Here is a 144,179-nt window from a genome sequence, read left to right as displayed (position 1 = left end):
GACAAGGTATACACAGTTTATCAGCACAGGATGCAGCCGAGCTCCTGGTGGGTCCAGGACCATCAACTGCCACGTCCTTCCTGAGGAGGGGACCCAGGTTCAAACGCTTAGCAATCATGCAGATTGTTCATGAACGCCCCACCTTAAATATCGAATTGCATATTCCGAAACCAGAGTTGAGGAGACAGGCTAACTTTGAGTGGTCTTTGTCATCTGTGACACAGATGACTCACAAAATGAAAAGCTCAGTTTCAAAAGGCACTCACCGGAAATGGTGTTGGCAATCAGAACGCGTTGCGCGGCTCAGCTATAAAGCTTCCTTGGCTGGCTAAGTGACAACTGGGTGAACGCGTACACGAAAGATGTTAGGAGCATCAATGCCACTCCTTTTGCATTTTAATCTTTCATTTTTCTCTAGTAACAGACATTGTTTCAGACAAAATTTTTCAGAAGATCAATATCACCAAAATACTCATGTTTCCTGCAGCTTGGCTTTAACCGTGTTTAGGCCCATGGATACGTGTTTGAAGCCACTATTGAAACTGCTGTATTCTCTTGGTCTGCGGGAGTCTGATAAATACTTCGTTTCTAAACGAAGCTGAAAGTTACTCATTTAAGGCAGAGTAGATATACAAGTGAATTGAACAACTGAAATCCACTCCAAGTTCACCTAAATGGAGAAATCCTTTTCCTCTCATCATAAACGCTGAGTGCGAACCCTTTTCCTTAACCTCACATCTTTGTGCTGAGGACTAAACAGCCTTGGCAATGGATGAGTGTCCATTTCTAAGATGAGCATACTGACACAGGACAGCCACGCTCTCCCGTCAAGACCCCATTCCAAGATATGACCTTGTAACCACCAAGACTTTCCTTTGAAACCAGCCTCCGTTCATTAGGGCCTGACATACCCCAAGGTGCTAACATCTGTCCCTGGAGTTTTGCCCTGTACAGGCACACGCCTGTGTGGCTTTGCTTTCTCCAACTATTTTCTAGAGATTAGAAGCGTCCTTCTGTATCCCATTTGAGTTCCTACATCCTAAGGTTCTCAGGAAAGCCCGTAGAGGTGAAGGAAACACTTTACCCAATATTCTTTATTTGCTCTACCACCCCCTTATCTCCTTGGCTCTAAGGTGTTTGGAAAGAAGAAACTGCTTTCAGAAATCCACCTCTAGTCAGAGCTATTTCAATAAAAATGGACCAACTATGCGGCAAAGTCCCTCTTACACTGCAAATCTGAGCCTCCAGTTCCTATGGACAGTGCACCTGGGCCCTAACTCCCTGGAAGCCTGGAGGGGCTGGTTTTCTGCGAGGCCCCTTGGCCCACACCAGCCCTGTTGACCAGGCTGCACACCAATCCAACCCAGTACTTTCTTCAGTAGCTCCAGGTCTCCCTGAAGTTCTGCCCACTCACGGGGCCACTCAGGTGTGGGCTACTTCTGTGCCAGGCTGCTCCTTGCAGTTGAGGAAGCTACTCACTGCCCTGCTGGATCTGCTATAAAGAGCAGGGAGCAGATGCATCTGACAAGAGGCTCATCGGGCTTCCTAGGAGAGGCTCCTCCGGGACCTGCGTCTGGACTCCCTCTGACGAGATGGACAGTCGGTTCCCATCTCCGCTCAGGTTCCCAGATGTGAAGCCAGTCTAGCTTCTTACGGTCCATTCTTGGTTTAAAGGCCCATGAGGCCTTTAAACATATTTGCATTCCAAACCCAGAGAAAAAACTTGATTGCTAACAGAAAGGAAATGCTGTTCTCTTCACCATCCTTGGCTTTCTTAGTGAATTTGCAAATAGCATATTCTTTACTATACAAAATCAGGAAATCATTTCAGATTCTGTGTTAGATATGGGTATTGTTGCCTCATTCCCCCAGGACACAACACCTAAGCCAGTGCTTGCTCCATAAAAGCTACCAAGAAATATTTGGTCAGTGGTATGGAAGGAGGTCTACATTTTTAAACACTTAAGCAGACCAACCACATGGCCAGTAATCTAATAGATACGTCCACGGGTTGCTTCTGTCGTCCGTCTCCAGCTTCTACATGAAAAGCCTTGTGCCTACCGTGCAATTCTTCCAGGTTATGTATTTCTAACTTCCCGTTCTGCTGCCTCACGCTGTGGATGCTAACGTAGTGTGACCCAAGCCTTCCAGTGAAGGCCACAAGCGGGACTGAGCCTGGCTCCTCCCTCTCCTACTGTAAATGATTTTAAAACTCGTGGAAAGCACGTGGGAGGTAAAACAAGGAAGGCAAGCCACAGCTGAGGACACTTTCCACAGAGGGAAACGAGAAAAAGCCACTAACCGGAGACAAAACAGGCAGACCCAGAGCCGACGAGTCCCCTGCGCTCACGGTCAGGGCTCTTACTGTCCTTAGAAAGCTTCTGGGTTCCTCCCTGATGCACGCTGGGTCTGAGCGGCCACCCTCTCAGATGCCACCTGTGGCAAACATCTTAATGGCTGAATGGCAAAAATGGGTCAGGGGTTCTTTATTCAGTAGCGTCAGAATCCTTCCTCTATGAAGAAACAAACACAAAACTTTCAGCTGACCGCTGTACATCGCACAAACGTTGCCTTTGCGCCCTGTCTGTAGAGTCACGGGCCTTGAGTCTGTAGGCAGCCTCCTCATTCTCCAGAAGGGAGTCACGCTGACTCAGTGGAGAGCGTTCTGGAGTCGGCCGCTTGGAAGCAGTGCACTTGGCTGCACGTCGCACCACTGCTCCTGGTTTTGTTAATCTGACTTCCGCGGCCCTGTGCCCTGGGAAGCCGCCAGCCCCTGTTGCAGCTATTGGCTGCTTTGCTCCACCGGGAAACCTGGCTTTCCCATCTACCTTTTTGGTGCCCGGTATGTCGTGTGCTAGTCCAGGTAGAGGTCCCTCTCACTGTCGGAAGTTCCAAGAGATTGGTCACAGCCCAAGCAGATGTTCATTCTATCCGACTGGTTTTATTGCTTCCCCCTCCCATGTGTGGGCTGGCAGAGAACATGTGGACGACATGGATTCATTAAATACACAACTGCTTAAGTGATTGGAGTTATGTATTTTCAAATAATTTATCTAATTGCTGTAATTAATTTTTGGTTTATGTTATATTTGAAATAAAAAGTAATAAAATAAAATTAAAAAGTCCCCCACATACAAAGGACTAAGTGCTTGCAATATTTTAGTTCCTTTTTAATTGCCCCATTTTTTATCTTGATGAGAAAAGGAAGAAAGCACCAACTACAGGAGAAAAACACCTGACTCTCTAATCAGAGGATCCGCGAGCCAGGGCCGGCACCCTGGTGGAAGCCACAGGCCCAGGGCCGGGGCTGAGCTGCCATGCTCCTCCCAGGCCAGACTTCAGCAGCCTGCCTCGACTCCTGGTCTGGAGAAGAGCTGGACTCGCACTGGAAGGCTTTTCTGGAAGTCAGCTGTATTCTCAGAGAGCCTGTCCGGCATGGTCTCTGCACAGAAGACAGTTTTAAACCGCAGGTTTGATTTGCAGTTTAGTAACCAGAAAAATCTCAGACAAGGTGAAAATTCAGACTTATTCTTAGGAACTAGAATAGTTAGTCAAATAGCAAGTTTTCTCCTTTCTCTTCATAAAGGAAAAGTTTTAGGAGGTGATGAGCGTACTTCCATTAGGGCAGCCCCCGTCTAGACCGGAGTCTGAGTGCTAAGTCTGGAAGGACACGGAGGCTGCAGGAAGGGCCTGGGGTGGCCTCCACAGGGGAGCTTCAGCCTGCTTCTGAGGAGGGAACCGTCTGTGTGTGAAATACCATCCCACACAGCATCCAGGGCCTGGTGTGTCGTTTCACACGGTGATTCCTTCTCCACTGTCCCACGCCATGATCATGGCTTTCCTAATTAAACTCCCCATGACGGGGAACGCAATTCTGTCGGAATCTCATGCCAACAGTGGCAAGCCTGAGTTTGGTATTTAGCTAAAACCTGTTTGTTCCCAGCACCTGCCTGTGCCCTCTTGCACTCAGCACCTGACCTCTTTTAGATGTCTGCAGATAGCTTCCAAGTGCCCTCTGGGTCTCCTCTTCCCTAGTTTTGAAGTCTGTTCCTCTCAGTGCCTCCCAGCAGCCCTCAGGGGTGTCAGGAAATGTCGAGGGTGTTCGTGTTTCGAATGTCTTGCTGAGCAGTCGTGGATGCTAACCCTCCAGCAGGAGGCCAGTCCCAGTCATGCCAGTAGGGCTCCATGCTCTCTTCTGACAGGGTCCTCCTGGATCCTCTGCTCAGAGGACATCCAGAATGTCACCAAGGCAGCTCTTTCCCACCACACCATGAAGATGCACACAGGCCGATTTGGGGAAATAAATGGGGCTGTGTGAATTTAAAAGTTCCTGGGGGCAGAGCTGCAGGGAAGCAGGAACTTGCCTATGGGAATGTGGACAAGCCTCAAGGAAAGAATTTGAAATACCTACCCAAGTGGCATGCACACTGTGCCTTTGGGCCTAGTGATCTGTTCCCAGGAATTGGGTGATTCTGAAGCTTCACCACATCAATATAAAACAGTATTTAAGAGCAAGATAGTTTATTGTATCATTATCTATAAAGACAAGAGACTGACTCAATCCAAATGAGCATCAATAGGGAAATAAAAGTTGAATAAATTATGATTCAGCTGGGTAACAGAATATCATGCAGTCATAAAAATGGGCAAGGTGTTCATGAGTAAAGTCTGAAAAAAAGTATGACAGTGAGACATAAAATAGTGCTTCTGTGTGTGTGCTGACTTTAAGGAAGAATGAGAAATAAGAATGTGCATGTGCATGTGCAGGTATGTGTGTGCATGTGTGCGTGTCTGTCTACATATATAATAGATACCATTTTGTTTCAAAAAGAAAATCATAACTAATTTAGATTGCCTGCAGTGTGGGAGGAAGAGGGTGGATAAAGGGCCTAGGGATGCAAGTGACCATTTTTTAATGTGTCGTTTCATAAACAAATCATGTAACTTTTTTATTTATTCAAAAAGTAAAGAAAATGCCTATTCCTACTCTGGTCTAGAGAAATGCTTCTAGTCGCCGAGCTAAGGAGAGGCACAGCAGCAGCGGCCAAGCACAGGTGGGCTCCGCTGGTCTTGGGCTTCCCTTTTCCTGGCACCACAGGTGCCAGTGACCACCCAGAAGGCTCCAGCAGTTGCCCCTCTTTCTCTGTGAGGGCCAGCCCTGTGCACCTGACTCTGGAACAGCGTGTGGGCCCGCTCAGAAGCCTGAGTCGGAGATGGTGAGGGGACAGCAGCAGGGTGCGGGGCTCCAGGCTCGGCAGCCGTGGGGAGCAGGGTGGCATCCTGCAGCTGCCACACCTGCTCAGGCAGCACCTCCTGCGGGTGACCTGGTTGGAACAAGGAGGCGGGGCCCTTATTCCCCCTACGACCCGTCATGGGACGCAGGCTACAGCTTTGGGACAAGCCTTCCCCTCCTGCTGAAGTCATTTCTGGGAGACCTGGTGACTGTCAGTGGCAGCACTCCAGGTGGCTCAGGAGAAGAAGGCTCCCACCTGAGGAGTTGGGGTGGGTTGGCATCCCAGCAGGCGACACCCAGGCAGGACATTCTGGACTGGACACTCTGGACACATAACTGGCTGGGTTTGGGAAGACGGTGGGAAATAATGCAATCCAACCTTGACTCACTGACGTGAGGCATCTGGGTGGAAACGCCCAGAAGAGGCAGGCAGCCTCAAGGGACCATGGTCCAGAGGAGACGGAGGCCTGGGCTGGAGTCCTGGAGTCTGCAGCAGAAGATGGTGGTCTGGGTGGACTTGAACCCCACAAAACTCTGTCGAGGTCCCCACCCCAACGCCACACCATGTGGCCTCATCTGGAGACAGGGTCTCTGTGGGTGTGACTGTCTGAGGCACGTCATACTGGGGCAGGGTGTCCCTTAATTCAACATGACTGGTGTCCTATGAGACGTCCCGGTGACATCAGACAGAAGGACAACAGGTGAACACAGGCAGAGACTGGAGTGTTGTCACCAGGGCTTTGGACCCATCCAGTGACCAGCGGGGACAAGGAAGAGCTCCAGAAGTCCAGACAACTCAGCTCTACTGTCTTAAGTACCCAGTGTGTGTTATTTTGTTCTGGAAGCCTTTGGAAAATACTAGTGGAGGTGCCCTGGAGGACAGCAGTGAGGTCCCAGCAGCCCGCATGGGTGGGAAGAGCAGAGGGCAGAGAGGGCTCACCAGAAGGAGCAGGCGAGCTCACAGGAAGGACGGAGCCTGGACAGCCTGGCTGACCCACAGCGACAGCACGTGGGAGCGCCGCAGCTTCGCTCCATTGTGGGAAGAGCGGAAGACTCTAGTGAAAACAGGCAGCGTGGAAAAACCGGGGGCTGATGGATTTCTTTTAACCTCTCTGAAAGGCTAATTAGAAAGTCGATAGTTATCAATCAAGTGCGGACATGGATTGGAACGCTGGCTCCTTCCCAGGAGGGCAGCCTAACTTATTTGTGATGCAACAGACCCATTTGACATTTATTTCCTTCCCTTTTAAAATGTAGCATATATCTATTTAAAACGACGTTGGTCTTGGCATTGTTTAGCTCTGGGCGCCTGTCAGACGTGTGAGGGAGAGGGAAGGAGAGACCATCCTCGGCTCAGACCACCCTGATTCGGGTGACAAAAGCCTATCCCGTGTTTGCCAAGGATTGGCCCAAGCTTGAGTCACATCATGCAGCTTGTAAACATATTCTGATGCGAAGAAGTTTTCCTGGTTCTCTGCCTCATGAATGTGCTTCAGTCTGAACTTGAAGTAACCTGTCTCCAGAAATGGTTCTTGAAAGCAGCCTAGGCCCCTTTCTTTCCAAGGGGAACAGAAGCCATTTTCTTCCTTTTTCGTTTGTATGCAAGTTTTGATATTGCCTCATCAAAATAGAAATAATCTGTTGAAATTCATTTTCAAAATGTAATAAGCACTGTTTGTAAATAAGCACTGTGACCTCACAGCCACGTGCCCTGTGGACCAGTGAACGAAGCCCAGAGCTGGACATCTGGGCACCAAGGCCATGTTCTTCTCCTGAGATCTGCTCCACGACTGCTTCTTCCCGAGACTCATGAGAAGCCAGGTTGCTCTGGCCAGCAGCACCCTACGGTTAATGCAAGTCCTGTGGTCCTGAGGGGCCAGGGCAGGGATGGCGGAACTCAAGTGTACCCCTCTTTTTAAATAATTGCTACCCAAAACAGTCAGGGCCCTGACTGCTCATCCACGGAGGTTTCATTTGATCACCTGTCACTGAAATGTTACTGAGTGACTGATGCAAAGTGAAAGGCTATCCTACCTTTAAAATGCTGAGATTTCCCACCCCACTCCTGGCTCCAGTTGCTCTGTGCTGGGCAGGGGCATGCGGCTGGGGCTCTACTCTGGAAGTGTGCTCGCTGCTGGTGACTCTGTCTATTCTTCAACATTTGAATTCACCTTCAATGTGGGTCTCTTCACAGGACAACATAGATTGCTCAGGGTAGGACAAAGGAAACGTCTTGCATTGCAAATCTCTGAAATCCAAGAAACTAAGGATGTTTTCTTTCTTAGGAGGTGTGCTGAGGTACAAGGTCCTAAGCTTCTGCAGCACTTTGAATGAATTTTATCATGTAGAACAAAAGTCACTGCGGAGACGATTTTTCCAGGCATCTTATGGGGTCGGGCTTATAGGGAATGTGATGTCTTTCATTTCTCATGTCGGCAACTCGGGAGTCCACTCTCCTTCCATCTCTTTCTCATTTTATCCTGGCGCTATTTTACAGCATCACTAGTAAGTTTTCAAAGTGTACCAGTAAACAACTCGTAGATTTCTTTGACACATGAGACATATTAATCGTGAAGGGTAGTTTTTGTTCTAATTTTGCAGATGATGCTCAGAGAGGTTAGGTAATGAGCCACACAACACACAGAAGCTACGTGAAAGACCAAACAGAACCTTAGTGCTCACTCCTGGCACCGAGTGAGAACATAGCAGGTGCTTTTTAACGTGAGAACCAGTGCCTGGGTGTCCCCCAGGCCGCTTCAATCAGAACCTCTGGGGCACTGCGTCTTCTTAAAGCTCCTGCCCTCTTGAGTCAGCATGCACTCAGGTTGAGAATGTTGCTCCGGCAGTGGGAATTCCCAGGTTGTTCATGCAGCTCCATGTGAATTATTGTCTGAAAAGAACGAATCCTTCTGCCCCTAAATCCCCATTCATGTCGTCACAGGCTGTGTGAGTTAATCATGCTGCGGGCCTGCAGCAGGGCTGCCCACAGCGACCGCCTCGGCTGGGCTGGCTTTGCTCACCCCCGCCACCACCTTCACCATGGGGAAAGATGTCTCCAGCAACCGACCTCAAAGGGTGTTTGCCTGCGAGATGGTCAGAGATGCCTCACCAAGTTTTCTGATGGCTGCACCTTTGTCGAGGCAAAAGGAAGTCACGCTGAAGTCGGTAAGAAGAAGGCAAGAGCAGAAGGAGGAGACGGGGCCGGCTCTGTGGAGGCTCTCGGCCTCTCAGGCGGCTGTGGAGACCACCCAGCGGAGACCACGATTGGCAGCACTCCACAGACGAGGTCTGAATGAAACCAGTGAAATAAAAAGAAGGTTCCTTCCAGGATCTTTACTGTTTCAGTCCGTGGAAAACGATTTTGTAAAGATACACACTTTCTGCACAGTTAGTGTAAAACGTCTCTTTAGCCAGTTCTTTCTCAATCAGTCAATGCGGCATAAGTAGGTGGACAAATTGGACAAATTTGTCATAATGCTACAAAAGTTACTTAAATACTAAAAGGTATAGAACATTTAAAGTTAAATGTGTCGCTCAAATTTTGGCAACTACTCTATATAACATGTTCTTAGACTTTATTAAATGAATTTAATGATTATTCCTTAAAATCATCATGGCCTCCTAGAAATTAGCATGGTACTGACAAGCAATCTCTTTTATATTGAGGGACGCTGTTAAGATGAATCAGATTTCCTTCTGTATCAGAGCCAGGTGCCTGGGAATTCAGGCGGAGGCACTGATGCTGTTACTCTGACAGTGAGACCTGGGTTTCAGATAGGACACATTTATTAGCAGAAGGTAAAATGTCAAAAGAATCATGACTGCTTGTCTTAGCTTCTCAAACAGAACACCTATGAGGCTCGAGGCAGATGTGCAGGTCGTGAGGTGGAAAAAATCCCTGCTGGTCCCCAAAGCCTTCTCCAGGGTCCAGTGGCACTGCATCTTCCTCTCATTCAACCTGACATGTCCACCACACGTCCTCGCTGGGAGACCTGCAGGCCCAACTTGGGCAGCAGTGAAATCTGCCAAACATATCTAGTAACATGCATAAAGCAAGAGTACAAATAATACTAAAGTAAAACTGCATAAATCTGACATCAAGTACCACCGACATTTCATTACAGAAATGCTACTTAACAATAAAAATAGGAAGAATAGGTCCAGGGTCTGTCCTTTAAACTGACAAACAAACAAAAAATTGAAATAAAAAATTTGACAGTTTCTGGAAATTAAATAAAATGATTTAATCTAATTAATCTCATAAAATCTCATTACAATTGGCATTACTTTTCTTTCTTACTGGTGTGGTGAAAGCCTTCTCATAGTAACTAAGGTTTGGAAACCATTGACTAGTACAATAAATATGGGAATATTGGTAGGAACAAAGATGTGAGTGGTGGGAAGCTGAGGTTAAGGGAACCGTTCTGCAAACAGGGCCTGCTGTGCTGACCCCATATGCTTTAAAAAAAAAAAATAAACAATTTACCTGCAGCCAAGCCTGGCCTAAGTTGACAGGATATGTGACAGACAGTCCTCAGCCAACAACCCAACACCTGGAAGAGACATGCAGGCCTGAAATGCCAAAAAAACAGAGCACACATTACCCCGAGGTGGGGAGACTAGTGAACTTTACACAGACCAGATTCCAGAACACAGGGAAATAAAGATGATTCCCCTAATCACAAAATCTGTAAGAACAGGTTCCCATTAGAACTGGTCAGCATGGACCAAAATGATCTAAAGTTGTCCAGTACAGTGTGGACTTGAAAGTCTGATGTCATCCTACTGCCAGTCAAGAGTTGGACCCAGGTGGAACTCTCTGGAAATTTTCCTGGGACCCCCCCCCCCCCCCCCGCAAAACACTAGAGGGTAGGAGGGATACGCTGTCCTGCTCTCAGAGAGGACCCACTTTCTCCTTTGAGACTACGTTCATTTCCCTTTTCCTATCCCTTCTAATAAGCCCAGGTTTGCTATTCTGAGCCACACGTCTGAATCTTCTAGTGTGGTTGCAGGAATCAGAGTGAGGAGGAGGCCTCTGTGGCCACCTCAGTCTTGCAGTAGGCTTGTGCCCTGTAACAATATCACCCCCAGCACCTATTGTCCAACTGTGCAGAGTCCCCACTAGGGACAAGCAGAGGAGCTACCCCACATGCCCAGCACCCACCTATAGAACAAGAGTTGTTTACAACCCAGAAGAATCAGGCCTGTGTTCCTGCCCCCAGCTCCTGGGTACTGTCCCAGGGCCACTGCTCGAGTGGAGGCCAGATATGAGAACAAAGAGCTCCTGGCTCTGCCTGAGGGGACTGACTCTATTTGGAAAAGAATCTGGAGAGGCTTAAAAAAATAAAGAAGTATACATGTTCGTGGATTAAAAAACAAATGATGTAAGATGTCCATTCACTTGAAATTCACTTATAAATTTAGTATGATTTTAGTAATATTCCAAACAGACTTTTGGGAGAAATTGGTAAACACATACATCTTACAATAAGATTATATAGAGAGGTAGATAAATTTTACTTATAAGTTGTATATATCTAATTTATTACATGTACTTACATAATTTATATTAATTGAAATAAATTTCATATATTTACATGGAAAGGATCTGAAGTAAATAAAACAATGTTGTATAAAGGTAATAAAGCTTGAATATGTATATTATCTGATTTCAATAACTACTATAATGGTAGTACATAGAATTTGGTTATCAGTGCAATGATTGAAAAACAGGTGAATGACAAAGAAGGGAATTCATAAATACATTTCTAAGCAAGATAATAAATAAATAATATTTCTAAGCAAGATATCCAGTAACTTCAATGGGGAAAATAAAATGGATATAACTGGATATCTATATGGAGAACAAAGAACCTTGGAGTAGTTGACTCTTGATGAATTATATACCTAAACATAAAAACTAGAATTAGAAAACTTCTAAAAGAAAATGTGAAACTATCTTTGCAACCAGGAAATGGGCAAATATTTCCTAGAAATAATACTAAATACATTAATAATAAAAACAATATATTGGACTTAATCACAACTAAACTTTATTTCTAGAAGAGCATCATTAACATGGTGATTTGATGAATCACAAATTAGAAAATATATTCTGATATATTTAAATGACAAGTTACTTGTGTACAAAACATGCAAAGAACACCTACAAAACAATAATAAGAAAAATTCAATAAAATGAAAGACTTGAACAGACATCTAAATAAAATATATGTGACTAAAAATGCATAAAATGTTGCATAATTAATTATTTATCAGAGAAATAAAAATTAATATTACAGTGACAAACACATTGCTCCCACCAGCATGATTAAAATAAAAAAATATTTGCTAACAGCAAGTGTCACAGGCCAGACAGAACATGTGGTGTTAACTTGCACACTTACTCACTGCTGGCAATGTAAAATTAGATGGTATAATCACTTTGGTTAGAACTTTCATACCATAAAAACCAGATCTGTTCTCTCAGTAGTTCTAAGTATTTATCCACAACAAATGAAAATATATGTCTATGAAAATGCTTGTATAAGATCCATAGTATCCTTTAAAATAGTTCCAAATCAGAAGCAACCAAAATGCCTAGCCACAAAAGAAAGTGTAGGTAAATTTTGTTTTATCTAAACAATGGAATACCACTTGTCAATAAAAATCAACACACTATAATGTGATTTATTTATTTTAAAACTATTTTTTAACTGACAAGTAAAAATCATATAGATTTATGGTGCACAATGTGATGTTACATTGCATGAATATATTGTGGAGAGGTTGAAAATGCTCTTTAATACCTGCCTTACTTCATGTAATTATCATTTTTTTGTGGTAAGAACACAAAATTTACTCTCTTGGCAATTTTTAAATATACAATTAATTATCACTAAATGTAGTCATCATGATGTTTGCAGATCTCCCAAACTTATTCCTAACTGAAATTTTGTAGCCTTGGACCAATCTCTCCATTATGCCCACCACAGCCTGGGTAACCCCATCTCCCTCTCTATTTTTATATATTTCACATTTTTATATTCTACACAAAGTGGGATCATGCAGCGTTTGCTTTCTGTGCCTGGCTTATTTCAGTTAACATAATATTCTCAGTATTCATCCATGTTGTCACAAACAGCAAGATTTCCTTTTCCTTCTTAAAGATTAAATACTACTTCATAGTATTGTATACCACATTCTCTTTAACCATCCATCTGTTGACAGACACTCAGATTGATTCCATATCTTGACTTAAGAATAATGCCTATTATTGCATTTATTGCAATTATCTTGAACAACGCACTAAACATGGGGGGCAAATGTCTCTTCAATATACTGATTCCATATCCTGTGGATATATACCCACTAGTGGGATGGCTGGATTGCATGGTAGTTCTACTTTGAATTTTTAAAGTAAAGTCTATACTGTTTTCCATAATGACTATACTAATCTACATTCCCACCAAGAGTGTTCAAGGGTTCCCTTTTCTCTACATCCTTGTCAACACTAATTTTTCTTCTTTTTAATATAACATTCTGATAGGTGTAAGGTGATATCTCACTGTGATTTCAATTTGCATTTCCCTGATGGTTAGTGGCACTGAGCATTTTTATGTTCCTGTGGGCCCTTTGTATGTCTTCCCTGAGGGATATTCATTCAGGTCCTTCGCCCACTTTTAAATTGGGTTGTTTCCTTCCTATTGAGTTGAGTTCCTTGTGTATCTTGAATATCCACCTCTTATTGAATGCATGCTTTGCAGATATCTTCTCCCATTCCATAGGTTGAGTTTTCACTCTGTTGATCATTTCTTTTGCTGTTTGGAAGATTTTTCGTTTCAGGACATTATGTTTCTCTCTTTTTTTTGTTTTTGTTTTTTGTTTTGTTTTAGTTGCCTGTACTTTTGGTATTATATCTAAAAATAGTAGCTAAAGCCAATGTCAAGGACTTTTCTCCTGTATTTCTTAGAGTAATTTTATTGTTTCAGATCTTGTGTTTGAGCCTTCCATTCACATTTAGTTGGCTTTTCATTATGGCATGAGACGAGGGTGTATCTTCATTCTTTCACATGTGAATGTTGAAGGCACTGTCCTTTCACATACAGGAGGAACACGGTGAACTGCCTGGGCCTCTCCCATGACAGCACAGACCCGTCAGCAAGACCTCTGTCCTCATGACCTGACCACTTCTCGAAGGCCAGATAATTTATAATTTGTTTAGTTTTTTCCTTTGGTACTTTACAGAGTGTTAAAATCCAGTGAACTGAAACATAAGATGAGCCTTTTATCACATGTAAATTTGCATTTTACTTTCCATAAATGAAAATAGTATGTATAAAGTCACATCCCAATATTGCCAATGGCTGCCACTCCTTGGAAAATCAGTTTCCCTGATCCTGAAAGGCACGAGTTCCTCTCCTCTGCAGGTCGCAGTGCGTGGCTACCAAGGACACCCATGTGGCCATTCTCCCGGCAGACACGTGCCCTCAGGCTCGCTGATGAGGCCCATAGTCTTCTCTCAACATGAGTCGAGGATCAATGTGTGCGGTTCGCTTGGGCTGACCTCAAGGACCCAGGGAGGAGCAAGGCCAGCAAACGCCTCTCCTTCCAGCGTGTTAACCAAGTGGGCTTGGATGAGCTGAGTCATCAGCAGGCAGGGAGGCACAGGATGGTGGAGGCGCGTGGATCAGTCAGCACTTCAGTTAGCTTGGAGAAGCCCTCTAAGGACTGCAGGCTCTCCTTCAGAAGCACATTTCCAAAAAGCTTCACGCACAATGCTTCATCAATCTGATTGTCTTTTAAAATTATTGTTGATACATGTGCATTTTAAAATAATACAAAATAATAAGTTCAAAATCATACCTATCACAGACGTCCATTAAGAGAATAATGACTAAAAATTTTGTATTTATTTCTCCATTATTCCCATTTTTCCTGAAGGTATATTTTTTAAAAAGGAAGGAAGGAGTGAAAGAAGGAAGGAAGGAGAAGGAAGGAAGGAAAGGTACTTATGATTTCTTTGCTTTAATTAATTAGCAACTTCTGCTTTCTCACACAGTTTCTCTTACTGAATTCTTTTCTTTACCTTTGTAAATGATTGTAACTAAAATTAGGGAACTTCATGCATCAGAAGTGCTACTATTTTTTACCCTCTTTTGTCTCAGGATGGTGAATAGTAATGTTGACCTTGCAGAACACACCTTGGTACAAAGTAAGAAAAGAAGTATGAATTTGAAAAGTGCATTTCGCATAAAGGTAATTCTCCCAATGCTATGTGTCTTTCAAGGCATTTGTAATCCCCTTGAGTCATGTAGCTTAAATTTAAAATTCAAGATGAAACAAGATTGAGTAAATTGTCCAATCTGTCTTCACCATCTGATTTCAGATTACATTCTCTAATGGCACATTTAAAACACATTTTTCTGCCCATTCTTCAAGAAAAAAAAAAAAATTTAAAGCATAGACAGACTTTTAAAAATGGAAAAATAAGAAAGTAATGAAGTTTCTCTTTGGGAATCCTGTAATTATTCGTTAACTAAATAAACACCAAGAGTCAACTAAGATCACATGAATGATCAAAATCTAAAATGATTTCAGATATTTTTTAAACGTGGACTAGGCCATAGGCAGTATGGATGCCCTAATATGATGGAAGGTGCCCTTATGGGTGGAGTTACTGTCTACCATTGTATGCCTGTCACCTAGCCACGTGCTTGGCCTGAGAGCTTAAAAGATCAGGTAAGGATATATTTAATTAATTGGTATTTTCCATAGAAATATCATTCCAGAAGAGAACTTAGAGGCATGATCAGTTTCCCTATCATAATAGCACCCTTTTCTAGTTTGCTTTCTTTTCCTCCAGATGAATTTCCATAAACTAGCATAGTAACCATGATTCTCCCTTAATCTTCTCCTTTTGATTGATTGATTGATTGATTGATTGATTGTACCATTTCAAAACAGTGAACAATTCTGTTTGAACAACTCTGGATAATCTCTATATTTCTTAAAACAACCCCCCCCCACCCGACACACACACTTTTTAAATGATACGACTTAATAGCGGAGGCATAAAATATGCAGAACACAGTGAAGTCATTATTTTTTAGGATCTGAAGAATTTTATTCTATTAACACCATCTAAAAAGGGAGTTGACTTTTCCCTCCTATTAACGTACTATTTTAGAATATGATCATTTTGTAGAAAATTGGTAGTTCTCCTCTACAAATCCACCCTCCCCTTTCAAAAGCAAGGACCTCCTGGTTTTGTAGTACGCGACTCTTCGCTAGACCACATTTCCCTCCTTCCCTTACAGTTGGCTGTGGGAACATGACACGTTCCTTTAGTGGGCTGTGAACCTAAGTGATGTGCACCATTTATGCATTTGGAAATTAAGACTTCAACTGTCCCTTTCCGTCATCCCACTGGCCAGAGTGCAGATACAATGACCGAGCTCCAGTCACGCAGAAGATGACAGTGGAATTAGGGGTAACACAGCAGAAAGTGGGGCGGCATCTGGGTCCCTGAATGATGGTAGAGGATCAAAGCACCTCAGTTTGACCTCAGCGTCCCACCTTGAAACTGAGCATGAGAGAAACAAGTGTCTGTGTGCTTGAAGTCATTCCAGGCTAAGGTCCACTCTTTCCTGGAGCAGGGGCCATCTCCCTACCACAGCAAATGAGAATTCTTTAGTGGACAGAGCACTAATGGAGCCAGGATGAGTGAAGAAAGGAAGACACAAGAGAGAAGCCCCAGCTCCCCCTGAGAAGCAGGAGGCTCTGCCTTTCACTCTGAGAGAATGATGGCTAGAGACAAAATCAGTTATAGGCCAGATTCAGAGCATTTTATAGGCAGGTAAAGAATTCTGGGCTAGTTAAATTCATCCGTTCAGTATAAATTACCAACAAGAGACTAAAAGATACAACAAGCTAGATCTTGCCCAAGTTATCGAAGGGAGAAAATATTTTCCAATCAAGGCAGAAACGTCTGATTGTATTGGCAATTTCTTTCATACTTTCAATGAGCAGATTCTACACTTGACATATGAAATATTCCAGGATAGAGAAACATGAGAAAACACGGCAAATATAAAGACATTATAGACTAATGTTACTTTCTAAGAGACACAGCACCACTAACAAAGCTCAACAGGTTATTAGTAGAATAATAGGTTGGATGTAATAGGACTTAACCCAGAAATTCAGGAGTGCTTTGAAATCAGAAATTTGACTCATAGGATTCATCACATCAATAAGAAAAGAGAGAAAATCTATAGTTTATAATGATATATGTCAAAAAACTGTTGCACAATACTTAACACCTATGTTTCGTAAACTGATACTTCCTTAACGTGACAAAGAAGACAACGCAAACCAGCAAACAATATAATATTTCATGAGGTAACATGATAAGAATGTCATTAAAGAATAGACTAGTAATACCTTCTTCATCATGTTATTATATATTGCATGCATAATTTTCTAAATAATGTAATAAGACATGAAAAAGAAAAAGAGGTACAAGAATGGAAAAAAAATATTTCCTGATGATCTGACAATCTAAGAAAGATAGCAGTCAACTGAAATCAGTTAATCATATTAGAATCCATAAAACAATAGCAACAATAATAAAAATAATCAGGAAATCAAACCATGAAAATATAAAATTTTATGTAAAGAAACTTGGAATTGGGAAGTTTTTTCTAGCAGAAGGAAAAATAATGAAATGATTATAGAAATGTTTAGTGGGTTTGACTATGTCAAAAAGTAAACAGTAAACAAAAATTCAGTGTCAAGATATGACATGGATAAAATATTTATAACATAGGAAAGGAATCAGTAGATACAATATATGAGGATATGCCTTTACTTAAGGCAAGGCACAAATTCTTCAATTTTAAAAGTGGACATAATAATGAACAAACAATTCCAAAGAAGAAACAAAAATGACCTGCAAGCCTGTAAGTATCAAGAGGTTTAAAAAGGCATTCACTTTTGCTTCATAATTTTCCTTTGAAAAATTTGTACCCAAGAGCTCATTAGGAAGGTACCAAAGATTTGGTTGTCAAAATCTGGTATATAAACTTCTTAGCAAAATGGGATTGAATAATATAAAGAACGTATTTTCTGCTTGTGAGTAGTACAACATATAAGATTTTTCATAATTTGAGTAAAAGAACATTTATTTACCATGTGTAGCATTAGTTCATTTTGTGATACTCAAATAGGCACACACATTTTTTAATCAATAAAAAGTATCAGAATTGATAATCTTTGGCCTTAAATAGGCTTTCAAGTTTTAAATTTTGCTTTTCCCCCTATTTTCCAGTTTTTCTGTAATGAACTTGTTTCATAATAAATAAAAAGCTAGTTCTATTTGTTAGTTGTGACTCATCAACTTCTGTCTAATATGGCACAGTAAATTTTGGCTTTAAGTTATCCTTTAAAAGAAGATACTTTTTATCTCTAATAAATATGTATGGCTATTAACATTAAAATAAAGTTGTCATGATCAGTATAAAAATAGGATAAATAACACTGTTATCATAAATAGAATAGAAATCAAAGAAAGTGTGCAGGGATAAAGTCACAACTGACTCCTGTAGAATAAAAATGATCAAAACAAGAATCTGTGCCTGGCATATTGAAAAGATGGAGAGAAAAGATGGAGGACTCTTGGTCACTTTCTTCTGGCAACAAAGCTTTAAATTTTTGAAAACTTATAAGGCATCTCTCAGTCTAGATCAATTCGATCCCTTGTGTTTTCCCAACTTATCCTCTTACAAAATATGATCCTTAATATGCCACAATTTCCAAACATATTAGACTATGTTGTTGTGGACACATTCCAGAAGAACATTCTCAGCCAGGGATTCCTGCACCTATGCCAATGACTTCAGGTGAATATGGGTCACCAGGTGTCCTTTCCGTGTCCTGTACATGTAGGACCATGTGCATCTGCCATACTTCCTTGACCCACGGTACTGTGGGCCTCTTTAGTGGTCGGGACCACAAATCCAGTATCATGGCCTGATGATTGCTCACCTGTGATGGGACTCAGTCCTACGCTTTGCTTGATCTCACCTGGGTTTGAAGCCTGGAGAACCACACTGGGCACAGCATGGGTCTTCACTATTACTAATTCCCAGAGTCCTTCGTAGCCATAATTAAGCTAGTTCCAAGTACATGCTGCCATGTACATTTGACTATAGTTTGCCATCTTATGATTTTTTCTTATCTGCAACCACGTCTGTTATGTATTATAAGCTGTTATTCAGGGTGCTGGTTTTCCTGAGAGAACGACATGGTTGATTAAAGTAATGAGCACACTTGTTCCTGCTAAGTTTCATTAAGTGTTAAATAGTATCAGACCCCACTGGGTGCCAATGATACATTCGCGCCTGTGGCCACTTTAAGCTAATAATGTGTCAGTTCCAATACCTCCAGCCCAACAAGAACATCCGAGCACAAGCTGGCTACACAAGGTGATGCTTTGTCTCCTTGGATGACAAGAGCTCTCAAGGACTCCCAAGCAGTGACCCTGCAGCCTGGCGAAGTATCAGGGCCCAGAAGCTTCCAGCCCTCCTGTGACGCTCAGCCTGCTTGCCTTATCCCAGCCTTGCCCATGGTGCCAGGCAGCCCAGAGTCACAGTGGTCACCGTAACAGCAGGGAAAACAAACCAGTCGTTTTCTATTCTATTAATTCAAGAACAAGGTAACTTCTCAACACAACAATTGGAGAGACGTCCCGCCAGCCAGACACCAATGGCCCGGGCATTTCTAGACCAAGACCAGGAAGGGCGATACAGCTCTGTGGCTGGCACAGGCAAGTCAGGGTGTGCACTGGAGCTCAAGTGGGGTGTACCCCTGACTGCCACCGGGAACCACAGCCTGTGCACAGCATTGGGCAGGGGCTGGTGCAGGTGTAGAGAGGGTGGCCAAAGCCCATTAATGGCCCGTGGACAATGACCTCCAAAAAGACCAAGGTCAGCCTGCTAGTGGGTGTACACGGAGATCAGATCAGGCCCATCGCTGGGTGCAACTTGATGTGGAAATTAGGTCAAAGAGAACCATGCCTTCGTAATTACAGGATTCTTGAGAAGAAAGGCCATGGAACTCCTTTTTAGCTGTTTACTTTTCTGTGCAATTTAATCAATGCTTTAGAATATTACAGACACACAAACACATATACAATTAAAAGACATACATGTTAAGTACATTATTATATATTACCTCATACTATACAATAGTTAGGTATTCGTTTTCATATGTTAATATGCTATGTGCATATAACAAAATATGCATTAATACATATAATTCAAAAATCAAACTCAGATCAGTTTGATACTGTTAAAATAAAATCAGTGTGAATGCAATGGCACTGAGGTCTCCTTCTCCATGGGAAAAAGAAGCTGTCACTTCAAGGTCTTCCTAAGTGTGTGGGCACGACTGAGGGGGTCTCATTTGTACCTTAGGGGACTTTCCCCGGGCGCGTTCCAGCTCCACAGCTTCTGGTTTTACTCCACCAACACTTTCCTCACATTCACGGAAAGAGATTCACCCTCAAGCCTTATTGTAAGTAGAAATCCATGTTTTCAGGGTTTTTTTTTTTTTTTTTTTGATAAATACAAAAGAAATAAGAATGTTGAAAACTCAAAACTAAAATAGGGGGAAATTCCTTAGAAAGTATTAAAATAATCATCAACTAACATCTATGTTGGCAGACTACAAAAAGAGGCAGGATATAATAGCTGGCGACAAACTACCTACATGTTACTCATATCTAGTAGTCCCGACCGGGAAACACAGAATTTATGACAAATTAGTATGTTAAGAACTGTTCCTTGGAAAATAGACCTCACACTGGTATTCTTGGTATAAGACATATGTCCCCCACTTTTTAAAATAAGATCCTGTCTGAACCCATGGACCCCCAGAATGAGAAATGGGTCTGAACTGGAAAATGAAATGCAAGCACAAAGAGCAATAGTTCTTTGAACTCATTTGCATCTCCCGAGTTCATGGTGTGGTTAGTCGTACCTGCGGGAACACGTTTCTCATCGCGGCAAGGGAAAGAGCTCTGTCTCTTGGTGCCCAGCGCTGTCTGCTGCTAGGCCCCAGAGCTGGCGGACAGGCGGTGCTGTCGTCTTCCACACCCTGCACTCCCTGAGCCAGCGTGTCCTCAGCACAGCCTCACCGGGAGCCTCTGCGGGGCAGGAGGGCAGCTCACCTGCCAGTGCGGAGGGGCCTGCGCCCCTCTGTCCCGCCGCTGCCGTGCCTCTGCCTTAGAAACACAGCACTTAAGTATTAAACCTCTGCATAACTCAGTCGGTACAGGCGCTCACATTCTCAGAGGTGCTTGAATGATTTGTTAGTAGATTTTTTTTGACACAAATTGGTTTTTCTTTAAGGTAAATTCACCAATTCACAGCAGTCAATCCTGCATTAAACCTGGCTGATCAATTTTAATGAAATGCCTTCAGTCATAATAATATGTTAAAAATAAAACCCTCTTTCATATTACAACAACAAGGAAGTACTCATTTACCCCCAGGCCCAGCCTCCACCTGCTCCTATGGAGAGAAAGCCTGTGCAATAAGGGTGACATTTTTAATTATACTGATTTTCTTTAAAATCCTGGTTAGTGCACCGTGATCGAGCCAGGTGGTAACAAGTGTCCCTGGGTGACACGCTGACCTCAGATCCCAGTGCCTCCCAGGAACCGCACAAGGCTGGACAGGAGGTTGCTGCAGCCCAGAGCCCAGCAACTATAGGCTCGAACGTCTTCATTTTTGATTGACAGGAATGCTCTAGTCCTCTCTGCGCCCCTCTCCTCTCCAGTCCTGCGCCCCTCTCCTCCCCCCCCCCCCCCCAGCTGGGAAGGTCAGTTTGGACCTGCTTGGCCCCGGATGACTCCTAAGGTCGACCCTCCTGCGGGGGTGGACCGTCTACACCAGTACGGAACACTGTAATTTAACCTGCTTCTCCACATCCGTCTGGGGAATCTGACCTGCTTCCTCACCACATGCACAAGGCAGTTCTTACAGCTCTCTCCTCCTTCGCCTTGGTGACGGGATCCTGTGCCGTCGTGCGGCCCTTCCAGGTCTGTGCCTCCTGTCTCCAGGTGCCAGGTAAATGCCCAGCAGCAGACCTGGAAACAGCACTCCCTGGCCCTGGAGGAACAGGGCGGGAACAGACTGCCTCCCAGGGGCACTGCTGCCGAGCTGTTGGGAAAACAAGGAAGCCCTGACGCAGGAGAGGTGGGTCCAGACCACGGGAGGACTGGAGCGCAGAGCTGTGCCAGAGGCTCCGGAGACGCTGCAGCAAGCAAGGCAAAGGTGCACCGACTCCGGAGGCGAAGGCTGGAAGTGAAGAGCAGCAGGCAGAGTGGGGGGTCTCCCGGGGAGACAGGCAGGCACTGCGGTCTGTGAGAGTGGTGGGGAGCAGAGGCAAGCCCCATTTCCAGTGTCCTCCTCAGGTTAAAGAGGCCTGGGGATGAGGTCAGGGCCCAGTGAGGCACAGAGGCCGGCGAGTCCTCCAGGTGATCCACCAACCTGGCCTTCTCATGGCCGCCCTTCCTCTCTGGGCCCCAGCCCTTTCCCGGTGTGGGAGGCCTGCCTCAGGAAAGCAGGAGAGGACAGGAGCAGCAGGGAGATGCCCTGTGGTGAGAGACCCCGGGCCCGGGTCAGGGAGGTTTATTGGAAGTGAGCACAGAAAAGGCACCTGTTCCCAGCCTGTGCGATGGTCAGTCACAGGGAAAGCCTGAGAAAACGCGGGTGGAATGCAGGGCACTCGCCAGGAGCGGAGGGCCTCCCTGGGAGGAGGGAGGCGGCCGCAGCAGGAGTGCCCCTGGGCTGCCCCTCACTGGGGCGCCATGGGTCCTGAGAGCCAAGAAGCTCTCTCGATCTCTCCGTCCACGTGCCCAGCGGGCCCGCTTCCATTGGCTCCAAATGTCCACTGTGAGATGTTGACCCGCTGGACCCTCCCCAGACGGCGGTCATTATTTGGACCCTAATGAGAGGTGAATCCACCTTTTTCATGGCAAGCAGCACTTGAGAAGGAGTGAAGACGTTCTGGACCCGTTAAGCTTAACTGTGACTCGGATTTAGTACATACTTTTAATTACTCTCCAAACTCTTGAACCTGGGTGGCTAGTTTGGTTGATGCTACTCTCTTTGTTCCCTATACCTTCAACTCACCAGAGTCACATACATGTTCATCTTCAGACCTTAACGAAAGTTTTAATTGTTACGAAAAGGAGAATTATCAGGCCCTGGTAATAAGGACGACAGCTGCATTTTTAATTTCGTTGCCATATAACCAGTGATGCTGTTAAGTCAGGCTCAGTGGTCATCGAATTCCAGGTTCAGGGTAAGAATCAGGCTGTGGCTGCAGTGAGCACTGGTTTGGGGTTCAGGTGGGGTCCCGTGAGGTTCAGTCATCATTGTGTGCTCCCCTCTGGGCAGTGAGCTGATCTGGATTTCAACACAACCACGATTGACCTTGAAGTCATCTCCCTAAATATACTAGGCACACAAAGCACCCAGCTCACGGCTGCTCCTGGCTGGGCAGGGCAGCTAAGCCAAGGAGCAGACCACGCTCATCGAAATTTCCCGTGAATGCTTAAGCTTCAACAGGGACAGTTCCTTCAAAAAGACTCTGGTCAACAGATTTGTACTGAAATGAACTTCATGAGTTGACATGAGCTTAATTAAAAAGTGATGAATCTCCATTGCCTCATCTATCAGTTGTTTAGAAGAGAGAGACTTCAGGATCTCACCCTAAGTCGCATGGGGTGGCACTTATGCACATGATTTCCATGGCATGGTTCATGCCTGAGGAATCTAGAGCCATGCATTTTTCTTACAAGAATATATTACCTGGTTTTTCACATATCGATTTTCACTGTTAACGATGCTCTTCAGTTCTGGGGAAGATCTCACCCGGAGCTACGGCTGGTTTTCGTGTCTCTTCCCTAAAACAAAACAAGCCCTCAGAGTTGAAAGGCCCAGGTCCTGAAGCCTCAGAAACACAGCAGCACTGTGCCTGCCTTACTGCCAAGGCCAGAATGTCAGTGCATCGGGTGGCCGAAGGGACCCTCAGACCATCTGAAGCGCATCTCCGCATGTGGGAAGCTTTCACACAGAAGCCTCTGGATGTCGCAATGCAGAAGGGCCATTCTCCTGGTGGGAAGATCCCACTGCTCAGCCACACCAGGCCTGAGTGGCTTCCTGAAGCTGCTGGTCTTCCTTCCTGGAGACAGGTTTTCACAACCCTGGAAGGGATGTCCTGGTGGAGACAGGTGTTCACGTACCTGAAGACTCTGGAATGGCCCTGGCCCCATGCTCAAGGGTTGGCAGAGAATGTTAGAGGGCAGCAGGCGGGGCCCATAACTCCTCCCACCCCTGCCCCCTTGGGGGTGGCCCACTCTGGACCTCTTCCTGGGTCTCACATTCTAAGTCGTGACAGGGGACATTCTCGTGTCTCACCATGCGGGTCTGAGGCCATCCCTGTGTAGCCGTGGTGACTATGCTCTCCTCCTGGAAAGTCAAGAAAAGTTTTTAAAGGAGGAGTCTTTTTAAAAGATCCTCACTCCGAGCACACGGCTGTGGATTTCAAGACCTGATTTGGGATCTCAAAGTCAAGGACGCAAATCGTGGTTCTTCTAGGGTGTTTTTGTGGCCTCACTTCTATAAGAATATGTTCTAACAAAGGAAATAATCAGAATAAATACAATTACCTTTTTAAGAAGGTAATTACTAAAGGAGATATTATATATATGTCAAAATATTATCATAATGCCCATAAAAATACATTTAAGAAAGTGAGATGTTAGTGAACATAAACTCCAACAACCACGAATAGCCAAATTAAAGAGAAGTAGATTGTACAAATCAAGAATCTTCTCAGCCATCGCCTTCTCCCTTGCTTTGACTGAAATCTATTTGTTTCACAAATTTGGAGATGTTCAGTGAGTCTTATCTCACTCTGACATTCCAAGGAAGAAGAAAAATGAAGATCCTGAAACGCCAGTTCCCAATGCCTCTGAGTGCCTGTCTTCCAGGGGCATTATCTATGGTCATATTTACCATATATCTAAATACAAAATCAAGATACATGCTCTAATAAGGCATTTTTTTCTCATTTGTCAATTTGCTTATATGAAAAGTCTAATGTGGAAAGCTATAAAAGTTTAGCTGCTTTTAATGTTAAGCAGATAAATTACACTTATTGAGAATTAATTTGTCAATAAATAAAATTCTGTGATATATGGTTGCTTTCTCTATAGCAGCATTTCATCATGTTTTAGAAAGTAACTTCCCTCTCATCATTCCTTTCTCTGCTGCAGGTCACTATCAAAACAATGATGTTATAGTCTATGGAAACTTTTAAATCCTTCTTGTGTATCCACAGAATTTAAAAGAAAAACATGAAAGCAGATAAAACCTTTATGTAAAAGAGGAGGTGATACAGTTTCTTAAGATATCTTAATTCATAGTTTCTCTATAAGTAAGAAGACATGTTGGCCCTTTTTATCTTCCTGCACGATGGGGGTCTGAGTGAACGGCAGTTTCGATCTCCCCAGGTGTGCTGGTAGAGAGTGAGAGCCGTTCCCCGAAGATTGGTTCCCAGGATGCTGGGCAGGTACTAGGACACCGCGGTTTCCACACACAAAGCCAACAATGGAACCATCGTGCAGAGCTGAGACCTGGCTGAAAACCCAGGGAAAGGAAGCAGACTGCAACTAGATAAATGGTGTCCAGTCACCCCTTCTCCTGGAAGGGAGAGGACCACAGAGGGACAGACAGAGCTCAGCCCTTGCCTCGCCTGACTGCTGGGAGCTGAGGCCGCTGCAGAGGACAGACCCGCTGGCAAGGATGGAGACCACAGAGGCAAACTGTGTGAGCGCAAGTGCCAAATGGTCGGCGGGTCACGAAGCCGTGTGGTCACAGGTGATCCCACAGAAGGCAAAATAAATCTGAATAACATAAAGAGAACGCAAGACTCCATACAAATGTCTAAGGAGAAGGGGGACAAACCTTTCGGGGGAGGGCAGGAAACTTTCAGTATTTAAGAAAACTATGTAAGGTCCACTGAGAAACAAGAAAATATGACCCATATCAGAGAAAAAAAAGGAAGAAACCGATAGAAATTGACCTAAAGTAGGTCCAGATATGGGAATTAGAAGTGAACAATTAAAAACCCTGTTATAGGCACATGCCATGAATTAAAGGAAATTATGTTTAAATAATTAATGGAAAAGGTAGCCAGAAAGATTCAATAATTAGGACGTCTTCACAAGAGAAATAGACAAATGGATAGAAATTCTACAGTCAAAAACCACAACAATCGAAATGGAAAACTCAGTAAACGGGCTTGGAAGCAAGGTTGAGATGGCAGAAGAATCAGTGAGCTTCAAGTGGGTCAACAGAGATCGTGAAACGCAGAGAACGCAAAGAGCAGCCACTTAAGAAGAATGATGAGAACCCAGAGGCCTGGGGAGCAAGGTGGAAAACACTGTGTGGTCACACTTCACTTACTGGGGGATAGAGGCTGGGTGAGCATCATGGGGTGTGTTCACGCAAAGTTAGATGGCTACGATGTCACGGCAACACAATCCTCAGGGACACCACCAGGCGTGCAGCCCACCGTGAGCGAAACTTCCTTAGGCAGAGTGTCACTGCATGAGTGTTGGGAGACTTCCAGAAAGTGAGGAACGAGAGGAAGGAGCAGAAATATATTCGAGAACACAGTGGTGGAAAACTTTCCAAGGCTTAAAGAAATGGGGGTCTATAGTTTTCAGAAGCTCCACAGATCTTGAGTCAGATGAATCCAGAGTTCCACGTCCAGACTCATCATCAACAAACTGCTGAAAATCAAAGACAAAGGCAAAATCGTTTCCAAAGCAGTCAGAAAACAAGACTAATTATATACACAGGGGTAAAAATATGATAAACAGATAATTTGCGGTCATAAATGATGAAAGACAAAATCATATAAAATGACAGAGTCACAACTTTGAAAGATAGAAAACTTGTCAAATCAGAATTCTCTGCACTGCTCCAAAAAATAAATAAGTAAAGGCAAAATAGAGACATTCATAGATGAACAAAAACCAAAAGAATTTATTTCTACCACACTTGCCCTTCAAGAAATACTGAAGGAATCCCTCAGGCTGAAAGACAATGACCCAAGATAGTAACTTGAAGAAAAAAAGATCACTGAAAATGGTAAAAATGAGAGTAAATATAAAACATCAATGTATTTCTTCTTTTTAAAAGCTTAAGATTGAATAAAGTAATATAACATTGCACTTTTGGGTTTATGACTTATATAGATAGAATATCTGTGAAAATAATAGCACAGGAAGGAGGAGAGAATGGAGTTGGTTGGAGAAAAGTAATGCACTTTATTAGATTATGTCACTGTAGTCTTTAGTAGATTATGATAAGTTAAGATGCCTAATAAAGTTTCTAGAGCAACCACTAAGAAAACAATTGAAAGATAACAAAAAAGTAAGTAAATGGTTTAAAAATCAACAGAAAACCTAAGTTGGTAAGGCAAAGAAATATTTATTTAACACACACAAAAAAAATGCAGTAAACTGGATACAAAGGAGCAGAAAGACACAAGAAGTAGAAAACAGCAAAATGACCAATGTGCACTTAGCCATGCCAAGATACATTAAATGTGAATGAGCTACCACCTCATTAAAATGGCAGAGATTGTCAGATGTTTAAAAAGAGTTCTTTCAACTCTGTGCTGCCTAAATCCATGCTTGAATTCTTTTTAAAATACACATGAAACCAGAACATGGTATGTGTTCATAAATGCTAAGGGCATGCAGACATTTTGCCTTAAGGGTAGAAGCCACTGTAAATCTTTAAAGCACTTTTAAGCTAATATTTCCATATACCAAAGGGAAGAAAACCACCTCGAGGGAGACATTAACATGCTCTCTCTCCTTTGTGGTCTCTACTTCTGGCAGTCATTCCTACTTCCTCTTAGCAAGAGGGTCAGAGAGTTCAAGTTATCAGAACTGCCAAACATGATAAATTCAACTGAAAGTGATTCAAAAGCAAACTTCCAAATCTAATTCTTGATAGGCTTTTTAACATGCTTGAACATATTACCTTTCATCCAGAAATAAAGGGTATACATTTCCACCACTTTTAGTGATGTGAGTACATATGATCTAAAAGTGGCAGAATGAACTTCTGGTTCTCTTAAGTATATGCAAACCAATCAGCTTTGTTACTAGATGTTGCTTATATATAAGTCCTGCAAGTAATAGCCAACATAATGAGTATGTACCAAACTACCTTAATTTCTTTCTTTTTCACATCATCCCAAATTATGATGTAGACCAAACAACTTTGGCAGTTCTTACTGGTTTTTAGTATTGGCAAATATTGTTCTTTACAATGTTGAGCACATCCAACTTATTAATTTTTTCATAGTAAATTTCTTTATTTCTCAAAAACATGATTCATCTATAGCGTATCACTTTGGACCTATTTTACATATGAGGAGATTAAGAAAATCATGTGACTGATTGACAAATCCCCTATGTGTGAGTACTGACAAGATTGGACCAGAATCAAAAGCTCTCATCTACCCCTCCTAAGTTTAACCTCCTAAATGTGCCCAATCAGTAATACACGGTCTTTCATTACCATCAGAGGAACTGGTTAGACGTGAGTCATGTGCAAAGTCATGAGGCGGCTCTGGTGGATCCTGACATAGTATTATATCGGGAATGGCTCAGAAGGCAAGAACACCCATTTCCTTGTTGCCAGCCACCATCTCTTGATAGGATGGGGTGGGACCAAAAAGATCAGGCCAGAGTACCTCAACTACCTCCTGTGGGCTGAAGTAAAGACACCTCAGAAACACAGGCAAAGCACCACTGTCTCCACCTTCCCACACATTCCAAATCATCATCGAGCACGCGGGGTCCCTTAAGAAGCTGATTTCGTGTTGTCATAAGAAAGAGCAGCAGGCCCAGCCACTTCCGCGATCATATATATGCATGCTGCCATTATAAAACGGTCCCGACTGGCAGGGCTGGTTTGAGGTAGCACAGTGACCCTGCCAGGAGACTTGGACCAGATTGATACAGTGTTTCTCTCTCACACCTTGAATGACCACATAATTTGATAGATATTGTCTCTTTCAATTATAGTAACCATGCTTGAACACTCACGAGGCTCAGAAGTGAAGAACCAGGACCCAGATGTTGAGAGAAATGAGCTCTTTTCCTGGGGGCAGCTTCCTTCCCGTCAGGGGACAGTCGCCTTCCCCGGGAGCCAGCTCCGACTCCCAGCTCCGAGGCACTGCATCCGAGGCCTGCCTGCTGGTGGACCAGCGTGCCTGGGAACTGCAGAGGTGCAGGGGATGACAGCCATGCCAACGGAGGGTCTCAGCCACTGTGGATAAATCAATCCATCAAAAAAAAAAAAAAACAATTCTGCCATGGAACTTAATCACTAAAGGTCATGTCGGGGAGTGAGGAACAGATTAAATTAGCATAGTATTAGATATGGAAAATGATTTCTGTCAAAATCATCTTTACCACAATTATAATATGTTAATTACGTATTTCATTAAGGAAGTTGATTATGGTTCACGGATGAAATCACGCCCGCAACGACACCTGGAAGGAAGCAGCAGACCCTGCAGTCTTCCTCTGCTCCCTCTTCCCTCGCCTGCCTCCGGCCTCGCCTCCTCCCTCTTCCTGCCTCTTCCCCTTCCCTTCTCCTCATCCACCCAGGGTTCTGCCATCCTCAGGAGGAAACGCTCCGGTTCTTGGGCATCTCACGCAGGAGACTCCTGGCCCCACCCTCCGGAGGGCCCTGGGCAGGGTCCCTGCGGGCTGCTGAGGGAGTGGGCCTGGCTGGCCAGCCAGCTGCAGGGCTCTTCCTGCTCGCCGTGCTCCTGGCCAAGCCATCGTCCAGGGACGCCCCTCCATCCCGTCCTTCCTCTCCTCCCCTGCGCCCTTCCCACCTCCATCCCAGGCCGTCCTCCAGCCCTGGCCTCCACCCCTCCTGGAGGGAATCCCAGCAGCAACTGGCTGCCCGGCTGAGCTGCTGGGGGCCTGCAGGGTTTAGGGGGCCATGGACAAGAGGCGCGGCCCGTCGTGGGGGTGGGGGCTGCGGCTGATGTTAACAGCAGGCCGTGACCCTGTCCTGGGAGGCAGCCGCGATGCAGACAGCATGAGGAGGGGTCCAGATGCCAGGGGCCCGTGAGGCCTGCCAGCCAGTGACCTCAGTCAGTGTGGCAGCCTTCTCCCCAGGATCGTCCACTCGCTCATTCCTACGATGGCCCAGCATGGATTCACAGGGAGCGTGCGAGTGCGTAGGATTCCAGAGCCCGCTCTGTGCCTCTCGGGACCCTCCTCCACCCTCACTCCCCAGCAGCCAGGCCGGCTGCCTTTCCCTGCCCTCCTCACTGTTGTCTTTGGCCCTTGCACACACGCGGCATCTATGAGAGCCTTGGGCCGCTGGGAAGACCTGCTGTCACACTGCACACGCACATTTCTGCAGCCGGGGGTCACTAGCCCAGGCCAGCAAATGAAGCAGAAAACAGGGGAGGTGACCGACTGTGGGGGGCTCAGCGACTCCCATAAGAAAAGGTCCTGGTGGCGGCCCTGGGAGCCGAGGCTGCCGCGGCTCAGTCAGATCTCATCACCTCGTCCTAGCAGTTCCCTGCCAGCGAGAAGCCCCGCGGCGTGCCCTGGTGCGGGTGGATTGTGCCACACCGAGTAATCATTGCAGGAATTAAGCATAATTGTCAAGAAAGACTTGGTCATCACAAGAAAGACTGTCTCACACAACTGTCCTTTTGCTTTCCAACAGTAATTACTTTAGTAATTAATCTCTGTCATTTAACTGTATTACATTTTGAAAAGAGAAAATGGAAGAAAGACCAGTTTCAAACTAATTTACATCACAGTTTAAAATCCCAGAACAGGGTGAATCAAATGTCAAATTTAGCCCTTTCACATGGGCTAAAATAGCCTCCTCCTAACACCCAGCCCAGCGGAATCCAAAGCAGCAACCTCCTCCGGAAAGCCTGGCTTCAGAGCAAGAGTGCTCCAGATTCTGGGTGGAAATCCTCCCGGCTGCTCCAAGGTGCTCGGAAGTGCAATCAGTAAGCCCCCGAGGACAGCACTGGGGAATCTCTTCTGCTGAAGACCATTTGTGCTGCTGGTAATGTCAATTGCCCATAATGCAGCACAAGCATTTGTTAATGACATCATTGTACAGTCAGTGAATAAATCTGCTCCAGCAATCTCCTTTAATTCCTTTTCACCTCATTTCATCGTTTCAAATTAACTTGTTTGACCTTGTTTATTGTACACCTCATTATACTTAATTTTCAAAGAAGCGCTTTTAATATACTGAAATTTTCTCCAATTTCTTATTAGTTTCTTAATATTAATAAAAGCCCATATATTATCTTTCTTTTTAATAGCAACCCTTATTAATAAAATGTTTCTCATATGCTATGCAAAAATTTACAACATGCCTTTTAAAAATCAAATCTATTTTGCTACTAATAAAGGTATGCCACTAGTTTGTTTAAGTGTGAATTCTTGAGGCTTAATAATCCATAATAAACTTTAAACAAAATCTTCCTCATTAAGAACTGTATGGAAAATGCAAATACCTGGTCCTGTCACCAAAAGTAGCCCAACATCAGACATGTGAATGGACCAAGCCAGGGTCCAGGCATTTTCTATGAGGTTCTTGGGTGGTACTTCCGTTTGGCTGCAGTGAATAATAGGTACATTTATTGGTCTCATATGTGATTTGTCTAATAACGCAGATGACTAAGGGACATCTTTTTCTTTACCACATAGGTACAATGCAGATGTAGATTACAATTCCAATACGCACCATCCAATTTAATTCTCTCTTCAACGAGTTCAAAATGTTGTTGTTTTGACTGCTACATAAAGACAGAGAACGAGGAAAGTAAACATTGTGAAGTCGGAGGAGACTGAGATGCCTATGTCCAGGCTAAGAGCTTCCTCTAAGCACAGAGCTGGGCTGCTGCTGCCCCTTTCCCTCCCCTGGTGCTGCTTCCTGGGCACTAACCAGCAGGACATCAGAATGCCAGGCCTCCCCTGCTCATCCAAGTCACCTCTTTGTGATGCAGGGGTACAGAAACTCACAGAAAGGTTGTACGTGGCTCACCTGCCTGGTCAACTGCATTGTTTATCTTGTCTAAAAACAAAGCTAGGTGAATGCTTTAAATATCTATTTCATATGCACCTCTTTTGCTTTTGGTTCTGCTTTTGAGGCACAGTGAAGAAAACACAAAGCATTATTAAGATAATGGAGACACTTCTAACTCACTGCTCCGGCACAGAGCTCTGAAATGGTGTTTAGGATTCATTAAAAAGTCGCCATTGTTTTCTGGCAAAAACCGGAGCAGGTGTTTATTTAGGCCCAGCTCCTCCTGATTCAAGAAGGCTTATTATGTCCACACCTATAAATACGAGGAAGGCTGAAGGAAGAAGTCCTGGCAGCACCTGACCTGCCGAGTGGGTGGATACCAGGGCACGGTCAATAACAAGGCTGTGAGGTTTGAGTTAACGAGAACCCACTGATCCTGAGACGCCACCTTCTTCCCCGGCCGGCCCTCCACCCGCCAGCTTGTTATCCTTGCAGACTGGACAATGCACCAGCAGGTCGGTCTCTCCCGCTCTGCTCCCCAAATCAAAGATCAAAGGCTGCATTTGTAAAGCAAATAGTTGGAGAGTTACAGCCTTACAGCCGGGTCTGATGGAAACCCACTCCAGGCCTCTCGGGAGATATTACCTTCCTCATTATTCCACTGATTGGCCTTATTTCATCCAAGGATTACTGCACATTCTCCTGACGGCTGATGAGGAGCTTCATGAATATACAAAATAATCCGGCGGCACCGGGCCAGCACTGATTATTATTGTGCAACTCCGAGGAGCTGCTTCGAATGAGCTGCTGGAGATTGCGACTCTGCCTCCCCGTTTTCCATCTGATTTTACCACAAGGATCCTTATTAGGCTATTTTTCACATGTCTGTAAGAGAAAGAGAAAGAGAGAGATATTGCATCTAGTTAAAAATGATCAGGGAATTCTGGGTACCAGATGTTTTTTGCTTAATATTGCAAAATGCCTTTTATTAGATTACACTGAGCACTTACTAACTACAGTTAAACTGCTTTGCAGAGAAACCCAATGGGAACAGTGCCCTAAATAGCTTTCCTGGGTCCCCCCCCCCCTTCTTTTCTTTTTTTGTGCACAATCTCTAATTTGTATCTGCTTGTTCATGGTGTGTGTGTGTGTGTGTGTGTGTGTATGAAGCTGGACGCATCATTTGAGAGAGAGGGACAGTGGATATGAAATTATCAAGGGCTATTACACACTGGCCTGGAATAATTTAGCATCACACTGAAATCCGGTCTCTTTGGCCAAAGAACTTGGCCAAGGTGTTAATGAAACAGTAATGACAGAGAGCAAAGGTGTTTATTTTCAGATTCAGTCAGGCAGAAGCAGCTTTGACACAAAGTATCCCTGATGGCTCGTCTCCTCTGATGCAGCCAGACTGGCTTAAAGCTACCAGTTGGTATAGATCCTTCTCTCCTTTGTGATCATTGCAAAATGCCCTTGGGATCCTGCAGAAACCCACCCTCCCCAGGACGCTTCTCTGGGAGACTAGATTTTACCAGAACTACGGGACCCTTACATTTCATTCCCAAAACCACATCTCATCCCAGGAAGCTAACCAGGAAGGTGGGCCTTTGGTTGGCTCTGCCTGTCCTTTAAACCAATTGGAGCCCCTGATTTACAGCGCTGCTAATTTAATATCTGATAAATAGGGCCCTGCGGTTGTCATTTATAGCTGGACACACTTGTTTTTACTGAATGTGAACTGCTGGACTTCTCTGGGCAATAAATGTCTTATCCTGTATTGTGCAATATGTCACGTGGAATAAATGACCCAAACGAGTGCCTCTCGGCTTCTTCCTACCTTGTTGGCCAGAGAACCATCCACTCAGAAGTATTTTCTGAGGAAAGGAGAAGGAATCCGCTCCGCCGTCTTTGACAGTAACCGGCGGCTTACCCTCTCTCCAGGAAGAGGGAGCTGCCCTCAGTGCCAAGCGCTTCGTTCACCAGAGATGAGCCCCCGGGGCTCTAGGTGGGCAGGCAGCTGGCCCACAGGATGCAGAGCTGATGTCTTCTGCCCACAGGGCTGCAGCGCTCCCACCCCATGCCACTCTGCGGGGTGATGCCGGTGAAGCGTTTGAAACATGTAGAACCTTGTGTACCTGTGAGGGCTGTCGCTGGGATTAAATCCATGGCGCCATGTTTGTTGGAGAACATCTGCCATTGTCCCTTCACTCTGAGCAAATTCCATGTGGGTTTTCAGGGACACCTGCCTGGCCTCACGTCTGTAAGGACTTAGTAACGTTCGAGAGTCCTGGTCATGTTCCAGTGCAGCCAGGCACACCTGTTCTTTCCAATGGCAGCATCTTAGGAGTCGGTGCTGAGAGGAGCCTGTCACACAGGCTGTGTGGCATTCAGAAAGAAGCGAAGCCCACCTTCAACCAGACGGCTCCACGGAACCACCCAGCACAGTGATTTAATGAATCCACGTTTCACGACTGAAGTGATAAGGATGAAACATTTTAAAATAACCAAAAGGTAGATACACCAAAAAAGCCCTGATGAAACAGTAAATGAACGTAGTGTAGCACATTATCTTTGCTTCTGCACATCCAAAAAGCGCAATGAACTAAAACATTGCATTAGACCAAGAATAAAGCTAGAAATTAAATTGGCTCAGAAAGATCTAGGGTAGTGGTTTATGCACTAAGAATGCAGTAAATTTGGCCATTTAATCTCATTCTCTCCAGCTCTGATGTGCACACTTTAAAGGAAGACTCCAGGGAAGGGCAGGGAAGGGGCACAGTCACGTTCTGGCCTGATCTGCTCACCTGGTGCCTGAAAGTAAGGGCTGAGTCAGGTTAATGTTGATTTTTTTAACTGTCAAATTGCTTTCATTTTCCAACATTTAAGTGCAGCAAATGTCAATAAACATGAAATATGAGCAACTTTGTAAAAGATGGAAAACAGGCCCAATAAAGAAGACATACTCAAAAATATAATACTGCCCCTTCCAATCAATAAATAAAGACAAGCATTTCATACACTAATGCATTTATCTATGACCATTATAAATTAGTTGCTTGCCAGAAAATACACTTCTTAGCACAAGTGCCATTATTTAAAGTTGTCTATTTAATGCACACTTAGTGTATTTCCTCATCCAAAGCTCCTCTGCATAATTAGACAACATCCATTCTTAAAAACAAAAGTAGATGCCAAAAAAGCAATACATAAAGCATGACGTTTTACAAATTTACATCTTCAAAAGTCATGTGTGGTTTCAGACAAAAGAAGTTGCAGAACGATGGCTGCAGAACGGCGGCCCTGGCACTGCTGCGGGCACCCAGCGGGAGCGGCGGGAAGGAGTGCTGCGGTGCCACCCTTCCCTGCTCTGTGGCTGCTTCCTAGGGTGGCCCTATCCATGGCACTGCTGCAGAGGGGGCCTCACAGCTGGCCCATTGGTCCTGCTCATCCTGCCTTAGGTCGCTGGGTCATTTGCTCCAAGGGTGGCCTGGGGGGAGGCCCGAGTGTCAGCCTGTGTCCACCACTGCCTGCTGTGCTCCCATGACCATTCTGGTCAGCTCTCCTGATTTACAGACCTGAGGTCTGCCTGCTACAGTCCCAGGGCTGATCTTGCCTGTGCCTTCCACTGTCCTTCCTTCCGCTTCCTGTGTTCCCCCAAACCAGCTTCCCCCACTGGTTTCAGTTGCCCTCCCACCTCCAAAGCCCCATGGGCCTTCCCTGTTGTGCTTCTTCATCAACAAGTTGGCTGGTCAAGTGATGTCGACACAGCCTAAGACTGCAGCTCCAGAGCGTGGCTGTTTCCAGCGAGTTGGGGATGCGTCAGCACGTGGTCCCGGAAGCAGGCCCTGTGCCTAAACCAAAGCCAGGGTGGTCCTACAACAGCGGTCGGCAATCCCCAAGGCCGTCGCCCTGGAGAGGAGCTGCTTCTTGCCTCTCGCGTGACCCAGCTCGGTGTCCTGCCGCTATTTCCCAGGGGATCCTTTGGCCTACCTGGAGATAGGAAATGAGGGAAGCCAGACGACACTGAAATTCAAAGGTGTGAGAGACACACGGCCCAGTTGATCCCACCAAGACTCCAAGGTTAAGAGATCTGACCCAAAAGATCATTTTTCTTTCAGTTTGTTTTCCAGATATTTTTGCCACATGGGAAATGAGCAATTACTAAGAACTCCTTAATCTTCCTTTTCCATGTGGCACCAAAGGCCAGGGGACGAGAGAAGGAAGTAGAGACCCCTGAGATAGTGCTGCTGGACTCTGGACAGCTGGTTGGAGTGGCGAGGAGAAGAGGCAACTCAGGGTGGGCTACCCACTACCCACCCAGATTCCAGCCACACCTCCAGCCGACTTCCTGGCTAACTCGGAACCAAATTCTGTTCACCTTCTCAGAGCCTCATCCTTCAAGACTGGGTAGGGAGGGTGGCCTTTTGTTTGAGCAGAGCCCATGATCGTGATTGCACTTGAGTTGCTGGGTGGATTCAGGCCAAGGCCTGCAACACCTGGCCTGGGTGGGGCATGGCTGGGGAGATCTACAGTCCATGAACAGCAGGCATAAGAAAGGACCCTCTGCTCTTATTCCGCTCTTTGTCATTTCCTGTATGTTACATTGACCTGCAAGTGTCCAAATCTATAACATAAGGAAGTCAGAGCAGAAAAATTTGTAAGAACCTGGGTCCTAAAGAATGTCCTGAAGTTACCCTACTGTGACCTTTTTTGTTTTGTACTATAGTAAAGATTATTATGTCCGCATACATTTACTTGTAGCCAAAACACCTTCAAAGATGTGTGTCTACAGATGCAACAGGAAACACGGGCTAAGGAAGGCAGAGAAGAGAGGAGCGTGCAAGCTGACGGACGCCCAGAGGGGACGCAAGGGAAGGGCGGCGGGAGTCCCCTGTGCGGCCTGAGCACCTCTGCCTGGCCCGCTGCGTGGCTTTGGCCTCCAAGTGGCTGCTGAGTCCTGCCAGAGGAAGCCAGGACCCTGCTCTTGTCCCAGGAGCTGTGGCAGAACCACGCACAGCTGTGTCTCACTAGAGACAAATGACACATTTCCAGTTAGTAGAAGTATTAGTGCAAGTCATTGCCACATAATGAAAAAAACTCATCGGAATAAAATAGAAGATTGGAAATAGAAAAATAGCTCTTTATTTGTAATTGCTTTGGGCAAACTTTGCAAAGGAGGTAAATTTCCCAAAGCTCTCTGGGAAAATGACCCCCTCCCCCCTTTTACGGCCTATTCATCTGTTGTAGACTGTGAACTCTACAGGGTCTTGCAGGTGTTTTGTGACCCGTTATACGCTGCGCTCAGCAGAAGGATACCCAGCAGAGGCCCCTCTTCCTAAGTACTGTGCTTCTGTTCTGCTAAGGGGCAATGACTTCACCAAACACCACAGATTGCTGGCTTTCCTCGTGTACTTACCGTGTTCTGACAGCAGCTTGCTGCTCTGGGGCATGCCGAGTTAGGAGCGATAGCTGCTGGAGAACGTCCCACGCTGACACCATGCCACGCGCTGTGCTCCTCCAGCGGTCTGCTTCTCGACAGCGAGTCTTCAGACTGACAGCACGCACCACAAGAACCATGGGCCTTCCCAAGACACACAGATAGTGAGAGTGCAGCTGGCACAGGGACGGAGGTGCCCTCCAGCCTCCCGAGGTGCAGATGCAGTGGAGGACTGGTGGGGCTCAGTGGGAGGGGGCAGCATCGCAGCCGAAGGGGCGGGACACTAGCACAGCCGTGTGTGCAGAGACCTCTGAACTTCAGATCCATGGCCCAGAAGAGAAACGTGGCCAGACACTCTTCGTAGAAAGAACAGTCACTATCCTTTTGACCCTCTCCTTTCTGTTCAGAGCCAGTGAACGGATGACTTCATCTATAATTTCATGTAGTGAAACCTGATTTGGAGTGACTGAGATGTCCAGTCACTGGGTTTCTCCTAAAATACAGGCACTGCCACTAACAAAAGGACATCCCTCTCTCTTCTTGAGAGGATCCTGGGAAGTTTTGCCCGGGACAGCATCAAGTGCTCTCTTTGCTTTTCCGAAAGTCGAGGGCAGAACCGCAGTTACACTGTATATGTCGATACTTTGAGCCAATTCTAGAATCCTATTATTTCCATATGCTCTGCGGTTTTCCACTAACAAACCCTGTGTGACCCCATAGTGCAGAAGAGAACAAGCTGTTCACAGAGAATAAAATGTGCCTTCTTCTCCTACCTCTGACCTTACCACCTGTGTGACCTTGAGCAAGTCATCTAACCTCTTAGTGTTCCAGGAATTCACAATCTCAAATCTCCTGGGCAAGAAGAGTTGCTCACCCTTTTTGAATCTTAATCCAGTTGAGCTTAGCAAGAAGGAAGGATGACTCTGGAAAGAAAGCAGGGGTGCTGGGTGTGAGTCCCCACGAGTGTGAGCTTCCTCATCCACCCACAGAGTGCAAGGGCCAGTTGGCACATGCCTTTGGAAAGCTTGCCTCCACACTTCTGAGGGACTGGCCTCCAGAGCCAATAGCCTGCTATGCTGAGACACCTTTCTGAAGTGTCACCAGGACCCCAGGAGGTCACCAACCGGACACCCTTGGCCCTTCAGCCAGTTCGGGACCTGCTCTCCTCCACCTCCCTCAAGACTTCATGTCTCTCTGCTTCCTCTGCACACATGCTCAGAAAAGGCAGGAGAGAGACCCTCCACACTGGCCTCCTGGTTTCCATGCCCCTTCCCTGCTAGAAAGAAGACGCTGCTGGGGCAGAGACTTTGCTCTCTGCCTGGAATAGTGGCTAGCACATAACAGACTCAATGAACAGGTGTCGAAGAATGAAAGAAGAGAACCAGCAACCTCGGGCTGCAAATCCCAGGGAGTCTGGAATACTTAGGAGGATCGGCAGATGACTATGAATTATAACGAGCTTCCCCGGGAGAACCTCAGTCTGATCTGACCTCCGGTGGGTGGGTTTGTTAGGCCCGCAGCCCTGTGCCCATCTCCTCTCCTGGCGTGGGCACTCACTAGGTGCTGACTGACTCCACCCGGAGTGGCGATCTTCAGATGAGCATCAGGTCATAAGGTGCTCTCACTTGCCTCGCCATTTAACCACTGCAGTCCTGAGGAGGGTGGCTTGGCCCCAGAATGAAGACCAGCACACAGGTCCTGTGAAGAGAGTCGGCGCTCGCTCGCCACCCTGGAGCGGGAAGACGCCGGAGCGACACAAGCCATCTTCTTTCTGCTACTTTACAACCTCTTTCAAACAGATGAAGAGAGCTCAGTGCTCTTTGCAGAGTCACGTCAAGCTTTCTAACTCATCACAGAGCAAAGAAAGTGTGCAAGACACCTAAACGGTGGGCATTCGAACTTCCTCCAAGTCTTGCTCTGAGGACAAGGCCATAAGTAAATATAATGTGCTTAATGGAATTTAAAATGTGTTTCTCAGACTTCAATACCAAGTCCAAGGGACTACAGATTATGTATGAACATGAATATTTGTAGCGTTTTTACTCCCCTGTATTTCCAAGTATGATTTTTATTGTTTGTTATGTATTAAACTTTTGAATACCCAAGTGGTTTGTAAAAGCTTATATTAAAAATCCCGACTTTTGGATGGATAGCCAAATTGAATCTGAACCCTGAAACAGCTGAGCCATAGAAGATGAGTTATTTTCTCAAACAATCTCATTGAATACACAAGGAGTTCTATTTTGTAGAAGGCAATTTTAGTGAAATCCTCGGGAACCAGCATTCTTTAATTATCTTGACATTGCCCTGCCGAAAAGGAAATGATTAGGAAAGTAGGAAGGAGAGGAAGGAGCCAAATGGTTGGGAAGAATATTGAATAAGAGTCTGCTCCTAATTCTTTTTGGAAATAGTCTGAGTATGAATAATAAATGAATGAATGACCAAGGAAAAGAAAGGAGGAGGAGAGAGGAGCAGGCCACGGCGGGGGCGGGAAGAGGCTGCAGGAGGGCGCGGCTGCCCAGCCTCCTCTTCCCGCAGCCCAGGAGCCATGCTCTGGACAACTGAGGCACAGAAGAGAGGACGGAGGAGAAGGCGGGGTGGGAGGAAAGGAGCAGCTCAGACCAGGATCTGGAGGAAGGCCAGGGATGAAGGCAGAGCAGCTGGAGGAAGGGCAGCTGGTTCGGAGGTGCCAGGACTTCCTGAGCTGTTCACCCAGTGGCAAGGCCAGGCTCTGTGTCCAGCAGGAAAGTATTTCAGGAGGTGGTTTGCAAGTTCTAGCACATCAGGTACTGGGGCAAAGTCTGGAAAACCTCCTGGCCACAGCCCCACTGCTCTGGGGAGGAACGTCATTGGAGAGCCTGAATCTCCTCCTTCCTCAGGCTCCTGACTCTCCCAGACCTGTACTCCCAGCTCCCGGCTCCCCAGGGTCCTTCCCAGTGCCCTGTCCAGAGCCAGTGAACGTGGGCAGGGCAGCCCCTCCCTTCCCTCACTGTGTCCTGTGGCAGCCCAGGCACCAGAGCTTGGGCTCTCTCTATTCTTACGTACCTCTCCTGGGAGGTAAGAATTTGGAGAACAAAATTACATTTGTCTCTTTTATTGTTACCCAGGTGGTCAGCACAATGCCTGGTACGCATTAGGCAGGAGTCAAACACTAGTTCATGAACCATGACAGTTACCAGAGTATCGATAATATGAGAAAATCACACAATAACAACAAAAAGCTCTTCATATTATTATTATCCTCATTATTATTCACATCACACATAATGGAGCCAAGAATGAACGGGATCTTATGCAACCTTCTATGCTTGCCTCCGAATGCACTCTGCCTCTGTCAGAGGAAAGAAGAAGGAAGAGAAGAAAGAGAAAGGAAGTAGGAACGAAGGGAAGAGAGGATGAATAGTCATTGAAATGTCACCAAAAAGCTAAGGGAACTTAGAGAATACCTACCAGTTACAACACTGCCCAGAAGGAAATGGAATGGCATGTTCTAGACGCTGATAGAAAAATCAGCCTACTTGAAATTCTGTACTTGTCTAAAGTATCACACACAATTAAAGGCAAACATTTTCATGAACACAGAGGTTAGGGAATTCTAGTATTCACCGACTCAGAGAAAGAACTACTCAAGGGTGAGCTTCCAACGGCACGAAATGGAATCCAAACAGGGAAGAGCCCTTGCCCAGCCAGGCGCACAGCTGAGCAGCACCTGGGCAAACCCAAACACGTCCCGAGGACAGGAGAGAAGCGTATCTCGCCTGCAAGGTAAGCAGTGGACAGAAAAAGGTACCTCTGGCAAAAACCTGAAAGATGAAAGGTGGTGGTTAAGAGTTAAAGTTTCCTCATCTCATTCAGGGGTAGGACGGAGAAGTAATTAACTTTAAATTCTGATAACTCAATTTCATTTCTAATGTTATACTGCTTAAAATAGATCTGGGGCAAATATGACAAAATTTAGCATTTGTTAATGCTTATTGTATTGCATTATGGGTGTTTATCGCCTCTGTACTTTTCTCTATTTTCAATTTCACATAATTAAAAAAAAATCCTTTGCACATTAACTGAAAGGCAAATTAAGTCTTCTAGACAATTATTTCACACTTTCCTCCCTCCACAAACTTTCAACACCTCCTCCCTTGTTCTCTCTGTCTCTCAGCCAGTGACCTTGTTCCTTGCTCCTCTGAGAAAATTGGAGCCATCCGAGGAGCAGAACTTGCAGACTCTCCCTGGGGGTCCCCTCGCCCACTAGCAAGGTCCAGGCTGCATGGCAGGCCCTGTCCCCACCTTGCCCTGTGAGCTGCTGCTCCGGCACCATACCCTCATTCTTCTGCATCCTTCTCCAGAAGGAGAGAACACGTATCGTCCCCAGGAAAACGAAGACATGACCGACTTTCTGTTGCCCACGCCTCCTTCCCACCTACGGCGATCATTCCTCTTCCACCTTTTGCAGCAAAACGCCTCAAAGCAATTGTCTGCACGAGCTTCCTCCGACAACCATCCATCTCTGCACAGTCTCGGGCCTGCTGTCCCCACGGTGGCCACTCTCTTCACCACCCACTGAGACTGCTCTCCCTGTGATCGCAGGACCTCCCCCGGCTAAGCCAGGTCCCAGCCTCAGCCCTCACCCAGCACACCAGCAACCTGGAGTCTCTCCTCCTCTCCCTCTTGCTCTGCCTCCACCTTCAGCCTCATAAACTTTTTAGGACCCTCCTTGGAAGCGCCTCCTCTTTGGGCCTCTGGGCATGTTTCTCCTGGCCCTTGAATGCCCAAGGCCCTCCATCACCCAGCTAACTCGACACCTCAGACCCCAAGCCCCACTTAGATGTTTCCATTTTGGGTTCCCCTGGGACTTCTTCCCTTCCTTCCAAGCTCTTAGCCGGCTTCCAAGCTTCTGTAAGGACCTGGCTGTCCTGTGGTTACTGGAGAAGCGACTGGCTCCCAAGCAGGCCTGTGCCGTCCAGTGTTGATCAAGTGAACTCCCAGTGCCCCCACGGAGCCAAGCACAAAATATGTGATTGATAAATGTTTGCTCGTTGAATAAGCAAATTTCTATTTATAGGGACATAGATGGATAGAGATGTCTTAAATAATATTCACCAAAATGTTAAGAGTAAGATTAGATTTAGGGTGCTTTTAGTTTTATTTTATATCCTATATTGCATTGTTTGAAAGTTTTACAGTGAACAGGTTATCATTTTTATGAAAACAATAAGATGATTTTCAAAAACCAATAAATCAATTAAATGGCATTTTTTCAGATAGAATAAGTAGAAGTCATTGGAAGAGTTAGGGAGTTGGATAAGGGGAGAAAAATGTGTACTTTAATCTAAATCTAATAAAACGGTCCAAAAATTTACAGCTCTTCCTCAGTTCACCTTTGCAACACGAACTCCACTTCAGAGCTGGCCAGAGGAAAAACAGAATATATTACGAGAAAAGCGACCACAGTTTGTGCATCAGCATTATGGACATTCACGGAGTGTCCTCACCTTGATTCCCAGTTGTCACTTACGGAAATTTCCCACCAGGCCCCTCCTGTCTCCTCCTGGAGCTGCAGCCTGGGCTGTGCACCTGGGAAAGCAGCCGCCCTGGCCACCGAGGGTCCTTGCAGTGCTGTTTCCTGCAACACAGCCCTCTCTCACACATCCTCACACCTGTACTCACACACACGCACACCTGCACACATGTATACATCCAGGCACACTTAGACACCCTAGCATACTTACGGGCACACTTACACACACCCCTGCACACTTACACCCTCATATATGTACACACATGCACACTTACATGTACCCTTGCACACTCACACCCTCATACACATACACACATGAACACATCCTTGCACACTTACACCTTGCACACTTGTACATATGCACACTTACACCCTCACACACCCTCATATATGTGCACACACCTTTGCACACTTACACTCTTGCACACTTACACGTACATGCACACACACTCACATGTTTACTTACATGCACATGCACACACAAGCGTGTGCCACCAGAACTCCCAACCCTCTTCCCACCAAATTCCTTGGAAACTTTGTGTGGCTCCCCCTCCATGGAGGGTCTCAGGGACATCAGGGTCACAGGTATGTGCCACCTTGCCGCTGTTTCAAGGACACAGATACCTGTGCTCGCCCTGTGGGAGGCCTGCAGAGGCTCTGTGAGGAGCCCCAGAAGATGGTTTGTTGTGTCATGATTAGAAAATAAACACCCAGGACAGAGAGCTGCTCCTTCCCACTCTGGCACCGGACTGCAGGGCACGGAGGGCCTAAGCCACAGCTGCCACTTGTGACAAAAGCCTCACCCCATGGACCAAGCAGAGCCAGGATGGCTGCGCAGAGCCAGGACTGTTGCTGGGCCACTGCCCCACCCTGCGTGCGCCTGTCTCTTGTGTGGTGCAGTCTCAAGTCCCCTCTTAAGCCACTTTTTGCATGGAGGAGCAGGCCACGTGCCTGCCCCATTACACGGGCTCAGTGTCTCTTCCGTGCTGACCACCTCCATGCTTAGCAGAGCCTGCAACACAGCAGCCCTGCCACAGTGCATGAGACGGAACCCACGCGTCTATAACGCACAGAAAGGAACCGTCTGGGCAGGCCAACACAGTGACACACCTGTGGCCAGTGACACACCTTTCCCTCTAAGGTGTACCTGGAGAGAGGAAATAAGGACACAGCAGTGGTGAGATGAAGAAGCAGGTGGGAGAAGTCAGGAATACCAGGGGGAGGACAGTGCAGGAGCCTCCCGGGAGCAGCTATGCTGGGACGCTGCACCAGGGGGAGAGACGGCCGAGGCTGGCTGGAACCTGCAGGCTAAGCCTCAGAAACATTCAAAAGGACTGCTGGTCCAAGCTGGACTTGGTACCCGTGACATCCACCCGGGGGCTTTGGAAATGGGGAGAAAATGCTGGACAAACAGCTGGACACTAATAGGGAAACGTCCAACCTCTGGGAGGGAACACGGTCAGAATCAAGTTGGCAGTAGCGCTCTCCTGCCAGGCTCCCTGGGAGCCTGGTAGGGAAGGCCCTGTGGTTTGCAAGTGCAGTCTTAAAGAGGCCTCTGAAATCAGGGACATCACCAGAATCCACCAGGTACTGGGCTTGGGGACAACGGGTTCTTCCCAGCCATTTGACAGAGGGAAAGGACAAAAGAGACGGGTCTCACCAAGGTCCTCAGAGAGATCCAAAGCTGCCAAAAGGGAGGACTCCCTGCTGACTCATTTCCTGGGTTTTGCAAATGGCACAGCCAGGCCCATGCCCTTCTCTTGTCACTCTCTGCACCAAGGCCTCAAGGGCACCTTTGTCTACTAGACGAGCTAGCGTCAGGGAGAGAGGAAAGGCAAGGCAGGCGCGTTCAGTCATTTTCTCTTGGAAGCATGTCTCAAACAGGCTGCCCTGCACCATGGGATCAGGAGAGCACAGGCCCCGTGCCCCAGCTGGGGAAGCTCACTGCTGGACCTGAAGAGCGGTGGACACTGCATCTGGGACTCCTGTGGGAGTGTCTCCCACTCAGTGGCAGAATAAGAGTACCCACATCCCAGACAAGCTCAAGGACGATATCTCTCAGGTCTGCCAGCAAACCTGATTTATACCTAGTGCACCTACCCCTTCCTTTCCCAGTGCTTAGAGTTGGAAAAACACTCCCTTGGGTGACTATCATGCCAGAACAAAGAGAAAGCAAGCAAGACCTTCCCATGCCCTGAGTTAGGTAATGGAGCTTAGCGAGAACCTCCAACTCCAGGCATTTGAACCTTGGGTCCGTGGCTCACCATCGGCCTACGTAGTTAAGGTGGTAAATTCATGAGTTGTGGATTGCTGGTTGTAGGAATTTTTTCCTCCATAAAATACAGCGTACAAGGGTTATAAACACACAATACAGATTATCAGACTATAAAAAGGCATAACAATACAATATGATTCATTGCTGGCAGGGGCACAATATTTTGCAGGAAGATTAAAGACTATGTGACTTAAATAACTTTTATTGTAATGCTTTCAACAGATCTCCTAACAGGGAAAACAAACGGATTCTGCCTAGTGATATGACTGGTGAGTAGTACCCAATAAAATTCCCCAGAGGGCTATTCATCTCCCTCGTCTAGCTAACATGGTTTTACTTTGGTGAATGTTTTGCAACCAGACCAGGCAGTTTCTGGGCTTAGTGATAATATACCAGTCTCCTAGGATGTACTATCGTTTGGCTAAATATAGCACGTGTCCTCAAAATAATGCTGCTGATGATGAGTACTAGCCACTCTTGCTCCTCCTCCCAGTCTCTCGCACAGGCTTTCCTGGACTTGATCCACGAATTAATTTGTGGTAATCTGGTCCAAAAATAAATAACTTTTGTCTCTTCACAGTGCCTTGATTTCACGAGGAACAATACGCAGCCCCGACAATGGGAGCTCTGCGCATGGCCTAGGGGAGACCGGGCCACTGCAGTCCCCGCTCAAACACAGAGACAAGGGCTCCAGCCTCCACCTGTCCCTGCCGCTCCTTCAGGGCGCGCCGGAGTGGGGCCTGCAGCGCTGTCCCCAGGGAAGATCTGCAGAAGGGCAGGGGAGCTCTGCCGCCCTTCCTCGGGGCGTGGCCGCGGAGCTGGGGGCTTGGAGGGAGCGCCGCTCCCTGTCCCTTCCAGCCCCGCACTGGCTGAGCTGCCAGGCCAACGCCTGGTTCCTGAGATTTGTTGGCAGCCTCCTGCTCTTTGTTCTTCCGAACATGAAAATCGTGTAAATAGCAGCATCTGCAGCTGCTCCTGCTGCTCGGACCGCCAGCCAAATCCTCCACCCACTCCCTGTCGCGGCACACAGGCGGCACACAGGCAGGGGCTGCAGAGCGGGGCGCCGCCTGGGGACCCCGAGTGCCGGGAGGCGCAGGCGCGGGGGCCAGGGCGTCGGGCTCCTGGTGAAATTCAAAGTTGTGTTGGCTGCGTGGCGTTTGCAGGGTGGCTGCCGAGTGCAGAGGCACGCGTGCCTGCGCACCGCCCAAGCAGCCCCAGGCCTGCGCACGCCTTGGAATTTCTTACCAGGGAACGTCCCCGCGCCTGGGTCCTCTGACAGCACCAGGGTGAGCTGACAAGGGAGAGGCCCGGGGATTCTGCGCCTGATGGTGACCAAGGGGTTTCAGTTGGGCCCAGGTCTCTGCGCGTAGCCAGATCCAAAGTGTCCATTTCTCGTCAATATTATAATTTCCCTGCTCTGTCTCTCGTCTCTGTTCATTGACACAAGAAAAGGCCGTTATTTCCACTCTGTCAAAAAGCTGCACTTTTCTCCTATCTGAGTAGTGGATGTCACTGGCCTACGAATTATCCTAAAGTTTTCAAAGGCCTGATAGAAATTAATGTCGTCTTGATTTTAAGAAATTAGTTGTCAGGGTTAGCACCACTATTTATATTATTATAGCTTCCACATTATCATCCCGTGTCTCACTCCGAGACAACCTTAGCATAAAAATGCAGAATTTCCAACTATATTTATCCCATTTTATAAAAATGTGTATCTCTCTAACACATGTCAACCTCAAGGACATAAAATGCTTCTCTCTGAGGAGCAGCCTGTAATTGTGTTTAAAAAATACAAACCCTCAACTCCTGCGTGCACTCCAAGGTTCTGCACATTGGGAAACTGTATGCACAAAATGGCGACCGCATTCTGTCCCACCAAAGGTTACAACCGACACCCTCTGACGGCCCAGGGACCAGACCAAGCAGGGCTTTATTTTCAAGCAGCAAGAGGTGACAGTCTTCACAATTTCAAGAAAGTAAATATAGGCTGCTAAGTTACTTTTCCTTTTTTTTTCCTTTAAAAATTTTTTTTTAAGTTTTTAAAATTTTTTTCTAATTAGTTATACATGACAGTAGAATGCAGTTATACATTTTGATAAATCATATATAAATGAAATGTAATCTCTCGTTTTTCTGGTTGTACATGTTGCAGGGTCACATGGGTCATGCGGTCATATGTGCACAAGAGGTAACAATGTCTGCTTCACTCTACTATCATTCCTACCCCATACCCTCCCATCCCTCCCCCTCCCTAATATAAAGTAACCCTATTCTTTCCTGCCCACCCCTTATTGTAAGTTAGCTTCCACGTATCAGAGAAAACATTTTGGCTTTAGTTTTGGGGGGATTGGCTTATTTCACTTAGCATGCTATTCTCTAACTCCATCCATTCACAAGCAAAACCCATAATTTCATTCTTCTTTAAAGCTGAATAATATTCCATACTTTTTTATTTTTTGATCTGTATAATTCACAACAGTTTTGCCACCCCAGCAAATGTGGGTTAGAGTTTTTATGGCCTAGGCTTCAGAAGGGTAGCATGTCAACACTGATCAGGAAGCATTTTCCATTCATTATCAGGCAGACAGGAAAAAGTCCAACCCAGTGAAGTGAAGGTGACAAAAAGCCTCAGAAAGGAGGCCGGGAAGGTCGTCGTTGTAGACGGCCTCAGACCTCGCAGGGCCTAGAGGACAGAAGGGCTGCTTGCTGCCCACCAGGTGCCTGCTCAGCTCCGACAGGCCAGACAGCCGGGCTGCAGCAGCAACCCCACCTGCCCTCCCACCTCCCCAGGAAGAGTCTTTCTGCTCCTGGCGCCCTGACCACGAGGGCTGTGGGGAGTCTCCCTCGGACCTGAGTCCCTTCTCAGGGGCTCTACAGGCACTTCCTCCTCAAACTTCCCTGACCCGGTTCATTCCATGGGCGGCTCTCTCCAGACGGGGACTCAAAAGCATTGTGACTGGGCCTCGCCTGGTCATGAACCAGTAGGTTATGCATCTGGGCCCCTGCCGGAGGGGGAGCCCTTGAGGTGGGGCCTCGGCTCTCCCACTTGATGTCCCCAGAGGAGTCGAGCTGGGCACTTAGCACAGGAAGCTGCCTAACAATTGTCGGTTGAAGTGACTCCTAAGTCATGATAACATAAATGAGTTTTACAATATATTAAAATATCAGATTTCGAGTATGAAACATAGACACCAATAAAACACTGCACAAAGGAGCTCACAGGCTTCACTCGTGACAGATCTTATTCCGAGGTGTCTCCAGCTCATTCACTCAATTCTTGCAACTGTTCCCCAAAGACCACTTCCCTCCTGCTCAGTCCTAGAAATATCAAACAAACAAAATAAAAAGGAGAGAAACAAAGCAAGAGAAAACACTATGCTCTGTGCTTTGAAGGGATGGGTCAGGAGGGATGGAACTGAGGCCCCTGTAATGGAGGCTGCGGGCAGCATTTGGTCCTCTTCCCTTTCACCTCTGGCAGCTGGGGCACAGCACTCCTCCTGTGCAGGGCACGCGGCAGCAAGCCGAGAGCAGCCCTCGCCAGATAACCATACGGCCAGCACCTGGATCTGAGAGCTCCCAGACGCTAGAACTTGGGAAAACAAGCTTTCGTTCTTTATACATTACCCACTGTCAGGTGTTTTGTTACGGCAGCACAGAGAGACTCACACCACTCTTTAACAGAAGGACCAGACGCACCCCTAAAACAGAGACGCCTCTGCTCACAGTGACTGATAGCAATGTCCCCTGGTGAGAGAAGGAAAGAGGGCCCAGAGGACTCAGGGGGAAAGGGGTTTCCCACAAGGATTGCAGAGGGTGGAGGCAGACAACACCATGGTGTGGAGCCACGTCACCCACTAGTCACTTACACTCAGCTTACGCTCAGTGAGAATCAGGTTTGAGAGGTTGGTTTGCCGGGTGGGCAACCTCCTGTCCTCAGTTGAGGGACTTGGACATCTATAAGATTTGATGGCACTGTGAAGGGAAACCCTGAGCCAAACAGCGCTGGGAGCGACTGGGCCAGTCCTGTGCTCACGCATCCTGACATTGCTGCTCTGGGAGGGGGAGGGCCGAGAGGGAGCTCCGGTCTGGACAGGATTCGGAGTGTGAAAAGCCTGGATGTCCATTCTCTAGACTCACATTTTACACACGAACAGATGTCCTGGCGTCCTTAAAATCTTCAAGTGAACGGACTCTCCAGGAAGATGCTCTATTTCTATCTTTTACTTGGGGCGCTTGCTCTTCCACCCTCAGGGGAACCTCTGGAGGAGAAGGGGTAGCAGGGCCCCGGGATGTGGCTCAGGAGGAGCTCAGGAGAACAGGTGGCATGAGGGGCACGAGGGCCACACGCCTTCAAGAGCACATTAGCCTTTCCTTGCTACTCGGCCGAGCTCGCATCAGGGACTCGGGGCCCACGCAGGCTATCTCCATTGAACCAATGAGTCCGTGTGCAATGTCAATCAAATTAGCTGATTCAACCCAAAATTCTGTCAAGCGGATTATTTAATGAAGCAGTTATCTGCCCAAATATTTTAGGTTCATTTAATAAAAACTTTGACACTAAAGAACCTTGCGTTGGAATTGGATTCTGTAGACTTAAAAATCTCATAGACACGTGTGATCTGGCTCGCTTCCCTGCCTCTTCAGCTGGCCAAGGTGTGTGTCATTGACCTTCCAGAGATTAAGAAATGAGGGTGAGTGGTGGAGTCGCTTGCCTCAAGTTTGTAAGCAGCAGACCAGACCTTAGAGCGGTCTTCCGAGGTATTGTCACCTCTCCGCTGTGTCTGCTTGGAAACACCCTCAGGGTGGTGACCACCTGCCAGAGCAGCTCTCTGTGGGATGGGGCTTCTCATGATTGTACCTGAAGACGAAGCAGGCGGGCGCCTGTTGTAGGTACGGGGATCCAAGCTCCGTCACTCAGCGGCAAGGTGAGGCTGCGTCACGTCAACGTCCTGGAGCCCATGCCAACACTTGCTCAGAGAAGACACATGTCTGCTTTAAGATGGATGCTGTGCCCTTCCCGTAGTGTCCTGGAATTGTCCTCATAATGGTGGACCCTGACCTTCTGCCAAAAGGCCTGCACAGACCTCTCAGGCCCAGAAACACAAACAGGAGCCTGTGCACTTCCCATTCACAATTGCGTGAGGTCCACTGAGTTGAAGTCCAAATCTTGTCTTTGATTATGTGTTTCAAAAATAAGTGCATAGATATGGCAATTTACTGTCTGAGAATGAAGGTTGACATACAGAAGAAATGGTGTTGGCAGTCCAGACGGGGCCAGGTTCTTGGAAGAAACGTACACCCTTGGTCAAGGGTGCAGCACACAGCTCACATGGTGAAGTGCTCGTCATCGGCGGCCTTGGCTCCCAGCTCAGCTCCTGCCCTGCAGCTCACGCACAAGGAGCACCCCTCCTTGCCACGGTCCCATTGGCCTCTCTCCTGTCACTACTTAGCACTCAGCCTGCAGTGGCCCCGGAGTGGTGGCTGGTAAATGCAGGCAGTCTTCACGTGAGTGGCAGCACAGGGCATTTCCCTGGGGCAGTGCCAAAACCACAGCTTCCACATGCCACGTGCACCAGCGCGCCACAGGAAGGGGAGTCACGCTACGGCAGGACTCACCCCCAACGGTGGCTTAGCAGGCTCCACATCAGCTGCTCCTCATGTCTGCTCCTTTTGCACAATTGGATCGACGTCCCTAATTCGCCCATGGAATTCAGCTCCTCCACCCTGCCAACTGGCAGGAACTCTCCAGGTCAGCCTCTCTACATGTCCTGAATGCCCCCAGACACTGGGAAGGCCAAGCCTGGGAGCCTGGGCTGCCCCTTCTCCACCCCGCCACGGTAGACTTGCATTTGGGGAGGATGCCTGGGGAGAGCGCTGAGTTCCCTTGTCATCTGGACAAGGTGGAGGCCTCGCTGCACTGACATGGCGTGCCTCACTCGCTGTCCCTCTGCAAGGCGCTGGACACGTTGGGGGACTCAGGGGGCTTCTTTCCACAGTTGGTGTCAGGAGGCAGTGTGACCTCGGAGCGTGTGTACTGCCTTCTTTCTGGTTATTGCCTTTCCCTCCTAAATTGCCCGAAGGTCCCCTTAGAAATGGCCTTGCGTGGTCCTTTCTCATTCCCTCAGTGGGCTGTGCAGCTGGTATCTCTGAAACCCCCCAGCTCTTCTTAGAACCTGTGGAGTTTCAGCAAGGATGTGCAATGGCTTACTCTCGTGGGACACATCGGAAAGGGAAACTTCACGGCAGGAGGCCTGGGAGCTCGCACCCTGCCCTGGTCCACTCCGCAGGGTCCTAGTAAGTGTTCAGGAGGCGTCTCTGCTCTCCACCTAGGGACCTTGAGCGCTCCCCTCCACCGCCGCAGGGCTGGAATCTGCTGCATTTGGAAAACGCAGGAAGATCTAAGTGCATAGCAAGTACCTCGCAGATTGTTACTAAGTGTAAATAAACGTAAGTAGCAGAAGTGTTGGGGGTGTTAGTTGATATGTTCGCTGAGCCAGTGAACGTCAGGGAAAGGGAGCTGTAGGTACATCACGCCCCTTCTTTCCTCTGTGTGCTCCTGTTCTGATCATTCCTCCACTGACACATTTCTCTCTTTGTTTTATATTTCTCTTGTCACTACCCAAGGGTCTTTCCCGCATTGCCATCCAGGGCACAGACCAGACACACAACACCGCGTCAGTTGTGCGGTGCCCGAGGAGGTAGGGAGGTGACCTCTCCACCCAGTGAGGAGCTGCGGATCCCCATGTACTCCTCGGGCAGAGAGACTGGGCACAAAGCCATGGTGGGAAAGAGGAGGACGTGGTTATCTCCGTCTGAGGGGGGGGCCATCCCGGCCATGAGACTGATGTACATCCAAGGTCCCTGGGCATGAATGGGGTGCTCTCGTGGGGAAGGAAACAGCGGGGCAGCAGCATGGAGACCCTGGGAGCTTCTCTGGGGTCAAGAGCGGTTCCATGTGCCAGAGCAGGGGCGGCCAGCAGGGAGGCAGAGAGGGCCACCTGAGGGTCATGGGACACATTGAAAAGGGAACCTTAATGGCAGGAGCTCTGGGGAGCGGGCACCCTGCCCTGCACCCACTCGGCAGGGTCTTAGTAAGTGTCTGAGGAGGACAATGACTGTGAGAAACTGATTCTCCTACCAACACGTCCTTTGGTAAGACTCACCGAACCTACTTGTCACCACAGTAAGGGTGGCACTGTCCTTCCAGAGGAAGAAAGCAAGATGGGAATTTGTGGAGAACGAGAAATTTGGTTCAAGGTGTCTTTCAACACGGGCACTTGGTGAAGGTGAGCAAGAACACAGCACCTTAGTCCGGGGTCGGTGGAGAGGGAAAGCATGGGGATGCAGAGGACCTCGGGGCACTGCACACGCCGCTGCTGGGTCTTCAGAGAAGTCTGGTGATGGACCACCTTAGCGTCTGCCAGGGCAGAGCACTCCCAGAAGGAACTGCCAACAATGCAGTGGGAACCGGAACCACATTGTCATAGACAGAAAGGGTAGCTTTGTCTTCAGCATCCCAGAAATGAGAGTGGACAGTTTGGGTTCTCATGACATTGGCCTTGACATGCTGGTGACATTTCTTCTTGTGTGTGTGTCTGTGTGCACTAGTGCATTATCCAATATTCCCCAAAGTTTGTTGCATGGGACTCTACAGAGAAAATGATCAGCTTGACCTATCTTAACTTTTACATATCCCAAAAAACTTCCCTTTCAAATACATGTGAGAACTGGACATGGTGGTTCACACCTATAATCCCAGCAACTTGGGAGGTTGTGGCAGGAGGATATCAAATTTGAGGCTGGCCTCTGCAACTTGGCAAGGCCATAAATGACTTAGCAAAACCTCGTCTCGATATAAATATAAAAAGTGCTGGGGATATAGTAAAGTGCCTCTGGGTTAAATCCCCAAAACCAGATAAATAAATAAAGTTCCTATGATATTAAAGGCAATTAAGTTGTCTTATTTATAAGACTTCATGGTTTATTTATGTTTCTAAAAGCAAGATATCATGAAAATGTTTCATTTGGGGTTTCAAACTAAATGGAAATGGTTACACAATATAGCATCATGCAAAGCATTTGCAATAGTAGACATTTGAAAGAAGAAAGGAAACTTCGATTTTTCTGGATGTTTCCAAACGTAGAGTTATGGCCAGGGTCCAGGGAAAGAGTCCACATCGTTTTGTACTTTTCATCACAATATTTTTATATCACACAGGTACAGTCTTACTACAAGTCCTGCCAGTCAAGATCCAGGTCCAGGTGGAAGGTCTGTGAGGTCCTGCGGTAGACCCTTGATGGTATGCTTCTTTATTGTTTTATTTTGCTAAATTTCGTCATGCTTCACTCAGAACAGTAGTTATAAAGTACAGAAAATTAAACAGAGATCTCAAGACCTGACGTGGGACCCAGGTAGCTTCAGATACAAGGCTAATGGCACGACTGCTGGCATCTAAACACGCTGTCCAGAGCAGACAGTCGTGCTGAGAAGCCTCCAACCTGCTGGGGGCATCCGAGAGAGGCTGCGACGGGCCTGTCGGGGGTCTCCTCGGGAGCCCCAGTTCCCACGTCTGTAGAAGGCAGGCGATCTCTGCACGTCTTGACTTCTTCTGCCCCTGTGCCCCCAGGGGACCAGAGGAAGACAGGGTGGTTGGGGCAGGGGCAGAACCAGGGAGGAGCAACCAAGTCATTCTGGGCTCTGGGGCTCCAGGAGAAGGAACTACACAAACCCAAGCCCCAATGCCAAGGGCTGGAGGAAATCTGGGGGACTCTGGTTGTGTTGCTCTGATGAGAGGATGACCATGATCCCTCCTGATTCTGGCTGGATCTGTCTTGCTAAAGGGCAGAACTCAGCGGGCAGTAGTTGGACTCGGTTAGGACTCGCCTACCTCCTCCCTCCCCCTGCTCCTCGAGCTGCCCTTGGCCTGCGCCTGTCCCGTGGAAGGCTCTTCCGAAGCATCTCCCAGTGAAGTCCTCAAGGCTGCTCGCTGGTGCCCATGCTCTAACTGGGTTCCCAGAGCCTCCTCCAGCCTCGATGGTAGACAAGGAGGCAGAGACCATACCAAGGGCCTGGCTAGGGAAGCCCACCTGGTTGGTCCTCAGGGGAATAATAACTACTCCAACTGGAGAGCTGCAGCCACAGGGTGCGGGAGATGTACAGTAGCAGTGAGCAACTGACCTTTGGTGTCCCTCTCCGAGGAGACTGTGTGAGGAGGGCCCTCAGGGCAGGCTGAGGTGGTGTACTCAGGAAGCCTCGTGGGGTTGCGGCAGACGTCTTCCACTATCGGAGGGCACTGGACAGACTCCAGCAGCTCTACGGGGAGCACAGATGGCCCCAAGAGAGAGGAGTAGAGCAGTGGACATCGGTGCACCTACAACGGATGGACAGCAATGTCCTGGCCCTCCAACGGGTCACTTGTGAAAGGCCCTGGGGTCTCCTCAAGAAAGTGATGTTTCTCAAGACCCAGCTCAACCCTGAGAGCCCAACATAACAGAAATATGGGGAAGCAAACACACGAGTCAGGAAATGCCAAGGGCGGACTGGAAGAGGGTCCTACCCAGCAGGTCACAAGGCTCTCTTGTCATAGAAGAATTAACTTATAAGACTGTCATGGTTTGCATCTGAGGTGTCCCTTAAAAGCTCATGTGGGAGACAATACAAGGATGATCAGATGATGAGAGCCATAACCTAATCAGTGGTTAATCCAGTGATATGGATTCATTGGGCAGGTAGGTAGGTAGATAGGGTGTGGCTGGAGGAGGCAGGTCACTGGACATATTCCTCTGGGGTCTTATTTTTACTCTGGTGAGTAGAGCTCCCTCTGCTTCCTTGCTGTTGTATCTTGAGCTGCTTTCCTCTACCACCCTTCCGCCATGACTTGCAGCCTAACTTCAGGCCCAGAGCTGTTGAGTCAGTTGACCATGAACGGAACCTCTGAAATTGCGAGCCAAAATAAATCTCTCCTCTAAATAGTTCTTGTCCGGTATTTTGGTCACAGTGATAAAAACTAACTAAAACAATGACACAAAGTTTGTGGACTGTTCAGACCCCAAACAGTATCCCGAGAAGATGTATGCCGGTACCGTGGGGACACCCTCACGCTGCTCAGCCTTTCCACAGGGGAGGAAGGTAAAAGCCCAATGGCTCCAGTGCCTCTAAAGCCAGGCTGGGCAGTACTCCCTCCCATAGCTGTGAGCACACCGAGGGCCCCGAATCCAGAGTAGAGTTTCCAGCGTGGACTGTTTCAGACATCAACCAGGTGCTTTGACAGCATAGTAGAAGGGCCCCAAGTCCAGCTGTGACTTTGGTACCAGGAATCTCAAAGTCTGTACTTTAGGCTGATATTAGTGGTAGTCATCTGGCGACAGGGTAGATTAGAGAAATGCCCATGTTCCCATGTCACCATTGCCAACACTCATCACTGGTCGCTGTGGCCAACAGCGTGCTCAACCCCTCTACAGTCTGGTCTAATAGTTGTGGAAGCAGCCTAGAGGCAGGTTCTACAGTCTTCTCCATCTCACAGGTCATGTCTCTGAGGCTTGGAGACATGGACAACCATCTACTGGATGGGGACAGAGCTGGGATCCATTAGGGCAGCCGGGCTCTGAGCTCGAACCCACACCCTGAGCTCCGTGCTTCATTTCCTTCCACAGGTTCCTCCCAGAGAGCAGGGCGGGTCAGTTTGCACTTGCCAACCATCCGGTGAGACTCTCACCAGGAAGGAAGCATGGGGTACCGGGAGCCTGAGCACCTGTGGGTGGCCTGCAGTGCCTCCACCAGCTCTGAGAAGACAGGACTGGGGAGACTGGGCCGCGTCCCTCCCAGCTTACTGTCTGCTGGCATGTGAGTGAGCTGTTTGCTCTCCAGTGCCATCAGCCAGTTGTCCTTGCGCTTCATGGGCTGGAAATCAAGGTTCAGGAGGGTTGATGAGCTGTCCTGACTGTGGTTCACTCCTAGGGTGTCTCACTCAAAACTCACATGGGGTTTTGTCTGTCTGTCTTCTGCCATATTCATGTTCCTGTCCTTTGCCAGACAGGTGGGTTGCTCTGGAACCACCAGGTTCCCTGCACATCCTTGTGTCACCTGGAAGCATGACTTCCCAGGGTGCTACTCTAGGAACAGGCCAGCCTGCAAGGATGAACCTTCACCTGGGGAGACACTCTCAGAGGACCTTCCAGGAAGGTCTTTCACCCCGTGGTCATCATGACCTCCAGGACAGCCACTCTGTGCTGAGGCCTGCTCCGAAGGCACAAAGCCAGGAGCCAGCTTCCCCGGCTTGCTCATGAGGAGCAAGGCCAAGACTCTTGGTAGGGGTCATTCCTAAAGTGGCTGTTCAGGCTTCAAGACCTGCCTAGTGGTTCCCTAAGTGATAGAGAAGGTACTGGCTCTCTCCCTAATTACATGCCCACACCCGTGGGGATAGTTCTCTGGCCTAGGGCCACAGGGGCTCTGGGCCCAGAGCATTTAGGAGTGTGAGAGCCAGAAGAGAACACATGTGTGGCTGAGCCTGGAGCCTGCTGTGCTGCTCAGAGGCCAGTTCACTCCACATGGACCCGTTAGTCCTTCCTGGAACTGCTTGCGGAAGGCAACTTGTTTGGTCTGGAGGAAAAGCTCCAAATGGGGACAGAAGAAGAAATTGCTTCACACCTAATATGCAACAGGTAGATCTGCAACTAGCTGTCACTCATTACTCAGGGTTGCCAAACACTCATCTGGCTCCACCAGTGTGATTTGTCCCTGTCTATGTGGAGATAATCATCTTTCAGCCTAACTTCTCAAGGATGACCAGGCACGGAGCAGAGCCTGGTTGGGTTCTCTTGCCTACAGCTGATTCGAAGAAGAAGCAATGGTGGTGTTTTCTGGAATAAAATCTGACTCTTATTGAGTCATATTACAGGTCAAACATTCTTCTGAAAGTTCACACGTGCTCATTTATTTCATTTTAACAACACTGTGAAGCCAGAACCATTATTTCCTTTTTACAACTTTTTCCAACTGTGCATGTGGAAGGGTGCTGGACAAGGTAACTTGCACAAAAGGAATACTGAAAAACAGCAGAAAAGGATTTAAACAGGCATTTTCCTATTTCTCTTCAAAATCAGAAACCTACAAAACTGGGATCTTTGCGGGGGGTGGGGACAGCCCTATGACCTTGGTGTCACCTCCCCATGTGATGGGTCAGAACTGAAGGCCACATCCTGTCCTTGCCAAGCCAATTTCTCTCTGGTCAGATGTCTCTGGCCTTGCGTAACTCAGCTCTCTGGTAGGGCCGATACTACCAGCGGTGGAGGCTGAGATGGCATTGGGTCAGAGCCAGGGAGTGCGTCGGTCTCCCACGCAGCCATGTATGAGAAGTGCTGGTCTACCAAGCTCCGAACGGAGCTGGTATCAGCTGTTGACCCTTACAGCCCGCCGGATGGTGCGTTCTCATCCATTAGTTTCCTGGGGCTACCATGACATCTGACCTGGATGGCTGAGAGCCACCCTTATGGAAGCCGGAAGTCCAAAGGTCACAAGAGCTTGCTCCTTTCCGAAGCTCTGGGGAGGACCCTCCCTGCTCCTGGTCTGAGCCGAGCTTGAGGCTGCGCCGCCCCAGCTCTGCCTCCATCTTCATGCGGCCTCTTCCCCATGTCCTCCTGTGTCCTCTCCCCCTCTTACAAGGCTACCAGTCACTGCACTTGGGTCCACCCTGATCCAGTAGGACCTCATCTTAACTTACTGCATCTGCGAAGACTTAGGTCACATTCTGAGGTCCCAGACAGATGGGAATTAGGGAGGACACTCTCTGACGCAGTGCAACCAGGCGTGCTTCATGACAGAGTTTGAGAGAAAAAGGTGGAGCAATGCGACCAGAGAAGCTGTGCGGAAGAGGAAAAGCACACAGTGAGTAGCCTCCACTCCTTCCTTGGGGGCGTTCCAAGACCTTAATCCTTTGAGCTTTGAGCCAAGGGGGAGGTTAGGCCTGGAGGGACAGAACAGAGTTTGGAAACTGAGTTACTCAGCAAATTTTGTCCAGGTGATTCCTGGGCTCTCCAGACAGGCACAGCTGTGGCCTTCTGGCTGTCTGCTAAGGGCAGGCCTGGTATTCCAGAGCCGCAGTGGCCTCCAGTACTAAGGATGTCCACCCGGGGGTGGGAGCAGCAGGGACTCTGTTGAATGTGAGGCATGTATGTGGGAAGAGGCAAACTTGAGAACTGTAAAATGTCAAATAAGAAATGAAAATACAGCAACATGCATTTCATCGGTCGTGTTTTTTAAGGATCATGTTGTGTAAATATTCAACATTTTAAAAGTGATGTGTCAGTTTGGATTTCCTCCCTCCCACCTGCCACGCAGCAGCTTGGTCTGATTCCCATTACCAAAGATAAAAGACCCTCGGAAAGCTGGGGGAGAAAAGCTAAATGGCTCAAAGGAGCTTGGCCACTGGCAACCGTGACTATGAGCCCTTAATAGGACTTGCTCTTCATGGAAACTTCCACATACTCTCCTGAGGAACAATACTGTGAAGTTCTGTTGAGGAAAAATGTCACACAAGCCCTTGTTAAAAACAATGTTAAGTTTCAGTTTTGAGGAAATTATCAAAATTTTCCACAAGTGTAAAACAATGAGTGAATTAATTTGATTTTCTTATCTTTCCATCCTAAATCACATCTAAGTGTCATAAAAATTTGGGACCAATTTTGTCAACTAGGAAAAATAAAAAAGTAACAAAACTCTGCCACTAGTAGAACTTCCATTGGCGTATCCAGGTGTCCTGCCTGGAATCCCAGGCTCCTCACCCAGGTCTTCCGGCCCCTCCCTGGAGCCTGCCCTCAGGCACGCACCGACTCACTCTTCCCAGACGCTCCTTTCTCGCTCCCTCCAGTTCAGGCTGCCAGCACCACAGGACCCATCCCTGAAATAGAATCTTCTCCAGTGAAGGTTGAATATCCCTTATCCAAAATGCCTGGGGCCAGAAGTGTTTTGGATTCTGGACATTTTGGAATATCTTCATGTTCATAATGAGACCCAAGTCTCAACATGAAACTCACCTGTGTCTCACAGACGATTAACACATGTGGCCTGAAGGTGATTTTTGAAGCATCTCTCCTGAGTCTGCGACTCAAAGCAAGAGGTCCACTGGGGCATTTTCCACTGTGGTGCTGGCCACTGCTCAGAAAGTGCTGTGTTTTGAGTGTTTTGCACTGGATTTGGGCTCAGGGGTGCTCCACCTGTCCCAGAGCACAGCTGCCCCAGCTCTTGACACACATGCCAACATACTTCTGTGCCTGCTTTCAGAAGCGTGCAAACATCTTGAAGTTGTCTTCAGCCTGTCTGTCCCCGGCCCAGAGCACAGGCAGGGGCTCAGTGGGGTGTGCTGGATGGCTAGCCAGCTGCTGCAGCTCCTAGTGCTCAGAAGCCCTGCCCTCCAGGACAGCCAGTGTGCCTGAGGGCCCCTCCTCCAGGGGAACGCCCTCCTGCCCTGAAGTCTTGCGTGGTCTTCCGAATCCCCATCCAAGGCCAGGTTCCTCCCAGAGGACTTCTTCATCCCCTGCGTGGTCTTGCTGTGGCTGCCATAACAGAGTCCCCTGGGTCAGCTTGAGCAATAGGAAGCTACTGCCTCACAGTTCTGGAGACCCGAATTCTGAACCCCAGGTGTCAGCCGTGCTGGCTCCCCTGGAGCCCTGAGGAAGCAGCTGCTGGGGCCTCTGTCCTCCACTTGTGGAGGGCACCTTCTCCATGTCTTTTACATCGCCTTCCCTGCGGAGCGTTGTGTCTCCTGTTGGGAGACCAGCCATGCTGGATTTGTCCCACCCTTAATGACCTATGTTCACTTAAGGACCTCTCTAAAGGCACCGCGAGGTAGGATTTCAACATACAAGTGTAGAAGATGGGGCACAGTTGAACTATAACCCCAGCTCACACCCGAAGAATGCAAATTCCCTCATCCTTGAAACCTACCTCTCAGAACCCTGTGTCATGCCCCAAAGGAGCCTGGCCTCAGTCTGTAAGTGCTCCAGCCCAAATGTCCCTCCCTGTTCTTCACTCCTCTTTCCAAATTGCACACAAAACGTCTGCCAGCTTCAGCCTTCAACTGTCTTCATTACCATCTCCTTGAGGCGGAGGCTGGCCATACCTGTGTCCAGGCGCTCCCTGCAACCAGGAAGTCGAGCCCCCAGGGCTGAGAGTGTCCGGGGAGAGGGCTCAGAGGCAAAGATGTAGGCCTTCTTTTGAGATTCTTTTTCCTTCCCGAGAAGGATCATACAGAATCAACTCACTAAAAAAGAATTGTCATAAAATCTCACACCATTGACTTGTAAATGGAATTGAATCTGTAGAGTCTACATAATGATACCATCAAAAAGGAAGAACTATCACATTCGTATAACAGATGAGATCTGAAATGACTACCATGGCAGATGAACACCCCAGAGGTATTGTGCTTTATTCTACTCGCTGCGTTGATATCTCTGGTGTCTCTAATTTTAGTTATTTTTTTCCTCAGGTCTCAAGACAAGAGCAGAAAGACGTTTTTTCCCTCCTAACAAATCACCTCATACAGAAGTCAATAATATAAATACTTACGTTTCTGGGGTCAGTGCTGGGGCTTTATTAAAACTGATTTTTCAAATGCACTCCCATTGTGGCTGCAGCTGCAGGGAACCCTGCCGCCAAGTGCTTCCCTCTCACCCAGTGATGGCGGCGAGGCCCTGGGGGAAGGAAGAGGACCAGAACAGGGAGCCGAGATGCGGGGCTTCCGGGATCAGTCCCATGGCCAGGACATCAGGGGGCAGCAGACAGGGAGACTCTCCCCGGACCCTGGCCAGACCTCCGGGGTGGCGCTGGGTCTCCTAGGGGCTGCAGCCCATTCGCCTTCAGAAATGCTTTCTGCAGCCCTGGTCCCTGGCGGGAGCAGGTGAGCTGAGCCTGCCTCACTCACGGCCCATCCGCCGCCCACACGGCTCCTCTGCTCCCCCTCATAAATCATTGGCATTCCAGGATTTACAAGCTGGAGGGTCCTGGCTAAGCTGCGCGCATGGGCTGATTAAATATGACTGGCCTGGGGGCCAGGGCTCCCTCCCATGAAGTGCGGTCAGAGTGCTAACCAGAGGGAACACAAGCCCGGCCACGCCGCCAGCTAACAGAGGTCTCCAGAAGAAGCCGGGCTTCCCCTTGGGAAGCAGGTCCAGGTTTCCACCATCTTCTCGCCCTCTGACAGAGCGAGGGAGGACAGGAAAGACATGAGGGTGCATGGGAAATGTGGGGCACCAACCACTACAGGGAGAAAGAAGTGTGGAGACCCTCCCCGTGGGACTGAAGGAGCCCAGGAGGAACGTGGGCGCAGGGCAGCAAGGAAGCACAGCCCAGGGCTTGAGCCAAACACACGGCTTCAGAGGGCCCCGAGAACACTCGCAACACACGCACAAACACACAGAACACATGCACACACATGTGCACGCACACACAACATATGCACACGCACAAGCACACACGCACACATACACAGAACACACGCACACACAACACACACACATGCATGCATACGTGCATACACATGCACACACATACACACATGCCTCATGCACACACACAACACATGCACACACGCGCACACACACACACACACACACACACACACACACTGTTCGGCCATCCATCTGACCTTCTCATTCCTTATCATTCTAGTCAGTCATTTACCCAGCTTACTTACACTTGTGCCTCCTATTCTTTCTTTATTCTTTATTCTTTCTTTATTTTGTGCAGGTTTAAGAATATGTTAGGTTTTCTGTTTTTTGTTTTGTTTTGTAATTTTCCAAGAAGGTTGAAGGGGAAAAGAGGCATATGTACTTTAAAAAGAGCTTGCAAAAATGGCATCTCCCTCCCCGACCCCACTACCTTTCTTTCCTAGTATAAAAGCAACACATGTTCTTTGTGCAAAATTTGGAAAAACATAGAAAAATATAAAGAAGGCAAAAATTGTCCATGTGCTTCTTCTCAGAAATAACCAGTTTTATTCCAGAAAATGTATTTCTATGCTTATTGTCACTGATCCAAAAGAAAAATAAGGGTAAGCATGAATACAATTTATTTTATAAAGGTAAGATCAAACAACATATACTCCTGTGCACATTGTTCTTATTTACTGTTATGTTGTAAGAATTTTAATACGGCACTAAGTGCTCTTCAAGAGCATGGTTTTTAACAGCTACCAGATATTTTTTAATAAATATGCCGTAATTTCTTTTTCTGTTCCTCTACTTCTAGACATTCAGAATGTCCTAGTTTCCTCCCATAAGTCGTGCTGGGTCCCTGCCCCTCAGGGTACGCTCCCAGGTGTGGCTTCCTGCGGCCACCTCTCCAGGTTGCAGACACTGCTCCTGGCCCTGTGCGGAGTTCCTCAGGAGCAGGAGACCATCCTGGAAGACAAACACACGCCCTTCGCTCGATGAAAACTATTATTTCACGATCTGACCAGACACAAACGGGCTGGAGGCCTTTGTGCTCCGATTTAATTTCTTTGGCGACTTGTGAGTCTTTAAGCCCTGGACGCGGGTGTTCGTCTCATCCGTTTGCAACACTCCTGGTGTTATCGGAGGCAGGAGAGGCCTTCTTGCCATCAGGCCCTGTGCTTCCAGTTTTCAAGTTGTCTTATAATTTGTATGGGACATTTGTTGAGATTTTAAATATTGCTGATGATATGAATCCTTATAGTTACCCAATTCATTTTTTATCTGTTCTATTTCATTTATTCTTTGGAATTTCTTCTACCATCTCAAAGCAATTTTTTACATCACCAACAAAAAACAGAAGTCTTTCTATTGCTGTGTCATTTTTTTACATTTAATTCCAGAATCTATTGAAAACTTATTTCAGTGCATGGAGCAGTAAGACTCTCACTAGGTTTTACTGTTTCCCTTGTGCCAATTTGGAAGTGTGATTGACCCAGTGATCTGGTATTTCCATCGTGGTTTATGCTGCTCTCCCCAACACATTCCAAGTCTTTCATATGCACAGGGTCTCCTTCTGGGTGATATAGTCTATTCTACAAATTGATTAGGTATCTTTGTATTAGTAAAAATGTTTTATTTTAGCTTTATAATAATATATACTATATATTTGTATAAGATAACATATATGATGTATTTATAATAAAATAATTCTAAAATATCTGATAGGAAGTTTGCCATCCTACCATTTTTACATTTTCAAATTTGTTTTTACAAAATGTTGCAAACACTTTTAAACAATTTGTCTATTTCCTACAAAAGTGAAACAGAAAGTTGTCATTTTCCTCAGCAACTCCACTCCTGAATATCTATCTGGCTGAGAAAAGTGAGAGCGTAGGTTGACAAGACTTGAACACGGATGTTTACAGCAGCAAGACTCAGGGCAGCCGAAAGCTGGGAAGAACCCAAATGTGCATCCAGCTGGAAGGTACAGACAAGGCGCAGGGGCACAGGCTGCGGGGCATCAGGAAGGGTTCTGCCGGTGCCAGGGGAGCAGGCAGCCTGAAGGCATCACGCTCAGTCACCAGGGGCTCAGGCATTTAGGGTTAGGGTCCAGAACGAACGCGAGCCCACAGGGACAGGGAGCAGATCAGAGGTCACCAGGGGCTGGGGGACAGTGCCTAGCAATGGGGATGGGCCTGGCGCACCTTTGGCCTTGGTGGTGATGCCGCTGTTTACTGGTGACGAGTTCTGCTCCCTCTAATGTTGAAGATTGAACACTAGAGAAGCACGCCAAGGCAAGCGTAGAAGCAGGTTTTATTTAAACGTAATAATACAGACTTCTCCCGAGGGGGAGAAGGGGGCCGTGGCTGATGTTCTAGAATCCCAAGGAGTGAGCACACCCTACATCTTTTATAGGTTAAGGTCTCTTTTGTTCTCCAGTTCTCTCCCCCTTATCTCTCCTTCCTGCCTAGTGACTAGGCCTGGTTTTGCAGGCGAGATGCATGAAGTGAGGAGCGAATGGGCAGGGAGAGGGCCAAAGTGATTCAGCCAGGCGAGGGCCAGGGGGCATTCATCAGCAGCTCCTTGTCTGCAGCCCTTGATAAGGGCAGGTAAATCTGGTCATCAAGGGGCTCCAAGGTCCTTGACATTCCAGTCTCCCAGGGCAGTCTCCAGCCTCCAGAGGCAGATGCTTTCATGGCCTCCATTTCCTCGGTTGGACCCGATCCCCAATTCTGGCCTCAGCGGAGGCACTCCAAAGCCAGGTGCTGGGCACAGGTACGCAGCTCTGACTTGCCCAGTGAGTCCCGCACAGAGAAGGGGCATCTGTGGCGTGTGAACCACACCTGGGTGTGACCGTCAGGGCGGCTTCCCTAGGCGCTGATTCAGAGGATTGACATCCTTCCTTGAGCCTCCCAGAAAACTCATCGCTGGACACTGAAGTCTAAGAAAACACCTGTGTTTACACTGGCAATTTGGCGCCCAGAAATGATCGGCGTTGTCGCTCTCTCAATGCTCTTTGCATTACTGGGTCAGTCTCCTGATTTTTTCCCTGCTTTTCTCACAAGGAGCCCCACGCATTTCCTTTGGTTAGCGTTATACATGGCGCTGCCACAAATGTTTCAAATTTATTTTAACCAGTGCATAGAAAATGATTTTTGTATTTATTTAACCTTTGCTTTCTTGTTTATGTAATCACTTCACTATTTAATGTTAAGAATTTTTAAAAGATTCTTTTAGTATTGCAAGTGCCTAACTGTGGAGACGTCAAAGATTTACCAGGCCTCTTCCTAATAACAGTGGTTCCTCCCTCTCTGCTGGCTGAAACTGGCAGCATAAATTAAAAGAGTAATGCTGAGAGCAAATGAAATCGCTTTATTCCAGATTTTCTTTTCCAGTGCTGGGGCTGAGCCAGCAGTACTCCTCCACTGAGCTGCATTCAGCCCTCGGCTTTGCATTTTGAGACAGGGCCTCTGTAAGTCGCCCAGATTGTCCTCCATCTTGCCATCCCCCTGCCTCAGCCTGCTGACTCACGAGGACTCGTGTGCCTGCTGGTTTACTCCTGATTTTACTCCTTGTATTTCAGCATTAAGCCTAATGTTGACTTTGGGCTCATATCAACTTTTGAAAACATTTTAAGTTCTGAAATAGCTACCAATTCACAGGAAGTTGCAAAAATGGCGGAGAGAGCTCCTGTCCTGGGCCATGTTCCCAGGGGTCACACCTTTTCCAAGGGTTTCACAATATTAAAGCCAGGAAGCCAGCACTGTTAGGAGATGTGCAGATTCCAAACTCATTTGTCACTGCAGGCCAGGCACGGACCTGTCCGTCATCACGAAGCCCTCCCTGCCACCCCTTCCTAGCCACCCCGGCCCTCCCCATCCCCAGCCCTGACAGCTCAGATCGGCTCTTCACCTCTAAAATGTGGTCATTCCAGAATGGTACACCAATGGCGCCATGTGCACTCTGGAGATGGGCTCCTCCACTCCCGGCGACGTCCTGGAGGTCCACGCAGGGGTTTCTGCGACGTGCCTTCACAGTGCCGCGGTATCTCAGGTATGGGTGGCCACGACTTGTCCAAGCCCTCGCCCTCAGGGCCCTCAGGTTGCTGCTAGCTCTTAGACCTGTGGACAACCATTCCAGGCACGTGCGTGCAGGTGTTTTCGCTTCTGTGGGAAGAGTGCTCAGGTGTGTGGTTGCTAGGACACAGGAGAAGCGTGTGGCCGGGTTCTAGAGAGACTGCCAACTGTTCTGGGGAGCTGTACCACGTGCCCTCTGCGGCCAGCAGCGGCATCCGCACCTTCCCAGCGTTCTGTGTCGCCGCTCTGCTCCCCGAGGCTGCAGTAAGTACCTGGGAACATCTGGCCCTGAGGGTGTTTCTCTAGTGCCTTGAGATGCCGGACGCCTCACAGGCTTGTCCTGTGTGCCGCTTCCAGCGGACGCCTCCTCCCGTCTTCTGCTCATTTCCTATTGTGTGACTCGCCTGTCGCTGTTGAATTGCGACAGTGCCTCATGTATCCTAGCTTGAGTTCTTTATCTGTGATTTGAGATGCGCCCTGCCTATCCGCAGCTTGTCTTTGGGCTCCTTGACCAGGTCTTTGGAGCAGACCTTGGGTGCTGAGGAAGTCTACGCTGAGGACTCTGGTTTGTCCTCAGGAACTGTGCCTGCACCATGGTGTCCAGGAACTCTACATCGAGTCCTAACACCAGAGCTTCTGGCTACGTTCTACAGAAGTTCTACAGTTTGGGGTTACATACGTTTAACTGTGCGCTCCGTGTCGTCCGAGACTTGTGGTCCAGGCTGCGGTTCGTCTTCTGCCTGCTCATGTGCATCTGTGCCAGTAACACTTGTTGAAATGCTTTTGCTGTTCAAATATCTGTACATCTTTATCAAACTCCAGTTGGTGGTGTTGGGTGTGCTTCTGTTCGTCTGTTCTGCTCCGCTGCTCTGTGCCTGTCCCTCCAACAGCACTCGAGTCTAGAATGTGGTACTGAATAATAAGCTTTGGATTTGGGTAGAGTGCCTCTTCAGAAAGAATTAATATTGTTTTGACTTTCCAATTACTCTGTCTTTCAATATAAATTGCAGAATAATCTTGTCTCTATCCATAAAAAATTCATGCTAGAATTTTGGTGTAAATTTCATTAAGCCTATTATGTTTATTTGGAAAGAATTGATGACTTTTCTGTGTCATATCTTCCAGTCCATGAACACATTCTCTCTCTGATTATTTAGATCTTCTTTGATTCCTTTTATCCATGTTCTGCAGCTTTCAGCATACAAGTTCTATACATTATTTTTTAGATGTACAATTAAGTATTCCATTCTTGTTAAGAAACCACAAAAGAAATTGCATTCTTAATTTTGCTTTCCAAATATTGTTAGTATACAGAAATACAATGGATCATCTGTTGACCTGTGTCCTTGAACCTTGCTGAATTTCTTCCATATGATTTCCACTATTTAAAACTTGCTGGGGATTTTTATGGCCCCAGTTTTGACGTATCTTGATATCTGTACGAGGCACTTGGAGAGCATGCATACTCTGCTGACTTTGAGTAGATTACTCTATAAATGCAAATTAGATTCTGTTGGCTCCGGTGCTGAGGGGCACCTCCTACACTTGTTGGTTCTCTGTGTGGGTCCTGCCTGCTGCCTCCACAGCTGTGGCCACTATGGGCATCCATGTAAGGGAGTCAGACAGCACTTCCTTTTGTAATGGCTTCTTTTTCCGAGCACAGTGTCTTCAAGGTCACCCCTGCTGTGGCCTGAGTTAGGACTTCCTTCCATTTTAGAGATGAATAGCGTTCCACTGTCCAGTTCGCTTTTGATGCTGTGGGGTTTGTCTTCTGTTTCTTCATGGGGACATCAGTGGTATCAGGGAGAACTCTGAGCTACTGCAAACCGTGCATCACCTGAACCCAGGAGTCCCTGCTAGGCTTTACAGTGGGCTATAAACTGCAACTTAAAAAACATAGTCCTAGTTCTGAAGTCAGTTTTACCAAGTAATAGAAACAAGAAACTAGTGAATTCCATTTTTGATGGAATGAACATTTCTATTATATAAATCAGATTAGTCATCCTGTGGTTAACGTACAGAAAACAGTTTGAAATTCTACATCATTCACATGGTAGAACAAAACAGACCCATCAATTACCATTGACTGAGTTTTACATAATTACAAGATTCTTACAAAAAACATTATTGTTATTATCATTCACTCCTAGATTTAACTGTTGACCTATTGTGCAGAAAATTTGAAAAGCCCAACAATTGTACATATTAAAGGAGTAAAAGAGGAGAAAAGCCATAATTGAATGCATGTACGCATATTAATTGAGTGAGTAAATATTTTCTCTCTGCAAAGTATTGAACATATAGACAGTGAAGGGCTGACCCAGATGAGAAGAAGAGAGACAAGGGGAGCAAGAGCAAGAGGGAGCGTCCAGGACTGGAGCTCAGGAGAGACCCTCCCAAGTCTGACCCACGTCTCCCACCCACAGTGAGGGTGATCCTGGGAGACACCGCAGGGACTGGCAGCAACTGAGTGGGCTCAGGGTTCAGCCAGCAAGTGCCCGGGACAGGTCCCAGCCCCCTGCACGCTATGCCAGCTCTACTTTTGGCTTAGATAGAAGTGAATTTGTCTTCATTTGTTTCCGATGTTCTCTTCACAGAGACAAAGAATGAAGAACTTCCCTGAGGTGAGGAGGACACTGGACAGAGTGTAGACAAAAGACTCTTCCTGCTCAAAAGACCGCCCAAGACACAAAGGCAGAAGCTAGAGGCCATCGCTCAAATGGAAGAGAGACTTTAAAAGCCCCGATTATCACAGGAATGTACATTTGAGGACCTTCTACAAATATAATTCAATCCGAAAGGCTTTTTCAAGGTTAATGAATATCAGTGAAAGTTATAAATTAGATGTTTTTAAAATGTAAACTGGACCATTTTTAATCAAGCTAAAAGAACTATTTCAATTTCTTATGAAAATGAATGCTAAGATGATCTTAAGTCCAGAATAATTTGAACATCTAAATTTGCACAATGTACTCTCCCTATTCAGTAACCATTCAGCACGGCCATTCTCCATTAATCCTCTGTTAATACCTCATTAATAATCTTAGAACTCATATAATATGACCATACTCACAGAAAGAGGACCCTGGTTCACACCCAAGCTAACTTAATGTCATGTTTGGAATAGGAAATGGATTGGTAATAAAGTAGAGAAAACATGTGAAGACACAAATCTGTGTTTTCCATAATTAAGTCACCTCAAGTAGGATGAGTTGGTTTTCTGGATCTTACTGACATAGCTCTGGGTTGTTTGGGCTTCATTCCCTACCCCAACTCTTGCTCCAAGTCAAGTTCTGAGTATGTTATGGTTTGGATACAAGGTGTGCCCCAAAAGCTGTTTATGCAGAAATATCCAATGGGCGATGACTGGGTCGTGAGCGCTCACCTTAATCAGTCCATCCTAGTTCGAATGGACCGACAGTGGGGAGCTGTGGATGGGCAGGAGTGGCTGGAAGAGATAGGTGGCTGTGGGTGTGCCCTGGAAGGACTCGTCTCCCCTGTAGGCCCTGCCTCCTTTTCTCTCTGCACCCTGGCCACCATGAGCTAAGCAACTTCCTTCCCTACACCCTTCCACCATGACATTCTGCCTTATCTCGGGCCCAGAGCAATGGCTAGCCATGGACAGAACCTCTGAAACTATGAGCCAAAATAAACTTTTCCTCCTCTAGGTTGTCCTTGTCACATGTTTTGGTAATAGTGACTAACATAGAACACAAACCAAACTTCAGAGCTAAGGGGAGTGTACTCAAGTCAGAAATGAGGGTTTCTCATGAGACACTTTTCTTGTTGATATTCCTTGCCTTTTGTAAATTGGATGGATTCATATTATCTGGGTGGCTTCATATTTCCTGCTAAAAGTTATGAAAATAACAATTCAGAGCATTATAGAACACGGCTATTCTTAGTTCTGGGGAAAGCAGTCTCTCCAACAGTTAGCTGTGTGTTGGCAACTCACTTACCATACAGTGTACACAATGTCCCTGTGAGGCTTAATCAAGGAAATACTCAGGAAAATACATCAGACTCTTACCTGGTATACACCAAGTGCTTACCAAACATTTGTTTGTATTGTGTTCTTTCCATAAATATGTTTCAGGCCAATTTAAAAAAAAGAAAAAACCCACTTCATGTGTGGAATGTAGAGCACCCGCATGAACATCAGATGATAAAAATCAGTTGTTAAAATCCATGCCGTAGAGAAGACGGTCATGAGCGAGGTCAGCACTCACCACACGTGGACTCCACACACTGAAGACACAACACAATCCCCTGTCAAGTATAGCACGTGTGCATGACATCCCCTCACGATAGAGGACAGAGAGCAGGGGGGAAACGGCACCCACAGTCTGCATTATGTAATGTCTGCTTCTAAGATTGAGCTCAATTATAATTGTCAATTCTCCTATTCACCCAACATTAGGAAAGTTAAAAGATTAACGGTTGAAGACATGTGTAGTTGAAAAAAGCAATATTTCATTTACAGAAATGCAAAACAATATTTACAATCAATATTTCCACTCCCTTTTCATGAAGCCTGCAATCCCATAACACTAAAATACCCTGTTTTTATTTCTACGCATTGTTAAAGTGATTTGACCCCAAACTGCGATTTTGTATGCCCAACATTTAACCCACAGAAAACTCTGCCAGCCTGGCTTCGAACACTCAGAAACAGTAGCTCTTAATGCAAATGCTGACAGACCCTTAAGTACAGCACGTGAATGGCACCAACGATAATAAATATGAGGAGTGAGTCCCAAACCGAAGATGGGCAAATAGTTACCCAGCTGCTGCAGAAATAGCAAGATAGAATTTTTTTTAAAAAAGGAGAAAAGAAATTAAATGAAATGGATATTAGCTGGAAACATCTGTGTTCACCACAGAGCAAAATGCATATTCAGCAGCCAGTTTATTGGCTCTTTAGAGGATGTGAATGGTGCATTGTAAATAATGACCCGCCTGTAATAAATCCCAGTGAAAAAGAGAGGGGCCCTGCGTGTTCCTCCCACATTCACGCTCTGGGTCCCTGCTGTGAGTGATGATTCACAGCAGTCACAAATTCCTGTTTTCAAAATGGTGTTGTATACTCCAGGGCTTTCATTAAGTTTTACACTAGCTGAGAAATTTAAAACTTGAGAGAGAAAGAGAAGGGGGGGCAAGGAAGGAGGGAGCGAGACGAGGGAGGGACAGGAAGAGAGGGAGAGGCGGACAGAGGGGGAGGGAGAAGGCGAGGAAGGGGGAGGGCCCATGGCGACTTGGCATTTGGTGCTTTTCCGCCCGCTTATGGATGCCTGGGATGCCTTCCAAAGGGCCCAGTGGCTTCCCGTCCTTCTACCATGTGGAAACCCAAACCAAAAGGATGGAATCCAAACCGAAAGGCGAGAGTGAGGATCCATGACCTCTGATGCTCTGGACAAGGACAAAGACAAGCTAAAGGTCTTCGCAGCTGCATTTTGAGAGGCAGCTGGGCCCTGGGCTCAGCAGACCAGGAGCAGCCTCCGTATGCATCACACTCGGGACTGGTATGTGTGGCCTGTTTAATCTACCGAGTTCCAAATGTTGGCTCACCGGTCAAGCCTCAGGACAGCACGGATGCGTGCTCAAAACGTGTCTGAGGACTATGCGTGCTGTGCCCAGGGAGTGTCTGGAGTGACCGAGACAGATGCCGAGGAGGAAATGGTCCCATCCGGATGAATGCTGGGTCTTCCTCTCAAGACCCGTCGGTTCCTCCCAGCCTGAGTATCAGTGCAAAGAAATGAGCACTCTCGCTTGTTGGGGTGACTTCCTTGGGTCAGCCTCGTGCCCCGCTTGTTGGCTGTCGTGGACTGGGCTGACCCTGGCACCGTGGGCCAGGGACTGTCCCACTGTCCCACAGCTGCAAGGCCCACTCCTGAGGAGAGCCCAGGTGTTCCCGCCCACCCAGCTCAGGAAGACCCTGCTGGTGGCTCCTCTGCTGGCCGGCGGTAAGGTGGATGGAACATGCTGGGGCGGGCGAGGTGGAGCCTGCCACTGTGTCCCCACCGCCTCCTCCTGGACGCACGGTCTCCACCGGTGCTGAGGAACACGCCGCACAGCACTGGGGGAGCTCTCCAGGTCTGCTGATGGAAAGCTCCGAGTCACATGGGACAACCTGCATGGCTCCTCCCTGGGTTCTCAGCTGGAGCTCTGCTTGCTGATGACTGCGGATATCAAACATACTCAAGTCGTTTTCCAATATTAAAAAAATGAATCCAATTCTTTCTGTGTTTTATCTCTTCTTCCGTTTTGCCAAATAAACAAATTCTTTTCAAATAAGTGAATGGCTAGAACCACTTAGAGTTTCCTTTTCTGAGGAACATTCTGTTGAAGAACCTTCTGCCAAGATCCTAGGATACTTCCCATTCATTTTGCTCTTTTTCATTTAGGATTCTGCAATCCCAGATTAGAAGCAAAGGAATAAAGAAAAAGCAGGTTTAATTTTGCATGAGACCAAATCTGACCTTTCCCCACCTGTGGAGGCGAGCTGCTGGCCATGTGGGGACAGCCTCGGGTCATTTGCTCTCCTGGGCACAGAGCAGGGCAGCCTGCAGTGGCTCTGGGCTGCTGCTGGCCTGCTGCACCTCCAGGAGGATGCTGGAGGGCAAGGAAGGGAGTCTCCAGCTACGACGGAGAGTCCTCCCTGTGAACGTGAAGCAGTGGACAGGCGAGGCCTCCTCACTGCAGCGGCATGGACTCGACGTCAGTGGCTGGACGGATCCAGCAGCCAGCTGGTCTCGGTCAGCAAACCGTTACGTGTGCCCAGCAGACTGTGCTGGATGCAGTAAAGACCTCAGGCCGCTTAGCAAGACCGCTGCTTTCTAGCAGCACAGCACCGGTGACAGCTGCCCGCACATTAGCAAGTTGCTGTAACACAAAGAGCAGCAACAGAGGGTGAAGGACGAGAGCGGGCTCTCGGGCCTTGCACGTGGAGGAGACAGGCACACTCAGGTCACTCTCCACGTCCAGGGACACCGAACACCAGCCTGAGGGAAGGGTGGTCGGGAAGACAGCGGCAGTGCTCACGCAGAGGGTGAACTGGGTCAGGAGCGCAGAGGCTCCAGGACAGCTTGGGCCAGTCGGGCGCGGCGGCCTCCTCTGTTCTGAAGACTTCGAGGACGCTTCGTCCCTAAGCGTGCTTCTAGCTAAACGCTGCTGACATCCGGGGGTGAGGCACGAGGGGCAGTGCTGGCCTCCCAAGCACTGTCCAAGGAAGGACAGTTGGGGGTTTGGAGGACAGCTGTCCCCTCCATCAGCAGCTCCCGGGCCCGCCACAGGACCCTGCTGCCTCAGTGCTCCCAAAGCAGACTGGGGCAGGCGGGGAGACATCGGCAAGGGGTCCGATTTTAAATGGTGGAAAAACTTTGGACACGGACGTGCTGGGACCCTCACTGAGCCCTGCGTGAACGCTGCATGTGTAACACAAACATGCTGCTAGAGAAGCAGGGTCAGCCCGTCTTCCAGGGCTGCAGCCGGCATCTTGAAAACCCAAGGAGAACACCAGGACTTGAAAGAAGCCGCTGTGCTGGGCCCAATGTCAGCACCTTCTCCCCACACACAAGCGACAGGGCTCCGTGGCCCTGCCCCAGTGGGACCCCGGGGTCCAGATCCAGATCCCTCTCTGCCACTGCGCTGTGCCACACCTGTGGCTCCAGCGTGTCCGAGTGAGTCGTGATTATCCCCCTGATTCCTCAGGCAGACTGGGTCTTAGCTCATCTCCCCCAAAATAGCTTCAGGATTCGCAGGAAGTTCTGCACAAGTCTCTCCTACCCACATTGCCTGAGAATCCTGGAAGGGCTGGGCACTCAGCCCAGGGGACAAACATCTTATGGGCTATTCTCTTAGGACTCCCACACTGACCAGTTGTGTCTTTTAGGACCTGCAGTCTCACACGTTAGAGGATTTGCTCACAGGTTTCCTCTGAATGAGGGAGATTCCTTGTGGCTCCAGTGTGCGTCCAGCCGGGCCAAGGTTGGGAGCGGCAAGGAGAGAAGGCTGCAGTGAGCTCTGGTCCCGCATGGCACCCCACCTGGAGCAGGGCAGTGGCCATGTCCACAGCCAGCATGAGGCCTGACCCTGCATGGAATGCAGTGTCTCTTCTTTGGTTCGGGGGTTATTCCACCTGCTGGATTACAGCAGGTATCACTGAGTCCCAAAGAGATGCCGTTGTTTTTTAAAAAAGCCCTTACCCTAAAATTTGCCTATGCTTAAAATAGATCCCTTTGTAGGTCTAAATGTTACACTCTGTTAAAAGGGCAGAAAAGTACGTGGCATGACTCATTTCCAGTTCTCAAAACATTTGAGGAAGGTGTTCTCACCCACACCACACAATTTTATAACCTTTAGTAAGTTATTTTTAACAACCACATTGATTACTTTGGTCACTTTATTTTTGGAACAACCCCCTCTTAAACTAATGAACATAAAAATATCATCAAATATATGATCGTTCTTGCAGATAGAAAAAGAGAAATTGTCCACGGTTGCTCATAATGATGTGACATCTTTCATCTAACCGTTTTGGTTTGGGTTGGGTTTTGTGTTGTTTGCTTAACATTTGTATTCATCTTGAATTATTCATTGTTTGAAAGTAATTTAGAAAGGGGTGAGAAACCAAATTGTCAAGTCATAGGTCAGGGTGATTAGAAATATTATATTTGCAAATATTCCCAAGGATTTAAGATATAAGGATCTAAGAAGATGGTGGCAAAGGAAGTGGCTATTGTACAGAACAAACAGAATTCATAAAATCAAGGGCCTCACAACAAAACAAGGTTAACTAACATAGATTGTAAAACTTAGCAATCAAATAACAGGAGAGTGACACAGGAGTAGAAGTTCGGTACCCTTCCCACCAAAGAAGAAGCCTGCAAATGCATTAATTGTGCAAAGTGAAGTGGGCAGCTGCACTGACAGGGACACCGTGTCCTCTGGTCCCCACGTCTGTGTAAGCATGTGTTAGCGTGTGGTGCTTGGATGCTCCCTGGCATCCCTGATGCCTGTCCTGCAGGAGCAGGGCCTTGCCTGTGGACTTCCATTTTGCTTTGTGCTGTCTGCAGTCTGAATCTTCACAACATACTAGAGCTGTTTTCAGTGGACTAAAAAGTGGATCAAGGGAGCATTCCTCAGAGGTCTCTTTGGGCCTCCAGGCTCAGAATGGGACAAGGCTGCCACCCTCCTCCCTCTACGGGATAGTTCCTCCACTTCCCATCTGACGGTGTCATAAAGCCAGTGGAAATTAAAGGGTCAAGGATGCCACTCTTCAAGCTCAAACTTGGGCTCCAGAAACAGCAGCAAGAAGATCACTTCTGAAGAATATGGCCTTTGTGTGATCCCTGCAGCAGGGAACAGGACTGACTTGCACCGACATGTGACTCATGCTTCTAAGCCCCTGGAGTGACAAAGGCAAAGTCAAGGTGTGTGAGTGAGAGGTGAGGCCCCCTTAGACCCCAGGAGCTGCATGGCCACACCTCAGCTCTTAGCCTGTGATTCCCTGCAGGCCTTGGGTCAGGTTGCACAGGGGTGAGAGGAGAGAAGGAGAAAGGAAGTAACAGACCAAACCACAGCTAGAGTCCACCCTAACTCGGACATGGGAACAGTTAGCCTCTATTTATAATGTGGCAAAATGGGGCCATAAAAATAGAATTTTACCAAGAACAACATGGGAAAAGAACATGCTTTGGGCCTACTGCTCCTCTAGCCTGTGTATCTGAAGGCTGTGCTCCGCAGAAGGTCTCGTGGGGGAAAGTCAGAGGAGTCCGTCCCAAGCCAGCAACCGGGCACAGCAGAGCCTCGACTGCAGCACAGGCTCTTTTTCTAATTTTCCAGTTGGAAGCCAATGTAAAGTCACTATTTTCCAATTTGCTCACAGGTGCCATGTGATCCAACAGCCCTAACGCTCATTTCCAGAACCACACTAGAACAAAATAGGTGATGTAATAAATCGATCACCTGAAAGTAAGTTGAAAAGCCTTCACTTCCACAATGAGGGAGAGAAGATCTTATTCTCATCCTCCAACCACAACTACAGGGTGTCACATCAGAATGGACGGCAGATCTCATCTTGCATGGGAGAAAAACACTTCTGAAGATGAGAATGTTCTCTGTCATTCACATTAGACACGTGTCTAGTTGTTTAAACCCATTCCCCATCCTTCCTAGAGGTCAGTGGGTCTCTATCTTTTACCTATAAACCCACTATAAAATTAGTTGGTATGGACCCAAAGTCTGAAAGGGACATGGAAAGGACACCATGCAGGGGAAAAGTTAGCAGGAAGGAACTAGGAAGTACAGCAGGGAGATTTTCAAAGCAGGCTTTGGTGTGTGCGCTCACACACGTGCAGAGTGGGAGTCTCCAGGCATCCCACAAGCATCCCGACAGGTGCTTTACCTGTGGGATCACGCTGGTACCCTTGCACTCCCTTCAGACACACTGAATGGTGTCTGTCCTTCAGCTGTGCACCCAAGTCCTCACTACAGATCACACCCTGGTCCTCTAAACTCCCCCATGACTCACTTGGTTATAGGATTCTAAACCAGAATTGTAATATTAAGATAGGAATCCAGAAATCTCAAGAAGACTTTGGTTATTAATAATAATAACGGAGTATTTGATGCTAAAAAGATATGTGTATACAGTTTCCACTAAGTTCTTCTTAGATAATCAAAGTAATGTGGGTAGATTATGTAAAAAAAAAACAAAACTTGCAGACATTTTCAGTGGAAAAAAATTAAAGTGTTATGCATTTTAAGTGTGTGAGGAGGCACAAGAAGTTACCACACATGACCATAATACTCTTTTCTTAAACAATGCAATGTGTCACATGGCATAAAAGCACAAAGAAGACAATGAATAATTTTAAATATATGTTTAAGGAGAAGGAGAGTTGTCATCTTGGCTTCTTTTCCAAATAAGAGTACAAAAGGTTAAGTGTGTGTTTTGAATATGCATTTAAAAATAACATTTGCCAATATCTTTGTGAAATCTTACCAAAAAAAAATAATGCACATAGACTGTTCCAATAGCTTACATAAGACTTCAGCTTACCGGTTTAAAATTACACTTAGAATAATTTGTCAAACAAATTTCCAAGAATGTTAAAACACATGCAAAAAAGAAATTAATATCATGCATCTCAGCCTCAGTTAAGAGCTGCATAGATCAAAGATTCGTTCCGGTGCCATGAAGGTCTGACTTTGACTTTCAAGCGAGATGAGAACATGAACCGGTGATAAGGCAGCAGCATGAGCAGCCGACTGCTAGGGATCCACCTGGCGGAGCAGGATGGCTGCAGAGCGAGGCACACCAAGGCTCCCTGCCTGGGGCAGTGAAGGCAGACAGGTGGGCATCTCTGGGGGCAGAGTGGCTGAGCTCCCTTTTTCTGCTTCCCAGTTTTGTTCTTCTTTATTCTTCCTGGAGCAGGAGTGAAGAAGCCACGTTTTTAAGTGGACAGCGCACAGATTCTCAGTGTTAAAATGGCAGCAATTACTGAGTTGTGCTGCTTTCTGCTATTGAACCACAGAACAGGTGACGGAGCACTATTTAGGACACTTTCACTTTCTTAGTGTACTAAAAATGGCATTAACTCTTCACTCCAATGACACAGGGCTGCAGATAGAGCACCTTGAAGACAGTTCTGCACATTCCCCCAAAGCTAGACAGGTATGTGTTTTATCAGAAAATAGTATAAACTTGAAAGAAAATTGATTACCTGGAGAATAGGGAATACCAATGAGGATTTAGGGGGGAACAATCTGGATTTGGAAATGACAGAGATCGGGACTGTGTTTGCTTTTAAATCAGCCTTGATTCACACACCCCTTCATGTAGTCCAACATCATCCTTGTCAGTTAAGTGTCAGTTAATGAAGCCTAAGGTCATAATGCGGAAACGGAACAGGTGTTCACGTGCCTTAAATCACCTTTACAGGTCCTCAGTGCCTAAGCCAAGGTGGCTGTGGCCATTTCAAAAACAGGTAGATTTCTCTGTGTCAAGGGAGCATGTCACTCCATCTAGCAAAATATCCGAGCTGTGTGGTCATATGACTGGACAAGCAGGACAACTCCATCAAAGTGGGCACAGCACCATTGGCCATACAAAGGTAGACAGACGAAAGCAAAAGCATGCCGTCCACTGAGGCCTGAGCAATAGACCCACAAGACTGGTGTTTTTGCAAAAGGGAATAAAATCTGCCATCGTTAATACAGAAATATTTTGTCCACAGGATACCCAAAATCTGCAAAAATGAATTCTTCTGAATCACTCCAACAGTGAGAAACCTGTGTTAAGGGACAGTCTCTGCTCGTAGTTTCAGGCTGCAGCATGGTGTTGTGGTGTCAATGATTTTCAGCAATAAAAAGTCTCTTTTCTGTGATTTAGATATTTAAGCAGATGATAAAGAACAACTATCTTTCTTGCAGAAAGTTTATCTCATATAAGAAAACTAAGCTAGAAAATAAAATAATTTAAAATATATTTTACAGGATTATAAAGTCAAGTTGATTAAAAAAAAATCACCACAAACATTGGAAAGAAAATTTAAAAGAAAGTGAATCTGCTGTGTGGAATTGGCAGCTGTCATACAGGAGGAACCACTGTGCATGGCTCCCTCTGTGGGGTGGAGCAGGGGACCGGCTTCCCTCTCACCTGAAGCAACGAAGCACTGGACGTGACACGGGAAGCATGATCCTCAAGGCATTAGCATGGCCAAGGACAAAGGACACTGACCCGACCTGAGGATGGAAGTAAACAAGGGGACCCTCCAACTGCGGCTTACTGCTGGGGAATCTCCTGGCTCCGGTGCAGAGGGGAGCTGCAGGCAGAACCCGTACCCTGCTGAGCTGATTTTACGTTCACGGCCCACCGTCACTGTAACAAAGTACCACACATCTGCTGGCTTGAAGCAAAGCAAATTTAACATGTGCACTTCTGGAAGCCAGAAACCAAATGTGTCTGCCAAGGGCTCTTGGGAAAGCTCTGTCCTCTGACTTTGCCCAGCTTCTGGAGGCTGACTGCATTCCTTGGCTCTTGGCCCCATCCTACACCCCAAAGTCAGAATCTTCTAATCCTTCTACCTCTGGGCTCTCCAGCCTGCCTCTTATAAAGAGCCTGTGTTAGTCTGTTTTTCATCACTGTGACCAAAATACCTGACAAGAGCAACTTAGAGGAGGACAAGTTGTTTGGGGCCACAGTTTCAGAGGTTTCCATCCCTGGTTGGCCGATTCCATCACTCTGAGCTTAAGGTGAGGCCAAGGGTCACGGTGGACAGATGGGGTGGAGAAAGCTGCTCATCTCAGGCAGCCAAGGAGCAGAGAGAGAGCTAGGGACAAGAGAGCGTCTGCCCGGCACACCCCAGGGACCTGCCTGCCTGCAGTCACTGCCTGGCAGTCCCTTCAAGTTATTAATCCAGGAAATGGATTGATCCCCTGCAGGTCCCATCATCCAGTCTCTTCCTCGCCTCTGAATCCTGCAGCTCTGAGGAGCAGGGTTTCAAACATGGCACTCCAGATCCAAACCATAACAGCCATGGGACTATATTGGACCACCTGCAAAATCCAGAATAATGTCTGCATCTCAAGGTCCCTGATCACATCTGGGCTTAGGGTGAAAAGGTGTCTTCATGGGTGGAAAAGGAGGGTGGGGCCATGTTCAGCATGCCACAAAAGCCAAGAAAGCAGAGACAGTCATGGTGCGCTACCACCTCAGGGGTGGAGACAGGCCACCTGAGTCACAGCGGCTCCCTCCAGTGCTCCACAAGTGTCCATGGAGGCAGGGCAAAGCCAGAGCAGTAGGAGGGAATGGCCCCCACTCACACAGGGCTGGGCATGGTGCCCTTCTGAGCGTCCTGAGTGGAAGTCACGTGGTTCCCAGACATCCGGGTTCCCAAGGACTCGCCTCATAGTAAGGTGAGATGAGCCCTACACACTGTTCTAGATTCCCAGTCAAAACTCAGAAGCAAGACACAAAGGTAACAGCATTTCCCAGTTAGCTAAGCACATCTCAGAACAAAGCTCAGCAACATTCTTCGGAATACAGAAATATGCAGGAGGCAAAAATAGAAAGATCACAGTGAAAGGCTTCCAATCAAAAACCACCAGTCATGCAGAGTATAAGAAAAATCTAACCCAGGATTGGAAGAAAATCAAAGTTGACCCAGAAATAAACCAGTGCTAGGGCACCTGGACATCTGCATGGAATAGTGTGAACTTGAACCCCTGCCTCACAACATAGGCAGACCTGAACACAACGGGAATCAAATTCCTAATTCTAAGAGCAAATTCCTAACTCTCAGAACAAACAGGCTTCTCCTAGGCGATTCTCTCAGATAGTGCATCAAAAGCACAAGCAACTTAAAAAAAAATAGGTAAATTGGACTTCATCAAAATTAAAAGCTGCTGTGCTTTAAAGGATACGCGAATTAAAACAAGAAGAATATTTGTAACTTCTACGTGTGATGAAGGCCAAGTATTTGGAATATATAAAAATTCTCGCTATGCAGCAATAAGAGGAATCCCAGTGGGAAAGTGGCCAGTGCTCCATGTAGGGGGTTCTCCAAAGGAAATGCCCAAATGACCCACCAAGACTTGAAAAAAGACTCAGCATAGCCACCAGGGAAGGCAAGTCAAAACCAGTGAGGTAGAGACCTCCTCACGCCCACAAGGATGGGCAGAATAAGAAAAGGTAATTCAAAATGTGTGTTGGGAGGCTGTTGGGACCTGGAGTCCTCCATCCTGCTCTTGAGAACGGGAGGTGGTGTGGCTGCACTGGAAAACTGTTCAGCACAGAGCTGAGACGGAGCTACGATCTCCCTCTGGGAGGCAGGTGCCCTGTGCCTCTGCAGAAGCACTCCAGGAGCCTGTGGAGGCCTGAGGCCAAGGACAGCCCCCGACCCACACTTCAAGGTCTTTACCCTGCTGCTAAGCACTTGTCACCTACCATCGCGGTGACCTTTCAGGATCGAGGTATGACAAAACCAGGCCGCAATTCTTTCCCTTCACCATTTCACAGATTTGTTTGTAGGACAGAGCGTAAGAACCTCAGTCCATGTACCTTTCCTTTCCTTGCATTACTAACACCCATCATTTCCCTGAAAGGAAGCCATTCCATCTCCCTTCTGTGAGCCCGAATTGGCAGCCTCGCTGCTCCTTTGCAATGGGCTCTTTTTAGTGAGAGAAAGGGCACCTGAGCAGAAGCACCAAGGCACGGAGGCAGTCCCTCTGGTAAACAGGTGGCTGCCAAGTGAGTAACGTGAAGGTGACATATACTGTGTGGATACACAGGAGAAGGAGGATTCGTGTCCCAGTTTGACAGAGACCGCTGGCCAGAGACTTCACACTACTCGAAATGCACACAACTTAAAACTTAACAATTGTTTATTTCTATAATTTGCCACTTATGATTTTTGGACCTTGTATTAGTACAGGTAACTGAAACAACAGAAAATGAAACTGCAGGTAAGGAATGACTACTGTATTTCCAGAATAATTCAAAATAACCGTTCAAACAGCAGTCTGTACACAAGTATAGCAGCACCGATCACAACAGCTCAAAGGTGGAAACAACCCCAACACCCTCAGCTGATGAATCCACAAAATGTGTTACCTGTGCACAGCAGAATATTATTCAGCTGCAAGCAGAAATGAAGCTCCAACACATGTTACCACGTGGAGGAACCTTGAAACACCATGCAGGGTAAGTAAGCCCAGCACAAAAGGCCACTCATACAAATATCCAGGGTCGGCAGATCCATAGACTCAGAATAGGTGGGGTTCTGTGGGGCCTGGAGAGGCAGGAGTGTGCAGTGTCTGTTTGCAGACTTTCTCTGGGGGGAGGAAAGTTCTGGACCTGGGTGGCAGGGATGGCTGCAGGACATTATGAATGCAGTGAATGCCTCTAATGGAGAGTTTCACTGTTCATTTTGCCACACATGCACAAAAAATGTTATAGAGACTAGCAATCAGTGGCTATTATAATTTCTCCATGAGTTTAAAAGGTACAGAGTGGGCAGGAGGAGGCGGAAGTGAATGAAATCCAAGGTCAGCAGCCACGGCCGTGGGAGAGAGGTGGCAAACCCATGGGGCTTCTTGCACCATCTTGCTATTTCAAATACATTTATAAGATATACGAAATGTACAGATACACAAAACCTTAAAAAGCACATCAAGGAAGAGTGAGTTTTGCTGCCTCTGGCTGATGGAATAACTAATCAAGTTGAGGTCCTTGGAAGGAGGTTCTATGGGCTGTGATTTAACAGTTCCGCAGGCGGCTTGATGGACCCCCACCTCCAGTGGCCCAGTATTATCTGCCACTTCCCCCAAATTAAGTTTAAGAAATAAAAGATGGTCCGTGAAGTTGCCAAGTGGATATTAGTTTTTAAAATGGAGGTTAAAGCACAGATGCCTTACAATTCAGTAATTTTACCCAGGGTTTGCTCAGTGACTTGCTGTTGCTTACAGAATCAGTGAGTGCCTTCAATATGTGTATTTGGTCCTCCAACTTACGGGGTTGTTGAGAATAATTGAATGCTGTCAATTCTGGGGAATGTGTATTTCCTCATGACAGAGGAGATAATTGCTTCTGTTTGAACCAATTAATTTACTTTAAAAAAAAAAACTGACTTTTAAAAACAAATGACAAACTAATTCAATTAAAATAAACCATTAATCTAATTGTTTGTAGTTATCAAATTAATTCAAAGGTGGAGCTAATCAGCAACCTAGGGATTGCACAGATAGAACCCAAGAATTGAACTTGTACCTTAATTCCAGTGCTGATCAGTTCATCTCGTTTTGGGGTAAAAGTGTGCTGTCCGTCTTAAGTTAGGCCGACTGCTCCCACACTGCTCCTCCCTTGAGGCAGAAGGCAAGGGTGAGACCCCTGGAACTACCCAGGAGGCTCCCCAAGGCCCAGGTCCACACGGTGTAGACATCACTGGACGCTTACCTAGCACCATCACATGCAGGGCCTGCAGCAGACGTCACTAAGCATTAGAGGCCCTCCAAAGACTTCTAGAGAAATCACCAAAGAAAACGCAGTCAGCTGCCTCCAGATTAAGAATAGGAACACAGAAGTCATGAACGAAGCCGCTGTGGGCTAGAATCCAGCCGGGTCAAGGGAGGGCGAGCGTGCGTGTGCCTGCACCCTGCTAGGCAGAGCTCTGCACACACACACACACACACACACACACACACACACACACACACACTTTGTTGAATATTAGTACAGGACTTTAACACGTTTGGTTAATACTAAAAATAAAATCTTTTTTTTCCATATTTCATTGTGGTACAATTTCCTGTCTTGAAGAAAGATGGAAACTTTTACTTGGAAGATATATAGTTAGAATTTCCTGTAATTCTGAATTAGCTCCAGTCAAAATGAACTATTTTACACTGCCATTATTACTCATTTACCAAAAATACTTTGTTCTGGTTTAATATTTTCTTAATACTTTTAACTTTTCAAGGCACTTTCTGACCACGGATCTCTCTGAGCTTTGCAACAGCCCCTGAGTCAGGCTACCCAAATATTGAACGGGGTCTTTATTCACAGGTGGCAGAGGCCAGTGTTATCTGTTTACAATGACTATGTGTGCCTTGACATTTAAAAAATATTTTAGCAAAAAGTACTTTAAAAATTACACACCCTTCCCTTAGTTCCACACTTTGACAGCAGACATGTCCATGCAAAGCCACGAGGCTCCACCACAGTTTTATTATGATATGATTGTGATGTCAATGTGAATTTCCAAAAAGCTCTATCCAATTGTGATTTCCAGACAGCTTCATTGCATTAAGAAACAAAACAGTCAACATAACATTGCATTAATTTGGGGGTTTTGACAGAAAGCCATAAAACAAAGGAATGTGCCAAATCAAGTCAACCTAGAATTTGGCTCCTGCTGGAGCGGGCAGTGCGGGAGCAGCCCGCCGTTCCAGATAGAGAGCCCAGCGGGCAACACCAGCGGAGCCTTGGAGAAGGTGGCACCACCGGCCCGGACTCATCGCCGAGCCATCCAGGATGGGTGCCCACAGTGACGCGCAGCCCTGCCGTGCCACCCCACCATGGCGGACCAGGCAGTGGCGCTGGCTGGCTGTCCCTTCTCTACTGTGGTGTTTTCCCCAGCCTGTGTATTTATGGGGTCTTTAAATACTATCTTTTCCTGTTTACCATATGTCAGATTCTACATGAACTGATAAAAACATGCACAGGACTTATCACTCTAATCTCCTAAAATAGACTTTCCTCCCACCTCCTCCTACACTCATCAAGCCCCTAGCTACTAATTACTAAAATCTAAAATGCTCATCTGACCGAATGCATCATGTGGCCATTTTTAAAGACTCAATTCAATCACCCACACTGATGTGGGCACCCAAGGGAAAAAAACGCCCCTGCTGGTGTTTTTCCATTATGCTGCAATGAGGATCTGGGACCGTCCAGCCTGAGGAGTGCCCTGCCACACCGCACGGTCTGCCGAGGCCACCGCGGGGCACCCTGCATGCTGCTGGAGGCTGCTGCACTGTCCCTGCAGCCGCCCTCTTCTGAGCCTGCTGAGATGCGCCCAGCTCCTCACTCCAGGGAGTGCTTCCCTGCTTGATGCTGGTAGCAGATTAAAGCTGCTCTAATTTTCCATCCAAGCCAAATAGATGCATAAGCAAGCTGTTAGATTGTCTCAGGATCCGCACAGTGAGCCATCCGCACGCTCTTCCAGAGCAGGCACTGCAGTGAGCATATCGGGGACCATTTGCAAGGGAAATCATGAGGGAGAGGGAGGAGGAGGGGAGGCGGGAGGGGTGGAAGACAGAAGGATGAGAACACACCCCCATCCAAATGCAGAGCCTGCTGATGAGGCAACGACCCCCAAATATCCTACCAAAGTGCAGTGGGAAAGGCGCATGGTCCTCATGAAAATCACTGCTTATTGAGACAGAGGAAGGGAGAACAGAGGGGCCACCACCTTCCACTGGCAGTAAAGAGTAGGTGCCAGGGCTTGTACTGGCCAGGGGACTCTGTCCACACGAAGGGAGGGAGCAGAAGAGGGGATGTGGATGGAGGTCCCAAACTGGAAGCCATGGAAGGTTTGCAGGTCACCGTCAAGGCCAGCCTCCCACACGGAGTCCAGAGCCCAGTTTCAACTCTTCTCCCGACCCTTCATCCACAGTGCAGGACAGGATCCCGTGACAGTGCAGTCATCTAGGAGGAGGAGACAAGCATCCATTGCACCGTGAAGGTGTAGGTGTGAAAACGTGGACGGATTTGGAGAATAAAATTAGGGCTCTGATGGGAAAATGCAGAAAGCCAAGGAAAGCTTCAACCAGCAGAAGCGTGAGGCTCATGCTGAGCTCACGGCGCCACAGTAGCGGGGTGAGCGTGAGGTGCGTGCTCCACTCGCCTCGTGGGAACCAGCTTCAACATCACCATCAGAAACGTGCAGGGAAGGCCCCGGTGCGCACAGCACTCCGCCAGGCGTGGCGAGCCCTGGATGCGCTGACACCCTTGTTCCTATGAGAGAAACAGAAAAGGAATATACAAACCCCTTCACAAGAGAAAGGCCCGAGTCTGATCGGGGTGCTGAGATGATGAGACCGTCATACATATGCAATATGAGCTCCCGAACAAAATCTGAGGTTACCTTTAACAAGGAGACCGGTCTCCTCTACACCTAAACAAACGCACGTGGTGTCGTTCTGGAAGGGAAGGCAGTAAGCGGGTGGAATGTGTCCCCATGTGTGTCTGGTCCTGGGTGTTTTCCAAATGATGAAGAAAGTGACAGCTTGGGAGCCCGTATCCAGGACAGGCCAGCTTTCCCGCTCCCTCACACCCCTGCCCTCTGCCACCTGTGAGCACCCCAGGTAGACAAGTGGCATCTGCCAGCCCTTGTCCTGCTCCCTGGTCGGCTTTGTCCCACCATGGCCATCAGCCTTCACTGGACACCTCAGCTCACATTCTTTTGGCCCTTCCTCCACCTGCGAGCAGGACCCAGGAGCTCCTTCTGGTCAGTGCCTCCTAGCTGGCTCCCAGGCCCAGCAGAGTGTGGCGAAATCAAAACCTCTCAGAATTCTGGACAAATATGAACTGGTCCTTTCTAGCAAAGCAACAAGAGGAAGCAAGATTCTTAGATACATTCATGATCCTGGGTCCAGTCATCTTACTTCTAAGTCTTTACCTGAAGACTCATCTCTACAGAGATGCCCATTTCAGAGTTCTGCATTTGTCTTTTGTGTCCCTGGCCCAGGGCCTCACATGCCAGAGCAGAATCCTCACAAAAGCTGCTAATCTGGGGAGTCCTCAGGGACCTCTCCCCTTGCTCATGAACACACTGGTCAATTATTGGTAAGTACCTATATTTGTCCGTTGTCCTGGTCCTTCCTCAAGGTGTGTTTCAGGAATGAAGGTCATCTCAACACCCCCGGATGATGAGGTTCTCCCAAGTACCAATGTCTCTTGGCCAGGTCTCTTGCTTCACCTGGGCATGGCTGATAGTTGAGGTGGCCCCCTCAACTATCCACTGTGAAGTGCTGTGTCCATTGACGCCGTTTCCACTGGGAATGAGCACTTATGCACAATAGCCCAGTGGGGTCAGGCCCAGGTACCGGGAAGATGTAGAAAACGGTCCACACGCCGGCTTAGGATCCTCCTCCACTGTCCAAGTTCCACAGAGCTACAGGTAAAGCATTCCTCAGAGGCCCACCTCGGTCCCCCTCCTCCTCACACAGGAGCCCCAGACCGTGCCAGGCAGCAGGATCACCCCGTGGCAGTCTGGGCCTGTGGCAGCACCTTCCTCCTCCTGCACTTTGGACCAAGGTTGCCTGAAGACTCATCTCCTGTGGACGTGCAGTTGGTCAGGCCACCCCACCACAGGGTGGACACAGATTGGGTCTAGGTGGGACTGTCCACGTACTTGTACTACAAAGTGAAAACAGAAACAGAGAACAGACTGATTTAAGCCATATAATGGAAGGGCGTTTATCCATTAATAGTACCTTCTACTTAATGAATAAAAAAGCTCCTATTATAACGTTCTGTGAGAAAACCATTCAGAATCATAGGCCAAGAATGACCTCACTTATGAAGAAGTGTGTATTTTCATATATTTATCCATAGAAAAATATAGTAAGAAGAAATACACCTTAATATTAATGATCACTGTCTCTAAGGAGTGGTGTTATGGATGATCTTAATAATTTGCTAATTATCAAAATTATTCAAAGTTTAATAGTGTATTTAATACTTTCTCTATATACATATATTCTATTAGAAAAAAATAGGCTGGCTAAGACATGTCCAGCTCTCTTCTCCTAATGGTGAACTACAGGGGCCCGAGGAGAGCAGGCAGGACATGTGGTCCCACCCTCATGCTCCAACTCACTGGGATGGTGGGGCCATGCAGGACCACCAGGCCACCTGGGCACCATCTCGGGTCCGCGTCCGCTGTCAGGTCTCCCGTGAGGCTCTCCAAGGTAACCAGGGCACATCTGGGTCCTGGAGCTGTTTCCGGAGCTGGGCCCCTGTCCCAAGCAAATCAAGAGTCCTGCATCTCGCTCCTCATAGGCACTGCTGCCAGGGGCAGGCAATGCTCAGGCTTGGTCCCCTCCTGTCCGTCAGCCCATCCAAGGATCTCTGCACTTGGCTCCATGTCGGGCCTTTTTCATGACACGGAAAGCACCCTGGCCTTCAGTACTTTCTACGCTTGCCCTGCGTGTTAGTCACCAATACTGTACTGTGACAAATACCTCAAAAAAATGACTTACAGTAGAAAGGTTCATTTTGTCTCATGGGTTCAGAGTCTTCTGCCCATGATGTCCGGCTCCACTGTGATGGGCCTGAGGTGAGGCAGAACGTCGTGGCAGGGAGCAGCGTCGAGCTGCCGGCCACAGCCATGGGAAGTAGAGAAGGAAACGAGCCCAGGGAGAAGAAACGCCCTCCCAGGGACACCCCAGTGCCTGCTTCCTCCAGCCAGGCCCACATGCAGGTTCACCACCTCCCAGGAGTCCGTTCCCCTGCTGAGGCCGGAGCCCTCTGGGTCCCCACTTCTAGCACTGCTGCACCAGGACAAAGCCCACCACCCATGAGCCTGGGGTTGCCCCAGATCCAGGCCATTGCACCCTGTGAAAGCCCTGGGGTCTTACAACAATCAGAAATGAGTCGGGGTGGGAACAGGAAAGGACAAACGCCAGGGAGGAAAAATAGAGAGAAAGTCCTCCGTGGATAATCCCAAACATAGTGTTTCCAGAGTGACACGAGGAGGAAGATAAACCATGGAGTTCAGGACTCAGAGAGACATGGCTGGAAAGGTGGGTGCTGTGTCCATCCAGAGCGGCCACGCACAGGCTCACCCAGCCCAGGCTGGCCAAGCCACCCTGGGAGACAGTGTTCTTTTTCTAACTCCAGCGGTGACCACACGCCCTTAAATGGACCAGCAATACCCTTCTTCTTCTTCCTCCTCCTCCTCCTCCTCCTCTTCTTCTTCTTCTTCTTCTTCAATTAACAAATGATGCTAGTTTCTTGGAGGGAACATGAAAAGAACTTTAGTCACTTTGTATCGTAGGTTTCTTTAAGCCTGTGACTGGTGTGAGGCAGGTTTTGCGCTCGCAGTTTCTAGCACAGTATGGTCACAGGCAACTGAACCTTTCAAGTTTCCCTCATAAGGAGCTTGCAAGGGCTATAGGATGGGGGACAGTCTGCTCCTGATCTTGAGGCTGCTGTGACATGCTGGGTCAATGGAGCAATGCTTCCTGAGGGATTCTCGTGGGCAATGGAAGGTCCCAATAGCTGAACTCCATTTCCATTCAAACTGGGAGTTGGAAACACTCTCCTAATACACGCCGGTAAAAGGAAAAAGAACCTACCTGGGGCCTCTCATCCATCCGACCCTTCAGAAAGTCTCAGCCAAAAGGAAAACGTGTTTATAGGATGCTTAGGTTGATTAGGCGTGAAAAGGGAAAATGTTTTTCAGAAACGGTATAGATATGCTACCAATCCATTTGTCATGGCCGTGTGAACTCACTTCTACCACACACAGGGACCAGGGTGGGGCACACAGCCTGTGTCTGAGTCTGTGCTCAGCATGGTGACAGTCACCCAGCGTGGTCAGCCTTCCCTCGGGAGGGTGGACGTTAGGGATGGTTTATCAATTCTTTCTTATCGATCCACACTGTTAGAGGGTGGTCCTTGGCCTGTCCTGTCATGAGCTCAGAGCTACGGCTGAGAAAGCCTCTTTCCTAACCAGCCACTGAGGTGAAGCAGGAGCTTTCCATGGGCACCCCAGCACCACAGAGAGGGTCTCTGCCACCACCACGCGCCCCTGCCAACCCGTGTTCTCCTGGAAACCCACTGGAAGCTTTCGGCTTGCCTGCAGCTCCATTAGGACTATTCTGCAAAAGGGTTTTAGATTGGTCATGACTGTGCTGAATTAGATCACAAGGAAAGAACCGTCTCTTAATGGTTCAATCCAAGGTTTGCAGACGCTCACACACACAGATAGAACACAAAGGCCTTCTCCAGGAGAGCCATTCTAGAAAGTGCTGATCCTCAGTGACGAGGACAAGGGACCATTTGTTACTTTGCGAAACAAATGTCAGTGATGTTTTAATTTGAAAAAAATCCCTCAAATACACACTGTATTTCCAACTCTTTTTCGATAAGTCTCTCTAATGTCACACGGAATCTCAATGTATTGCTGAAGGGCAGCTCCTTTTTTCTAAAACTACAAACCACTGGGAGAAACGTTTTCCATGAAAATCATAAAACTGTGTCACTGAATTATTTTTTTCAGTTAATTACATTTTGCAGGGAGTGGTCCTGGGGATTGAACTCAGGGGCACTCGACCACTGAGCCACATCCCCAGCCCTATTTTGTATTTTATTTAGAGACAGGGTCTCACTGAGTTGCTTAGCGCCTTGCTGTTGCTGAGACTGACTTTGAACTCAAGATCCTCCTGCCTCAGCTTCCCAAGCTGCTGGATAGAGGTATGCACCACTGCACCTGGCAAAATGATTAAATTTAATGAATAAATTTTAAAATCATTAAAGTTATGACTTTAACCAACCAAAATTAAACTACTAGTCTTAAAATTCCCATGACCCTCAGTCCCACTGAGCCAGGGGAACATCCATCAGGATGGTAGGTGTTACAATAGTTGCCTGGTATTTACGGGCTTCTCCTGCATTTTATCATTTGATACTCAGGAAGAACTTATAAAATTCACAAGATAGAAAGCACACCTGGCTTTTTTTTTTTTTTTTTTTTTTTTTTTTTTAGAAATGGAAGCTTATAGAACAGAACTAGCCAAGGTCACATGGACAGCAAGTAATAGTAAAATGATATTTCTGACTCACAACCCTATTCTTAAAAATTGGAAGCTCTCTACCATATCGCTCAAGGTAAAAATCATAACCCTAAAGTAGGGTGGACTCAGCTCTGAATCTCACGGAAGGCAAGCCGTCTGCCTTACTCTACCGCGAGCTGGACTCTCTTTCCTGGTCACGTAGAACAGACATGAAACACGACATATACTCAGAATAAAATTGAAGCCTTCCTTGTTGGATTCCTGAGTAAATTCTTTCTGTGTCAAGTGGATGGCGTAAAACTGAGCAGCCTGTGATGAGCTGCCCTGTGACCCAGATAAGTGTGTGGCTCTCCTGATTACTGGAATGTGCCCAGGATATGTGGCCACAGCTTTAGTCCTGAGTGGAGCAGAGAGAATGAGGATCAGTGCGGACACAGGCACCCCCCAGTCCAGCCCCAACAGAGCGCCTCGGAGCAAGTGAAGAAGGCAGGGAGGCCGGGGCACACGGCCGCTGGACCCGGAGGCCAGGATGGAAACAGCGGGACAACCCTGTTTAAGTGTCCAGCTGTACACGGTAGAGGGCGAGCTTGTGGAGAAAACCAGGCAGCGATGAAAGCCTGGTTCCACGAGCCACCCAAGCGACGCTCAGCTGAACGTCCAGCCCTTCTCCCCTGAACCCTTCCAACCAGCACCGCAGGCCGCACGCGTCTGTCCCACTCCGCTGCTGTGGAGACTGAAGCCTAGGGAAGCACGCGACTTCGCTAAGGTTCCCCAACCAGCCTGGCCTGGTCTGTCCAGCGCTGCCGGCTGCACTCTCACCCTGAACCCCACAGTGTGGGGCAGAACTGGCCGCCAACTGTGAAGGTGCCCTGCCGCCAGGCCTCCCCCCGCAGCGCACCTGCTCCTGTCTGCCTCCTGTCTTCCTTTCTGTCACTTGCTTGTTTCCTTGAATTTCCTCCATACTTCAAAACATATCACGGGAAGATACAAAAAAGGAAGCCTCATCACCCCTGGTATGATTACTTTTGATACGGGAATGAGAGCCACCACCCACCGGGACCCACGGAGATTAACAGACGGGCGTGGTGGGCCCGGAAGCTGTGGAAGAGGATGACCAAAGGGTGATGGAAAGGAAGTGGAGGTAAACATCACCATTCACCTCAGGCCGGGGTGGTTTTCTGCAGAAACGCCATTATCTCAGTAGTTTGGCCTGATACACATTTTCTTTTTACAAACATTTTTTAAAAATTTCTAGTTGATAAATAATAGTGACTTGTGTTTGTGGGGTACAATGTGATGTTTTGCAATGTTTATATGTTGTAGGATTAAATCAAGCTACTTACATATCCATTATCTCAGTTACTTTTCATTACTTGTGGTGAGAACATTTAAAGTCTCCTTTTTAAGCAATTTTGAAACATACCATGTATTATTATTATTACGGACCGTGGTCACATGCTGGGCAACAGGTCACTCAGACTTCTGTGTACCTGGAACTTCCTTCTGTCCAGTGGAAGCTGTGGCTTTGACCAATGTCTCAGACACGCTCTTTTCCTCCCATCCTGTGCCTGTCACTGCTTGCAAATGGGGCTATAGCCATGGGAGTCCCCTCCTGGGGTCCAGTGGGCAGAGCAGCCATGGCCTCAAACACTTCCAACCACAGCGACAGAATCTCACAGGGGTTGAGGGTCCAGAGCAGAGTGACAGGCAGCATTCATCCTGCCTCCGGTGACCAGGTGGGTGGAAGTGCAGAGCTGGGGAGCGGGGACAGTTCAGGACATGCCCATGATCGTTCCCTCGACGAGCACCTCTAGGCGTTTTCCTGCTTCTCAGGGGCCCAGCTTTGGCCTGGCTGGCTTCAGCAAGACCTCCGTCCTTCACATGCTCCTCAGTCCTTGCTGCATTGCTGACGCTGTCCCTCTCCATGGCTCCCAGGTCAGCCGCTCTCCTTCACCTAGGCATGGAATAGCACCCAAGGGAGTCGAGAATGCGTCTCTGCAACTCGGCTGGAGGAGTCGGGTAAGAACGACCGCACGCTGGGTGGGAGGGTTTCGTCACTTTGATCAAAGGGAGAGTCCTGTCTGCTACTTCAATTATGCTCTTTCCTTATACATTATCTTATCAGAGCATTGTATGAGATCTGAAAATCGTGAATTTCTGACTGATGTGAATGATTCATCTTATTGTAATTTTCTGTGAATATTATGATAGCCAAGTGGAAAGGGAATTTCATTTGTATGCTGCGAGATCTTTGAAAATCAAACTTTACTTTAAAAATAAATTTTTATTGCCATGAGGCATTTCTTTTGTGTCATCCCTCACCTTGATGAGAATGTGACGGACCCTTTATAATGAGTAGTCTCTGAATCACATTGGAAGATGTCAAAATAAAATGAAGTTTTCAGAAAAGAATTGCTTCCCATAATTTTTCCAAAAAAAAAAGACAGATCACATCTCAATTTTAGTAAGCAAATATTTCACTTCCTGTAAGTTACAGATAAATATATAATCATTTGAAGTTTGTTAAAATGACTTGAGAATTTTGTTGAGAACTAATGGCTGTCTACTGTACCTGCGCCTTGGGCTACACATAATGATCAGGAACCCAAGAATCGTGAGAAACCGTCTCAGCGCTCTGGGATCTCACATTCTGGGCAAGAAGACAAGGCAAACAACGCCATGGATCCGTTTTCACAGGAGCAAAACTTGAGATGAAGCACCCTGCGCAGCGATTAGTTATTAAGAAGTAGTCCCAGGAGAAAGTGAGACTGAAGAAGAGGGAGCAGGGAGCAGAAGGGGAGGCCCAGCAGGGAGGGACTCCAGGAAAGTCCTGAGCAGCTGGCTTCTGCACCACCCTCAGGATCATCTCCAGGGTGGGTCTCACCTCAGTGGTCCTGACCTGAGGCAGGGACTTGGGTTTGGATTCTTGAACTTCTCAGTCCACGTCAAGGCAACATAAACTCTAGGTACTTACAGCGATCTGCACATGTAATAAAAGTGACTCAGAGGCCCAAGGGCCACCCTCCAAAGGAGCTTAGCAGGTCATAGTCATTAAAGGCAGAAGCACAGAGCTACAGGAGGAGGACTCCAGGGGCTGGGACAGCACTGATGATATGGATTACAGTCCACCCCTCGTGTTCCTCACACCTCTTCATGCTAAGTTCACTTCATGCAGCCAAGACATCTCTGAGAGGATTGTTGGCCCCCATCTCTGGGGGAAGGTCACAAGGTTAGAGGGGTGACCAGTAGCTCACACTGCTGCAGTTGCTGCCAAGGCTGCCGCACATTCCTCACCTCCCAGCACTGAGGCATGCCTTCCTCGTTCATGAGAACTGCTACTGAGTGTCCATCTCACGGTTTGGTGAGTGTGGCAAGTCACTCGTGAGGACTAACTGTGTTTGGTGGCCAAGAAAGTTCCCAGGGATACCGAGTCCTCACTAAGACCCAGGACCAGGCCAACGTGTTTCACATGGTCCTTTGCTTTAGGTGGCATGGGTTTGATCAGAGCTCTGAGGAGGTACCCCAGCCCTCATAGCAGGAGGGGTCAGAGACTACGCACGCATTTATACAGTCTGAGGGACACAGCTGTCCATGCTGCAGCCCGGACCTGCTACTGAGCATCTTTTGCACTGAACCTCTCAAAACTGTCAGTCATGCAGATCATTTGATAAGCTGGCCAATAGAGTATTCTTAAATGTAGTGTGTGCTGGCTTCAAACCCCTGGTGACCTAAAACCCTGGCTCCCTTCTTAGTGGCAGAAGGTCCCAGGTATCATAGCATGCCATTTACCTTGATGAACGGCCTGGCCCACCATATATCATGGACCACTGAAAGTCAACCACATGGCAGGATCCTGAAACTTCAGGGATTCTATCTCTCACCTCTGAAGCACAGCCAGAGTACTTGCAAATTTCTGTTCATCATGCCCTATAAACACGTCACCCCCATATGCTCTCAGTTGGCCCAGCCCCCTCTGGCTGTATTGTGAAGAACAGGAGAGTTTGCCTGGCCAAGAGGTGAAATCATGACTGTATACTGCAGTCCACTCCAGATGAACACAAGCTGATTCTGATTCTTCTTCTGGGAGGTACTGAAAAGAATGCATTCACTGTCCTCTAGACATGCCACAGGCCTGAGTCTTTCAAGGGTCCTACATCTAGCACAGTGTCTAAAGCGGCAGCTATCATTGGATTAGTTTTCCGTTAGTCCCCTTTCAACTCATATGATCCATGAGGTTTTGAGATGGCAAGATAGAACTCAATGTGAGTGTGACGGAGATCACCACAAGCCTCTCCAAGTCCTTGAGAGGAGCAGTAATTTGAGGCCACTTCTCCTTTGATATCTTGGCTGGGGCCCCGGATTGTGGAGGCCTTCTGTTAACCTTTCCAACCTTGGTGCCTTTTACTGTTCAGATGCAGGAACTAGTGTGACCTGCTAATGCCATCTACTCTGATGTGCCTTTGGGTTTGACTGTTACCCTGAAGAAAGTAATGCTCTGCTGATGATTCTGAGCAGGAAACTGATGAGACGCTATCAGAATCTTAGTAATATTAAACAGAAAATGGTATGGAAGAGTGGGCGAGAAAGGTGAGCACCCGAGAGTCTACTGAAGAGGTTAAGACCTCAGAAGACAAAGATCTAGACTGGACTACTGCCATTGGAGTGTGACAGAGGTACCACAATCAAGGAAATGGAAGACCTGGAAAATGTAAGAGTTGACTGACTGAATATCGAGTATAGATCAGTATTCGTAGCACATTGATAGATCTCAAGGAGGAGAATTCCTTCATTAAATTAATTCTGGGGCTGAAGTCATAAATTCATTCCTGAAGTTTCAACTTTGATAGCCCTTCTGCTGGCTCCTCTGCAAACAGTGAGATTTAGGGACAACTGTTGTTTAAATAGCACACAATTTCTTGATAGTGAATTGGGTATGAAATCTCTGCTTCCACACCCTGTGACCCAGTGCGAGGCTGGAGACAGTGAAGCTCGCCCCTCCCAATTCCACGGTCAGTGACATCTCCCTGGTAGCCAGAAATAGCCATCGCAGGAGTCTTCACCACAGAAATCGACGAACATCGTGAGACTTCATCTGTAGTTGAGAGTGGTCTGCAGACATCTAACTGCACACTGCTATCTGAACTCAGAATGGGGAGATGTCCCTGGACTCTGGAGGCAGGTTCCACAGGGGACACGTGGTGAACCCAGTCTAGATCTTCGTCTTCTGAGGTCTCAACCTCTTCAGTAGAGTCTCGGGTGCTCGCCTTTCTCGCCCACTCTTCCATACCATTTTCTGTTTAATATTACTAAGATTCTGATAGCCTCTCATCAGTTTCCTGCTCAGAATCATCAGCAGTGACCTGGACACCAGAGACATTCTGAGGCACCATTACACACGGCACTGATCTTCATCAATATTTCTCTTTTTTTATAATCTAAACAGTTAAAAAATAAATGGGATTTGAATTTATCTTAGAAGGAAACTAAACTAGGACGTGTTCTGTGACTTTACCCTGAAGGTATTTTACTGTGGACACTAATCCAGAAAGCTCACACCCCGGGTCTAATGTTATTTTTTCCTTCTACTTGTTACATAAAATGCACGCTTGAGAACAACGTACCTTTATGTCTGTGAGGCCTCAACAGTGCCTAGCACTGAGTAGATACCAATGCATCCTGGATGACTAGTTCTAGTCACTGTTTAAATCCTAAGCTGCACAAAGTAGAAAATAAAAACTTGGTCACATATCTATACTCAGATCATTTATGTTAGCATAAAGAAAATAAATAAATGCCTGTCTTGTTTACTATCATCTGTATCCATCCATCTATCCAAAGTTTGTCTCTTAGAAACCACAAGTCATTGTTACTAACACCAGGCAAATTCCATTCCAGACAGCCCCCAGAGCAACGTGCACAGCACCACTACCAGGTGGTGGCGGTGGTAGTGATGGTGGTGGTAGATAGGTGTATAGGTGGATGGAAAGGTGGATGGATAGATAGATAGATAGGTGATGGTTGGATGGGTGGGTAGATGGCTGGGTGGGTAAACAGATAAATGATAGATGGTGGATGGATGAGCAGATAAATGTATGAACAGTTGGGTGGATACATAGGTTGTATATATACAGTATTTATAAAAATAAAGTTACGAAATTTGGATGATACTTAGAGGATCAGCCCCTTTCACTGGTTTTACATTTCAAATTCTATTAACACCAAACAGACTCAAGTTGCCAGTTGACTCTTTCAATTGTCCCGTCTTTGCTTCCTATGAAAGACCTCACTTATGTCAAAAGGCTAAGTGACCCCACAGAGAAGATGGCTGCTAAATACTGCAACTACAGTTGGTTTCATGGACACATACAAGGTGGTGCTAAGTAGTCAAAGTAAGCCTGACTCTGCTCAGGGTCATTCATCACAGGGCACGTGCGGGAAGCTTAGCAGCTGCGAACTCCGTGAAGCTTCAACAAGGCAGAGAGGCCCCCGAGGAGAGCCCAGAGGCCTGGATCCACCTCCCGGCCCTTGGAGCGTCCCCGTCTCTGCCCTGTGCATGCCGAGTCACTTGGCCTGGCTCTGCTCACACAGCTGTCTGTGGGGCTCTCCCGGCACACCCCGGTCCACTCGGCGTCCCTGTCTTGTGAGGACGGGAGCACTTCCTGCCCCCCCCCCCACTCAGGAGCAGTCGTCCCTTCGGACTGTGTGGACCCCAGGGGCTTGGCTCTTAGGAACAGCTCTGGAGCACCAGGATTCGGGCCAGGAGGAGAAGCAGTGCACCTGGACCCTCCTCTCAGCTGAGCAACGCGTCTTCCGTGGAAGTTCGAGCTCCTGGTTGGGATGGACCCAGGCTAGGAAGGAGGATAAAGCCATACAGTGCATGACATCTAAACAACTGCCACGTGAATGCGCAGGTAGATCTTACTACTGACGAGTGTTGGTAGCTCTTCCTCACACATCCCTGTGCTCCGTGGACACGTGGGCTGGCTGTGGAAACCAGCACCACTTGTAGTTTTGTTTCTATAAGAAAATAAATTTAGCTCCTAAACCGTTCAGTCAAATTCATTCAGGAAACCAAGATCTTCTGAGTTGGGTACCACTTGTACTGTCACTGGCTTTAGTTACGGTGGCAGAGACGAAGCCCCGCAGTGCCGAGCTCACTCACACTCATGGCCCCCATCTCTACCTTCAAGCCTTCCCGTAAATTAGGATCTCTTCCCCAAACCCACCTAAGTGGACTCCAGCAGGGTTAAAGAGGATCCCTGGGCAGGAAAGGAGGGCCGCCTGAAGGATGTTCGTCTGCGCTCCTGGACACCGTGGCTTTCCTGACATTTCACGTCATGAGTCCCACCCTCCCAAGCACAAGCCAGAAGCTTCCATCCAGGCTCTGCACAGCGGGTATAGTTGCTGCGTGCATCAGAACCGACGGCGAGTCTGGAGGGGCACTCACGAGCACAGGTGTGGAAGGGTGTTTTAGGTGGCTGGTGCCCAAGTAGTGTCTGTCCTCCACTGAAGCCCAGGGTCGGTGACTGTGGCTGTTGCAGACTTCCCTGGAGTGGGCCTGAGTGCTACCCCAGCTGGCTCTCCAGCTCTCCCCGTGTGTCTGACAGCCCACCTACTCGCCTTTAAAAAGCCCCTTTTAAAAAGAACCCAGGCACTTTGAAGCCTGTATGATGACAGTAGAATTATAAACTGTACCCCAATTTGTGGCTTCTCCCCTGGTATGGCCAAGTCTCCCACCCCTGTAAGGTGAGATGACAGGGCTCCACTGAGCTTTTCAAGCCCAGTGAACTCTGTCCTCCAATCCCACTCCAGTGCACAGCTACCAGGCAATGATGTTGGTCTTCGTGATTGTCAGAAGGCCGCTGGCCCTGGACTCCTCCTGCTGGGCTCTTCTCACTGTTGGACCCCATAGCCTCATGCTGCTCAATGCTGGTCACGCTGACTGCATCCTGGTGAACCGCACCCCTCGGTTGATTCTAACCTGTCTTTGTGGAATGTGAGAATTGTTGCCTCTGCACTCTGACCCCCTCTTAAGCAAGCGAATGCCACGACCTGCCATCTCTGACCCATGGGAGATTCCTCTCTGCCTCAACAAACCTGCTTTGGGGCCCCGTTGCGTTTTGAATGTAAGGTGTTCCCACGGGCTTCAGTGTTGATGCAGGAGTGTTTGGAGGTAATGATTGGAGTGTGAAGGCTGTGATCTCATCGGCCACCCTAGTTGAATGGGCTGAGTGGTACGCGGGTGGAGGGCGGTTGGAGGAGGGGTTCCCTGGGTGCGTGCTCACCTTGGGCCCAGAGCAATGGAGTCTGCCAGCTGTGGACTGAACCTCTGAAACTGTGGGTCAAAATAAACTTTCCCCCATTCAGTCGTTCTCTTCGGGCATTTTGGTAACAGCAACAAAAGTGGACTAGCCCAGGTCCTCAGTGCAGAGGCTGAGCTCCCTCCCAAGGACAAGAAGTCTTTGAAGAACTTGGCCCAAGTCACATGTAACCACCAGCCATGGAGCTCACAGGACAGAAGCAATGCAGCCTTTTGGAAGTGAGTAAACAGGAGAAACCTGGCGTTTCTACTTACCTGATTTTTTCTTTCTGTGTTTTGTTGTTTAATTGGTCTCCGTGGCTGAAAACTTTGCCCTAAGTGAACAGAGCTCTGCGGTCCCTCGAGGGGCAGATCGGTAGCCACAGTGAGAGGGAGCCCACTCAGCAGACTGGGGGTTTCAGGGTGCTCAGGTACAAGGCAGGTGGGGCAGAGGAGAGGGCGCCGAGGGCAGGGCAAGGAAATGGCAGGAGGAAGGTGGCTCCTAGCCAGACCGAGGCCCCTCCGCTGACTGCCAGCAGACAGACCAGGCAGTAGGCAGGAGGAGAGTGAGGCTACAAGTGGCTGCGGAAAGGACGGAGGCCGGCGAGCACCATGGCCAGCCGCCTCCAGCCGCGGAAGCAGGCCCTGCTGAGGAGCTGCAAGGCGGACTTGCCCCTGCATGTGACTGTGCGCCCGGCTGGCGAGCACCCCCCTTGCTGTTGTGTAGACCCCGTCAGTCCATCTGCTTGCCAGTCGCTGCTTCCGCATTCACGGATCCCAGTGCCTGCAGAACTAGAAACATCCTGGCTTCAGCCGATCACAGCAGCCTCGAAGAATGGCAGCAGCGAAGCCTCCCAGGGACAATCGGAGCTGGCCCGCAGGGTAGAGAGGGCACCGGCTGCCCTGCTAGGCTGCCTGTTGGCAGCTATGGGCACTGGAATCCATAAGCTGAATGCCCAGTTTTAGGGGCTGAACTCTGTTCCCCGAAAACCATATGTTGAGGTCTTAACCCCCAGGCCTCTGAATGGGGCCTTGGTCTTGGCAGACGGAATTAAGATGAGGTCATCCTGGGGGAGGGTGGACCCCTGATCCAACACGACAGTGCTCTTGTGAGAAGAGCACCAGCGAAGATGGATGCACAGGGCTCAGAGCCACGCCCCAGGCTGGGCGCCCAGGGAGTGACCATCCACTCCAGCAGCAGGGAGGCAGGAGCTGCCCCAGGGGCCCAGAGAATGCTGAGTCCTCCTGACACCTGGCAGGCAGACCGCAGCCTCCGGAACCATGAGAGTCGGTTTCTGACAGTCTGTGCCACCTGGTCCGTGGTGATTCGTCACGCAGCCTGAGGACCTCAGACACTCAGGACCAGACCCTGAAGACCTCAGTGATTCCACGCACAAATGCAGGCCCTTGATGGTGGAGACGCAGAGTCAGGTGTTATTTCCCCACGTGTGACTTTTGTTTTGAGGATCTAATTTCTCTGCTCATTACCAATTGAATCATATATTGCTTCTGCCTGAGGTCCCCACCACCCCTACAAAAGTTAGTATTCTTCTATTTGTGCTGGGTAGCCACCAACGGGCTGTGAGTGCAACAGATCGCTGGCATGCTGGTGAAACACCCAGACAGCAAATGTGGAGGCAGGCGGCCTGCAGCTCACTCCACTGGGTTCCAGTCCCTCCCTCTTCCAGACAGTTAAGCTCCAAGAAAGGAGAGGCAGGTGGGCCCTGCAGCAGCCCCGCAGGCTGGTGGCCCTGCCCCACTACCCAGGCCAGGAACAGTCCCACCCGTGCAGACAGCACGTTCTCGAAATCAGGATGGGATGGATGAGACAGAGGCTCAGCCTCACAGAGTACGGGGCAGACGTTGGGCCGTGGGAGGTTTCCCAGGGGCGCTTGTGGCAGGAGCAGGAGCAAAGTGGAGCTGCGGCCCTTGGAAGTCACAGGGTCCGTGGAGTGAGGAATATAAACAGTATCAGAAGGAGGCACATAGGTTGAAAAAGTAGAAAATTACAGTGTACCTACATTTTAATTGAGGAGCTCAATTTATTTCTGCATTTTTAAAAACAGGACCTGAAAATTAAGGGGTTGATTGCAGTCAGAATATGACGTCTTTTTTTTCACTCACTCTCTGATCTCCAGTGAGCCTGTGTGTCTTTCTCACTCCGAATGTCGCTGGGTTGGAGGATCTGGATTCAGAGTGAAGGGCAGAAGGAAAGCTCTCTTCTTCCTGGAGAGGAGACTCCAGCAGCTCCCTGCCTCTTACTGCCTCCTTCCTGGAGCCCCCAGTGCCACCCTGTGACTGCTGTCCTCAGAGTACTCATGGGGCAGAGGGATCCGGGCACACAGTGAAGACAGCCTGGCCCTGGCCCGAGGGATGCTGTGGAAACCCAGGCTTGGCTCTCAGCTGTCTCTCCGCCGGTCTCGTCAGCCCCTGTGCGGGCCACACTCCGCCCCAGCTGGATCCACCCCCGCGGAGCTGAGCGCCAGATGAGCTGACACCGGATGCAGTATTATAATTGAACGGTTGGGACAACTGGAGACTTAAGATGTGAGGAGCATGGAGTACAGACCCTGCTCTTCTTCCCCTCCACCTACAATGCAGGGGTGGGTAGATATCTGCATCACTAGTTACCCACAAAGCCTTGCCAGTAATAATTAACGGCTGAGCCAAAAACAGAGCAGTTCTTTCAGGAGTAAGAAAAAAGAAAGAAAAGACCTTACTGGAAGTAAGAAAGATCTTCTTTTTTTTTCCTGTTTTATTTTTAACCTGACGTGTTGCATAGCACTGAATGTCACCAGATTGTCATTAATGTCACTTTCCCTCATGGTCCATATGTGATGTGACATAACATCTGACTAATGAAACCCCATGAACAATATGTCAACATAAAGAAGCACGCTCGGTCACAAATATGCTCTGAGAACATCAAATTGCAAGGAAATGTGCATTGGACGTGTTTTCCATAGGAATAAAACTGAGTGGTGTGGTTAGCAGATCCCATTCGGGGGTACTTCCTTGGAGACCAGAAGAGGCGGCGCTCTGTCGAATGACCTATGAAGCACACATTATCAACACAGTCAGATGACTGCAACCCAGGCCAAGGCGCATCGCCACACGGGGACGCCTTCTCTGCACAGGCAAGGCCTGCGCCAGGCACTAGGCACGCTCAGAGAAGGCTTCCACGCCCCACGCCTGTGATATGGGCTTCAACATGAGGCAGCGTTGCTTCCCAGCCCTCCTTTGTCCTCGCCAGGCAGACACCTCTGGGACGGTTGTGTGAACACTGCTGAGCAGCCAGGCTCTCTGGGCTCCTGGCCGCCGCCCCGCTGGTTCCAGCCGCTGGATGCGCCACAGGCTGTGCGCTCTCAGCCCAGGTCCGCGGTGAGAGCCACCCAGGCTATGCTCCAGCCCCTCCCAGCAATTTCCCAGAGTCAGGCACGGTCCTCAGGCTGGACTTCTGCCTGAACTTGATCCAAAGGGTGTTGCCTCCTGCTCTATAGAAAGGGAACAGCGTGGTGTTCAGCTGTGGGACTCGCTTTCTTTTCTGCACCCCAAACGCGTCTCAGCTCCACTGCTCCTCTCAGGTTCCTTGTTTCCCGCAGGCTGACCCTTCACAGGTGCCTGGTGAACCTTCTCTCCACCCACCTTTGGGCCTCGCTTTACCTCTGGGGTAGGGGTTCCTCCACTACCGCTCTCCCTAAGTCTCCCCAAGGCCAAGAAGAAACGCTCTCTCCCCTCACTTCCTGTCCTTCTCCCTTGGTTTCCAGTACACAAATCCATTGTCCCGCCTGGCCCTGCGTTGGCTGGTCAGCAGCCCTAATGCTGGCCCTTCCTCCCGCCTTGGGTCAGCGATATGCGCTCCTCTCCTCTTGCACCACACTTCTTGCCCGTCTTCTTTCTGCACCCATCTCCCCACTGGGCAAGTTCACAGGCAGCCCTAGAAGCGCTTCCTCTCCAGAACACACCGCGTTTACCTCTGTGGCATTAAACCTCTCTTCACAGAGCGTGAATGATGCCCGAACCTGGACTGCTGACCGACCACTGAGCTCCTTCTTCCCCTCCCGCCCAGACCTCTCAATGTGCATGCCCACTCTCCACCAAGGACCAGCACGTCCACCCTGCAAAGCATCCCTGAGCCCCTGCTGAAGCCTCCTCCTCCTGCTGAGTTCACATGCCACTTCACACACACTGCCCTTAACCCACTGCCAGTTCACCCTGTACCTTCCTTCAGTCACCTTGGAGTCTTGGCAAGCCCATGCTTGGTGGTGGGGAACATTGCAAACACCCACAGCTGGAGACCCGTGAGCACGCTGGCAGCTGGAGACCACCTCCAGGTAAGCACGGAGCAGCAGTGGGGACCCGGGGCACAGGCATTGGGCTAAATGAACACTGCCCAGGTTACACAGGGGAGGGCTGACCGAACAGGAGGTTTGGGTGGGGAGCAACCAGGAAATGCAGGTTGTAAATTGAGAGTTAAAGGACTTAATAGAATCACCCAGAATATAGCTGCACATACCAGGCCAGGAGGGGGAGAGAGAACGGCAGAGCAAGCTTGGTTGAATGTTGAATGGAGCTCGGTGTTCCTCACCCAGAGAGCCAAGACTGGATGTCAAGCGCAGGGTCAGGTCACCCAGAGGAAGGCCAGAGTGCGACCTGTTGCTTAGAAGCTCACCGTCATGAAGCTGGAGTTGGCCAAGACAGAAAGCAGGAAGGCCAGGTGGGAGCCACCAGGGTCAGCAGATCTGTGAGGGCGATTTCCTTCTCACAGAAGGAGCTGGCCCTGAGAATAAAAAAATAAAAAATAAAAACAGGAGCAGGATGAACCAAGAAGGCAGCCAAGCGGGGGTCCCGTGGTTGTGTGGGAATGAGGATCAAGGCACTGCCACGGGAACACAAGTCCTGCCTGGAGGAACAGTGGGACAGCAGTGTCGCAACCGGTCACACATCAGGACAGGCGTTGGGAGCAGAGGACGACAAGCCTCCCCAGCGTTTTAGTGACCTATGCACAGGCCATGACCCATGCAGACTTCAAGCGTCCAAGGGCAGCACTCTGCTCCTGCAGGCCAAGGTCCCCATAGCTGCCCGTCCCATGCCCCTCCGGGCAGAGCACTCTGACGGTGACAACCCTATGCTGGCCTGTAGCTGAAGAGGGTCACCCTTCCAGCCGCCTCTGAGGTCCTCTGGATAACCCGGCAGGGCTTCGTGAGAATGTGCCCCTTGGTGGAATTAGCACCAGGGGTACTTTGCGTAAGACCTCCTGCTGGTGCATTCAGCAAGCGGCCACCCGGCCAGGGCGACGCTAGCACTGTCTCCCCGTGACGGAACCAGGACGGGCCTGAGCCAGGGATGAGGCTTGCGTAGCGGGTGGGCTGAGGCCCCAGCAGCTCTTCCCAAACAGAGAGCTGCGCGTCCCGGGCTTCCTGCCTGCCACGTGTAGAATGCCATGGGGTCTGTCCAGGCACCCACTGTGTCAGTCCCCACACACCCTTAAACGGTCCGTTATTTCCCTCTTGACATCTGGCTCTGTCCTATTCTCCTGTTTGTTTTTTGTTTGCTTTTCTCCCAAAAATCCATGTGTCGTGGCACTTGAGTGCCATTTTAAATCCTGTTTCAGCCCAAGAGTGAATTCCTGATCGGCATCTGATTGGGCAAAACCACGACGACTCCTCTGTGACACTCTTGGACAAGGCCCTGGCGACGAGAATTAAAGATACCAGTGTTTAATGTGAGCGAATGGCGAACCAGGTGTAGGACACACTTGCGCGTGTTCGGCTGTTCACTTTAGAGTAGGTAGAGGGGCGTGGAGGCAGGGGCAGGGACGGGTGGGAAGAGCAGAGGAGTGAAGTGGACATGACTACCTCTGTGCACGTCTGACTGCATGGCCACTGGGATCCTGCAACGTGTACAATCAGAAAAGTCACACTCCGTTTATGTGCAATCCATCAAGACGCACAAATGCAGCCCACTGTCCTACACAACTAAGTAGAACAAATTAAAAATAATTAAAAGATGTAAAAAGAAAATAAACTGCAGGTAAATTAGAGAGACAAATAGAGAAAATAAAATTATTGAAAATACTTTTAAAAAATCTGTTGACTGATTAACGAATGAACGTACGGCCATCAGCTCCCTGACCCGGCTCTCCACACACCTCAACAGTCTCACCCACACTTACTGAATGCATCTCTGCTGTCTAGGATATTGGAAAAGCCTGAGTGACAGTCATGATCTGCCCCTCAATTCATGTCACCTGAAATCAGAAAAGGGAATTACATACTATAAAATAATTGCCATATGGCGACTATTTCACATTTGTGGCTCTGCGATCCCAGGTATTATCAGCCCCATTTCACGGTCCCCAGAGGGATTCGCTCACAGAACGGCCAAGTGGACCTGGGACTCCAAGCCCTTGAGCTCCCTTCTCTGGCCCGCTGCTAAGGCCCCCAGAAGTGACCGTGATCCCAAACACAGGCTTCAGGAAATGAATCTATCCTATCAGCGCTGCCAATCTGTATTTTTCTTAAAACAAAAATATAAAAACCGTATTTGTTCCGGGAGGCACTGAGCACGGTCACGAGCCTTATTCCTTCTGAGCGTTGCCCGCCGTCACTGCCTGGTCACCCCTCTGGCACTAACAAGCCTGTGGTCGTGTGTGTTTTGTGGGGAGAACCCGCAGCAGCGACTGAAGCCCTTCACCAAGCTGTCCTCCACAGCCTGCTCCGCGGCTCCCCTGCATTTAGGAGCCACCAGGCGGTTACCAGGTGATTCCTGGGAAGTAGGGTCCGGAGTTTTGCATCCATCAATAACCCATGTCACCATCACACCTACCACTTATCCTGTAATTAAGATGTTGTTGACTTCTACACACTTGTTTAAACAAACAAAAGAACCCTATTTTTAACCGGTATTTCATTTACCTGGAGCCCAGCACATCTGTAACATCAGATACCTGAGTCTTTGTAAATGATCTGCCATCCCCAGAAGGAGATGCCAAAATCTATGTCAAATCATCATAATGGATACTTTGTTGTTGCAACCAGCACAAAAGCAGATGTATTTACAGTTCCGGCAGCTGCAGGCCCGCTCTTAGGAAGCCAGATCCGTGCATCCTGTTACGTTCGTACTTCCTTGGTTAAATCCCAGCTCTTCCCCGAAACAGAAGTGATAAAACTTGGGAAGGAAGGCTGGGTGCAAATGGCCAAGAAACAGGATGACACGTTCTTATCCAGGAGTAAAACTACGCCAGGCTGAAGAGTTGGGTTGGCAGCCCACGTGCATGCGGAAGTCCAGCTCTCTGGTATGAAACTACCTTACGCAGTGTTAGGAATCGAGGTGATTAAATATTCAATACCCTCTTTCTCTCACTGAAGGAAGGTACCACTCTGACTAGGTTATGCTAGAGATGCTCTATGTGTAGTTTCAGCCACCTACCAACTGACAGCTCCCGAGAGCACACAGAAACAGCGTCTTCACAGTCCTGGTATCATTGCTTATGAAGCAACACACACTCATCTCAAGCATTTTAGCATATTGTATCTCTTTATTTTATGGTAATTGAATTTCTAGCTGGGCACACGACTATGCAGAATCAAAATTATTCCCCCAGCCTAACTTCCAACCCAGTGTGGTCATGTACAACATTTCTGGCTAATGGCAAATGAGCAGAGGTGAAGTGTGCCGTCTCCCAGTTGCGCCCTGCCCAACCTCCAGAAGGCGAACACGGAGTAAGACTTCGTAAGCCACGTGGACAGGACCCCTCTCAGGACGTGGGGCTACAGCAGGGAGGCCGCTGCAGATCCCTCCATGGAGGGAGCCACCATATCCAGCGACTCTTATGGGACAGAGATTCATTTCTGTCTTGCTTGACCCACTGCTATTTTGGAGCTCTGCCCCGAGTGTACGAACCCACGTCCTAACCAATTCCCTAACACCGATCAGGGGTAGAATTCCAAATGAAGACCCGGGGTGAAAACAAAATGGTAGTTGTTGGTTTTCCCTCCTCTATGTGTTAACACTTGCAGAAGTATTTTTTAAAAAATTCTATAGCAGTACTTTCCTATATTCAAGAATATGTTTACATGAATATATTGTACCTTGCTAGGTGAAAATTTGTTGAAGTTTGGAAAGCTGTAAATATCTGTGCCATGACTCCCAATTGGTAAATAATGCAGATTCACCTCCATTTCTTTGTACTGATAAATTGTTTCACCTTTTACCCAAAAGGCAAATTAAATTGGCTGGCCTGCAGATGAGACTACCTCAAATTATCCAGGGCTTTGGTTATATTTCAAGATCCTGAGAGCATTTCCCACCATAATAAAATGCTAAAGCAACAGTACATGTCATTTTATTAAAAATGAGAACCTGGATGATGACTGATGGAAATATTTTTTGAATCAAATTCCTAAGTACATGTCTGTGCCAAATTTTTAAGAGATGTAGGCAAAGGTCCTCGTGGGTTTCTGTGAGACAGCTGACCACGCAGGCTGTGTCTCAGCAGCACAGCTCTGGGCAGGACCTGGTGAGCCAGGGTCTGCTCTCTGCTTCAAAGACCAGCTGCTCCCAGGTTGGGCAGCTCTCGTGAAGCAGCCTGGGCCACCAGGCAAGCGATACCACTGGGACACCTGACCCTCTGAACGCCCTCTGGAGCCATCTAACACTGCTGGTGGGATTCCCTAGGGTGTACAACAGCAGCACCAAGAAGAGGACTTGAGGAGGGAAATGGTGTCCATGTTGCCAGACCTTCCTGAAGTCCATTACCTGACACCGTCCCTCCCAAACCTTCCAGTGGTGATGCAGAGCCCACAGATGGAGAATGAAGTGAGACAACCAAATTTATTTTTACTTATGGACCTCCGCCAGAGGCTAAATGACTCCAGCAATGGCACTTCCTTCCCCTGGGAGTCTATTCTCCAGTCTAATAGATCTTGCTGTTAGGAGAGTTCTCTTATAATTCAGCATAAATTGTCCCTTGCTGAATTCCATCCCATTATTCCTAGTTAGATGTCCTTGGACTCCCTTAAACAATGAGTCCTCTCCCAACTGGCCTGTCCATCCACAGGCAAAAGGGGAGACGAAGGGGAGAAGGGAAGTAGGGGGTGAGGAAGAATGGGCGGAAGCTGCGGGCACTACTCTGGCTGGGTTGATCAACGAGCATTTCAGCCACAGATGGTTACGTGTGGGCACAGACTGCAGATGCACCAACAGGACTGGGTAACCTCAGGAAATACTCACTTCAGCATATACCACTTTGTTATTTCTCTGTAAGTGAAACAGGTCAGAACCATAAAGACTAAAATACCGTCAAGACAAATAAAAATTGAAGATACATGTCTGCAAGTCTCAAAATCAGAGGTTGTCTCTCTCTGTGGTCACTGATTCTTCCTCTGTCCCTTTCTTCTCCCTGGTACCCAGGCATATTAATAAGACTACTCAACTATTCACTGAGTAGGGTTTTATTTTAACCTGGACATTATGTTAATAATTTCATCAAATACTCACAGCATAAAACCTGTTAACTTTTCATCACTGTGACCAAATTGCCTGGCAAGAACAACTTAGAGGAAAAAAGGTTTAGGTTTAGTTTGGCTCATGGTTTCAGAGATTTAGTCCATAGTGGGCCAACTCCATCGCTCTGGGTCTGAGATGAGGCAGAAAGAACATCGTGGTATAAGAGAAAAGCTTCTTGGGTCCTGACAACAGGAAAGCAGAGAGAGAGAGAGAGAGAGAGAGAGAGAGAGAGAGAGAGAGAGAGAGTGGGAGAGGAGCCAGGGACAAGATAGAGTGCCCAAAGCTAAGCCCCTGCGATCTCTCTCCTCCAGCCATGGCCACTGTCTACAGTGAGCAGCCAGTAGTCCATTGAATGGTCCTTCAAATGGATTAACCCACCAATGAGGTTATAGCTCTTGTAATCTGAGCATTTCACCCCTGACATTCCTGCATTGCCTAACACATGAGTTTTCTGAGGAACGTTAAAGATCCAAACCATTTCACCCAGAACTGCACCATCAGGAACTGCCTCTCCATGCACTCCCATGTGGTTGCAATGGAAGCGGCCACGTTACTACACAATCAGACACTAACGACCACTGACCACTGCACACCTGGGCCAAGGAGCCCAGAAACCTGCTTCGCTTGGAAGTGAGAGTCAAGGCAGTCTCCCCATGCTAGTCTAGACTGAGATATGTGAAGCTTGAGGGCAGCTAGCAGTCCTGTCTTCTGCTGGGTGGACCGAGGCATGAGAAGCCCATTTCTAAAGATGAGGGAGAGAGTAAAAGATGCAGAGTCAGGCGTGGATGGAAGGCCCATCAGCAGCATCAACAAAATCCCAGGCCCACCACTTCCGTCTGCTTTGAAGGCATGGCCCTGTGCTACCCTTGGTTCCATGGGGAATGTCTCAAGTCCTACAATTGGTACCACTTGCACTAGTTAGTAGTCCTTTCAACACAAATAGCACTAACTCAGGTTAGAGATGAGCACACTGTTCAGCCAGGGAGAGCAGAGAATCACATCGTAGGCTTTCAGGCTCAAAGCTAAGCTTTAGCCTCATAGCGTGCTGGCTGCCCTGGGGAGGGCCTGGGCAACAGAGAGGACTGTAGTGAACTCTCAGAGTGGACCTGGGCAGGGGACCCCAGGCTGCCCACAGAGTCTGCTGGGCCAGGGGAGGCGTATAGATGAAATGATCAGTAAAACGGAGCCATTGGCCAGCTGCTTCCCAGTGGGTGTGGCGTGTGGCCATCAGTGATGACCCTGACGTTGGCATCCCCAGGCGCTCTTGGGCTCCTTCCATGGACTATTTTAATGTTGGCTTCACTGCCTGGATTTGTGTTTTATATTACACAAGACAACCACACCATGCAAGCAATAACAAAAACTGATCCCATGGCTGTGTCCATGAAGACAGAGAGGCACAGCCGTGACCCAGCCATGCCAGACACTGCGGGTCAGCGCAGCAGGTCATCCCTAACCACTGGCCCCGTTTCCCTCACTCTTCTGCCCGGGGCATCAGGCAGGAGCCTTGCGGCGCTGCACTTGCCGCATTTACAGCCCACGCAGTGCTTTAGGGAAGACGATTCCTCTGTAGTCTCACTTCACAACCAGATGAGACACTTAGAAAAGACGTTTCATGCAAAGCTGTCTTGACAGGAAACCAGGTTCTTCCCACTGGCAAGTAAATTTTCTGGCTTTAAGCCAATTTACAATGCTGTTTTGTGAGTCTCACATCCCGGTTCCCCTTCCTGCCTGCAGTCAGGCCCCGTGGTATTCCTTCAGGACCCACGCCTATTAAGCAGCAGAAGCTAAGTGTGCAAATTATCTCCCAACCACATGCATGAAGCCCGCAAACGTTGATTTTAGGAAAGTGCTGATTATGGGAAATTATGAATTAACATGTCAGGCGCTGAGGTCTGAAACCTTATAACTGTGTTTACTGTCTAAGAGCCCCAAATGAATTGAAAAATAGAAGGGAAAAACAGCAAAATCAGTGATTCAGTGGTTGCTAAGGTTGCCACCAATTGCTGCCTTACTGACTGCCAACTCCACCAAGATGTGTGCAAACTCACACACACAAACGCATGCACTCAGAGGCACACACACCCATCTGTGCACACACATGTGCACATGATAAAGCAGAGGATATACACAGTATAGAAAAACCCAGAGCGATGGCTGGTCCTTCTTCTGGGCCAGGCTTCTTAACTGATCTCAGCATGAGCCTGTGGTCACATGATTCCCTTTTCAGTCTTTCCACAAGCATTCACAGGCTCCTATGTGAGGCAGGCACCGGGGTATGACCATGAAGAGGACAGGAATGGGCAACCTCCCCAGTGCCAGGCACCCCATGGGTACCTTGCCTGGCAGCACCCAGAACCCACAGCTGGTCAGAGACGCTCTCAGCTGACCTGCTAACTCAGGGTTTCTGGTTCTGGAGCTCAGGAAGCTTCACTGCAGCAAACTCTCCAGCTGGTTGTTAGGCAAGCTAAACTTGGTAGGTACCAGGAATAAGGCACTAATGTTTTAATAGCAGCACGGGAGTCCTGCTGGCAAGTGGAGTGGACATGATGGAAATCCAGGCAGCAGTAACCACTGGGTTTGGCCTTTGTGAATCCTGAAGGCTTGGCTGCTTCTGCAGGGAGGTAAGCTATGGTTCATGAGTTCTCTAAAATTAGATCAACAGAGGATCCCAGACAATATGAAAAGAAAATGCTTTTCTTTTAATACTATAGCAATATTGGCTGTGCATTCCTACTAAAGATTTGTGTTGCTCCTATTAAATTACATTTCCACAAGGAAGGACCTAGTAAAGCAAAAGTTTTTGTCAATCTCTGATCACATTACAGTTATTCTTTAAAAGGAAAAAACCTGATTAGATGTTGAGCACATAGTCAATTGCAGAACAAATTGTTTTATTTGAGAAGAGCTTCTGGTCAATATGGAAGGAAATGATGCCCCTCATTTTCTTCATTGGCCATAGATCAATATAAAGTTGATGGTTCCCAGTTTCTAGGTACAACAATGTCTCCAGGTAGGAAATACATGATTCAAGGCTCATAGAATAGGGAGCCCGAGGTCTTTATTAAATATGTCTTACAGAAAAGTGAGGCCTGGGCTGGTGACTTTCTGAAAGTAGGGTTTAAGAGCTCACCCTTCTCCATCTGCCCAGAGGCCTCTGACTCCCAAGCAGTGGAGAGAAGGCACACAGCAGCTGATCCTGTGGTCCTCACCCAGCACCCAGGTCCTTCCTATGCCATTAGACCAGGGTTTCCTCCAGAGAACAGGGAGCCTGTCTTTCCTTTCTCATTTACCATCCCTCCCTTCCTCTGAGAACCTGGTCCAGATACCTGTGGCTTTTACTCCTTACTACACAGCTGACAAAAGCACGGACACCTGTCTCTCGTGTCCCTACCTCACCCCGGACAGAGAGCCACACGCTCCCATGTTGCAGAGAGGAACGGAGTCCCAGGAAGGTCAGCTAGCTTACCAGAGACCAATAGTGAGTGACAGGGCAGGGGCTGGAACCCTGGTGGTCAGGCCTGGCTGCTGCCACAAGGCACTGCCCCTCCCCTTCCCTTCCTTTCCAGGTTCAGTTGGCTTTTCTAGACACTGACCTCAGCGTCTGAGCAACATGGTCACCATGCCATTCCACACTCCACTATTTGATCAAACTACTTTTTAAACCAAACACTTAGAACCTGTAGACAGTACGGGGAGCACAGTGAAATGCAGTGGCTGTCATTATTCACGGAGTTCTAGAAAGTCTGTGGAGAGTTCTGCAAGTCAGTGTGGACGCTGGGAGTCCGGGACACTGAACACGCTGCTGCGGTGGGTGGCTAGGCTCCTGTGCACCCGTCAGTGTTTCGTCAACCCGCACACACAGCCTTGACTTGCATGCCTCTGCTAAATGCAGAATATATGCACGCCTGTCTGCTCATGCACGGCGCTGTTGACTCATCGGTGTCCCCTCCCGGCCAGCAGCACTGCGCCTCTCCACCTCACCAGGCTGGCCTCCCTCCTGATGCTGTCTCTCCACCGCCCCTGCATGGCGGCTCGCCCAGGAAGGCTCCACAGCACTGCAGCACAGCGCTGAGGGGCTACTTAAAACAGAAGTCACCACGGAAAAGCTCGAAAATGTGACACTAAATAGGCAAAAGCAAAAAAAGACACGTTTGTGGTGTGAGATGAGTCTACTTTGTTGGAGCTCAGGCGGGGCATACACATCTGGTGACAATTTCTTCACCTCCCTGCAAGTGTCCTCCGGTGACCAGGAGACGGTGCAGCGTGGAGTGTTGACTTGGAGGTTGCACGTAAATCTTACCAAGTAGGCAAATTCCCATAGCACATCCTCAAACCCTAAGGGCGTGGTGTCCAGGACGAGTCCCCGGCGGTCCCGGGAGGCACCCCAGCGCTCTGGGCACCGCCGCCTGAGCCGGCCCGAGCTCGGCCAGCTCCTGCTCTCCAGCTGGTGCAGCCGGGCCCCTTGCCGCCCCTCGTGCTCACGTGGCCACGCAGCGCCTGCCTCGGCTTCCAGGCTGGCGCAGGAGGCCGCCAGTGTCCCCGGCCTTCTCCCAGGCCTCCAGTCGGCGCCTTGGCCTCCCTCGCCGCAGGGCCCCGAGTGGCCGCGCCCGCAGCTCCAGGGCGGCCGCTCCTGCGCCTGCCCGCCTCCTCCGCACGTCTTCCTCACGCATCCTCCGGGGCTCCGCCCCACGGCCGGGAGGAAACCCGCCTCCTCCCTGTCCTCAGGCCCACCTCCCGGACACCTCCTGTGACTGCCCTGCCCCTGCTGGCCCCTCCTTACAGCCACGAGCCTCCTGCGGTGGGCAGGAAACCGCCTCCTGCAGGCTTCCAGGACGTGTGCTCCTTGTTACCAGAGCCACGTGGCCCAGACCTAAGCCGTCGGGAAAGCCTGGAGTCTCCAGCCGAGAGCCAGTGGGGAAGTGAGGCCTGGGGTTCTGCAGCTCGGAGGACCGGAACTCATGCCTCCAGCGCAGAAGATGGCCCTGCGCTCCCGAGGACCGCGAGGCCTGGCGGACCGGGTCAGTCCACTGGGGAGATGTGGTGCGGAGCATAGCGATCAGGGGGCTCCTGAGCACCAGGATCAAGCCGAGCAGCGGGCTTTGTTTCGTCCTGCTGATGTTGCAAAGCAGCCACCGGTTCCAGAGCAGTGCGCACGACTTCCACGGGCACGCACGCACGGGCAGGGAACCTGTGAGGTCCGGAGCTTTGTCCTGGCACCCGCAGGGCCTGGTGGGACCCGGGACTCAATGATGAAGCCCCGCCCCTTAGAGAACCGCAAAGTGGCCTCATTTCCCAGAACCTGGGCGTGGGGCACCCCTCGCCCCTCCTGCTTCTCTCTGGCCACTGTTGCTCCACCCTCACCATCTGGACCACGGTGCCGCCTCCATGTCCTCTCAGACTTGCAGTAGGTCCGAGTACCCAGACACAGATGAGGTGGGGTCGATTCCACGGCCCGTGGGACACCAGAGATGCTGCCTTCTGACGGCAGAGCAGCGCTGCCTGCCAAGGCCCGGCCCTAGGTGCAGGGCCCGGGGCCTGTGGAGGAGCTCTTTGTAAATAAACCTGGCACCTTCTCGGGGCCTCATGGGGGCGGCTGTTAGTGCGGTGACATTTTCTGCATCATTTAATCTGGTGATAAATTCGCGTGGGCTCTCTGCAGAGCTTCAGGTGCATTTATCCGTCTGTCTGAGTCCCGCGGGAGTCTCACAGGCACCACGAATCCCGCATGTCCAAAGCCTGGTTGCCAGGCCTTCTCTAGGGTTCCGTGTCTCCTCACAAGGCCCTTCCACGCCGTGGCCCGCGCTGCAGACCTCAGGATGGCTTCCAGCCACCTCTCCTTGCCCTCCAGGTCTGATCAGTGGCCTGCCTCGGACTCTGCCTGTTTCTTCTCCCCTGTAAGGACTCCTGACTCCACCGTGTGCCGGGGCCTTACCGGCATCAGCAAGCTCACTCTCCTCATTCCAGTGGTGCCTCCTGCTCCCTGGCAGCCCCGTTCCCCTTCAAGGGTGTCCGCCCTCCTCCCTGTCCAGACCCCCAGCAGTCCGTAGCCCTCACAGCCCCAGGCCCACGAGGCTCACTCGGTCACCCAGGTCCCCACCTTGTCTTCCCTCCGTCCTGCTCTCCACTTCGCAGAGACCCTAATCTTGTTGCCCCAGCCCTCACAGCACCGGTGTGTCTGTCTGGAAGGCTCCATTCCCGCCTCTCCACCAGCTGTTTTCTCCTCTTACCTCAGCTCTCTGTGACTTCGTTTCTCCAGGACCAGCTAGGTACGCTCTTACTGGCTTCTGTAGCACATCCAAGTGTTCTCACCACGTTATTGCCGACCATCCACCTGCTAGAAACACAACCCACGGGGCGGAAGCTGCACCCTCCTGTCTGTGGAATCCCAGGGGCCAGTACAGTGTGGGTTGCCTGAGGTGCTCAATGGTTACAGACTGGTAAACAAAGGAATGACCAGAAGGCACAGGCTAACCTCCTGAGCTCACCCGCTTGTCCCCAAGTTAGTATGTGAATGTGTGGGAATTAACATCACAAAAGCAGAGTCACAATGCTAGGAGAGAACAGGTGACCGTAGGCTCTTGGTTGACTGTAGGTGTGACTGAAAAGTGACTTCCATGAGTTCAGAGAGGAACTCATGAGGAGTCTGAGAGCAGGAATGTTTTATAGAGAACACATGACCTGAACTGAACCTTTGTCAATGCAGACTGTCAGAAAGATCAGGAGTTTCTACAAAAAAAAAAAAAAAAAAAAAAAGAGGGGGAGATAAAAGAGGAGGTTGGAGTGGTGAACACATTCAGGCCTGGCCAAAAATGAAAAACATATCTGTCAAATTTTCCATTACTATATCAAAATACCTGACACTGGGAACTTTATAAGAACAGAGGGTTACTTAGTTCACAGTTCTGGAGGTAAGGGCCAGCATCAGCTCAGCTCTGGTGAGGACCTTGAGAAGGATGGCATCACAATGGTGGGAGAACATGCAACAGAGAAAGAGACCACATAGAAAGGAAGCCATAGAGGCTGGGGAGTGGTCAGACTCACTCTTCTATAACAGTTCTCTCAAGAACTAACCAGAGTCCCATGAGAACTACGTCAGTCCCTTCTAAAGGCAGCATTCCCAGTGGCCTAAGGACCTTGCACTAGACCCAACTCGTGAAGGTCCTGTCTCCTCCCAGGCTTGCCACAGTGAGGTCCAAGCTCCTAGGACCTCCCACCAGACCCAACTCCTGAAGGTCCTGTTTCCTCCCAGGCTTGCCACAGTGAGGTCCAAGCTCCCAGCATGTGAACTCTTGTGGGACACTCTCAAACCATACCCAAACCAAAACAAAGGGTACAAGATAGTTTAGAGGGGACAGTTGGACTAGGAGATGACTTACAGAGGTAAAGGAGGAAATGGAAATAAACAGGAGTTGTGAAAAACAAAGGACTTGGAACTGGCAGGGCCAATCCTATCACAGAGCTTAGGAAGATGGGTGGGAGATTCGTAAGCCTGGTCCAGGCACTCAGGATGCTGGAGAAAGGGCCTGGACACAGCAGGGTGCAGTCCCCAGCCTCCATCCAAGGGAAGAGGAGGCAGAATCCAACAAACCATTCACCTATGCTCTCCTCCTCTCTTTCCCACCCCACCTGCCCTCAGGCGCTAGGATAAGAAAGCCTGAGTGGTAGAGAGTGACAGCAGGCAGGATCCAGGCAGAGAGCACAGAGGGTGGAGGAGATATCATCAGGGGTGTAAGTAAGACCATTTGACTTGGCAGCACAGTTAATTTGGTCAATACCTCAGCATCTTCTCCCTCCTTCTTCCTCCACTCTCTGGTCCCTGTATTCTACTGATTGCTCTTTGACTTTCATGAGATCTGCCCCCATCTCTAGAATGAAACCAACTTGTTCATGGTATATAATCTTCTTAATATGTTGTTGAACAATATTTGCTAAAATTTTCTGGTGTGTTTTTGTATCTAAGTTCATCAGGGATATTGCTCTATAGTTTTCTTTGCTAGATGTGTACATATCTAGTGTGGGTATGGGTGTGATACTGGTTTCACAGAATGAACTTGGAAGTGTTCCATTCCTTTCTAGTTCATGGAATAATTGGAGGAGTATTGGCATTAGTTCTTTAAAGGTCTGGTAGAATTCAGCTGAGAAGTCATCTGGTTCTGAGCTTTTCTTTGTTGGAAGGCTTTTTACTATTGCTTCTATCTCATTGCTAATTATTGGTCTGTTTAGAGTTCAGGTTTTCCATGTCCTCTTGATTCAGTTTTGGCAGATTGTATTTGTTTTGAAATATATCCATTTTTTTTCTAGGTTTTCCCATTTATTGAATTATAAATTTTCAAAATACTTCCTCATGATCTACTGGATTTCTGTGATGTCTGTGGTGATTTCTCCTTTTCATCTCTGATTTTATTAATTTGGGTTTTCTTTTTCTTTTGGTTAGTTTGGCTAAGGGTTTATCAATCTTGTTTATTTTTTCAAAGAACCAACTCTTTGTTTCGTTGATCATTTGTATTTTTTTAAATTCTCAATTTCATTGATTTCAATTCTGATCCTAATTATTTCCTTTCTTCCACTAGTTTTGGAATTGGTTTGTTCTTCTTTCTCAAGGACTTTGAGATGTATCAGTGGTTTGTTTATTTGGGACTTTCTGATTTTCTTATGTCAGCACTCATAACTATAAACTTTCAGAACTATCTTCATAGTGTCCCAGAGGTTCTGGTATGTTTTATCAGTATTCTCACTTGAGTCTAAAATTTTTTAGATTTCTCCCTTGATTTCTTCTATCACCCATTCATCATTTGGTTGTGTTGATTTCTAATTTCTTTATGATCTAACAAGATGCAAGGAATTATATCAATTTTTTGTATTTGCTAAGAGTTGCTTTGTGGTCTAAAATATGGTGTATTTTGGAGAAGGTTCTATGAACCATTGAGGAGAAAGTATATCCAGAACTGTTGGATGAAATATTTTATAAATATACATTAAGTCCATTTGATTTATAATGTTTTCAGGTCTGAAGAGTCTTTACCAAGTTTATGTCTGGATTATCTATCTAAAAGTGAAAGAGGTATATTGAAATCACCCAGTATTATCTTCCTGGGTTTTATCTGAGGCTCTGACTTGAGTAGTGTCTCTTTTATGTAATTAGTAGCACCCATAATTGGAGCATAAATATTAATTATCTTTGTCTATTCTCATTGGATTGTTCCCTTTGCTAGTATGAAGTAACTTTCTTTGTCTATTCTGATGAATTGGGATTTGAAGTTTGCTTTGTCAGATATGAGGATAGCTACTCCTGCTTGTTTTCAGGTTCCATTGGCATTGTGTATCAATTTACATCATTTCACTTTGAGCCTGTGACTGTCTTTGCCTGTAATATTCATCTCTTGCAAATAAACATACACTTGGGTCTTGTTTTATAATCCATCCTGCCAGCCTATGTATTTAAATTGGAAAGTTGAAATCATTTATATTCAATGTTATTACAGAAAGAAGTTTAGTCATTCCTGCCAATTGTATTTATTTATAGTGTTTAATTTGGTCCTGTTTCTCATTTGCTTAGCTAGTCTTCAAATGAGATTTGTTCATTTGTGAAATATGGGGTTTGTTTTTTATTTCTTCTGTGTGGGGCATATTGTTAAATTCTGTCATGCCAGCTTAATTCTCATGAATTCTTAAGTTTCTGCTTATCTCTGATGGCTTTTATTTCTTTGTAGATTTTGATTGATAGCTTCACTGGATGTAGCAGACTTGCTTGACAGTTGTTTTCTTTCAGGATTTGGAACACATCATTCCAAGTCCTTTGCCTTTGCTGAGAAATCAGAAGTGATTATGTCAATCTTGCCTCTGATGTTTTTCTCTCGAGACTTTTAAAATTCTATCCTTGTTCTGTGTGTTAGGCATTTTAATTACAATGTGTTCTGGAGAAGTTCTTTTTTGATTTTGTCTATTTGGAGTTCTGAATGCATCCTGTATCTGAGTGCCCAGCTCATTCTCAAGGTTTGGAAATTTTTTCTGTTATTATTGCCCTGAAGAGGTTATCGGTTCCTTATCATGCATCTGAAAATCTTCCTCAATTCCAATGAGGAATTCCAATTCTTAAATTTGGTCTCTCATAGTTGTCCAGAGTTCTTGTATATTCTGATCATGGTTACTTGTTTTCTTTTCTTTAATGATGTCTGGGTATCTGAGGCTGGCTACTTTATCTTCCAGCTCTGAGATTCTGCCTTCAGCATGGTCTACTCCATTAGAGAGACTGTCCAGTGAAAATTTTATTTATTTTATTGTGCCCTTCATCTCCAACATTTCTGTTTGGTTCTTTTTCATTATTTCCATCTCCTTATTGAATTTCTCATTCATATCTTCTACTGACTTCCTTATTTCATTCAGTTGTTTTTCTGTGTTTTTCTGGAGTTCATTGATCATTTTTATGTTATGTTGAATTTTCATCTGATATTTCATCTACTTCAATATCTTTGGGGTCATTTGTGGTGAAAAATGAACTTTAAGAGGCATCGTGTTATCTTGTTTTTTCATATTTCTTGTGTTTCTATGTGGGTTTTTGCCTATGTTTGGAGGTATTTCTCTTTTGCTCTTATGTGTGGGCCTTTTTAAGGAATGGTTTTCACTTGCCAAATTGTCCTATCATGATCTAGATTGAGACTCCCTTATAGGTGTAGTGTCCACAGCCATTGTGTTCTCTGTTTTTTTCTGTAGTAGTGCCTGTCCATAGGTGGGACCTGGAGGCCCACCCCTATCAGTCTCTACTTGGAGCCTGATTGTTAGTTTTAGTTTTTGTCTCTTCCATTCTTTGTATTAAAGTATAACTGAAGGTTGAGTGTAAAGCAAGGTGTGCTGTCCTTTGGTTGAGTTTACTTCAGCAACTGAGTCTCCACACTGTCAATTTGAAGTGTCCCTATAGATTCCTAGCACCTCACAGAATACAGCAAACAAACAACAGCAACAACCAAAGCAAACAATATATATATAGCATTAAAATAAGTGACCAGTTCCTACTATGACATCTACATCATTGGTTACAATAAATAAGTAAATAAGTAAATAAATGCAGGAATAGTGGGGTCAGGAATTGTCAACAGTAAGAACAGTAACCATGAACTAGATCTGGCTTTAAAGAAAATCGTAGGTGTCAACTATGTCATTCATAGCAGCAACAATTCAATCAGCATGGTTGAGAGGAGCAAGAGTTATACAAGCAAATTCTAAAGGCAGGTAAAAATGCAGTTAATTATGAGAAAAGCAAACTGCTAGGAAGGTAGAAAAGAGTTTTCAATTTCAAAAAGTGAACAGAGAGAATGCAGAAGAGACATATAGCAGGTGATGGTTGTAAGGAAGGAAAAGGAAAAAATGGATGAAGGAAATTAAAGGGTGAGAGAGAGAATTCTAGGATTTGGCTGTTAGCAGGAGAAGAAGAAAAGAGAGAAAGAGAAACAAATGAAAACAGTAGAAAACAAAACCAAAAGATATAAACCAAAGAATCCTAACCCTCAAAAGCCAAGGCAAGGAAAATCAACTACATTTAAAAATTCTAAAATTGAGGGAAAAAAACAAGTATGTATACGTGTATATGTCCTTTAATCAATCAGCACATCAAGAACGAACTCTCTCTCTCTCTCTCTCACACACACACACACACACACACACACCACAGAGAGAGATAGACTGATTCACTGACAGAAAAAATAATAAAAAATGATGGAATTGAAATCGTCTCCCCGAGGTGGTCAAAATAGTTGATGAGAATTGTCGCTCTCCAGGCCCACCTGTGTTTCTTCCCATTTATTCTTGAGCTATGTACTGAGAGAGAGAGTGAGCGAGCGGGGAGGGGGCGTTGTTAACTCCTTCCTGTTTCTGTGTTGCTCTCGAAGCTGCCAGGTGGAGTGTCGTCAGACTGAAGCTGGTTAAATACTTCAGCTTCCCTTCTTACCCGGATGAGGCAGGGTGAGGTGGAGCTCACTGTCAGTGGAGTCTGTCTGCACAGACCAGATGGGTGCACTCCCAGGGTGGAGCAGACACAGAGTTCTAAGAGTACAGCTCCAGTGAGAGTGTGCGGCTTAGAGCTCATCAGTCCTCAGTTTTTCTTTGAGGGGGCAGGTATCTGCTCTGGAGAGATTAGATCAACCTGCCCCTGCAGCTTGTCAGTTGCTGATCTGTCTTAGGGGTCTGGGTCTCAGGACCACTCACGGGGCAAGGTGGCCTTCCCAGACTCAGTCCCTGAGTGTATTCACACCTGCCTGTTCAGAATCCTAACCCACTTCTGCTGGTCATGTGAACCCCAGACTTGAAGAAGTGATTTGGGCTTCCCTTCGCTCTTCCAATCTGAATCCCCCTAGGTAAACTTCTCTGTGCCTGTTTCACTCCTGTTTGACTCTCCTAGGTATACCCTAGACCACAGGGCAGGCACTGACTGGGCCACCATGGCAGTGTTTGTTACCATCTCCTGGCTCTGCAGCAGAAGCAGCCGTGTGGCCACCTCAAGATGGCTCTGCTTCGGCTGTGACCAGTTGAGAAACAGAGAGCACTTTTCAAGCACCAGCGCACAGTGCAGCCTCTGAATCAACCATATTCAGGCCTTTTACTGGTTTAGGGTCTTTGGTACCAAATCTGTGTTTCTGTCTGTGTTCTCCCTCCCTCAGAGGTGAACCAGCGCTGTGCCACTACAGCCGCCGGCGCCATAGCCTGCTTGGCTCCAATGTGCTCTTTCTTCTTTGTTTAATATTTCCAAATTTCTGAGCCTCTAAGTCAGTCTGACTTCCCAGTACTAAATTTTATCAAAATCCTTCTTTCATCCATCTTACAGAGGAGAAGTATTCCTTCTGCTTGAATCCCAAGCCACAGAACTAGGAAAGCAGCCTCTGTCTACACCATGAGCTTGAAAATCTTAATAACAATAGAGGTATTTTTTGTTTTATTTTGTTTTGTTTTGTTTTTAACAGACTAGGAGCAAATATGACCAGAAAGGTCTTTATTGACGTAAGGGTAGAGGGAACATGGCAGGGGTACAACAGATGCTCGGTGTTATGGTTTGCATGCGAGGAGTCCCACCTAAAGCTCACCGTGAGACGATGCAAGAAGGTTCAGAGGAGACATGATTGGGTTATAGCCTTAACATAACCAGCAAATCGATCCCTGATGGGATTAACTGAGTGGTAACTGGAGGCAGGTGGGGTGTAGCTGGAGGAAGTGGGTCACTGGGGTGTGGTTATGGGGTATATATTTGTATCTGGCAAGTGGAGTCTCTCTGCTTTCTGATCATCATGTGAGCTGCTTCCCTCTGCCACTCTCTTCTACCATGTTGTTCAAGCTCTGAGGAACGGAAACTACCATCTATGGATTGAGACCTCTGAAACTAGGGGCCCCCAAATAAACTTTCCTCCTCTACGGTTGTTCTGGTTAGGTCCTTTAGTCACAGCAGCGAAAAAGCTGACAAAGACCCTCAGGCTCTATCTGAAGGTCAGTGAATGAGTGAATGAAGGATTGGAGACTTGTACCTGCAGACACGTGAGCAGGCAATGCACGGGCAGCCTTTGAACTTGATCCTGTCTCAGTGGACAGACGGTAAAGTGTTTAGAGAAAAGTGATGCTCTTGATGCATCCAGCCCAGGAGAGGAGTGGTGGAAGGATGGAAGGGCCAGAGTCCAGACGCAGACAGCTCAAGGGGCTCCTGATGGTCGTGACAGCAATTGTATAAGGGGCGTCTCATGCAGCCTGCTCTTGTGGCAAAGCTCTACAACAATCACCTCTTGTGATTGGTGCAAATCCACTCTATATTGGCATTGCCCTTATTTTACAGATGGATAAACTGAGGCTCAGAGAGACCAAGAGACTTAACTCCTGTCCTGAAGTCAGTCGCTGGTACAGCTTGAATTCCATGTGGCATTGGAGCATTCACACCTAATGCCTGAGCAGGCCACCAATCAGGTCAAAATCAGTGACACAGTGTCTGAAGACCCACACAGCCACAGGTCCCCCAGGGAGCTCCTCCCTCTCAGTTGCCCTTCGACCTCTCAGCCCACTGACCCCCTTCACCTCCACCCATCACCATCTTCTCTAGAACCATCGCATGTGTGTTCTCTGTTGAGTGTCCCCGTTCCTCCTTAATAGTCTCCCTTAACTTCCCCTACCATGGCCAGTTGTCACATACTCAAGACTCTTGTTCTGACAGTCAGTTAAAAAGTACCCATTATAGAGATTATATTAAATACTCTCCAAGTCAAACCATGTATTTTCCCAACATCTGAGAAACAGTTTAGAAGAAAACACGGACAATCCTTTACTTATAGAGAATGTTCATGGGTAGGTCAATTTTGAGGGTGGGGGAGGCTTTTTCATATTAGACTATTGGCTATGGGAATATTTATATTTATAGACTGGAAGCGTGTTATCTCTTTGGAACCAATGAAAGAACAGTTCCACCCTGCCCCCCAAATTCCTATATCCTTCTGTGCCCAAATCCATGGGTCCACCCAAATTCCTCAGTGGCTGCTCCCTGACCCAGTATTGGCTGCAGGCACCGGAGGTCCAAGCAGCTTAAGGAGCATCATCCACTGGATGCTGTGCCCTCATGCTGAGGTGTGGAAGTGTTGTCTGGATTTAGAGATCCCATCCCAAAGAGTGTCCTAATGAGTCCGAGTCAAAATTGAAATGTACCTACCTATGGAAATCCCTGCTGAGCCACGACAATGAAGACCCACTATCATCCACCCTCCTCGCTAAACAAGCCAGTGGGCAGAACAAGGGGTAGAAACAAGTAGAAACAGAAACCAGAAAACCACAGGTGAGATAAAACTCATTGTTTTGCTGTTGTTGTTATTTAGGTTTGTCATTGTTAATTTTAATTATTTCTGAAGTGCACTAATGGGAGAAAGCACCAAAAAAATAGAGTGGGGACAACATGTATTTCTTAAAAATGAATATTATCCTGAATTTTCAGAAAAATCTAAGTCTGTCACACCAGTAAAAATTATAGGAAAAGCTGGGCATGCAAAGCAAGCTTTTTTTGTGTGCATTAGGAAATGCCTGTGTGCATAATTCCAAATCAAACATATTCACATTATTAACTTTTTAAAGTTTATTAGTCTCAGTGCTAATGAACTCGTTCATCCTTGGCAAATGCACATGGCTCCCTAATGGAACGTCAATAGATAGGTCGGCAGTGAAGTGAACACATCCAATGGCGGATGCCAAATTCCACTTGGCGGTAATGACTGCAAAGAGGAGATCACTTCCAGAGAGACACTTGGACACAGCATCCTATAATGGAAATGCACCAGGGGTTGTCTACAGACTGGGATCCCATGCCTGGCTCTGCCACTTGGCAGCCCAGTGACCTTGAGCAAGTCACTGAACAATTCCAAGACTCAGCTCCTCTTCCGCAAGAGAAGGCGGCAGTCAGACTCACCCCAAGGATCTCCCAGATCTGTGGTCATGCCCCTCCTCCCCTCCTCTCTGAGCACGCTCGAGGAGTTGTCAGGTATTTGTGCACATCATGACGTGTGGCCCCCATACTTAGACATCTGCCTAGCTGAACAATGGTACGTTCTTTATGGATCAAATTAAAACTTGGCTCCCTGAGAGGTATTATGTCACAGGTTATGGGTTTTAATTTCTGCTCTGTTTGAACATTGCCCAAGTTCAGAGTTGTAATGAGTTTCCTAACCTGCCCTGGTTTGTGTCAGACTGTACGACAGTGTGTTGAGCCTGCTACGGGAGATGCAAAATGGAACAGCCTTTGAAAGCCTGCCCAAGCCTCCTTCCTCTCAGTCATCAGTTCTGAAGAGTCACTGGACGTGGGCGTGCTTCTGTCTGGGGGTTTCTGCACTGCAAGCATAAAGTCTCCAGGGCAAGCTTCCTTTCTTCATGCAGGGTTGGATTTTTCCCCTCCTTTACCTCCAGTGTTTAAAAATGTACATCAGATAGCAAGTCAGGATGTTTTCCTGCATAGAAGGGCCTGTTTCATTATTGAGCAAAGGCAAAAATAATAATCATAAAAAGCTTTTGCTTCAGGACTGCATAAATTATCTCAAATTTTCCTCATTATTTTCTTCTGCAGGACATAAAGAGATTGCCTGTGGTAAAATATGTATCAGTACAAAACAAATAAAAAACAGTTTAAACCACTGAAGTATTTACCTTTTTATTTTTTAAAAAAGACATTTTAATCCTATTAACAGTAAATTATATTACCTATTGTGAAGGCAGACATGAAAGAAATATTTGAAGCATGCAGTTAATTATGATACCAACTGACACATAATATTTATGCTCCTCTTGTGTAGCTCGAACAATTTTTCTTTCACTAACTGTGAGTCACACGCTGATTGAAGTCTTGAAACTGATGCTGAGACAGACCACAGGCACATCTGCCGTCGATGCTTCATTCTATAGATAATTAATGTTACAAGAAATAGCCATTGTTTATTCTTTTATGGTCCTAATTTCACATAGAGGAAAATTCTTCTACCCCATCCTTTCATTTTCATTCTCCATTTCAGCACATTTATTAAATGTCCACACGGGCACAGCAAAGCGGGGAATTTGCAAACGAATTTCAATACAGAACAGCTGTGTCTCGTAAGGGCTTTTTTTTTGGGAAACTCCAAGGCATTCAGGAAAGCAGCGGCCGCAGCCTCTTGGAGGGAAATGGCTGAGCCCACCTAACTAGACCCTGGTGCATATTTCTATACGGCCGGAACGAAGTCTAGATTATCGGTGCAAATCAACCAGTCATTCCTGTCTGTGGATGCACTGTGACATGGCCAAACTGTGGCAGAGACATGGGTGGCGCAGCTTCTGGATGCCTGGGTTTCCCGTCTCAGATGGCCAGTTCCAGGCCGAGGCACCAGGAAGTCACTCTGAGGGCCAAGAGCGTGATGTCCACCCACGGGGCCAGGCTGCAACTAGGCAGAATCCCAGGCAGAATCAACTCTTCCTTCCAAACATAAAAGGCTCAGGCTGCATCTGTCCCCACCCAGTGGCTTGGTAGCAGCTGAGCACATCCAGCTGCCTCTGCTGAGCCCCAGGGCACGCCCATTGCCTCCCTGCAGGGGCTTTAGGGACGACTTGAAGTGCCCCATCTTTCACTCTGAGCCATGGAGGTACTTCACCTGATACAGGTTCTAATACCACTCACAGCCCCCCAAGTGGATTGAATAGGAATCCCATTAACTATGGAAATAGCGCTCATCCTGAGACATCCCACTATTGGGGACGTTTTAAGATGGGAAGTAAATACGACCCTAGATTAAGAGTGCTTGTCCACCTACTGCTTTCCATTGATTTCTGTTAGATCAAGACAAATTGTGCATGTGATAAGATCCCGGAGATCTGTGATTTCAATAGCAGGAAAGGCCAGCCTCATTGAGGACTCACTCTATGCTAAGTGCTGCATGAACAGCCTCGTTTGTCCTCCCAATCAGCTGGCAACGCCTGCCCTAATAGCCCGGTGTGCAGGGCGAACAGGGAGGCTGAAGGAGTCTCAGAAACTTCTGAAACCAGGAGCCAGGAAGTTGAAGAACATAATTCAAATGCAGGCCGGTGTTTGGTCTTGCCACCATCTTTTTCTCATTTCTACTTTAATAGTTTGGTGCTATAAAAAATTACACAAATATTAACAATTGAGTGAAAGCATTTAAATTTGATTTCAAAATCCATTATGAGTTAGAGAAAATGTTCCACCAGACCTCATTTAGCTACAAAATATTCAGAACATTTAATCCAATTTTCAAATTACAATCAGATACACTTTTTTGCTGAGGTAGAATGTACATGTTCTGAAATGCACAGATCCTACTTAAGTGTACAGTTGGGTGAGTTTCGAGCGATGCAGACATCCAGGCGGAGCGGGGCTGCCTGGAGACGGACACCTTCCAGCACCTGGGCACGTTTCCCTACCCTTGCCTGCTCGTTCCGGTGCAGCCACGTTCCGGTTTCTATCAGACCATGCTGCCTATTCTTAGATTCGTGTGGAAGCACACAGGATTGCGTGAGTGTCTTGCTCCTGCCCTCACGGTCAACACAAGCTGGACCAACGTTACTTGTACTCATCCGCACGTCTGTCCCATTGTATCACACGTGCGCGTTTCCACTACCACAGTCAAGACACTGAGCCTTCTGGCACTATAGGACCCTTTCCCGAGTCTCTCCCTGCCCCAGAATCCACTCCTCTGCTACCCGCTTCCAACTTCTGTCCTTTCGAAAGGTCCTGGGGATGAGAACGCAGTGTGTGAACTGCAGGAACGGCTGTTTTCACTCGGCACGCTTACCTGGAAATCCACCCGAGTTCTGCGTGCGTCAGCAGTGCCCCCTCTTGCTGGGGAACAGTTCATGGTACCTGTGTGCCAGTTCGTTGCGCCATAGACTGTTGAAGGATATCCGAGCTGTTTTCAGTTGGGGCTGGTAGAGAAAGAGATGACTTAGCATCTACATGCAGGTTTGTGTGTGGACATTTCCACTTACCTAGAATAACTGCTGAAAAGTCCAAGTTCTGGGTTGTATGGTAATGACTTGTTTAGCTATCTAAAGAAGAAGAAGAAACCTTTCACAGCTCTTTTTCAGAGTGGCTGAACCATTTAGGTTTCCACCCTCAGTGTGCAAATGATTCCCAGCCACAGTAGCATCTGATACCTTCACCATTTTCTTGTTAACCTTTCTGATAGGTATTTAGTAATGGTTCCTTACATTTTCAGTTAGCATTTACTTCATGGATAATAATGATGAACCTCTTTTCATACGATTATTTTCCATTTGTGCATACTCTTCGGTGACACATCTGTTCACATCTTTTGTCCAGTTTCTTATTGGGCTGTTTGCTTTTTTTTATTCTTCATTGTTGAGAATTCTTTATATATTATGGATACTAGTCCTTTAATGAGTATATGATTTGTAAATATTTTTTAACAATCTATGGTTGTTTGTTTTTTTAATCTTCCTCATAGAAGCTTTTGGAGAGAAAAAGCTTTTAATTTTGAGGATGTTCACTGAACTATTTTTTTCTTTTATAAATCGGCCTTTTAGTCAACTCTAAGAACTCTGATTATCCCTATATTCCAAAGAGTTTTTCCACTTTTTTCTCTAAAAGTTCTATAATTTTATGGACAACACCTTAGTCCATAATCCATTAAGGGTAATTTCAGTATAAGACATGGGACTTAGGTCAAGCTTCTCTCTTTTACCTACTTCAGTCCAATTGGTCAAGTACCATTTGTTAAAACTCCTACTATTGAATTGTTTTTTAATCTTTGTCAAAAATAAGTTGATCATATGCATGAGGCTCTGGGTTTTCTATTCTATTCCCTGTAGCAATATATCTATCTTTCTATTACACCACACTGGATTACTGCAACTATAGAGCAGTCAAATAGTGTTATTTCTCCAATTTGATTCTTCTTTGTCAATATCACTTAGGTTATTTTAGAGCATATGCCTTTCCATGGATATTTTAGAATGTTTGTCTCTATCTACAAAAAAGAACTTGCTGGAATTTTGATAGGATTTTCATTAAACCTATAGATCAATATGGGGGGAAGTAACATCTTTACTGAGTATTCTAATCTATCAACATAGTTGAGTTCTCCTTTATTTAAAACTTTTGATTTATTTCACCAGCATTTTTTAGCATGCCAGAGACAGAAGCTATGCATATTTTGCTAAGTGAATATGTGTACAAGTCAGCTTTCAACACTGATCAAAATACCTGGCAAGGACAACTTAGAAGAGGAAATTTTCATTGGGACTCATGGTTTCGGTGGGTTAATCCATAGTCAGCTGACTGTATCACTTGAGGGCCAAGGGTCACTTGAGGATCAGTACATCATGGCAGAAGGGAGTGATAGAGGAAGGCTGCTCACCTCCTGGCAGCCAGGAAGGAAAGAGGGAGGCATGGAGCGAGGGGACAAGATATAATCCCCAAGGGCATGCTCCTCGTGAGCTAACTACATCCCGCCACACCTGCTTGCTTACAGTAACCCCTCAGTCCATTTAAATTAAGGAGGTCTGATTAGGTTGTGGCTCTCATAATTGGATCATTTGCCTCCTGCACTAACACAAGAGTTTTTGAGGGACACCTCATATCCAAACCATAAATGTATTTTAGCATTTCATTTTCTTTGGGGGTAATTATAGATTGTGTTTCTAATTTAATTTCGTATATGTTCATGGCTCAGATGAGGGAACAGGAACAGAACTTTCCTCCTGAAGACTTTCTGAACTCACTCACTAGTCATTACTAGAAGATTTTGATGTGTGACTGTCCACTGCAAATGCAGATATCTCAATTTCATCCTATTAACCTGTGTGCCTTTTGCATCTTTTTCTTGCCTGTATATGGTGAATGCTTTTGCAAGCACTATGTTGAATAAGTGTGGCTAGCACTAAGATCCTTGTTTTATTTTTGATCTTGAAGGGAAAACATTTAGTCAACATTAACTATGATGTTATCTGTAGGGTTTTTATGAGTGTCTTTTATCAAGTTGAGGTAAATCCCCTTCTATTCTTAACTTGAAGTCCATACTTTTAAACCATGAATAGTGTTAGATTTCTGTCATATAGTCACTTCTTCTGCATCAATGAGTACAATTATGTCATTTCTTAGCTTACTGATATGGTAGAATACTTTGGTTGATTTTCAGGTGCTGAACCAGCCTTGAACAACACTGTTCATCCCTGTCTTTTGGTTACATTAAGGTTACATTTGGGTTCATACACATTAAGGTGACAGTGAAATATTAGTGCTTAGGTCTGTCATCCTGTTATTTGCTGTATGCTTTATTGCTCTGATTCTTGGTTCTATACTGCTCCTACCAATTCTGCTGTTCCTCTTCCTCCTTCTTCTTTAATACCTATGAGATACTCAAACACTTTCTTAGAACTCTGTCGTCATTTACTTACAGTGCTTTGAATGTGCCTCTTTGTAGTTTTGCAGTGATTGCTCTGGGTGTTAATAAAGATGTGTGCTTCTCATTGTCTAATGATATCAAGGTCTTACTGCTCCAAGTGTGGGAAACTCACTTCCACTGAGGTCCCTTTCACCTTCATTTAAACCATCATTGTCTAGAGTATTAGGTGGTGTTAAAATATTTGCTTCCCTCATGAAATACAATTTGCAAAACTCTTGAGGAAAAGGAAAGTCTGTTGCATACATCTGTATGTCTGCTCTTCCGTTTTTTCATCCTCCTTCCACCAGATCCAAGGTCTTTGCTTTTATCATTTCTTTCTTCTTTAAAGAACTTCCTTTGGTCAGTCTTTAAGGGAAGGTCTATTAGCAACAAGTTCTTTTTCTTTTCGGTCCTCTGAGAGTGTATTTATTCGCCCTTTATCCCTAAAGGGTGATCTGTTTGCATATAGGATTCTGCATTGATGGTTCTCTTCTTTTTGAAGTTGAAAAATGCTATTTTACTTCCTTCTTCCTTCTGTTTTTGTACTTACATTATTTCAGCTGAGTCTTGGCAGAAAAACCTTCATCAGTATTGGAGAAAAAAGACTACTCTTTTGAGTTTATCTAACAAAGCTAACAAGCAAAAGAGGCAGGGCTAAGACTGCTTCCAGCAAACTATACTATACTGAAAATGGTTTAAGCATTGTATAGCGTTGCAAAAATACCTAGCACCTCAGTGTGTCAAAATGTTTTGTATCCAATAAAAAATTACCAACTATATAAAATAGCAGTAATATGATAAATCTCAAGATGAAATTACACTCACACAAATCTGATTCAGAAATAACACAAATCATTTTTTTTTTTTAGATTAGCGGACAAGGACATTTAAGAACACAGAGATAGATTAAGCATATAAAATAGACATCGAAAATAAAATAAAATTCCAAAGAAAACTTTTAGAGATGAGAACCATAGTACCTTCAATTGAAAAAGCATGAGATGGAATTAACAGGTTAGATGTGGGAGAAGAAACAATGAGTGAACTCGAAGGCATAGCAATAAAAAAAAAAAGTCAAAATGAAATACAGAGAAAATCAAATGGTTTAAATTGTAAATGGCATTGGGGCCTGTGGGTCAATCTCAATGTGCAGAGGAACAAAGATAATCCAAACAGACTTCTTGCCAAAACAATGCAAGCAAAAGACAGAGGAAGGACTCCTTGAAGGTAGAACGTAAAGGGAGACAGCAGGACAATTGAGAAACTGTCACCCCTAAGTCAAACCCAGCACTGCCACGGACGTTCACAAGCTGGAAGAACATGCTACCAGCTCAGTGGCGCTACAAAAAACGGTAAGGCACGTCCTCCTGGGGAAGAGAGGAGACCCAGGTGGAAGGCGCACACGTCACAGGGTGCTGGGGTGCAGGTGGACACTGCAGGGTGATGTGCAGCTCTACTCGGCATCTGTAATGTCCTCCGCTTAGCTGTGACCGCCAAAGCCTCCATTTAAACGTTGCCATCCATCCATGACAATTACTAACCCACACACACATGAAATGAAGACCACTGGAAATGGCAACTGTGTGGGTAAATATATAAAACAATGTTCCTACCATTTAAATCTCTTTAAAAGATAATTGACTCTTTAAAGCGAATTTGGATTTATAACATACAGAAGTAAAATATATGACATTAGCACAAGACTAGGAAGGAAGAAACAACATTATAATTTCATAAGTTTCTTATGCATTAGGTGATACAATCACTTGAAAGACTGTTATAAGTCGGATACCATAAGCTGAATAGCATTCATCAAAATAAAACAAGGTGTTTTAAACAAAATAAAATAATAAAATGCTTAAATAATCAAAAAGATGTCAGAGAAATGCCAAAAAGGAAAATAAAAATAGTGGGCAGGGTGATGGGATGGCACAATAGACACCAAATAGCAGCAAGATGGTAGATGTAAATCCAGTCACGTCCCACGCCTGTGATCCCAGCAGTTTGAGAGGCTGAGGCAGTAGAATCGCAAGTTCGAAGCCAGCCTCAGCAACTTAGTGAGGCCCTAAGTGACTCAGCAAGACTCTGTCTCAAAATAAAATATAACAAGGTCTGGGGATGTGGCTCAGGGATTGAGGGTCCCAGGTTCAAGCTCCCGTACCACAAAAACAAAACAAAACAAAAATGAGTCAGATCAACAATCACATCAAACACAAGTCATTGAACCTCCCAGGTAAGAGGCAGAACTTGTCATATGGACTTTTTTTTTTTTTTTAACTAGAAATAGGTGCTTCTTTTTAATCAGCTATTGATGCTATACTAAAATAAAGTGGCACCTAATTTAAACATTTACTAGTTCATTGAAGGATAATCTACAACACAATATGCTTAACCTAATTGTCAAAATAACACTTTTTTTTCAAGAAAGGAGGAATGAAAGTATGATCAAAATTATGGCCAACAATTTGGGTTCATTTAAACACTTGTAGATGATTTTGTACATATATTTGTAGGACAATGTTGAAAAATCTCATATGGGCTTTACTTGAAAACCACATCTAGCTATATTCCACCACAAGAAACCCAGCTTAAAGATACAAGTTAGATAAGAGTCTGAATGTGGCAGGTGATACACCATACAAACATCCATGTTTAAAGGGCTGGATGGCTAAATTAATATCAGGAAAATTCCATAATCAAGAATTTCTCAGGGATGGTTATTTCATAATAATACAGGTGTCAATTCATCAAGAAGACATAAAATTCCAAATTTTTATACATCTAATATATCAAACAGAACAACAAATATATGAAGCAAACAGTGATAGAACTGCAAGGAAAATCAACAGATACCCAATTATCTCAACGCACACTCTAATCAATTGATTTTTTAAAAAGATCTAAAAATTAGTAGGTACTTCACAGAGTTGACCAAGACTACGAAGCATATTGACTTAATCATCATTAACAAGAGTAAAATACACATTCTTTACTAAAGCTCACAAATATTTACTCGGGAAAAACAAACTCTGCTGCATAAAGCAAACTAGAAATAAAAGCGAGCATCCTCACACTGATAAAAGACAGCAACCTAAAAGCACAGCTCGCCTGGGCCAACAGCGAGCTCGAGTGTCTTCCCCTGCAGGCCAGGACCAGCTGGGGCCATCCGCTCGCACCACTTCTGTTCAGCATTGTCCGGGAGTCCCGAGCAGAAAGCAAGGAAAAGAAATCGAAGACAGCCAGATCAGAAAGAAAGAACTGAGCCTGGCGACATTTGCAGATGACGTAATAAAATACAGAAAATGATGCACAGTTTTTACAATTAAGAAATCTACTAAAACTAATAAGTTGGTTTAGAATATTTTAAAAATGAAAAGAGTGTCAGGGAACAGTGGGTCAACTGCACTGCATAGAAGAACAAAGATGTCTTCAAGAAATATAAAATAGATACACAAATTCAATTGTATTTTTATGTACTAGCAACACATTGAAAATTAAAATTAAAAAATCTGTAATAACACCCAGAAATAGGGAGCACTTAGGGATAAGTCTTACAAAAGATATACAAGACTGGTAGGCTGAAATCTTTAGGATAGTGATGAGAAATTAAAGAAGTTTTCAACAAAGGAAGGTATATACCATTCCAATCAAAATGCCAGCAGTAGTTTGTAGAAATTGACAAGTGGTTCCTAATTCTCAAAGTGGAGAAGTTTACCCTGCCTGATTTCAAGACTTATTAGGAAGCTGCAGGAATCAAAACAGTGTGGTATTGACATAAAGATGGGCAAACAGACCAATGGAAGGGAAGAGAGTCCAGAAATAAGTGGACACATTCAAGGACAGATGATTTCTGACCACATAAGAAGGAATTTCAGTAGAGAAAAGGTGGTTTGTGTTAACAGTTGGTGCAGAAAATTGCAGAGATGAGCGGAGAAAGAGGCATTAAAACAGTCACCTCAGACCATACAGAAAAATCAGACTCAAAATAGAGCATACATGGAAATAGGAAACCTGAAATTAAGAGGGTTTCCAAAAGAAAACAGGGCATCTTTGAACCCTTGGACCAAGAGACTTTTTTAATACAATATCAAAATCATGGTCCATAAAAGAAAAATAATTAGTAAATCTGACATTGAAATTAAGAACTTGTAGTCTTCAAAATACATTGTTTAGACAAGCTTGGGACAAAATACTTCCAAACTATATAACCGATGAAGGTCTCACGTCTAAAATATAGTAATGAACAGTAAAACTTCTCAAAACTCAGTTAAGAGAAAACTGGCATCCAATTTTAAGTAATGGCAAAAGACTTGAACAAACACTTTACCAAAGACATACAGATGGTAAATGTGCACATGAAAAGACTTTTGAGAGTGTTGGGCAGTTGTTAGGAAAGTGCAAATTAAAACCACAAGCAGGTGTTACTATGCGCCCATTAGGATGCTACGACTGACCACCCCGCGCTACAGAGGATAGAGAGCAGGGAACCCAACTGTGCGTCTGGGGTGGGCGGTGCAGCCATGGAGTTGCTCTTGAAAGTCGATCCTGCACTTCCCCTGGGGCCCCACAGTTCTATTCCAGGATTTTACCCAGGGGGCGGGGAAACCGGCACCTGACACTCAAAGACTTAGACGGACACGTTGACAGCATCCTTATTTGTAATTGCCTCCGACTGGAAGCGATCCAAATGGCCATCAACAGCGAATGGCCAGGAATCTGTGGTTCCACGAATGCACTCGGCAATGAAAAGGAGCAAGCCCGGCAAACAGGACGCGCGAGGGTCTCCAACGCGGTCTGCTGAGGGAACTAAGCCACACACGAAAGGCTACGTGTTGTGGGATTTCATTTGTGTGACTTTCTGGAAGAAGTAAAACTGTAAGGACATGAATCAGACCTGCGGGCGGCGGGGCCCCTGCGGTGGGCAGGCCTGGGGAGGTGCACGCAGTGGTGGCAGGCAGGCCGTGGGCGCAGTGGTCCATCTCGGCCCAGGAAGTGACCGGAAGGGTGGAACAGCCCTGGGCGAGGCGACCTCGGCCAGCCCGGCCTTCAGGCAGGGCGTGGAAGGCGCTGCCGCCTGGCCTCCCCGCCCCGCGGAGACCCTTTCCTCACCTCCGCTCCTCCTGAGCCCCAGGGCGCTTCTCCTCTTCGCTTGCCGTCTGTCCCATTTTTACCTCGTGACTTGCCCTCATAGAGAACCAAAAGGGCTTCTTCCAGCCTGTGGCCTGTTGGCGGTTTGGCTCCCGAACGGCGGTGAGCGCGAGTCCGTCCCGGGCGAGCCTTGCCACCCTGGCCTCCGGGCCATCCGCTGCGATGCTGCACCAGGCTGCGCTCTCCGCTCGGCCCCGGACGCTCTGCACTCCACGGGGCAGAGCAGGTTTCATCTGCGCCCAGCTCTTTTCCCTAGCGTTAGAGCCCTTTGTTCTGGGGAGTTCCATGCTTTTGTCCAGATTCCTGTCGCTGGGGAAGACGACCACTGACCTCCTGCCTGCTGTCCATTGAGCAGTCCATTCCTAATTTGCTTCCCCACCTTGACAAGCGGAACAACCTGTGTGGACCGAGCTTGGAGCTCTTCTCTGCCTCATTTGAACCTGGTTGCCAGAAGCAACCCTAAACCCATCCATCTTTCCTCCACTGAGCTCTCCAGAACCAGGCTCTTCCCAGGCTGAAGCCCGCTTCACATCCAGTGTTCCCCTGCCAGTTCTCCACCAGCCCCTGAGAGGTCTACGCCCAGTCGCCTCTCACTCACTCCCAGGACCTGGGGGACTTGGAGAAGGAGGGAGGGTCATCATTTTCCTCTGGAGGCGCTCAAGCTTGATCTCAGCTGGACGGGGAGAGCGGGGAGGTAGGTGCAGATGAGGGTAGCCTCTGGGCCACTGGACTTGGAAGCTGGAGACAGGCTGCGCACGTGGCATACACCACGGCTGTGCCCTGGAAGGAGGCAGCGTGCACCTGCTGCATGCAACAGTGGCAGAGAGTCGTGATGTGCGTGTGTGCTTGGGATGTTTTCCTGGGACTCTGGCATTTGGGTGGGGCTTAATCTTGAGGCAGAGGTGCTGGAGAGTATTTTTTTGAAGATGCTAGTATTCAAAACATAATCACATTCTCCTGCTTCCCAGCTATTAGTCAGAGAACAACCCAACAGCAGGACACCTCCACACCCACAGTGCACAGCCTCCCTGCCCTTCCTGCCCTGCTCCACACCCCTCCAGGAACAGGGCCGGAATCTACCCAGGGCCTCCACTGGGAAAATACACAGCCACCTCCCTGTTGCTGGGAACATGTTTACTTGAAGTCCCTTTTACTCCTCACCAATAATTTTATTTCTTCCTTTTCTTTGCTTGGCAGGAGCAATCTGTTGCTTTCCATACCCTGATAGCCTGGTTTTGTCATGTTTGGGTTCAGCAGTGACACTCCTGTGCCTGGATCTCCCAACACTGCCCTGTAGTGTCCGTGAGTTCGAACAACTTCACACACTCACATGCACACCAACGTCGACCTGTGGCTCAAGAGCAGGGAGCTTATTCCTCTGTGTGGGGAAACACTCAGTACCTGCACTTCTAATGATGAATGTATTATATAAATGCACGTATTGACCAAAACCTAAAATATCAGCAAAATTATTGAAAGTGTCTTGTGCCATGCACTAAAGCATGAACATTGGAGTTTTGTTATTTGTTAATTAAGAGCAATGTTTAAACTGTATTGACATCTTTTTTTCTCTTTTGCTACTATTGAAATCGTAGAATGCAAGGTGTGCAGGAGAATGCAGATAATCGGAGATGGTACAAACTGTGAGCATCAGCGCCTGTGAGATAGTTAGGGAGCATGAAAGTCATTCTTTATCAAAACATCAGAGCATCTTCCCATCAAAAGAAGATACCATCAAGTCAGCATATTCTGTCCTCTTGTGTATGTGAGAAGTCCACCCTGTGTGGCGTTTGTCTTTGTGGGGGATGGCCTCGCCTCCTGTCACAGCTCTGAACAGATTCCCTAAACCTACAATTCAGAGGCCCCCAGGTCCTACACGTGTGTCTGGGCCAGTGCAGCCAGGAGCAGTACAGCTGCGACTGTGCTGTGCAACCTCCCACCCCACAGACCCTCCTGGTCGCCGTATGGAAACTCATGGCCGTGTCCATGGGAGGTGAGAAGCTGGCCTGCAGCAGGAAGCTCCAGCTTTCCATATGGAACCCACCACTTAACTCCAGGGCTCTTCATGACTGCTTAATTAGTAAACTCAGGACTCGGGGTCCCTGAGGGAGAACCCCACGCTAGCAATGAAGCTGCATCTGGCTCCACCACCGGGGCCTCAGCGTCTCCACTGCCGGCTGCGGAAGAGGCGGCGTGAGGGCTGGTTTGTCAACTAGGCTGTTTTTTGGGTTTTTTTTATTTTTATTGTAAACAAATGGGATACATGTTGTTTCTGTTGTATGTGGAGTAACAGCATACCATTTACATAGTCATACATTTACACAGAGTAATGATGTTTGATTCATTCTGTTATTTTTTCCTTCCTCCCACCCCTCTTTTCCCTCTATACAGTCCTTCCTTCCTCCATTCTTGTCCCACCACCCCCCATTATGTGTCATCATCTGCTTATCAGCGAGAACATTCGTCCTTTGGTTTTTTGAGATTGGCTTATCTCACTTAGCATGATATTCTCCAATTTCATCCATTTGCCTGCAAATGCCATAATTTTATTATTCTTTATAGCTGAGTAATATTCCATTGTATGTATACCACAATTTCTTTATCCATTCATCAATTGAAGGGCATGTAGGTTGGTTCCACAATCTGGCTATTGTGAATTGAGCAGCTGTGAACATTGATGTGGCTGTGTCTCTGTAGTATGCTGATTTTAAGACCTTTGGGTATAGGCCAAGGAGTGGGATAGCTGGGTCAAATGGTGGGTCCATTCCAAGTTTTCTAAGGAATCTCCACACTGCTTTCCAGAGTGGCTGCACTAATTTGCAGCCCCACCAGCAATGTATGAGTGTACCTTTCTCCCCACATCCTCGCCAACACCTGTTGTTGCTTGTGTTCTTGATAATTGCCATTCTAATTGGGGTGAGATGGAATCTTAGGGTAGTTTTGATTTGCATTTCTCTTATTACTAAAGATGTTGAACATTTTTTCATATATTTGTTGATTGCTTGTAGATCTTCTCCTGTGAAGCATCTGTTCATATCCTTAGCCCATTTGTTGATTGGGTTATTTGTATTCTTCATGTAGAGTTTTTTGAGTTCTTTATAGATTCTGGAAATTAGTGCTCTATCTGAATTATGAGTGGCAAAGGTATTCTTCCACTCTGTAGGCTCTCTCTTCGCATTGCTGATAGTTTTCTTTGCTAAGAGAAAGCTTTTTAGTTTGAATCTGTCCCAGTTATTGATTCTAGCTTTTATTTCTTGTGCTATGGGAATCATGTTAAGGAAGTCTGATCCTAAGCCAACAAGCTGAAGATTTGGACCTACTTTTTCTTCTACAAGATGCAGAGTCTCTGCTCTGATTTCAAGGTCCTTGATCCATTGTGAGTTGATTTTTGTGCAGGCGAGAGATAGGGATTTAGTTTCATCCTGTTGCATATGGATTTCCAGTTTTCCCAGCACCATTTGTTGAAGAGGCTATCTTTTCTCCATTGCATATTTTTGGCACCTTTGTCTAGTATGAGAAAATTGTATTTATTTGGGTTTGTGTCCATGTCCTCTATTCTGTACCATTGATCTACCTGTCTATTTTGGTGCCAATACCATGCCGTTTTTGTTACTATTGCTTTGTAGCATAGTTGAAGTTCTGATATTGCGATACCCCCTGTTTCATTCTTCCTGCTAAGGATTGCTTTAGAGCTATTCTGGGTTTCTTATTCTTCCAGATGAATTTCATGATTGCTTGCTCTATTTCTGTAAGGTACATCATTGGGATTTTAATTGGAATTGCATTGAATCTGTATAGCACTTTTGGTAGTATAGCCATTTTGACAATATTAATTCTGCCTATCCAAGAACATGGGAGATCTTTCCATCTTCTAAGGTCTTCCTTAATTTCTTTCTTCAATGTTTTGTAGTTTTCATTGTAGAGATCTTTTACCTCTTTGGTTAGATTGATTCCCAAGTATTTTATTTTTTTTTGAGGCTATTGCAAATGGACTCGTTTTCCTCCTTTCCCTTTCAGCTGTTTAGTCACTTGCATATAAAAATGCTTTAGATTTATGTGTGTTGATTTTATAGCCTGCTATTTTGCTGAATTCATTGATGAGGTCTAGAAGTTTTCTGGAGGGGTTTTTTGGATCCTTTAAGTATAGAATCATGTCATCAGCAAATAGTGACAGCTTAAGTTCCTCTTTTCCTATTCGTATCCCTTTAATTTCTTTAGTCTGCCTAATTGCTCTGGCTAGAGTTTCGAGGACAATGTTGAATAGATGTGGTGAAAGAGGACATCCCTGTCTTGTTCTCGTTTTTAAAGGGAATGGTTTCAGTTTTTCTCCATTTAGAATGATGTTGGCCATGGGCTTAGCATAAATAGCCTTTACAATGTTCAGGTATGTTCCTACTATCCCTATTTTTTCTAGTGTTTTGAGCATGAAGGGGTGTTGTATTTTGTCAAACACTTTTTCTGCATCAATTGAAATAACCATATGATTCTTATTCTTAAGTCTATTGACACAATGGATTATGTTTATTGATTTATGGATGTTAAACCATCCTTGCATTCCATGGATGAACCCCACTTGATCATGGTGCATGATTTTCTTAATATGTTTTTGGATATGGTTTGCCAATATTTTGTTAAGGATCTTTGCATCTATATTCATCAAGGATATTGGTCTAAAATTTTCTTTCCTTGATGTGTCTTTTCCTGGTTTGGGTATGAGGGTGATATTAGCTTCATAGAATGAGTTTGGTAAGGTACCCTCCTTTTCTATTTCCTGGAATACTTTAAGAAGTATTGGAATGAGTTCTTCTTTGAAGGTCTTGTAGAACTCAGCTGAGAATCCGTCTGGTCCTGGGCTTTTCTTGGATGGTAGGTTTTTAATGGCTTCTTCTATTTCATTGCTTGATATTGATCTGTTTAAATTGTGTATGTCCTCCTGGTTCAGTTTGGGAGGAGCATATGTCTCTAGAAGTTTGTCAATGTGTTTGGTAGTTTCTATTTTGTTGGAATACAGATTTTCAAAGTAGCTTCTCATTATGTTATGTATCTCAGTGGTGTCTGTCGTGATATTTCCTTTTTCATCACGAATTTTAGTAATTTGAGTTTTCTCTCTCCTTCTCTTTGTTAGTGTGGCTAAGGGCTTGTCTATTTTTGTTTACTTTTTCAAAGAACCAACTTTTTGTTTTGTCAATTTTTTGAATTGTTCTTTTGTTTCAATTTCATTGATTTCAGCTCTGATTTTAATTATTTCCTGTCTTCTACTACTTTTGCTGTTATTCTGTTCCTCTTTTTCTAGGGCTTTGATCTGTAATGTTAGGTCACTTAGTTGTTGACGTTTCATTCTTTTCTGGAATGCGCTCCATGCAATGAATTTTCCTCTTAGTACCGCTTTCATAGTGTCCCAGAGATTTTGATATGTTGTATCGTCGTTCTCATTGACCTCTAAGAATTTTTTTATTTCCTCCCTGATGTTTTCTGTTATCCATGCTTCATTCAATAGCATATTATTTAGTCTCCAGGTGTTGGAGTAATTTATGTTTTATATTTTGTCATTGATTTCTACTCTCAGTCCATTATGATCTGATGGAACACAAGGCAACTAGTCTGTCTTTTGTGCCATATTACCAAGCCTGCTACTGTCTGCTCTGCTCTTCTCCTTGGCCTTCCCGCACAGCACATCCCGGCGCAGGACTCCTTGACCTTACCTGAGCACCCTGCTGCAGGTTCTCCTACACACAGCTCATCCCCCAGATCCACCTACACTGACCCGACTGGGGCACCCTCAGTAAATGGGCACGGGGTGGGCAGCAGGCCCAGCTGCTCTGTTGCCTACAGGAGTCACACTGCACCTGCTTGAGACCCTCTGTCATCACTGGCTTATGAGGCCAGAGAGCAGGACCCTCCAATTAACAAGTTTCATGTGAGTCCAGGAGGCTGGAAGGACTTCTGGGATTGGTTCTTCCAATATCTTGGAAAATGGTTTCACCTTCTCCATGTTTTGGAATTGAAAACAAAACAAGATCCCAACTGAGGACGACAAGGAGAGAATGTGGCTCTTACCCCAGACTTTGTGCTGCGGGCACAGCACCATCACAAACCCTTCCTGAGCTCCAGGGCCAGATGCGCTCTGAAGCTCCAGGCCAAGGCTGAGGGCAGCACCCTCACAAACTGGGAGGCTGGTCTCCATCAAACCAACATCCAGTCCTGCTCGCCGGCTCGCTTTTCTCAGATGCAGGAGGACCGCTGCTGAGACCCACCGCAACAGGACACGCAAGCCGACTGCTCCTCTGACCTGCGTCGCCTGGCGGGCACCTCCATGGGCACAGGCACCAGGGGTTCAGTGTCGGGCGTCTCTGGCTGCGGGGTGTTGCCAGTCTGAAGGTGTCTCCTGCAGCTTAGAAACCACCTTCTGTTCCTCTGTAGTGAAACAGAGGAAGTGTGTCTGTGGGCCCCCTTGACCCACAGCTGCTGCTTCACTCATTTCCTTCGTGTGATTGCGCTGCTTTTGCCTATTTTCATACTGGCCCAGGTCGAGTGACAGCCACAGCCTGCTGGCCTCAGTGTCCAAAGCCCCAGCCCTCACAGTCATCCCGCACGAACCCTCCGCTTCCTCCCGGGGCTTGGGGAACACGGACCCCACATTTCAGCAGCTCACTGAAGCAGATGGAGTTCCCTCCCAGCACCAGAGAGCAGCTGCACCAGTGCACGTTGCCAGCAGCGAGAAAGAACCCAAGTTGTGGCCTTTCACTCTGTGTCTGGGAGGGGGCACCAGCTCAGCAACTCAGAAGGCCAGTATTGCAATAGTGACCAAGAGTCGACAGTCCTCTCTGCACGCTCTTTACCCGGATGTCAGGAGACTGACGTGGGTAGCAGCCACAGCCGGCCTGCAGGTGCCTCTGGGTGCCTTCCAGCTGTGAGGCCGGGGGCTAACCTGGCCTATTCTGCCCTGAGGAGACCCAGCGGCCACAGACTCACAGCCTAAGAAGATAAGTGCCTTTGTCTGCACCTCTAAGAGCCTCACAGCAGACCCCAAAACAGGAGAGCTGGAGCCAGCTGCCACTCATCTGGTTCAAAGGTTTACTATAGCATTGCTCTAGACATCTTGAAGGGCCCCGAGTTGAAAACCCCTGGCCAACGGCTGGTGGGCTGAGTGACAGCCAGACCCACAGACAGTGGGTCAATGGTTGCATTTTTTTTCCTATACCTTTCTTATTAACTCACTTAGGGAAGCTGTGTGATTAAAGAGTGAACTCGATTTCTTTGAAGATGTAATTCATTGACAATTTTGATTAAATTGAGAATAAATACTAAATTAAGACTGGATTTAGAGTTGAAAGTTCCAAATAAATTAATCCTGGGGCAAATCAGGAAACCTTTTAATAGTCAGAGATGGTAGTTTTTATCTAAAGTTGTGCCCACAGTGACATCAGATCTGTTGGGGCCAATACAGTTGACCTCTGCCCTGGGTCAAGTGAACAACAGTCGATAAAAAGGAATCATGCAGAATCCTTAATGCGATTTGATTCCTTCACACAACACTCCACATTTTTAAGCTGTTAATAATGTTCCAAAAATAAACTTTCCATCAGTTCAAGCTAACACCTTTGTCTGAGAAAAACATAATAAACATGTTGCCTACAAGCAGTTAAAAAATCAAAACTACAGCAAAGCCCAATGAAGCGTCTCTATAGGGAGTCCTCGCAAATGGTCACAGAAGTCCCCATGCAGATCCACTCTGTCTGCCGTGACATGATGCCAAGGAAACAGGCACAATAAGTATGGAGTATGTAGATACAAAATGGCAATGATGTCAGGCTGCAGATTTATAAGTTCCTCCGTTCCCCACTTTGCATGTGGACAACACAAAAGCCTTTAAACAATTCTGTCTCCTCATGGGATCACGGGACATCGCAACAGCAAACGTTCTCATATGTGTTGGTGGAAAAAATCTCCTCTAAGAAAGCAACCACAGTTTGTGTCATCTGTGACACGTTAGGATTTGAGGACTGAGGTTTTAAGAGAAAAGTCGATATCCGAGGTACCATCTGGCAGATTCCCTGCTGCAGTCGCCCGGAATTCTGTAAGCCTTAGTTACATTCTGGAGCTCCACATATCAACAGCCTTCTCCAGGCCTCCCTTGCCTCTGAGCGTGGACCCAGAGATGTGGCACGGGGTGACAGGGGGTCTCTGTCCCGGGGCTTGTCTTCGACCCATGACACCTCCTCTCCTCACCAACACCTCCTTCCCCCGCTCCACCCAGGTGCGTGCACCTTCATTAGACTGTGCCTGGAAATGTGGAGCCATCTCTGGCTGCCCCTCTGCCTTGAATGTAACCCCCCGAGGGCATGCTGTCCCCCAGATGCCTCCTTTTGTGAGGGTGCCCCTTGCAGTCTCCACCGGAAGGGTTGAAAGAAACGCTGGCCACACAGCCTCCCTGGCCTCACGAACATCTATTGAAACTGATGGATCTAATGCCTTGCATCTGCCAAGCTGTCACTCAAGCCAGGGGGGATTTGGACGGAGACAAGGCGAGCATTGTAACAATGACTTTGTGATCTAGTTTATTGAGCGTGCCTTGAACTCCTAGGTACGGTCAGGGCAGAAAACCTTGTTTCCTGCAAAAACAACTTCACATAAATGGGAAAATGCACTCTATGAGGAGCCAGTGAATATTTTCCCTTGATTTGTGCCTCAAACATAAGAGTAGGGGGAAAAATCCCAGCTGTCTACTGCATTGTGTGAACATATACATGCATTTAAATTACTTATATCATTACTTACAGATGTAATTGTGAAATATGTTCTTTTTGCATTCAAAATTAGGACTGAACAGATGGTGAACGCTCAGTTTAAAGCAATATGTCCATTAAAATAACCCGTACTGTTGGTGTTTAGTGCAACAATAGCAGTGAGTTCATTACAGCGGTTCTCTGCAGCAAGGGCTGCTGGCTGGGGCAGAAGGCACTCAGGAAATGCCCGCCCACCCAGCGATGCACATTCCCAGAGCAGGCCACTTCCCTGCCACCCCCTGGCCACCAGAGGTGGGCTTCAGACTTGAGCTCCAGTTGCTGTGCTTAGTATTTTGCTTCTGAGTAGGAAAGTCAATAAACAGCTGACATTTACCAATGCTCTGCTTCTGGGTTGTTTTTTCTCCACTCTCCAGATGTGCTGAAATGTGTGGTTCCAGATGCAACACCTCCAACAGGATAGCACTGCTCCCATCAGGAGGGATCGTCTGCCTAATGAGCGTGGGTCGTGTGCACGGGCTGACGCACATCAGATAGCTGCTCTCTCCTTGGGGCTCAGCACAGACCACCAGGAAGGTGGGGAACCTCTGGACGTAGCTGTGACTGACAGGTCCCAGACCCCGGGGTTTCTCTCTGCTACCTCTGGTCTTCTCATGCAGGATTCCTGATGTATATTTTTTTTCCAAAGGAACAATAAATACCTATGCCCTGCCCTCTGCCCACCATTTCCAGTTTGACAATGGTGCCAACATCCAATATCCTAAAAACATCCATATATAAGATGAACAGAATTGGATATTTTCTGTGTGGGAGGCAGGGCCTTCTACGCCATCTTGGGTGGATCCATTGGGTACACCAGTTCAGTTTCTCCATCCCTGGGAAGGGCCCATGTTCTTCCCTGGGAGGTGACAACCACAGGAGCATCCTTTGCGAGCCTGAGCTGCACATGACTGCACGTTGGAAGGTCGTCCTCAGCAGGAGCCCTGAGTGCCACAGCGTGCTGTCTGCTCAGCAGAGGCTTCCAGTGCTCGGCTGGGGGACTAGACACTCATGAAATTCTGGAGGGTGGCATCCAGGTCCTCTCCTGAGCCTGCCAAGGCCTCCTGACACGTTGTGGGTACCTGGGAAGTGTTCGGTGAGTTCAGTGATAAGTACATCTGGCACAGACGTAGCATCAAGTGCCGGAGGCAGGGGGAAGCAGAGGCTGGTAACACTGGCCAGGATAAAGGAACGAAGGGAACTCACCTGGCAGGTGAAAGGAGAGGAAGCAGTGGGACCGGATCCAGAGCTGGGGAGAAGGTGGAGCAGGAAGCTGCCCTGCTGAGGGCAGAATGGAAGGTTCCACTCGCCAAGATGGGATTTTCATCCAAGTCCAGAAAGGAGCAGAGCAAAGAATAGGAACAAATAAAAAAGAAAAAAAAAATGATTGATGGCAGATGTTATGGGCCAAATCATGTCTCCCAAAAGGTGACCGTATCTGGAGATGGGTGTTTTAAAAGAAGTAATTCAGGTCACTAGGGTAGACCGTAATCCAACAAAACTGGAGTCCTTGTAAGAAGGGGCAGCTAGGGCACAGATACCTGGAGGGACAGCCCAGTGGAGGCCCAGCGGGGGGCAGCCGTCCACCAGCCTGGTGACACCCGGGCCTTGGACCCCTGCCTGCAGAATTGTGAGGCAGGATGTGTCTCCCAGTCCATAGCACTTTGGCATCACAGCCCTGTGGCACTGCAACCTGTGGTACCGCCCAGTCTATGGAGCAGAGAGAAACTGACAGACATACCCAGGAGGGACCCGTGAGGACCAGAGGTGTCAGGTCACCTGGCCAGACAGGGAAGGGAAAGGCTGCAGACCTTGTCAGATTGCAATTTGAGGGACACGTGGAAATAAGAAGGGAGAGTGGAGTGGGCAAATCCAGAGACAAGGCAACTTCCCACAGAAGAAAGGAAACAGGTGTCAGTGTCTGCAGAATGTCCTGCTCTTCACCTGTGGCCTAGGGACATCCCCTAAACTCTGTTGATTTTAAAGACAGGTGCTTTAGATGGAGAGAAGTACACACGCACACACACACACACACACACACACACGCTTTTATGTGACTAAAAATAACCCATGCTTATTGTTTGAA

The sequence above is a fragment of the Sciurus vulgaris genome (assembly GCF_902686455.1).
Source record: "Sciurus vulgaris genome assembly, chromosome: 13".
Taxonomy (NCBI): Eukaryota; Metazoa; Chordata; class Mammalia; order Rodentia; family Sciuridae; genus Sciurus; species Sciurus vulgaris.
The sequence above is the reverse complement of the archived record's forward strand: the minus strand, read 5'-3'. Positions refer to the sequence as shown.